This window comes from Pieris napi, chromosome 4 (genome assembly GCF_905475465.1).
Source record: "Pieris napi chromosome 4, ilPieNapi1.2, whole genome shotgun sequence".
Classification (NCBI taxonomy): Eukaryota; Metazoa; Arthropoda; class Insecta; order Lepidoptera; family Pieridae; genus Pieris; species Pieris napi.
Genome location: NC_062237.1, coordinates 9,401,181 through 9,517,217, shown reverse-complemented (window position 1 = coordinate 9,517,217; position 116,037 = coordinate 9,401,181). Strand labels below are relative to the sequence as shown.

Here is a 116,037-nt window from a genome sequence, read left to right as displayed (position 1 = left end):
TAATAAATGCGGAACCCAGAGACTACTGAAGTCATAATTACAGATTAAAACGTCTTTAATTTATACATTAATTCGCTATCCTTTAGGCTTTTACCTATGATAAGGGTTTGTTTTTTCTAGGTTAGTATAATATACTTTGGAATATTTCAGCTTTTTTAATATGCATACAGAAGTTTGCTTACTGCTAGCGACTGCCTATATATTATATTTAGTGTTTGCTTTTGATTAGTGGAGCAGTGGTGGCCTAGTGGGTTCAGCGTACGACTCTCATCCCTGAGGTCATAGGTTCGATCCCCGGCTGGAGTTTCATTCTATGTGCGCACTAAACATTCGCTCAAACAGATGAAATACTTAGATTCAAAAATTTGAGTCCCAGATTTAAAAGGGTTGTAGCGCCACTGATTTTGCTATGGATTACTATACTCTTTAAAATACTTACGAACTGGGGAGGGTCTGGGCCTATGCTTCTACGGTTCCCAGCACGACATGCTTGAATAGCATGGTAGCGTAGGCGCAGGCCTTTCCTACCATATCCTTCTGAAGGGTAGGGAGGCATGGTCTTGGGAGTAGGGCAAGTCGTTGAGATCCCCAAGGCAAGTTTTGGTGGTCTAGTAAAGGGGAAAGTAAAAGGGTTGAACCTAACAGACCTCAACCAGTGGGATGGGACCTCGGCCAGTTATGGGGCAGTGGCAGCATCTTAGAAGCATTTCATATTTACATTTCTTTTTTGACGTTTATGAGTGTACATTGTGTTACCTATATGATTAAATGATTTTTGACTTTTGACTTTCTTATAAAGCCAAAGAGCTTTGTGTTGACTGATTCCTTCTTGGACATGGCACAAGAACAGGCGGAAAACATCCGCAAACAGATCCAGGGAAAAATTCAGGATGAGCTTATGGCGGATCTTGAAGCTTCCCAGTAGAACCCAATGACATTCGGTTCCGGGGTAAAGCCCACTTCTCATATAGTGCCCTAAAAACTTGGCGCGAGGACGCTTTCACACTGAGGTGGCTGACAAGAACACGTGATCGTTCTCACTTCTTTCGTGTGCCGCTAAGTAACCCAAGAACCCAATTACTAATAAACGAACTATGTTCAAGGGACCTTATAGCTGCGAGCGGGCGAGGACGTGCCCACTCTAGAACTTAGCCTTCTGGTTGACTACTCGTATGGTATGGTATGGTGAGGGGACACGAGCAGCCGTGTCCTCTCAACAGAACTGGTGATGTCCCGAATTGGAGAGACACCGTCGGAAGGTCAGGAAACTGTTTAATAGAGCTGGGAAAATACTGATACCCACCGAATAGAACAAGTACACAGTCGCGAGTCGGTGGTTTAAAAAACTTCGTCGTATTAGGAAGCAAGAGTGCTGGAGACACTTCTGCCCCAATATTGAAAACAATAATCAGGCAACCAGGGTCATGCCTCTAGAGAGCCCTATAATATTGGCAACCCTATACAGAAAGAGCTACCGTAAACTCAGACTGGCACATGTTACTTCAACTCTTTCCTACCATTCAAAGCGGCTGGTTTGAATGGAATTTTCCCAGGTTTACTAAGATGTAGTGGGAATCTAATAGTAGACTATCTTGTCTCAGTTCTTTGAGCCTGCATAGCTAATCGCTATATACCTCTGAAATGTAGTAAAAAATTGGGAAGTAAAATAATATTCATCCCAAAATCAGATAGAGAGGACTAGGTATACCCAAGCGAAATCCTTCAGACCCATCAGCTTCACCTCATTCTTTCTAAACACGCTTGAGAGGCTGGGCGACCAGGAGATACGAAGCCGTTTTTCCTTATCTAAATTCCTACATCCAAATCAACATGCCTACAGCTCATGTAAATCAACAGAATCATCACTCCACAACGTTGTGTCTCGCATTGGCAACTTTTCTAAATTAAAGCAGTCAACCCTTGGAGCATTTATTTGGCATTGAAGGCGCTTTTGACGAAATAATTTTCACGAGGATAACTAGAGCACTAGGAACATGTGGAGTACCATCAACTCTAACAGAATAGATCAATAATTATGTAAAAACAACGTGCTATACAGTTCACCGTAAATACCACTACACGAGGTATAGTCAGCAGAGGTTGCCCACAAGGTGGTGTCCTATCGCCGTTATTGAGGATTAATCTAGTAGTTAACGAGCTCATTAGAGAGCTCAACGCTAGCAATCTACACCACTGTGTAGATTGCTAGGATACTACTGGGTATGCGGATGACATACGAGTAGCTCTATCTTAGTATCGGGGAACTTTGAAAGCACCTTATGTGATCTCATGGGAAGGGCTTTCAGAGTAATTGAGAGATGGTGCAATGCACACGAGCTATCTGTCAACCCATCAAAAACAGAACTAATCCTACTTACAAACCGAACAGTTCTAGGACCGTACAGACTTCTAAAACTCTTCAACGCTAAACTTAAACTCAAGGAAGAAATAAAGTAGGTACTTAGTGAGATTTTAGACATTACCTAGGTAAACTGTTCTGGAACACACACCTTGAACATAAACTAAACAAAGCAACGATCGCCTTTTATCAATGCAAAAAGATGCCAGGCGTTAAATGGGGTTTAATGTCTAAGATAACATTATGGCTTTACTCTGCCGTAATCCTAGGCCAATGCTAGCTTATGGAGCCCTAGTTTGGTGGTCGAGATCGGAAATTCGGCTTGCCTTGTCCGCTGCTTGCGGTTACATCAAAACAATGCCAACTGCAGCAATGGAGAAAGCCCTGCAAATTGTACATCTAGACCTCTACATACGGAAGGAGACAGCACTAGCTGCCATCAGGCTTATGATACTGGATCTATGGGGAAAAAATCACTACCATGCACACACAGCGATTCTCAACAGGGCGATAGAGTATCAACCTCTCATACCCGCGTATGTGATAGGATACACATATTCAACAGGAAATACCAGGTACAAATGAGAGAAGAGGAACGTGATCAATAGAACCTGAATGAGCATATATACCGATGACTATAAAAAAAGGGTGAAAGAAACAGGGTGGGGCTCCGCTGGCATATTCTCTCTTGATCTCAACATCATCGTACACCTATCCCTATGCACACACTGTTCCATTTTTCAATGTAAATGTGTCGCTCTAACCGAAGCCGCCAGAGCCGTGCAGCTTATCCGACAGTGCGTCTGTGCTGATGGCGCTAGTAAAAAGACAAACAGCAAACTGATACTGGAGTGTCACAATTCACTAAAAGCAATAACCCTGACAAACAGAGTTATTCTACAGTGTATCTGTCGGCAATGATGCTGCCGACGAGCTTGCGAGGAGGCTCCGGAATGATGCCCGCTGTGCCGTATCCGCTCCTTCCCTTGCCCTTCTCGCAAGTGCGAACCTGGATTCGCCAAAGATTCCGCAGAACTCCAACGATAGTCGTGAAGCCTCTAAAAAAAAGGGACAATTACGGGCCATTTTGTCCTTATGTGCAGAGGCTGTTTCAGCGCAGAGGAATCAGTCACTCACAAAGTCCTGGAAAGCGAGGCTGTGGCTAACTAAGGTCGCTCCGTGAAGCCTGCGAAGTGCCCAGGAAACTTCTGTGCTTCTGGAAGTACCTAGGCTGGCTTAGTAAGCCAGGTCTTTACGCACAACAGACCTAGTGAGTCTAAATGCAGAAACTGAGTCCACCAACCATATCATACCATACTATACTAAGGAACTGAATTTATTGTTAGATTTTTACTCTTTATACCAACAAATGCCACAAATATCATAAACAGGCAATAAGGCACTTTCTTTTACTCAATTCAATCTGTTAAAGGTTCAAAGCACTCACGGATAAAGATTAAAACAACTATTCACAAATTTCAAATGTAATTATTAACAGACTTTACTCATATGAACAATCAATAATAATTTAATGTTTGTTGTATTATTTTCTTGATTTATATGCTGTTGGCAGGTAGAACACCAGTCCATTAAACCAAAGAGTGTATTTATATGAGATTACAAATAGACTATCTCTTTTGATCTCCTAAATCTTCAATACTATCTTCATCAATCTGAAAAAGTTATTGGATTAATTAATAAATTCTAATGTTTAAAATAAAATTTAATTATGAACTTACCTCAGGCCATTTCTCTGGGATAACATCAAATAAGTCATCCTTTACATCACCTTGTATCACAATTTCATCATCTCCTGTAACTGATGACCCACATGCAAATTTTGTACCAAAAAATTTTGCTGCAACTTTCAAGTCAATATCTGAAAAGCATTAAATTTATTTTGTTTATATTAGTAAGTTACAAACTAAATGGTCTTTCAGTTATAGTATAACTATAATCAAACACATCAACATAAGTTAGTTTAATCGTAACTCACCGAAAGTACTTAATCCTGATACTACTGTAACAGACTTTTTCTTGCCCCGAGGGGCTCTTGAAACTTGAACTAGTTTAGGGACATCTTCTTTTTTCTTTGATTTCAACATGCCTTTACCACCCCGTTTCTGCCGTTTCTTTTCTTCACCTTCACCTCCATTATCTTCGTCATCTGTTTAATTAACAAAAAATAAGCTTTTATAAAAATCTGATATGTGTAATATCAGATTTTTATAAAAGCTTAACCTCACTTTGGTTGAGCAAGTCTTACCTATTTTAACCTTTTCAAATTCAGTTGGTAAATTTTTTTCTAGCCACTGTTTGCACTTATCATACTCAGGATAATTTTCGCAATACTCTATTGGCATGGAACAATTTCCGCAATAAAGTACTTTGATAGGGTAAGAAACACCTTCTCTAGGACCCAAGGAAAGATCTCTGTCCGCCATAGCAAATTAGTCAATAAAACAAACAGAAAAGATTATTGCATATTAGACAATAAGTGTAATTAAGGTTTGAGATCAACAGAAATGTATATATTATTAATATCCCTACGTTACGAATAATAAAAATTACATTTGCACTCAGCGTAATCCGAATCTTCAATCTACTATCGGTAATCGGACGTCTTGTTATTTGACATTTCTTTGCGCTTGTCGGTTCACAGATGTCATAATGAAATCTGACAGTTACAGAACACAAATTCTTAGTCAAATTCATTGATTTTCAGTTGGCCTAAGTTGACAGTTTTTCTACATATTAATTTTCTCTTGTGCTCAATTTGTATAAAATTTGTGCAACAACCTTTCTTTTTTCTCAACAAGTCTTTTTTATTTTTTATATTAGATATTAAGTTTAAGGTGTTTCTCTTGTCTTGTTACGTTTCTTTTATAAGTATCTATGTCACTGTAAAATTGTAAAAACCGTTAGATTGTAATCTATCTCGCGAGATTGTAAACTGTCGAAAGATTGTCAACTCAACATACTGCTTGCAATTTAACGTATTATTATTCGGTAGTTATATGAAATTGTTGGGAAGTAAAATTAATCTGTAATTGACCAAAGAAGTTTGAATGATAACTAAGTTAGTGTAGTACAATCTACCGAATACCGATAACCGATAACCGATAGATTACAATCTAACGGTTTTTACAATTTTACGTTAACAACTATATACTTTCGATTGTAAATTATTTATTTTAAAATAAAATTTTAGGAGAACACAAGTCCCGTCAGGTCAATGAGAATGATTTTTTGTCCAAAAAAGATCCTTTCGTTTAGTTAATTAGCCCATATTTTTTAATCGACTGAACAAACACGCGTCGAAGTACTTACTAGATATTCGAGCTGTACTAATCTCCTCCATTACCTACCAATCCTCGATTACTAATCGAGACGTGTTTTTATTTGTCTTGTAACACTTAACTCCTTTGATTGTGTGGCTAATTTTAATTTTTTGTAATAATTTGGGTACGTGTAAGGAAACGATTTGACTACAGCTTTGCGATAGCGAACCGGTTTTAAGTGCGAGCAAAGCCGGTGCCACTAGCACTTCGCGCGCGAGTTGAGAACTCGAGTCAGACGGATCCATATATCGTGTGGAAAATTCAGATTATGGGACGCCAAACGTGCCAGTGGTTAAGAAAAATGGGGAAATACGTTTTCTGGGGGTAATAAAGTAACAATTAAATTAAAATTAAAAAGAGATTTTATCCATTACTGCTAATTGATGAGTTATTTGCTAACTTAAGAAGGGGGGAGCAGTTTACGAAATTGATTTAACACACGTGTGAGCCGTGCCTTTTATCTGAAGAATCACAGCCGTCATTACTTCCCATAGGTACCCAACCTTTGCTTATCGTCTTACTCCTTATGGCTTATCATGTATACCGGACAATTTAAAAATTAATGGAAGAAACGTTGCGCCTGTGTGGTTTTTACACGCTTTATATTAGCTTCACCTGTATGTATGTATGTATGTAACCGACTCCTTCGGACTCGATTTTGAGCCACTTTAAACGGACAGATTTTATTCAAATTTTGCGCACCTGTCAAAGATCGATGACAATGCAATAATCCGAAAAAAAAAAATAAAAAAAATGTAACTAATGTTTTTTAGTTTTTTTAAACTATTATTTTTTATATGACAATTGTGTGACGGGCTCGAGTAGAACTGAACACATAGTTAACCTTATGGCTGTATTCGAAATCAAATTGACTAAATGTAAATTTTTGCAAGATAGTGCTAAGGTTTTATTAAAACAATCAACTAATCAGATAATAATCGACCGGATCAGGTGGAGCCTCAACCAACACAGACCCTGTCCGAGTCCTCTCAAGAGCTATCGCCTCAAGCATTGCGTGCTATAGCGAGCTAAAAATAATAGTCGATAAGTTTTTTGTTAAAAGGTTTATTTTATTAAGTCCTAGTTTATGTCAATTTTGTAATATTTCCTTTATCCTAGTGTAGTGGTTTAGAAGGTATTTCGTGGTTCGTGGGAAACATGTAGCATCTATCGCCTACCTGCTATAAGTAATAATAATAAATCAGTCTATCTTCCGAGCCCGCCTTTCGATGTATCAGTTATTTGTATGCCTCTACGCAAAGAAGCTGAGAGCGGAAATTATTGGGCTAAGAATTTGTAAACATTTCACAGGAATCTCCTTCTTTGTTTTTGGCACCTGACTTTTCCCCCTAATTTATAGGTAATGTGGCCCCTAAACCCATACACTGCCATCTAGTGGGTTGTCTGTGGCCCAGTGCATCCTGTTGCAGGTAGTAGAGAGTGACTTCTCTATTCCCAAGAGCATTAATATATGCTTTTCATATTGTATAAACCAACAAATATTGTATACCGAACCAGCGCTGTGGAGCAGTCTGCTCCTCAGCATAATGCTGAGCCAGGGCCAATTACAACCACAGCACACACGCATTACACAATTAAAACGTAACTTGTTCTTTAAAAGAAAAAAAATCTCTATTTTTTTTATATTTTTATGATTATTGTTATTTTGTGTGTTTCTGCGTGAGTGTGTGTGTGTGTTTTTTTAGTAATAAATGTTTCGTCTATGTCTATACTCTTATTTATCTAAAACGCTATTTTTTAACGAAATTATTTGAGGGTTTGAAACTAAAACCTAAATACTAATGGCCTTATAATATTATGGTTGATTCTTTACGCTACCTTTCCATTAATTTACCGTTAAAAAACAGTGTTATGACGTGTTTAACGTTCCGATTTTTGTACATAAAATATACATGTGTAAAAGAAAGTCGACAACAAGCGCCAGTTTTACATAAAAATAAAACAATATTGTATATGTAAAGTATCAATTTATTTTATACTTGATAAAAAAAATATGAAACATACAGTGTAAAAAACTTTGGTTGTATTATTTTGCAATAAATAATGGTTTCATCTTAACTTTAGGGTTAATAGTGATCCTGGATAATTATTAGAAAATTAATATACATATTATGTATTAGGTATGATTGACATGAAATCTACTGTCTGACTTGAGAAAGTTGAATCCTTGTTAAACACAACGATTTTTTATATTCTTACATTTTCATACAAAGAGATTGACATTATTTTTGCTTTAATAAATGTATATTTCAATAGGAATATTAGGAAAAGTAGAACGATGAGTGATGTTATTAATATTTACCATTCTCTTGTCCACCTCTTTGCTTTATATTACTTGGAACTTTGATTTGGAAATAATACTTAAAGTAACTATAAAAAGATACTTTATGGAAAGAATCATATTACTTAACAATAAATATAAATACGCTATATAACTGGTTTTGATAAACCTTAATAAAGTATTTAAATAAAAATATTTCAATATGTACACGAATTGTAATACTTCCTGACCTACGTCTACTTTCTCTATTTTTTTGTGCTTCTTAAACGAATATTAATTCTTCTGATAATTTTTCGAGAGACGAAATACTTTAACCAACCCTAGCCAAATACATTTTGCAAGCGTGAGCCACTATTATGGATCGCCAATAGAATTTCTATGACAACTCTCATATGATTAGGCGTGAATTTTCACTCCCTTACATTACACAGGTGAAATAATAAATAAAGGCCGAAACCGTGGCGTAACTGCCTATCATATAATACATATTTTGTGTTTGGTACGTTCAGAGGCTTGATTCTATTTTCATAATAATTAGTTTTTCTTATCACGAATTTGAGTCTCCAAATTTAAATGTGAGTCTAGAAATATGATTTTTATGGCTGATTATCTAAGACTCATTTTATGTACTCTACATACGTACAGATTCACAAGTTGTTAGATACCAAATGAAATTGAAGTTATACTTTTAGTTTTATCTGAAAGGTATTCTGTCAAAAAAGTATCGGGATGGATGAATTGGTTATAGATACAAATTCCATTTATTTTTTTAACGACGACGGAGACTGGTCACGTCTTCAACTCAAGCTTTTCACTGTCTTCTAATTTTAGCGACCAAGTTTCCGCGCCGTGTAGGAAAATATGAAAGACAAAATTATACATCAAACGAACATTTGTCTCTATTTGTTATTCGGCTGTCTTTCCAAACTTCACCGTATTTCGTCCTCACATGATACTTCGCACCACGATCACTGTTTTCGCAGAGGGCTATTATTATGAAGGAATTTTTGTCAAAAACTCATGAAATACCATCGAGCAACCTTATTCGTCACATATTACTACTACTTTGTATTACTGATCGTTTCTGGTACTTCCTTGACAGAGTAGTATTTGTATAAAACGACGAAAGATAAGCTACACTTCTACTAGTGTATTCGACTTGAATGTGAACCTTACCTATTTAAATATTTCAACAAACTACAATTAGACCTTATGTTATGTCTAAATTCATTTGATTTTTCTAAAGAGGTTTTTAATCTTTCTAGATACATTTTAAACTACTAGGTAAAAGTGACAATTGAACTATACTACATTATATTGCAGTCTATACGTCGATAATACTGTCGTGTTTTTTATCAGTGGCTTTAAGCTTTTCTTGCATTTGTGTCAACATGTCCTGCATTCGTCTTATCTGCAAAAAATACACGTACTAATTACTAAAAGTTAACTAATTGAAAATCTGCTGTATAATGTGTATGACGATTCCTTTCGGCAATAGAGCCTGTGGCAGATACATGTCTTTTGCAAATGAAATATTCTTCTATTCCAATCCGAAGCTTATATTGTTTAACAGTATATTTCTAGTTACTTGCATTTAATAAACAGAGTGCTTGAATGATGCTCCTATATATAATATTCCGGACGTAAAATACACTTTTACTAGAATTTAACTTAGGTATTTGTCATTTTACAACTATTTTTTTTAGAATTTAAATAATCAACAGTTCCCAACGCTTTGCGTTAGCCTGTAAGATAACGGAGTGTGACAAATTATATATAAATGTCAATAAAAGACAATTATTATTTGTAATTCAAATATTTAACAGCCTGTACGTCTAAGTAATTGAGCTTAATTTCTAGTAATTGTTTTTTTTTAATTCAAATGTTTTATGTCTTACTTCTTCATCTTTCTGCAGCAGGAGTCTATCGGTGTCGGTTATTACTACGTCATGGTTGTTGCCCATAGAGTCTCTCTTAAGTTTCCTAGTAAAAAAAAATGGATAAGTCGGTAGTTTTTTTATGGCCACATATAAACTGTGATAAATCCAATTATTTTGTAACTTTAATCAAACATGTAAATATTTATTATTGCCATCATTGATGTCAAAGAATAAGCAAAATTCCCGAAAGTAGCTTAGACAAATGATAATTTTAATAAAGGGTTCTACGTTCATTTACCCTCGTTCCCTCATAGCGTGCTGTGATATTTGCGAAATGCACTGGGCCCGGAAGTTCTCATAGTGAACATCTTGGGTCACATCTTTCAGGTCCTGCATGTGTGTTGATATAAGCATCGTACGGAGCTTTGTGAAGTCTGAGTGTCTAGGGTTTTCCACTGAAATTATATTGTTACTGTTACAGTAAATTTATACCAAAATAGAGCATTAATAGAATAGCAAGATTTGAGTATTATAAACTATAAACTAAAATAAACACTTATATACGATAAATCATATTTATAATTAATGTTGCTTTATTATATTTTTTACGTATTTATTAGTTAATAATACTTTTTAAATAAATATAATATAATCAAATCCAGATATTGTTTTTTTAAACAAATTTCTTGGCAGAAGAGCAGACGATCCACCGAAGGAGACTACTCCGATCCGAGTTCATCGATCTACTACGGACAGCGCTGTATGTGTCTCGTACAAGACCAAGGAGGCTACAGAACCGAGTGAAACTATATATACCATCGACAATTCCCCAAGGATACTGTCTCCCGCGTATTCTCTTCCCCCCAACTTCTAGCACGGTGTCAGCAGCAACAACGGCAAATGGTGCTGCTGCTTTCAAGTCGCGGTCCTGCTGCTTGAACTCTTCGTCTTCGTCGCTGTCACATTCAGGAAATTGATATACCTGTGTATATATATGAATTATGGAGGTTAAGAAATCTCTAAGAAGGCAACATTTACATATTAACTTTTTAAACAAATTTGTTACAGAAACATTTTCAATTAGTCCACATAGTGCATGGGTACTACAAACTTTTTTCAGTTTATATTTTCTCAATCTCGTATTCATAATCGAATTTATGAATAACATTTATACAATAAATTACGACTAAATATACAACAACCAAATTACAGAATATAAAAGTAATACTTAATAACCTTAAAAAATATAATATAATAACTAAAATATATTATTAAAAGGAGTCCCTTTAGGCAAGGTTTCGAAGATACTGGCAGCGTTCCCCCTTTGAATTGCTAGACTAATTCTTTGTCCGAGGTAGCTGCCAGATCTTCGGTCTCCTGTGATGTCGACTAAGCTATTCATCGAATTGATAATTAATATATTAATTTCTTAAAATGTATTTCCTTCCTTACCTGAATCTGATACTCATCCAAATCGTCCAATATGCGCGATTTAAGTCGCTTCACTTCGGCAGCAGTAAGCGAATCTGCTTTTGCTATAACTACAACAATGTTGACTTTGCGGTGTAGGCGTTTCATCATCTCCAAATCTACTTGCCGAAGACTGAAATGTTTATTTTTATTAAATACTAGCTGACCCGGCAAACGTTGTATTATCATGGATATTATTTATAGGAAAAAAATTTTAGTTCAACAAAAAAATGAAAATTAAAAAAAAAAGTTCAATGAAAATTAAGGGTTGTACATATGTATTTTTGTATGCTGTATCATAAAAAGATAAAAATAAAAAATTTGGTCTAAAAAAATAAAAATTTAGGGGTTGACCTAAATTATTATTTTTTAGGGGGATGAAATTCCCATTTATGGGGATGAAAATAGATATTGTCCAATTAGCAGTAAATGCAAAAATTCGATATACTTTATAAAAGCAATAAGCATAAAAGATAATAATGCCTTTATAAACCCTAAATTTAATTTATATTGCTAATATAAATTATTTACACTAATAAAACACGACATGAAATGTAAATAACTAAATGACACTATTATTCAATTCAATTGCTATAAAAACTATCAACGCAACAAGATTTTATTGACTATCACTGTAATAATTCTAAAATAAAGCGCCATCCCATAAAGTACAATTGCAAGATAATTACAGTTTAATTTATTTACGATATTATTTGCATTCCTCAATATAGGTACGTCCCGATGTTTTTATTAATACACAGAGATTACACTAAATTGCGGTCAATCAGCATTCTAAGAAAATGTTATCAAATTAAACAATACAATACTCATTGTAATTAATCTTTGAAAAGTTCCCTCTGAGTCCGTATCACAACACGTCCTTCTAAAGTTATCGTTACAATTCTTACGTCTAACCATTTACAAACCAGACTATCAACACGTAATAAAAATAACGCTATATCAGTAATGTATTCGTACAAGAAAGTATATAGTACATATATTATATGTTCGAAGCTAGCCTCGAAGTATTATTAAATAAATAATATAGGATTTGTAACATAAATATTGTATGCACCTGCAATAAGACGCAATAGGAAATCTAAGAAGGGAATATATGTTAATGTCCATCGATCTAATGCCAACTGTCAAACTACCTTAGTTTTATTATGACATGATGCCAGTCGATAACCATACATACTATATTATTATGCATACCGCAAATTGATTTAATCACTATATTGCCATACTATAAAATGTTTTTTGTTCATGTGCATCTTGTGCGACTAATTCGTATATTTTCCCCTCTAACTGAAATGGATACGAAAAATAAATGTTACCTATGTGCCCATGGTGGTACAAAGTAAAGGCAGCAATGCACTCTATTGTCCTGCATATGCCTTCTATTGAGCCCGCTTTCATCGGTAAAGTACTGTCGGAATTGCTCATCAACGTAAGCTGAGCAGACCCTCCATGAATCTTCACAGTTGATTGCATCTCCAAAGCCAGGCGTATCGACAATTGTAAGACGGAGTTTCACACCCCGTTCCTCGATTTCCATAGTCTTCTTTTCTATTGTTGTTGTTTTCTCAACTCTATCTGTTTGGAATTACGAGTGATTTGTTATTATAACAAGAAATGTTGATTGAATTGTTTACTGAGTAATAATAATAATACTTAACAATAGAAATAGTACTATGAGTTGTTTTGTATGTTTTAGCGTTTATACTTAATACATATAATTTATAAAAGTAGTTTTAACTCTTATAGTTACTTATTAAGTAATTAGTAACAATACGATTACTTATATAAAATTATCACATTATAAAATGGATTTAATAATTGTGATACAAGGTAGTTACATTAGTAGTAATAAGTAAGAATTACCTTGGACATCAGCTATTTTTCTACTTTTGTAGAGGTCTCCAAGAAATAAACTATTGATAAGGGTCGATTTTCCTAGGCCTGATTCTCCTACAACCATAAGTGTGAAATCGAACCCCCGTTTAACAGATTTCCGATGTACTTGCTCTGGCAAAGTCGCAAAACCTATATAATCGCGTTCACCGCGATCTCTCTCTAAAACAAAATCTTGATATTACTTATTGTTTGAAATTCCAACAAATGTTGAATGCCTGTGGCAAATAAAACTTTATATAAATGTGGGTATTGTGATTTCGGTGGCCTATAAAAATCTTAATTAAGGTAGTTACAGTTGCGATCTTTCATTAATATAAAGAAACTAATAACGTTTGCTGACCCAGCAAACGTTTGTTTTGCCATGTATCTATATGTATTCTAGGAAACATTTTTTTAGTTCAACAAAAATAACTATCAACAATAATAAAAAATAGGGATTGATCGTAGAGGTTTGACAATTAAGGGTTGTATGTATTTTTGTAACATAAAAAATAAAAATCAATTTTCTTTATCTAAAAAATACAAATTTAGGGATGGACCATAAACATTTAGCGGTTCGAAAGATTGATAGTAGCCGATTCTCAGACTTACTGAATATGCATAAAAAAAATTATAAGAATCGGTCGAGCCGTTTCGGGGGAGTATGGGAACGAACATTGTGACACCAGAATTTTATATATTTCATTATTAACTCGGATTCAGATATTAAATGAAAGTTTACAATTATGTAGGTTACAGGGTTACCTATATATTCTAATTATTATTCTGTTAGTGTGTATTTTATTTGCACTATTCGTATTTAGAATAACTATAATATTTAAGTTAGTCCCTAGGTATTTTGAAACTAGAACGCCGTAGTCGCTAGCGCATAATGGGATCAACCATATACTAAATAGGATTGAAAATACAACCATTGTGAACTGAAATAGTTCTTTGTAACGGACTATTTAAAATGTAATTCATAATTCAGGTTAATGGGTATTATCGTCTATGTTCAGAATTAACGATAAACTTTAGATAAAAGCGGTCATTGTTTACCAAACTAACTGGGTCGTAGAGATGTTTATGATGAATTATGGAGATAGAAGTGAATTGAAAATAACATAAAACCTTATTATAGTTGACTTGCATAGTACAATGTCTGATTGCAAGAGGGGCAGCGAAGTGTGACGTAACAGGTTCCGTTTTACATAACGTACCTCACAGTCGGAAGTTTAATCTATGGTAAGTAGTGCTACTAGCCCAGGGACGTCCAGCGGTACCTCTAGCCCATATAATGAGGACAGCGGAAGCGACAAACGTGCTCATCAAGCAACACCTAATTGTCTTGTCGCTGTTATTAGGGAAACTATGTGTTAACAAAGACCTCATTTTGAAATCCAAAAGAAATGGCAGTTATCACATAACTCTGACAACAATGATGGTAAAGAAATGATCTCAATTATTGACTCCCACACTCATGGTAGATGTGAAGTTGGAGAGATTCCATTGAAGCTAGCAAGTTATGTATGCATAATACCTATAATTATTTATAATAATACTATTTAACGATCGAAAGATTGTGGTAAATATAATAAATAAATAAATTTGAAATAAAAAACTCACGTATTTTTATAACGGTGGGAACTAACGTCTTCTTATTGATGTTTACTACGTCATTTTTGTTTGATTTATTTGTATTCTTATCACTTATGTTTATATCAACAATCGCAAACGCATCACTTTCCATCATCACTTATACCAATGAATGCTTTCCTCTTCCGGAACAATTTTATATTTAATCCAAACTCAAATATAACTGAATAACTAATAACATTTAGTTTTTGAGGAAATTTTTGTTTTAAATATATCAAAGACAAAAACGTGTTTTTTTTATGGTAATGTAAATAAAATGTTCGCGGAAAATGTCAACGATTCGCGCGCTTTGTTGGCGCACCGGTTGCGTTGCTACTGCGCGCACTTGTTAGATTCGCAGGCGTTAAATTACGTCACTCGTTAATCACGGTTAAATTCAATTTAATAAATGCATTGACCCTACAATTTAAATTAAGATCTGCTTGTCTATTTAACCTACGAGCCGTGAGTCTTGACACTTCAATAGACCTAGTAGGTCGGCTCAGACACACCCTGACCATGAACCCGTTACGGTTTTAACACTATAACGTATTAGCTAATAAATATAGCTACAATGTAAAGCATTTCATCTATTTTTGACTGCATATTGTTGGTGATAGCTTTGATTGCTTTTATGTTCAATTGAATACGACGCTTCCGGTATGCAAATCGCTTCTTTATAAATCTTGTAGCCTATCTCATAAGCAATAGAAATTGTTTGATAGTAGACATTGACTCTAATATGCATTCAAATGAGAATAGGTGAGCGCAAAACTCAATCTAAGAATACGACCGTAAAAATTTTAAGAAGTTAATGCGTTAGTAATTTTTGAAGACTATTTTAATTACTTATTACAATGAAAAATATACGTATAAAAATTGAAAAGACACACATTCAGACACAATTAATAATACCAGATGTTAATACGCAGTACATAAATTACAAAAATTGGTACTTACCAGTCGCCATCATTTTTCTTCGCTTAATATATTATTAATTCAGATAAAATAACAATTTAGAATATTTTTAGGAATATTATGAAAATTACTATGAAATTTTCATTTTAATATTCATTAAGAATTTTAAATATGGCAATGATTTTCACTAACCCGGATAATAGATTTAACTTAGAAAAAAAAATTACATTTTCACATTAAGCCGAGTCCTCATTTTCAAAACACAATACAAAACACCAAACAATTTATTTAGAAAATCTTTGGGCAGATTGAAATGTCGACATTACATCTAAATACTAGAAGCTAGAGCGAAATAAAAGTCGCGCGATCTTAGTTAATATCACGATACTAATCCTAAAAGTTGTATAATCAAAAACAGTAGAAAAATCGAAAAAGAAAAATAAAATCACATTGTTTGTGCGCCGTGCTGTGCGTGTGGGTTACGTAATGCGAGGGTCCGGGAGCCCGCGCCCTCAGAGGACCGTTCCCCTCTCACCCCTGACCCCGCTGGCCTCGAGCTTTCTGCGCGAGAGGCACCCCCTCAATTTAAGACCCACAACCGCGCAATTATTCGAAGAAAGCATGGGTCGATACAGCATAAAGCTCCGCGCCTGCGCACTCTTACCGTTACACACAAACGCATTCTGCAATGGCCCAGATGCATTCAAGGTGTGCAACATTCAAGGCCGGTGGTTTAAAAATAATTGAAAAACATCAATGATAATGAATTAGACCTTAATGCACTTTCAGAGTTAATTTATATGTAGTCGAAATATTCAGAATAGTCATATTAAAATACCAAGAAAATATTTACATTAAGTAAAACACGGGATATGAAACAAAACATACACATACATACATCTAGGATCTCAACATATATTTATTTCACATGGAAGTAAATGAAACAAAAATTGAGCGCGCGTCATCATATTATAGTGAAAAGTAATTATTAGCAAAGCTTAATCTTTGATAAAATTTATTTAAGTAAAGTACTCTACAGTTACGAAATGCTCAGGAATATGTTTTGTTACAGCGAGCAAGTTTTAATTTAATTTGTGAAATGTTCCAGTGTTTGTTTATGTTATTTCAATTTATCTGGCTATAAAAAACAATTATACTTTACATTTTAAATTAATTTTTAGAAAAAAAATCAAATTTTATTTCAATTCTATTCATTAACTAATTATTGAATTGCTATAATATTTTTTGATCCCTGACTCTCACTATAAATAGCCCACAAAATCTCATGAGACGAAACAGTTTCCGACGATACCCGAGATTCATTAGATATAATTTATTTCTCCCTGTAGAATATTATAGCACGTATCCGTTTTAAAATACATATATAATTTTAAAGCTAGTACATAATGAAACACCTTTGTAGACCATACCTGACAACTATACGCATCTGTTAAGGGTAGAGATACTATGAAAGAAATGGCTATAATCAATTCTAGTGTTCGTTCTAACATATAAAGCGTAAAACTGATATTTCCAGGCTTGGAAAACATTAATGCTCCACATGATTACTGGTCTCCTGTTTTTGTAAGTCCATATTTATAATAACTAAATCGAAGGTTGAAAGTGGTGAAAGTAAATTAAATTACATTGTACTCGCTGTTTCACAAAATAAATTAGCGTTGTAGACTTTGCAGTTAAAATGTCGAGGTTATGTATTGGCATTTCGTTAAATTAAGCTGTTTGAATATTTGATAAAGAGTCTTCTAACTAATACTTTATCACAAAATTCCAGGTTCGTACAGTACTATTGTGAATGGTGAATAAATGTTAGTTTGCTTATTACCTACGAGTACATTTCGACTTACGTAAACCAAAACGACGTCGTGTACCTACCTACGTTTAATGCATGTACGTTTTGAAAACGTACCAATTAAAAGTCATCCTACAAGAGTCATTTTACATATATATTTTAACTGTATTTTAATATTGTATTTCAATGATCATTCTATAAATGAAAACAATTAATAATAAAAATAACAATAACTAACATTAAAATATAATAACTAAAAGGGATATGAAACAAAACATACACATTGGCAAGAGACCGGATGGTATGAGTTTGATTCCATGGAAGATGGGCCGGGTATGGGATGCAACCTGTTCAGACACGCTGGCCCCTTCCCATCTACATGGAACCAACTACAGAGCTGGTGCAGCTTGTGAAGCGGCTGAAAAACTAAAGCATGCAAATCAGGGGTCTAGGCTCAGAATATGATTTTGTCCCATTCGGTGTCGAGACCCTTGGTCCGTGGGGTCCTAGCGCTTTAAGGCTTTTTAAAGAAATTTCAAAAAGGTTAGTCGATCACAGGAGACCGAAGATCTGGCAGCTACCTCGGACAAAGAATTAGTCTAGCGATTCAAAGGGGGAACGCTGCCAGTATCTTCGGAACCTTGCCTAAAGGGACTACTTTTAATAATATATTTTAGTTTATGTTAAGTTTAGTTATTTATTTCATTTTTTTGTATATTATTTTTTTATAACTAAAATTAAATATTATTAAAAGGAGTCAACTTGTTGCAGCTTTATTTTCTTGATTTTAAATATCCAGTTATTTAAAAGATAATTTTATGTTCCTTTCTGGTGTTAAATCCTTGAAACTCCTACTCGGACTCCTTACGGTGCAAAGTTTGGATATCCTCATCTCTAGAAATCAGATGAGCTCAGTCTTTAAACTTATTAAAGCATTCGAGCATTTGCCATCAGCCTTATAAATATAAGGCTGATGACAAATGCTCTATATTAATCGTGATTCATAAACTTTAAGTTATTTTAATTTTTTTAGTTTGTTTAGTAACTCAACATTATTATTTGTAATTTTATTAATTTACTTATATGCACTTCTGCACATTATCCTTAGAAAGTAGGGTTGCCTGGAAAGGATCGCTTCTTAGTGAAAAGTCCGCCGTAATATTAATGTATCGAAGTGTTAGTTAATAAATATTTTTAATAGAATTTACATGTATTATAGCGTGAACTATGTCTACATCTAGTATGCCTTATAAAAATTACAGAGAAAATATAACCAATAATTTCTTGCAAAATTAGTAAATATTCTCCACTGAATGATCATCTACCGAGAGTCAATAATAATGCATAAAATATTTGTTTTAATAGTCATCTTCCTGGGTAATGCGGAAAACTATGATTTTTCATATAAAAATATTTTAACAGACATGAAAACTAAAAACTTCGTCACAAAAACATTACGAGACAAAAATGTCAAACGATTGAGTATTTTTATTAAATTTTTATGTATAAATTTTTAATTCGCAATTCCACATTCAATCTACTAACCTTATTTCAAAATGCCACACACGGGAAAATGAATCGAAGCGCTATCGGAAGCGTCGGAATGAAGGAAATGGTTTATCTTTCAACTTCCTAAGTTATGTAGCAAAGTGTCGATTTACAGAAAGCCAAATCTATCATTCTCATTATCAATTGGTTATATAGTCACAGCAATATAAATATATTCTAATAATAATAAAATAAAGAGTCAGTATCCTTATACATATATATTTTTTCATTATATTTAATTACTTTTAAGAGCAGTGTTGGCCAAGTGGTTTCATTGTGCAACTCTCATCCCTGAGGTCGTCTTTCTATGTGCGCATTTAGACCCAAAAAATCGACGGCGTGTGTCAGGAACAGTAGGCTGATCAACTATTGCCTATGAGATTGACAAATCATCATGATACAGATACAGAAGTCTGAGGCACAGGCCTAAAAAAAGGGTGTAGCGCGACTGATTTATTAATTTTATTTTCATTTAATTACTATTCTCATAAGTAAATTTTAAATTTTATTAGTATAATTCAATTTAAATTTTAGTTTCCTTATTTGAATGTTACAAATGTATATGCTGTACAAATATACTGTTTTAATTGCCTTATTGTATATTCCAAATTCAAATAAATGATGACTATATATCGCAGGCATTGATATACAAAAAACCCAAGATGCACACTCAACGTCAAAAAAACGTCCTCAAAAAATGAGCGCAACATTCTAAATTGTGCGCTCATTTCAAATAGTCTCGCGTCTACAAGTGGAGTCGATGTTATTTATTTGTGTTTTTTTTTATAAATAAATTTATGTACTCTTGAACTTTTTTGTGTGTAGTTTTTGATAAATATATTTACGCTATATAAAGTGTGGGTCAGGAGGTAGCCAATTTAACATTTTTTTTTTATTTAAAGAAAAAACTTTTTAACCGGATTAAAGTTATGTATTATTATAAATTTACAACTATTTAACATCCAACACCTTTTGTCTTCAGTCACCGTGACCACTCACGCTGTAAAGCACCCGAAAAGTCGGATAAATTTAAAATTATGTTAAATAGTTGTAAATAAAAAAGTCATGTTCGACTCCACTCAATACCTTGTCCTACCGACCACGGTCGGTCGTAAAATTTTATTGCATTAAGTACGTATACACTGCGTTGTAATAACAACTTTAAGCAATTCGCGTAAGGTTGATTTTGCAATAATATATGCTTGTAACATATACTGTTATGGACAGAAATAGTGTTTCGGGACACTTTCGAGCGTTACTTTTATATGAGACTGTGCATATAGGGTTTTTTGTATATCAATGATCGCAGGTCAACACCCAACTAGTCATTTATTGAAATAATTATCCGGACCGACGTCATAAGGTGTTGTAAATTTTAGGCTGTATGGACTAAAGTCCTTTGCCTTTCCCATTAAGGATAATTCAATATCATCATCATTGTAAATTTTATTAACTGAAAAAATAATTGTACTTGGCCTACGATAGCGTTCATTTCGATACATTTAGTTATTATTTATATGAAACAACAATTGAAAAAACTTTTTCTAACCATTATTTAAGTATTACCAGTAAAAAATCCAGATCAATAATTAATTGCGTGCACACGGTGCAATATTCTTATATGCCCCATTAAAGGTTACTTCAGACATACGGTTTAAGGTATAATATAGTAGATGGGTCAGATTTTCAAACGCTGACAAGCGTTAGAGAGAGTGATTAGAATGTATGACACGTCTCGGAGGACCAAGCCTACAAGATCGTGCTAATTATAATAACATAATTTACTTATATGTAAGTATATTAAGTTGAATAAATTTTTACTTTTAATTAATATAATATTTTAGTTAATCCTTTTCAATATACTTCAATTGGAAATCTATAAAAGTAATCACAGGATAGACGAGCACAAATTCATAATCTCTTCGCTTGATTGTAATCTGCACGCTTATAACACAAAAAGATGACAGTTTTGCAACTCAAACAAGAATTACCGAAGAGCTCTCATATGAGGGTAGTTTTATCAGATCTCTGCGACCTTGACCCAGTTGCTGAATGCAAAACTATCAGAACAAGAAAAAGTACTGCAAAGACCTTGTCGTATTGTTATTTTAATTTTAAAGTGTCTCTAGAACGTGGCAATGAAATATTCACTAAGGGAAACTCAATTATTCAAAGAAGAATTATAGGAAGAGCCAAACCTTTGAGTATAAGTTCAAGCAACTAACTAAACGAATTTCTAAGATGTACATCCACGTTAAACATAAAACGGTATTCAATTGAGATAAACATCACACATTTATTGTAAGGTTTGATTAATACTTATAATAATTGTATACAACAAAATATATTAGTAAAAAAAATATTTATGATTACTAAATACGCTAGTGTCGAATTCGGGAAAACCCCAATCGTGCTATTGTTATTAATTTAACCTATATGTGTTCGTTGGTTTGAGATCGTAGGTTCGAATCCCGGTTGTGCCTCAATGGAATTTTCTGTCCACGTGCGTCAATACTTGTTCGTATAGTGAAGGAAAATATTTTGAGGAAACCGGCAGGTTTATTATGTTTTTATTTGTTTCGACTTTGGAAGAAACTGTCTTACTGTATGCTACGTGTTCTTTTTTTTCTTATGTTGTGTTATTGTGATGTAAAGTGTTATTATTATCATATAAAATGGATTAATTCGTAGGCAAATAAGTTTTATTATATACTGAATATATTTATTAAATAAATAATAAATCCAACTGTATCAGAAAGAAACAGTATTGGCAGGCGAATGCAGGAAATTGAAGAATATTGGCTAAGTGCCCTTTTTCTTTTCCTTAATAGATAGATACTCCTATTATATAAGAAACCTTACCTTACATTGTATTTTTTTAAGAAACATAATTATTTTAGAAGGTATCAATGAAACGTGGGAGTAAACAGATTAAACTAGGAAGTTGCTTCAAATTACCTATTAATATAAAATATCAAGTAGGCGTCAATGTAATTTTATCTTCGGGAAAAGCGTTTGAGACTCCGACGTCACGGCCATAGGCTATGAATAACTTTGTACCGTCACTTCTATGCCGCGACCAGAGAAGAAAATTACCAAGTAGAACAACCATAAAGTAAACCTTATTCCTTTGAGTTAGGGGCTTATAGAGGCTTGTTTCAAGAGAAAGTGCTTTCCGATCATGTGTCTGTGTACGTCGACGCAGATGATGCGGTACCCGTGGTTAGCACTTAGCAGAGCGGTCTCAGTCGCCAGTTGAGCTTCAGTCGTTCGGTCACAAGGACTGATTTGTCCCTGTTTTGACTTATGCGACCACATTCCTAACGCGAGTTATTAATATACGTGACTAACAAATGAGAACAAAAAACTTTTAGTGTTTATAAAACCGAAAATAATTTCGGTAAAAGGTATGTTGTTTTTTTTTAAAAACTTTTAAGCTTACAAACTTTAGGACAAAGATTCTTTACTTATTTAAGTTTTCTTTTTAAAAAGTGTTCACTTTGAACTATATTTTGGATATAATGAGAATGTTATGATCGCAAGTTACGAAATGCGTCTAATTCTTATGTTTCGCTATAATTTTTATAAGAAATTAACACTAATCTAATATTTTGATGATTAGCACGAATCTAAGAAAATACCGCATTCAAAGTTTTGATATCGTTCATTTACCTTAATAAAGCTGTTTGTGTCACGCTGGTGCATAGCGATTATATACCAGTTCACATATTTAATATTAATAATTGCTATTGACCTCTTTTCGCGTTTTCAAGGTTGTTCTCGCCTTTGATTTTAAACATTTAATGTTAAACACTGGCTAAAAAATATATTAAAAAATATACCACTCCATGGGTCACAATTCGGTAAGAAGCATAGGCATCATTTAGAAGTAAAACAACAGCTGTTTTTAAAATATATATAAAGTTTGTAAAGTTACTGTGTCATTTCGAAAATATAATTCAAGTTCAAGTGCCCAAAATGAATCTCGTTAAGTAAGGCGTATGTGAAGTTATGTACTACTTGCAGAATTCATGCTTAGCAATTCAAATCGCATTTGTTTAAAACTTTCACTGAGCAAAAAGTGTGTTGCATTGTTTGTTGATCGTCACGATGTGAAAATCAAGAGTTTCAATTAGTATTTTTTTAGGTTTTCATACTAATTGTATATATTTAAGTCATTGTGTAAACCTAAATATACGTAAAAACAAGTTGGGCTAAGGATTTAGAATGTCATTGTATTGTGTGACTTACTCTTCTTAGAGCAATATTAGTACAGCTACTGTTTTAATAAAATATAATTTAATACCGTATCTAATATTGTTATTGTACCTTCAAAATGGGATTCCCACACTCGTGATTACTATATAGGTATATATGAGCAAACTATATAATTATTATGTATTAATTATAAGTATAGATATATACGCTCCCCTGTGTAGGTTTTTTGCATAGTTACGAAAACGTGTAATTTATAATACGTTTAGGTGGCTCTTGGGAAAAAAAGTAATAAATAGAACATTAAAATCTCAGGCCACTACAATAATTCCTCGGCAATGGTTTGTGATACCGCTATAACTTTCTTTTTTCTATACGAAAACCAGCACGAATCTGGCAGGAAGTTATTTGACCTAATAAAAGTCAAGGAATTGAAATTTTAAGCAATTTACCGTTATGTAAAGTTACACATTTAAAAACTTAAAAATAAATAGTATATAACCAGTTTTAACACCATGATTGCCTAATTTAATCGACCGGCTAGGATAAATAAACAACGGAACCTAATGTGAATAAAACATAGTGATGAGTACGTACTTCATAAGGTTTTATATAAACTCTCTATAAATTCTTCACACAGTATAATTAATATACCAGCTAACCCAGTGACCCTCAAATAGACCGGTCGTGATAGTGCCTTGCCCACTTGCCTAGTGGACCAGCGACCACCAATAATTATAATGTTCGTACAAAGCGGAAAAAGTTATTTACGTTAACGTGGTTTAAATGGGTGCATTGTTAAAAAATAGTAAATTAAAAAAATATTTTGTATAAATACAACTTGGGGCATAGATTATTACTATCAAGTAATCGCGCAATGTGTCGAGAAAGGCTAAATTTCTATAGTAATTACTGAATAATAATAATATGAGTGAATAATAGATAATTTAATAAGACACGGAAAATAGGACATTTATTGAGTTATCTGTTTCATGTATATAATTATTAATAATGACGTTAACTTACGGAGGTTAACGATTAATTCATGTTATAATTTAAAATATCATTATAAGAGAAGTAATTATTTCAGATGGGTTGGAAGAGAGAGATTTGTCGAATACTCTTACTGCTGAGCATAGTAGGAACGACGTTGGCGCAGCACGCGGATATTAATTTACCTGGTAAGTACCTACATATTTATTTGATACTTTGTTGAAACAATCAGTACAAATATAATAGTAAAAAAATAAGGAGGGCAACGGCGATCTCTTCCACGCAACCAGATAAGGAACCAGAACCTATACTTAGATTATAGAATCAATTACTGTCTACTTTTTATGCAATTATGCATTTTTGAGATTATTACCTTGCAAAGTAAAGGGACGATGAAATATTCATTCGATATTTGAGGCATGCTATTTTAAGCTTATCTACGCTTTTGAACAATATCAGGGCTAGATTGAAATAAAGTATATATGGAGGCTTTATATTTAATAATTTAGAATTAAACTGTTAAGTTTGCACTGCGCTATTATCTTTCTTAATGTCTTTAAAAATATAAACAACCAAAAAGACGGAATCAACAACGCATAGTCGCGTCATATTTAAGTCAAACTATATTTCGTCTTTTTTGAACTATTGCAGTTATGATTTGATGCTTAATATTATCCGATACCGATTTATTTTGATGATAAAATAAAAGAAGCATCGTTTTATTTTTGTAAATATTTATTTATAGCACCAAATCAACATAAGAAAAAAAAGATTATACAAATTAGATTCAATGTGTGGTCTCGATATATATGTGCATCAACATAGTACTTATAATGTAATAAGGCTTATAATTAACAAGTTTCTTAAGATAAATATTACAAAAAAGACCTTAAAATACAAACAATATCAAAAGAACCTAAAAGAGTGATAAAAGAATGCCCTTCCTATTGGCGATCAAATCCTATCTCATATCTTATCATTTGTTTCCAACACACAAATGCCCAAAAAAAGAAAAATTATAAAAACAATAACTAACCTTAAAATATATTATTAAAAGGAGTCCCTTTAGACAAGGTTCCGAAGATACTGGCAGCGTTCCCCCTTTGAATCGCTAGACTAATTCTTTGTGATACTACCTTTTTGATATTTCCTTAAAAATCCTTAAAGCGCTAGGACCCCACGGACCAAGGGTCTCGACACCGAATAGGACAAAATCATATTCGGAGCCTAGACCCCTGTATTTGCAGGCTTTAGCTATTATTTTATTATTTTATTTTTTTATTGCACATTCTAGCCATTTTGTGAGGAGCGTAAAACCCTAAATTAAAGCGCTTAGTGGTAACAAATGTATCCGCTCTTTTGCAATGTCTCAAACCCCTAGAAATAGAAATGTTCAATTTAAACAAAGTATAAGGTGAGTGTAGCATAATGTTGCGCGGTTCATTAAAAAACAGACCATCCAGCAAACCCCTACTACAATTAAGTGGCTACTTTTATGACAAAAGTATTTAACAAAGTTTGTTTAATATTACACAGTCACGAAAAAAGATATATAGGATAAAACAACAAACAATAACGACATATAGCTTGAACAAGATTATACAATCTTAATCTACATAATAATTTAAAATTGTAAATAAAAAACTTAAACAATTTAACAAGTTTGGTCCGTGTGGCAAACTTTTATGACTGGTATTTCCTTGTTGTTGTGTTGTTGAGCGAGGAATTCACCAGCTCTGAGGTCACCGGTACTATCTACCAGGCGCAAACTTTAGTCTTTAAATACCTCCTTTGCACTAAAAAAAAATCCGTACCCTTTCTAAGATTTATTTAATGTCGTATTTTACATAAATCTATATATATAAAAATGAAAGCCGTTTTCCGTTGTCACGACATAACATGAAAACGGCTTGACCGATTTGTCTGATTCTTTTTTTATAATATTCCTTGAAGTACGAGGATGGTTCTTACGGAGAGAAAAATTTAAAAAATTGAGTGAAAAAGTGTAAAAACAACACTTCTATATTCCCATACAAAATATTCGTAATAATACTTAAACGTCAATTTGAACTTTAATACCATATTATAAAGTTCAAGTGTTAGTGGAGGGGTTCCGGAAAGGTAAATTTTTATTTTTTGACATACTGTATTTGTTGTCTTATCAACTTTCTTTTTTTTATCTTACTAGCTAGACCCGTGTCCCGAATAGCAGAATAAGTATTTTAAAAAAAATCGACTGTTAGGCGGTACGATGTTCGCCAGGCCAGCTAGTTACTCATAAATATAATTCATGTTCATTTGATTAACATATTTATATACACGTAATAATAGCAGGACAAGGTCAACCTAATGAAGGTGAGCAAGAGTCTCGTGATGCTGGTACCGAGCTGGAGTTCAGCTACCACGACCATGACCAGATGACACGATATCTACGAGCAGTATCTACTCGTCATCCTTCTCTTACAGCGCTCTACTCTATCGGAAAATCTGTCCAAGGTAAACGAATAAAACTGGTTCTTTATTTGAATTAATGAAAATATCCTTGTTTCAGCAGGTTTTAAAAAAACCCATTTTTCATGTTTCATGTTTCATTATTGCATGTCTTAGACATGCATTTCCCACGTTTTCATCCTTTTCTTTCGTGCGCGCTACTTTGAGAAAGTATGATCAGTTATGCAGTTAAAAAAAGGCGTTTTAAATATGTTATTTTAAATACTATTTTAGGACGTGAACTGTGGGTGATGGTAGTATCAGCTTCACCATATGAGCACATGATTGGCAAGCCCGACGTCAAGTACGTAGCAAACATACACGGAAACGAAGTTGTTGGAAGGGAGTTACTTTTGCATTTAATTCAGGTATTTTTTTTTACTATTATTTGCTAACCTAATAGAACAGTTTATTTATGCATATCGTACTCAGATGCTTATGGTATATCTATGTTTAAACGAAAAAGAGGTATTTTTAATGTTATAACTTCCTACATACTTCTTGTTCTAAAATTTCAGTACCTAGTAACGTCCTACGAGAGCGATTCATACATAAAATGGTTATTAGACAATACACGTATTCACCTTATGCCATCAATGAATCCGGACGGGTACTCAATCTCGCGTGAGGGACAATGCGACACCATTCATGGCAGGTAAATACTTCGTGAATTTTTTTGGTTATTTCTAGTGTGTGAGTTGGTGGTGGGTAGGTGAAGGACCTTAACTCACAGGACCAGTTGCTGTGTCTTTAATGTAAAAAAGACGGAAGGCTAATTACCTTTTCGGGAACGGGTCTGTATAAAACTCGGATACTGCTGGATCAATTCGAGATTTTTTAAAATTATATTTCCTTGAACTCTGAGTAAATTTTTATGAGAAAAATATTTTCACGGAAACGCATAAAACCATAGTCTATATGGAGTAGCGTAGCAAAATGTTCTAAATTCGTGTGTAGCAGGTAGCTACTTAAAAGGTAGGCTAAGGAAATAATTCATCAATTATTCTTCTACTCTACTGCGTAATTTATTATTATTTTTAGTTTCAATACACGGAATAAACTATATTTTTTATGGATCGTTTAGTTTAAAATTATGGAAAAATAATAGAGATATACGTACAAAAAGCTAATCATGCAAATTGCAGATATTTATGACAGATACAGACACGAAACTTTAATGTAAAACACAAAAGCAACATTTTATGCACTATGCCATATTTGTTTAATGCAACCCTGACACGTTATTAATATCGTTTGAAAAACATTTCCACAGTAGATGTAAAAGAAATCACAGGTTGCACATGAAATTACACCTGACATCATACAAAATTATTGAGGAATCAGAGCGAGACCAATCAAATAGCCGTTATTATTTAACACTATTAAGCTATTTTTTCCATGACAATTTTGTCACCAAATAAGAAATCACTCGCATTTTTTGATTGTCGAGAGATTTTCTAAAATTATAGCCGGTCCTTGCACTGTTGAATGATTTACTTAGCTATAGGTAGGTACGTAAAAAATCGTAAACATAAACGTACTATACACCCGAATTTTTTCAAGAATATATATGTTTATTAATTTGTAAACTAGCACGAAAGTGCTACCAAACCATTCAATAACTAATTATAAATTAAGGCTTAAATTACGTTTATTTTTAAATTAATTATACCTACCACGTATAAGATATAGAACTCAATTTTTATTACAGGCACAACGCTCGTCGATATGATTTGAACAGAAATTTCCCTGACTTCTTTAAAGCAAATACCAAGCAACCCCAGCCTGAAACTGAAGCAGTAAAGGAATGGATTAGTAAGATACAGTTTGTGCTTTCCGGATCTCTACACGGAGGAGCCCTGGTTGCCTCCTATCCATTCGATAACACGCCCAGCTCTAGTAAGTATAATGACAGACTATATGTGGCTATTTTTTATCGTGGAATTTTACAAACATAACTCGAAAGGAATACTTTATCACGTCTCTTGAAATCACACTTATGACCATATTGCAATACCTTTACACATTTCAGTCTCAAGTATTGTGGAAAATACGAAATGAATATTCTTGAATAGAATACGTAGTAAAATAATTACATAGCTAAATCGAAAATAAAATCAAGTTTTTTTCTAATGTTTCATTAACAAATTATAGAGATATCGTCGAGAAAAGTAAGTGTAGTTTTCAATAAATAATGTGGCAAGAGTCCTTAGATGCGCAAGTTGTTTTCCTAATGAATAAACAAGCGCAAACATTCTCAAAACGCAAAATCTTACCAAGTAACATGCCGCGAAGGGACTTATTATTTTCGTCCGTTTTACGCCTGTAAGAGCTGATAGTAAATGTCAATTTGGATTTTTTAATATTTCATTAATTCAGCCTTGCGATTCAGTAACTCACTTTTCGAACTCGCACAGCGGTTTTCGCAGCGGCGGTCGCGCTCAAATCAGTCATGAAGCAGTCATTTTACGATTTCGCATTCTGATCAATAATAAACTACAAGCTCCCTCCTTTTGAGAACTACAGTATGTACATTGTACTTATAGCAAGAGGTAGTTAGTTAAACTGTATAAAGGCGTTTTAGAATGTAATAAAATGACAAATACGCCTAGGCTTTTTACTTTGTACTTTTATCGTTATGGATCTGTAGCTTCCTGTTTTCCATGCTGCCTCATAGGGATATGCAGGTCCTCCGTATTGTGTTCAGGTAATGTATTGCTAAATGCGGAATTCCAATGTTTGAACATGTATTTTAATTGTATTAAGAAACGTTTAACATCGTTTTTGTCCAAGGATAACTTAAATTTAGGCATATATTGGTCCCATGGTGAGTGATGTAGGTGAATTTATACAAACCTACATGGTATCCTAGAATACTTCACTATAGAATCTTCCCGTTTAGAAAGCCTAGCGATAGTAGTATTAGTATAACTTAAACTTTATAAATTAATGGTGTACCTTCCATTACCCTTCATTAACCTCCATAATTTAAAACTCAGTAGCCTAAAATAGTTGTAAATATATTGACTATAGAACCCCTAGTATAAAAATAAGTAAGGAAATCATTTATGAAAATTCCTTTATCAAGACATTGTTAAATTGATTAACCTTGTGTTTCGTCCTACATATCCCTTAAACGCAGTGTTCCAAAGCTACGCACACTCTCCCTCAATCGCACCCGACGATGATGTATTCCGTCACCTGGCGCTCGTCTACTCCAACAACCACGCCAAGATGTCACGTGGAGTTTCGTGCAGGAGCGAGATACCGAGGTTCGAAAAGGGCATCACCAATGGAGCTGCATGGTATCCCCTGACTGGTAATTTATAAATACTTCATAAACTCGTAGCTAATAACCATAATCTGCTAGTTAGTGGTGTGATTAAATTATATTTTTGTATAAATTATGCAGGAGGAATGCAAGATTATAACTATTTGTGGCACGGCTGCATGGAAATCACATTGGAGATATCTTGTTGTAAATATCCACCTGCACATGAATTAGCGAAGTATTGGCAGGATAATAGACAGGTATGTAAACAAAAATTTTCATTAGTCATTACATTTCATAACAGATGAAATGTTATGATCGTCGCGCCCAAAGTTCAAGTAACATTATTATTTCTAAGTAACATTAGAAATAATTGAACAAACGATTCTGAAAAAATCTTTAAAAAAGGATAAACTCTTTCGAAGTAGAAGAGAGCAAAATTTATATTTTTAAACTATTTATCCACAGTCCCTTATAAAATACTTGGCGGAGGCTCACCGCGGTGCCCACGGGTTCGTAATGGATGATAGCGGTAACCCCGTGGAAAGTGCCGCCATTCGCGTTAAAGGACGTGAGGTCACATACCACACAACTAAATACGGAGAGTTCTGGCGCATTCTACTACCAGGAACATACAAATTGGAGGTAAAGATACGCGGCTACAGAATTGGTCACTGCCAGAGTTTGGCCAAACGTTGTATGAAATATTATTAAACGTTTATAATTCAACTATATTCCCAGATTCAGCTGACCAATTCATGAGGTTTTACGATTCATCCACGATACTATCACAAACAGGCCACGACTTGACGTAAAATTTAAATAATACGGACCAAACTTTTTTGCACAATCTGAGCCCAAACAGAAATTAATTACTGTTTTGAACAAGCTAACCTAGTATCTCTATTTAATTGCGGCACACGTTCAAGTGCTTTTATTTCTTGTAGTAAAAATTAGTAAACACTCTAAAGTATAAATATCAAATGAATTATGGAATTTATGTACTCTTTATAGGTCTCTGCGGAAGGATATTTACCACAAGAAGTAGAGTTCTTTGTGATTGAAACTCACCCAACACTTTTAAATGTTACCCTTCATTCTGCGAAAGTACGTACCAATCCATTATTTTGATAAACATTTAAATTGTATATAGGTAGATATACGACTCTAAGATTAGATACCCTATAGGCTATAACTCGTTGTGCTCTTAATGGTGGCGGTTGTATTAAGGTGGGAACTGACCAAAGTTACGAGGTGTAATGTAGCATTCGCATCGAGCGTGTAACGCATCGAGCATGTTACGCTGTGTTTTAAAATCGGCGTAACATGCTCGTCAAACGTCTGTGCTCCGCTTTCGCCGCCAGTGTTCACGAGATGGCTGACAGCGAGGACGCGCTGGTATATTTGATTCTACTTAATTATTGTTTCATCCAAATTAAGAAGAAGAAAAAACGTTACTGGGCATTAAACTTATTTAAAAACAGAGGCGTATATGGTGGTTTGTCATTGATAGCAACTTTGAAAAACCAAATGATTACTAGACAGTATAAAAATTTTGTACGCATGTCTCCGATCGATTTTGAAGAACTGTTGAATTTATTTGCTCTGGATGAGCAGGGTTCCACAACACTTCCTCATTTTATAGAAAAATACAGAGATTTTTCTTTGTCCCACTCCATGTTTGATTGATTGATTGATTGACGTGTGATTACTCGCTACGCGCGTGCGCTCGGGACGACTTTTGACAAAGAGCGTACTGACCGAACCGCGTAACACTCAAAGGATTCGCCAAAAAACCGACAGCCGGGTGGAGCACTCAAAGCGAGCAACGAGCGGCTCGTTGCTCGCTGGTTTCCCCGTAACACGACGTACTGACTGCACGAATGCTCGCTGTGTAACATTACATTACATGTTACATTACACCTCGTAACTTTGGTCAGTTCCCACCTTTATATCAATGTATGACTTTAATGAGAAAATTAAGTAGGAAAGTAAATGTAAATATAATTAATGATAATACTTTCAAATAGAGAAACGTGTTAGCCTACGTACTTGATTCATGTGTTCGAACCGCTATGCACCAATTGAATCATATATGTGCGTAATTTACCCACTATAATACGGTGGCGGAGTAACATGCCGAAACCGGCACATTAAAGACTAAAAAATGAAGATTTTTTTTGATCATTGAAGATGCAGAAAGCTAATCAACTAACTTCTATAAGGACTAATTTACTGTGTAAGAGATCCGTAACTATGGCTGCTTATTAAAATAATTATACCTTTAATTACATAATAGCCTTAAGATTATTATGTTTGTATATAATACACTCTAGGATTACCCGCCTTCTGGTGCAATGGCTAAACAGATTACAAGGAGACCAAACAAAAACAATACTAAAACGACAACTTCGAAGGTAGAGGAGACGATCCACTTTCCACAACAATAAAGCCTTCGATTAGTTTTAGACGTATGTTATTTGTATATATCGTTTTTTGGCTTATCTGTTTGTGGTAAAAACACGCTTTATTATTGTATTAAAAAACGTGTAACACGATTTTAAAAATTATTAAATGCAAATTAAATGCTTTTGTATAAAGTTAAATAATAAAACTTTATAATTTATATCTTATATAGAGACAAACGTCTTACTTTCATTGTGTATTTTGTTTTAGAATCTTGTTACACTATCGTTGCTCTTGTCATATTTTCTTGATGAAATGTTTATTCATTCTATGTGATTTTGGTACAAAAAGTGCTTTGAAGTCACTTTGGGCTTGCGCTATAGTTTGCATGGTTTTAGATTTGCACTACTAACTTATGGTATCCCATACGCTGAAGTTGGAATGTCCTAAGGTTACTTTATTAATCATCTTGGATTATATTATTCTTTATCATCTATAAAAGGTAAGGCGTAAAAAATCCATCACATCATCATAAATTCCATTTGATTCATATTATCGCCCGGATTCGCAATTAGTTCAAGTAATTTTAATCTGAATTATAAATTCTATATTTAAAATTTCAGTTGTAATTGAGAGCAGTGCTAGATAGTGCTATCTGTAAACTCTTCAGGTTTATGAGTCAGAGAAGAAAATGCCGCAGCCAATGGGCTACAACAAAAATCGGCTGATAGATATTATAATTGGTGTTTTGAGTATAGAATTCTTACTTACTTCTATATAAAGGTTTTTTAATATTCATATTTTCCTTAGCGAATCGACGGAGGTCCATATTACCGACCTGCTGGACCACCAAGACCGCCACCTGCTCCTACGCAGTCCCCTGGACTCTTCTCTACTTTTACTTCCTCAATTAATAGCTTTGTCTCAAGCATATTTGGATAGTAAATAATAGAAAAGTATTCTTGTATTACCTACCGACTAGACTAAACTTAAAATAATGTACATGTTAATTTAAATAAGACGTTCGCATTTCTTGAATTTAATGTATTTTATTGCTTATTTTTTGTTACAAACACAGAATAAACAATATTTGGTACTCTCAACTATTTGCATAATCTAAAATACGTATTTAAAGTAAACTCAAATCCTTTTGTCACTTTTCGCGCAGTTTTAATTTTTTTAACGAAATAATTATAAAAATCTGTGTGTAAACATTATCCACAAAAATAACAAAAAATATCTTTGATCTCGATGTTTGCTTGTAAGATGATGTTTAGACATAATTAGTCCTATGAGAAAATTTATTTTAAAACGATTAAACATTTTACAAATAAATAAGAAAATATTAAAACAGTTTTGGTACTAAGAATCGTTGTATATAAAGTTGAATCAACTGCTTAAGGTTCCTAGGTTATTATTTATTATGGCTAGACAGTATTAGGTATCTACGGCATGTACCATAATAGTAAAGAAAAGTTAAACGCATAGATTTGTTGGTTATTTGTCGAATAGTATTGACGCTTTACTTCTATAAAATAATAATTCAATAAGTTTACTTCAACTTACATAGCCCTATAGTTCGTTTCTATATTTTCTAAGTAGAGCTAAAGTAAGGATAGCTTCATGCCTATTTATTAAGGGACCATAAAGTATGTTAGCAAATCATAGATCAAATGAATAAATTATTCATAAAGTTATTGAACTTTTTATTATACCAATTCAATTGTAATAAATAATCCCTCACCGTTAAAAAACTAGTTGAAGGGCCTTCAACTAAGCTTGAGAGCTCTGTCCTCCTATTATATGATTAACAAAATTCTTACCAATAAAATCGTATCGCTGAGGTTTCAATCAACGAATACATTTTTTTCCAATGGCCACGTAATTGTAAAAATTTTCTCTGACAGCCATTATTTTTTTAATTATATCCATTCCAATTCAAAGTAATATTAATTTGAAAATAATAACTACCTAGCTGATCCACCATCGTGACTGTCAACAGGTTCCGATGTTGTTTTGAATTTTGAGATTTGTTTAAAGGTGAAAAAAAAATTAAAATGCTGTTTGAAAACTTGAGAGGTGTATTTCAGTAAGGTGAAGTATTTTTAATTTGTTCACTTTAAAAAATATTATATATTTTGTACTTTAAAAAAGGTGGGTAAGAAAAACCTGTGAAAAAAACGTAACACTTAAAAAATAATTCACTTCTAGGAATCCTACACGAAATAAACCATATCATATGGACCGAATATGGCAGAGAACAAAATTTTCTTCAAATAAATGACAAACTTCGAGTTATGAAGCAGGCTAATGCAGCAACAGCGGCTAGTATGAATTTCTGGGACGAAGTATATAAGAGTTACATTAATTACGTCAAATGGGGTGGTAGACTGGAAAAGAAAGTGTACCCTAAATTTTTTATTAATTTCATTATTACAATACCGTTTATTATATGAAACTAAAAAGAAAAGTAGAAAAAACAGAGCAGAATACCACCACGGAGGTGAGAAAAAAAACGGAAAACAAAACAAAAATTAGTTATTAGAAGTCTTTCATGTACATTGTACAGTAATGTTTTGGTACAAACTGGTCCTTGCTTGTCGAGTCGTTTTAAGTTTAAATTGTGTTTCCTATTTCAATATGAATGTTAATGGAGCAGTGTTGGCCTAGCTTAAGCTTAAGCGATCTAGTCTGAATTCTGAGGTCATGTGTTCGAATCAAGAGTGTGCAATATGGAGTTTTTCTGAGCACTTTCTTCTACGATGAAGGCAAACATTTTAAGGAAACCGGCATGTTTTAAAACTCAACAAATCTACAGGCACAGTAGGCTACTCGCCTATTAAACATACAAATTATCAAAGAAACGGATGCATGCAAATATATTTTAATTGCGGATTATGCATACTAGAATAAAAACGTGAGAGCGTGTCATAAGCAAGCATGTCAAATTATGGCAGCCTGAAGAGAAGAACTAAGAAAAGAACTCGCATATGATATTAAAAATTAAACTGTAAGCCCAAAGCGTTTCACGTAATTTTTACACTTCTGTTCGTATGTTCGAAAGTTATTTCTTCTAAGGTAGTCTGAAGTAGGTAATAATTACACAATATTATCAAAAAAAGAGTTTTAATACAAATCCTAATATTAATACAGCGACCCCCTTAATATTAATACAGTGATTCCCGATGCTTTACTTCTCAGTTCTCAACCTTGGGTCTGTTTAGAGTAAGTCGTCTATATTGACTTGTTCTCTGGCCTGCTGAAAAGCAGCAATAAGGGCTGCCAGTTCTATTCGCTCACTACACCCGCTTGCAAGACGCGCTTCGGAGTCCGCCATCTTTATTAACAAAGATATGAACACCTCTGGGGGTAGTTTTACTAAAAAAGAGAATAATATGTATTTATATATCGCACTGAAAATATTATATCGTCGGTTAAGCATTTTGATACGTTTATAGACAGTGGGTCATATTTCCGGAGGAATTTAGTTATCTAAGGTATGTATGCATATTGGAGCAGCTCCCACCTCAATAACCGTGACTACGGGCTCATTAAAAATCAGTGTAATCACTAGGGACAAATTAGAGGCAATTTTCTAAATATTTTAACTCAAATATTGTATATTTTTTTTATTCTATTCGATTAAAACTTTACTAAAGTTATAATACAAAAAATATAGTAAAACTTATATTAAAATATTTTTTTAAATAATATTGGATTAGTATAGTTTTAAATGTTAACATCGAAAGAGATCTCTTTACACAAATAAATAATTATAACATAGCGCTGTTTCTCGCAAAATTTTCGTCATCATATAACTGTTACGATATTTTATACATACTCTAGTCATTCGAAACCTTAATAACAAGCTCAAAGAAAAAGTAATTACGAATATTTTGTATTACATGTTGAATAGAATTTCAAATTTTTAAATAAATGTGCATGAAGTCGCAGTAGATATTATTTAAACTTGGAATTAATCAACTTACATCTTGTAATTATGGTGTGTATCTCCGTCAATATATCGCCTAGCGCTAAACCTTTCGCTATTTTCAAATCCTGGATATCTGTTTTATTTATAAGAAAACAAAATTATAAAATAAGGAACTGGTAGTCTTAACACCACTTATTAAAAATACAAAGTTAAATATGCTGTTTTAAATGCTATTATATACTAGGAAAAAAATTAACTACCTATTTTCTAACATTTAATTTTTTAGAAACTGGTCACACTGGTATTTTTATATTTGATAATAAAAAATATTGCTGGATGGCTACAAACGATTCTCGAAATATAAAAAAAAAAGTAGAAATGAAATAAAAAGTATTCAATATTTTACAACCAAGTATGTGCACGTCCTGTCTTCACAAAAAATGGTATTCACAGTTAAAGACTTTAATTAGGAATACAGTGATGTGGTAATTTTGGATACTGTATACATACATAGGAAAGAAAGAAGAAATAAAAATAACATCTCTGAAAACAATTCGAGCCATGCAAACTTTAAACGTAACCAAAATCTATGCCTTTGTTCCTTCAAAACCACACTGTGAATATATTAATAAAAAATCTCAAACGATCTGAGATAGTTGGTTAAACCAATGGTTAATTCAAAGGATACTTTGAAATGAGGTAGCGAAATCATTCTCATTAAGTAGCCAATTGAGTATGCTATTTATGTCCGAACGGAGAGGATGACCAACACAAGTGTACACATTATCCTCCGTGACGTCACGATACGCTAGCCAAGTGCTTTGTAATGTGTTTAGTACTTTTCGCATATCCCCACCTGAGAGTGTCAATAACGCCTTAATGCCGTCGTCTGAAATTTTTACCCTAAAATTATGACAACATAAAATTAATAATCAATGTATACGATACAATATAATACAGACTATTTATTAACAATTTGCGTTAAACAGAGTATATAAAATAAATTAATGCTAAATCAGTGCTATGCATATAAAATGCTGAAGAGTGTGCATGAGTCTGGCTATACTCTCCGGGCGTAACTCCGACGATTTCTGTAATCGCCACGTTAATAAGAAAGCATGAGGAAGCCAGTACAGCCTGGGCGGGCTGGTACATACTTAATATTTGTCAACAGATTAGACTTCTTAATGGATATACATATCTTCTTATAGATACGTTAAAAAACTCATTTTTCGCAGATTTTATATAGCAGAAATTGTAAAACAGATATATTATAAAAAGATTCACTTTAATATCATATTGTACTTAAAACTTTTTTTTTTAAAACAGCAGGGAGCAAACGGGCTGGAGCTTCATCTGATGTTAAGTCATACCGCGCATGGACACTCAATGCCAGAGGGCTCGCGAAAAATAATTAAATTTGAATTTAGGTGACAATTATTGGAATTACTATAACATTGTACATAAATGGTAAACATTTACGAATAATCTATATATTAATTAAAACTCACCCCTCTTTTTCAACAATTTCCTGTAATCGAGGGACTATCTGATTCTGCTGAAGTGGTGCGAAACGAAAACGTGTGCATCGCGACTGTAGCGCTGGTATTATTTTACCCAAGTAGTTGCAAATTATGCAAAATCTCACATTTTCCGTGTACTTCTCGATAACTGGAAACATACATAAAAATTTCATAACTGTATATGGCGACTATACATTTCGTATATATAATAGTTTTATATAATAATTATTACAGTACTGTTAAGATTTGCTAAGATGTAAAAGTAAAAGTAAAAAATCATTTAATCATATAGGTAACATAATTTACACTTATGGCTCGTCAGTAAAGAAATACATATTAATGCTTCAAATTTTACAATTACTGCCAGTTCTCAAATCAAGGGCGTAGAACGGGAGAGAAGAACTGGCAATAAACTCTCCGCCACTCTTTTTAATCGCTATTTTTTTGTTTTACAAAATGTTTGTAAGGAGCTGCAACCATTACACCATGTCCCATGTGACATTTTAAGTAATAATAATATCATAAATTAAAAACAAAGATTCTCTATCAGCAGGCGGCATGGTGAAATAGGAGCACGCACTTACATTCTCGTGGGAACAACACGCAAACACATAGTCGAAATAACCAACACGCATACACGAATTCAAGTACGACCAGTCACCACAAGCAGCACCCGTTCACGAGCATGACGCATGGCCAGCCATCGGCCCCCTCGCCATATTTTAGAGAGAGAGACAACCCGACCCATGGACGCCGCCACAAGCAATGACATTTAAGTGAGCATGACGATGTTATTAATAACCCTGGTTGTGCATCATTTACATCGTTCTTGACTGTCACTTTAAACTTAGAAGCACATTCTACCAATCCCTTAGAAATTACGAAATTTGTTAGCATGGTAAAAGTTCACTTTGTATCGCAAGAACTTCCTAACTGTGGTAACAAACACGTTACTGAAATCTTTTCATAAAATGATATTGTTATGAACATAAACATATTATGAAACCCGAAAAGTCATGTTACTGTATTTCTTAAGAAGCAAAACATTTTAATAAGAATAAAAATTCAATCACTGAAAAGTTTACATTTACACTTTTTAGTTAGTTGAAAAAAAAAACAAATCTATATGTATTAGTTTTTATTATTGCAATACGCAGACAGAAGACTCCTTCCTTTGATGTTTCCGCAATGCTTTTCTGTTCATTATGAGAGGGAAGCCAGCTTGATCGTTGGGCTTTGGACTTTCGTATATAAACGGGGATTTTCTATCTGGCGCCAATATCAACCTGGCTTTTGTGCCTTGGACACGAGCCACAACAGTCGTAAACGCATCGTTTACCTAAAATAGAATAATTTTTATATTTGCTTACGAGGTAGATAAAAGTTATAAGTTTTACTACTATTTACTAAACTAAACCTCAATTATATAATAAGGCGATAAGGTTACGTTGCCTATCAATTCCCAATTAAGTTACTTAATATAAGATTTATTTAAAAATAGTTTAATTTTCTTTAAGTTCTTACCCCTCTAGCCGTATTTCATTTTTGATGTTTTGAATATAAATAGTTGAATAGAGTAATGTGTATGTGTATGCTCAACAATGTTTAATTTTCTCAAAGCTTGCAAAAAACTATCAAATTAATAAATACCATTTCTCCAGTCCTAGAGGAACCCTTGAAATGGTCAAGCAAATGTTGGGAAGAAAACTTCTGTACACTGGACAATCTCACTGCCCTCTGGTGCTCTAAATCTGATTTGTTACCGAAAAGAGCCATCAATGGTTTCTTAACTTCGTCTTTGTTAATCTCATTAACAGATGTAATCCATTTGTCCAAGTTCTCAAAACTTTGTAAATTGGTTAAATCATAAACAAATATTATTATCTGTAAATAATAAATGCCATTTGTATACATTTACTCTAAAAACTTAGGCCGTCTTTACACTAACAGAATAGATATTACTCAAAACACTTTTAAAAGCATATTAAAGTAAAATACAACTAAATGTACATAAGACCAAATTTAAATTATAAATTACTTACATCTGAAGCATAAAGGTAATTAGTAAGCATAGGTGTATTTAAAGCATTCCCCGCAACGTCACACAGTTGTAATGGGATAGGAGGGCGAAGGCCTAGGCACTGCCCTGCCGTCACCTCTGCTCCATGAGTGCTGCTAGTAGTACCAGTACCACCAAGATATCTATTGCATAGGCTTGTCTGTTGATTATATTTAACTTTAAACACAACATAACAATAATAATGAATCCTAACAATAAACCTTATTTTCGAGGATAGCAAACACTAAAAGCGGTCGCAAATAAAAAGCTAGTTCAGCTATATACAAATAAAAATATTGTTATTTTTTACTTACTTTACCAGTCCCAGGATCACCAACAAGGGTAATTTTTATTGTTTTACCTTGCACGTCATCTTCATTATCAGACATTACAGAGTATTATTACCATTTCTTGTATCACATGTCTAGTTTTAAATATTCTATTTTAACATATGTTGTACCTACTAATCTCCATAGTAACCATAAAACCCTTCATGCTGAGTTTATATATCTATAATACATTTTTAGTTCCATCCAAATAACCAACATGAAAGTATATGCAAAAAATTATCTCTCATTTATCAATGTAATGGAATTACTAATCAAAATTTGACTTTTATATATATATTTTATAACAATTTATATTATAATGTTTTTAAAATGGATCACATTTAATCACTATGCTACAAAAAGTTACTGATATTCATATAACATTATCATCAACTTACTTCTTCGCAAAGCATTTTGAGCATCATTAGTCATAGCATCAGCTTCGTCAAGAATTATAAGTTTGGGTCCTGCTTTAAAGATTGTTCTTGTTGAAGCAAAGCTTAATATTTGCCCTCTTACTATTCCAATACCTCGATCATCAGAAGCATTTAATTCTAAAACCTATAAAAATTTACTTTAAGCTAATTCACTCAAATGAAATCACTGTTGTTATTTAAAGTTTTATTATTATAAAACAAACTAGTAGCTATTAGCTTCAGTAATTTTATAGTCAATTAAGAAAGTATTTAACAAGAAATTCAATTTCTCAAAGACTTCACAATATATTCAAATATTGTTTGAATATTACTAAATTCAATATTTTTATAGCAAAACTTAATGCCAAGGAACAGTTTTATGGAATAAACACAAGAATATTTAAGTTAAAAAGTATCTTACCATTGAATTGAATTGTTGGGGTGTGTACATCTGTTTAGCACAAGCTAGTATTGTAGACGTCTTTCCTGTGCCTGGAGGGCCATAGAACAATAAATGAGGTAGTTGGTTTTCCTTCATAAACTGGTTAACTAAAAATATACATGTTATTATTTGGTATTTAGTTCCAACAAAGTATTTAAAAAATAAAAATGCTTACTAGTTTTTACAATATCATCGTGCGAAACCAAATCGTCTAGTTTTGATGGTCGATACTTTTCTACCCTGTAAATAGTTAGTTAGTATCATTATAATTTCTATATAACAAAAATGCATATGTTATAAATTTATTTAGTTACTTTGGAATAACTTAATACGAACCATGGTAAATTTATTGCCGTCTGTCCCACAGTCATGATTTTTATTAATTCCTATTCTTTAAGAAATATGATGGTACTTATACGACAATTTTATTAAGTAATGTTCTATCCTTTTCAATTACATTTACTACTAGACCACATTCATAAATGGAAAATTTAGTAATATTTAATTTTATGTAAAAGAAAAGTGTGTGTGTGGCTCGTGGGCCGTATTTAATTGTTTTTAACTGTCAGTAAACAATAATTCGCGCGAAATTTTTGACAATATTGACAAGAGCATAAAATTATTCACAGCTAGTCATTTTTGACGCCACAGACTATAAAAAAACCAATGTAGAAAAGCTACGTTAGAATTATTCTCATTACAGACAATAGTCACTTTTTTTTTAAAGACAATTCACACCAATTGACCGAGTTCCATGCTAAGCTGGTGAAGATTGTGTTATGGGTAATAGGCTACGGATATACATACATAGATAGATAGACATATAAATACATATTTAAACACCCAAGACCTAAGAACAACACCAAATGCTCATCACATCGATGTTCGTCTCAGCCGGGGATCGAACCCGGGACCCATGGATTCGCAGTCAGGGGTACTAACCACTAGACCAATAAGTCGTCATTGGTCTAGTGGTTAGTACACTTACACGAGAAGTTATATACAAAAGAATAAAGATACAATTTATCACATCGTGGGTCATTCAAGAGCTTCAAGGATGAATTAGCGAAGTAGAACTTGGTTCTATACTTAGGTAGAATTAGATGAGGGCTTCGTGAACTGCGCTCATGAATTTGATTTATTTTAGTGAAAGTAATGTTAGTGTGTATATTATAGTCAATAAAAATTTGTAGATTAATAAGCTGGTATTGTATTGAAATAATTGTTTTATATTCATGAGTTTTATTCCACTGTATATTTTTTGTGTAGAACTAAGTATGGGTAATGAACAACCTTATTTTATACTTTATTTTGAGCAATTTGAAGATGAAAATCAAAAATGTTAGTTTTAGTCGCGGCTCCCCAAATTTCAATAAGGTAAAGGTGTGATTTTGCAAAATAATTATAAATATGAAGACTTTACGAGTCTTCGAACTATGTATCTAAGAGAACCTCTTACATAAGATCTAAATTATCTTCTGTAAGAGGTTCCAGTTCCATTAAATGATTTATGTGCGTTGTCCATGTTAAGTTATTGTCAATATATAATCCAAGATATTTTTCGCTGTTCTTTTCAATTAGTGGTACTTTATTTATTGTTGTAGGCGAATGTTGTGGAATTTTAACATTATTAGGTTTAAAAATTAAGTACGATGTTTTAGCAATGTTGATAGTTAGCAATTTCCACTGAAACCATAAGTATACATGGTCAAGGTCTTTTTGCACTCGAGAAATTATATCATGCACAGATGAACCACTGTATAGGAGACGGGCATCATCCGCATACAAAGTTATCTGTCCATGCAAGTTAAGGTGTTGTATGTCATTTAAATAAATTAATAACAATAATGGGCCCAATATTGATCCCTGGGGTACTCCACAAGGGATAGGTAAGAGTTTACTTTGACAATCATTAATTTTAACTAGGAATCTAATGTTTAAATATGATTTAAACATTTTTGTCTTGATTAAATAACGGTTACTTTTAAATTAAAAATTAAAATAAAAACTATGGATAAATTTCCCACGTAACATGAAACATCCAGGCCATATGACTCTCTTTTTCTTTTTGTTAAATTAGTTTTCTTAATATACATATTTAAAATCTCTTTGCATTTCTTACCCCTATACATTAAACAGCATTGGGAATGGGCGTCATTAAAAAAATATATATGTTTGTTAATTATACACATTTATTATTAAACTTTGATTATTTAAAATAAAAAAAACATTTACTTTCACTTATGCAATATAATGTATAAAACAACTATACACTTATAGTAAGTTATCTGTCAATATTACGAGCAACATATACTTCCATATCCGTTCTGGACACCCCATTTTGTACCTGACCATCGAAAATGGCATTGGCAGCATCACCCCAGGACCACATAATCCTATTCTTGTATGCAGATATCATATCCAATGCAGCATCATCAGGAATTTCATACTCACTGTACCGTTTACCATCTTTGTCCATGCGGAAATAATATTTTAAACCTCTTGATTTTGACATTTGACCTGACCATGGTTCTAAAAAGAAAAACAATTGTATATTAAAAATAACAGTGATTTATCATTCGAAAAAAATATAATGGACTTCAATCCCTTAACAGTATGTTTGTGTCAGTCATAACATCATGTATTAAATTTAAACAAACAAGTTGGATTTATGTGTATGCCTGATCTATCACTTGGTGTCCTTGTTTATAACTGCTAATATAAGCATCAAAATGTGTCTTTGGGGATGGTGTTCTACAATTAAAAAAATGGATATGTTCATTAGTACCTCTCACTTCTCTTATAAAGAGCAAAGAGCCAACAACATAGAACATATCATCTCTGTTATTACGCTTAGGTATGTCCATAGTCACAGCTTTTCGTATTCTTTTCATTGACCGATACTCTAAATTGGCTATTGCTGTTGAAAATAACTCTAAATTGAAGAAACGTTTACATCTTATTGGTAAGCCCGGTGTACACAAATGTTTTTCCAATGCAGTACAAAATAGAGAGCATTGATTAACTCTGAAACAAAAAGAGGAACTAAATACCACTTTCAAACATTCCACACTTCCAGAATTAGGAGGCAGATCTGTTTATAATTAAATAGAATACAGCAAAAACTAAATTAAAGTGAAATATCAAGGGTAAAACGACGGCAGAACATCGTTGCAATAAGATTCAAATATTTTTTTCAGTAAATAAAATACTTAATCATTTGTTTAATAATATAATATTTTGTTTTAATAACTAAATTTCAATATATACATTTATAAAATCTCAATATTACATCAATAAATAGTTACCGAGCTGATAGTGGTAGATTTGATATATCTTTTCCTCCTAACATCAGAGCATCTATGACGTGTAGTGCCTTAGTGTGCATTTGTCGCATGCTTTGGCCACGGCATTCTTTAACTATCTGCAATAAATACAATACAAATAGACAGTTCTTTTATCGTTAAACACCCATCTCTTCCTTAAATAAGTAAGATGTAGATAAATTTTTGTGTTAAAGGTATTTAGAATTAAGATAGTAGAAATTTAAAAAAATTTTACCTCTCCATACAAAATTGTATTTGCAGGTAGTGTTATTTGCAAGTCAGCTAAAATTCTCCAGCTAGTTCCGTCTAATTGATAAACACGCTTGCCCCCACAACCTGCAAAGTATTTTTTATTAGATTTAAGACATTTAACATTTTATTAAACACGCACTTCAACAATCCATGAATTTTAAGATTTTTTTTTTCTTTAACAACTGGGGAGTCCCTTAGGGACTCAGACATAAGGACATAAGTTAAGATAATGAAAAGTATAACATAGAATAACTTTTTACAATAATCTTTATAAGCGTTTATTTAATTTAGAGCTTATTCGATTTTGCAATAATAAGGAAAGCAAAAATATTACTGACCAATAAAAATCCTCAAATCAGTACTGCCTTTACTACTCGTGAGGAATGTAAAATGCCAATCGTATGCGTTTTTCAGTAATTTCATATCCGCTGGGGTCTCCAAATATATCGGCTGTTTGTTGAGGGTTGCATTTTTAAAAGCAAATGCATTGTTTGAGTCCGCAGGTGGCCTTGGTAATTTAGCTAATATGCTTAACATGGTCTCATCTGGTCCCTTACGCTCAGGCTGTGTTCTCACTTTGTCAGGAAGCTGTAAAAATTATCTCTAAATGCAAATTTGATTTGCTAAGGCTTTACAATGCCTGCATTGCCTGTAAGATTCTTTATTTTCCTACATATATGTATGTTCTATTTTTATAGTTAATACTAATACTACAGAACTATGCAATACCTAGATAATTCTACAATTTAAAAAAAAATTAATTAAAAAAATATATCTTATAACTAATAATAAAACAAGCAGCTCTTGGTGAACTTAGCTAGAGTACACACAAATAGGTTAATAGTATTGAAATGGGAACATCTGATAACCAAAATTATTAACTATTTTATTTTAATGCTTGAACAAAAATGATCAAAAGAGAGATGTACTATAATATATGTATATAGTTTAAATTTATGGATTTTTTTTTAAATCAGCAATAATCAATTTACTATGATTAAACTGCAGTCTCAAGTATTCTGCTACTCCTGCATAGTTTTAATAATATATTTGTTGGCATGGAAATGGTAATCTCATACAGATGAGAGGCACAGAGTAAAGGAGTAAATGTTAGAGCAAGACAACATAATATAGAATACTGTATCCTTTTCAATACAATTTCTTAACGACATTATTATTAATAGTCTAGAGAATTAGAAGGTTTTTATATCTGTTAAGACTTTTTATTTAAATCATAGACAATATTAGACTGCTGCTCTAAAAATAAATTTTTACTTTCGCATGTATATGAAATTATTATTGTGCATATGCTATCAATCTTACTTGCCACAACCGCAAACACTGTTCTCTCATTTCAGCTTGACATGTCTCATTTAATTCTTTGTTTTTACTAAATTCCGCTAGTTTCAGTAGATTTTTGATCTGTTTCTCTCCAAGTCTGTAATACAATATATTTATTATTTAGTTACCGACTTAAATTCTCACCTCGACCTTATGCGGCAGGCCAGTTTGCCATTAATTCATAAAAATAAATAACAAGAATTAAACAGACTTCAAATACCTGAATACAATGTAAGGGGAAAAAGTGTTACTGAACCAATATTGATGAAACTTGGACCGTTCCCTAAGATGGATATAGCTGGTTAAAACAATAGTGTAGGATCATCTCGATATGACTTAGATTTCGAGAAATTTGTGGAAAAACATACATACACATTAATGATTTCCTACTGCGCGAGGTCTGCACGGCTAACAGGCAGAACATTCACAACCAAATAGCAGTAACAATGAAGGAGGTATTGAAAAAGCTGGATCTATACGAAGGGAACAGGAGTGATCAGTTATTAGAGAAATGAAGGGATAGGTGGTAATTATAGGAGGTAATTTTTTTTTTTTTAATTTTTCCTACTCAATCTGTACACAATGTACAATCTGTAAATGTTAAATACAGTTAAACAGATTTAAACAAAAGTTTTCTTGTATATAATATAATATATATTACTTTTTTAATCGCCCACAATTTTGGTAATGTTGATAAATGATAGAAGCGTTGAAAATCTTTATAATTAAAGAGTTTCGTTGTTCATACTATATATAGAGTGAAGGTTTAATTTAAGCAAAATATTACTTATACTTACACACAATTGCTCTTGTATATATACTCAAAAAAGGGCTGATCATCCATGAGCACAGACAACGGTACCAATTCAGTAATATCATCCTCTCTGTCAAGCTCACTCCACAACATTGAGTTGACTGACTGCAAATGTCGCTCAGCCGACTCTGTGCCCACCTTTTTCCACTTACATACTAGATACCTCTCGGAATTGGCCGGCCGAGATGTCACCGGTTTAAATATACACACTGAAATGTAACATATAATTTTGAGAGTATTTCCAAAATATTTGATATTAAATTGGGTTAGAATAAATTAGATATCAATTGTCTGAATAACAGGTAAACTTATGACATTAATAAGACCAAATAAACTCTCAGAGCTTCGGTACCCAAGAGGTATATATCAGTAGATGACCTTCAAGGATGTTTAAATAAAAAAATGTTTATTGCCTTACCTTTTTCAAAACATCTGTACATAATATAAATAAGACCAACGCTAAATTTAGTAAAAACGTCAAATAGTTTCACAACAAAATGACCACCAGTTCTCACTAGCATCAAGGCAGCGAGACACTGGCATAGGTATAACTGTTTTGATAATATTTCCTGAATATTTTCTTGACCACTCACAGAAAACCCCTGAAAATATCATACAATATTGTCACAGCTATATTTGAAGCCATACTAAAGATACAGATTGCACATTATTTATATAAAATAAGTAGTTTTCAAGTCACACAGCTTTTCTGACAATTATTAAAAATTTAAATTATGTAATATACCCCATCTGCCATTAGAAAGTGCACCCCCTTATCATCTGTTTGATTTAAAACATAATCTTTGAGTGACATCAAATTAGCAGGATCAAAAATGTTGCCATCATCCTTCACACCATAAAATGTATTGAATGTCTCCGGAGTACCAGCATAGAAGTCTAAGAGTTTAAAATCATTTCCTCCTTTTAAAGTAAAACCAAATCCTGAAATTAAATACACATTCAATTAAATATTTTTTATTATACACTAACTTAGTTGCCATTTATATTACTTTTTATTATATATTATCACCATCTTTTTCCAATTTATACATATGTATTTCCTAAAATGATATAGATCAATACTTCTTCTGTATAATATGTATTAAGGTAAGAACATTACCTTTGGCTGTCCAACTCTTTCTAAATAAAACATATTCAGAAAATCCACCAGGTCCAGCACAGACATCAGCAAAATATAATATATCCTTATCAGTAATCATTGGTTCCCCATTTTCTTTTTTAGGATTGGTGAACATATAATCAAATACAGCATCAATGTTAGCCATTTTGACAGCTGCTCTGTTTAAAAATATAACAGATCCAATTGTTTCATATGGATTGCTTCGAAACCTTGCATTTCTCAAATCTTCATCATCTAATGTGTCAAATATTGTCTAAAAAATTATGCAAATTAAACAATATAAAATAAATAAAAGCAATTTGGATAGTTGACAGGGACTTATTTATGGTTGATTACCTTAGCATTCAAAATACCCTGTAGAATGTTTGGATCCACAAACTGTGTTTCATTATCTATGCTTAGTTTTTTTGGCCCTTTTGTTAACCATTCCTCTAAAATATCTCCAGATAAGGTTTCAATAGGAGGGGGCGGCAGCCAGACCTTTAAAAAGCAAATAATTACTCTTACAAGAAAATAAAACACTCATAGTTAATACAGTAGAACCTCGTTAAGTCGAACCTCGATAAGTCAAAAACCTCCAAATCTCGAAAAAATGTTTTGTTCCCTTCCCTTAAAACACCAAAACCTCCATTACTTGAAATCTTGACCCTCTGTTAATCGAAATAATCACCGAGTCCCTGCAAGCCATTTTGGTACATATTTTCACTCTATAACTCGAAAAATTAAATTTGACCTCTGTATCTCGAACATAGGAACTTTTTATTTTACAACCTTTACAACTTGATCATTTGGAATTTATTATCTCTATTGTTCGAACAAAAATAAGTTACCGACTTTAAGAACTTGCCGACAATGTGAGTACACTATTGTTTCTTAGAAAACATTTTAGGAGTATACAATAATAAATTTATGACTCATGGAAACACGTGTTTGCTTGCTTTGTGTCAGGTGTTCAATTTTGATTCCCTTTGAAATTTAGCTAAGCCAGTCATTTGTTTTCGACTTAAATACTGTAAGAATAATAAGAATAAACCTCAAACTCTTTATGTCGAATCAAAATCCGCCTAAGTCGAAATCCTCCATAAGTTGAAAACTCTATAACTCGAATTTTTTGGCGTCTCCCTTGATGTTCGACTTATAGAGGTTCTACTGTATAAAGTTATGAAATCATTTCATTATACACTGAATTATAATGCTGGGCTTTTTTTTAAACACTGAGATCCTCCTCAGGGTCAGTGTTCAGTGTCTGCTGCCTTGTAAAACAATTATGTCAGGTTAAAGGCACTAAAGCTAAAACCTTAAAGGCCTACAAACCAAAAATGGTTTAATAAAGAAGACTAATAAATAAAAGTTACATGAAAATGTGACCTTCACACCTCATTCAGTGTTAGTCATACTCATATCATTTCTAAATCTCTTTTTTCTTCACTTCACTTATCTTTTTTTAATAATTGTCTAATGCAAGCTCTTACAAAAAATAAGTGTAACTCTTCTTGTCTGAGCTTTGTTACTTTTATTATTTTTAGTTTCTTTTTTGTGACCACAATAATAAGTCACTTATTGAAATTTATAAATACTTACTACTGCTTCTTTTGCTTCAGCTTTGGCTTCATCAGGTGACCACTTAAAATCTGTAGGTACTTCTCCTACCAATGATGGAGTCAAACCTAAACCCCTTCGACCCTTTTGTGTTGAGGCCTGAACGGGGTCAACTCTTCCATGTTCAAATTTACCTAAACCTTTGCCAGGCTTATAACCCATATTGCTCATTATTCTCTTAGATTTTTCTGAATATTCACTTTTAAATGCATCATTAATATCTTTTGTAAACTCTTCTGGTACTTTATTATAAAATGAATTTTCTCCACTGCCACAGAAACCAGGTCTTATAGAAACCTCATCATTGTCATCAAATCCTGGTCTAAAATCATCTATATAGCCGTCATTGGGGGAAGAACAATTTTCACTCAAGCTACTTTGACTCAACCTACTACTTCTTTGCAATGGTTTCACAGTGAGTCCAGTATTACTGTTGTCTTCCCCAACATCTGAGGTACGATCACCATATGCTTTATTTTCATTATCTGAATCATCTTGAACAGCTGTAATTGGTGAAATTAATACACAATGAGATTTGGGTGGTTATTAAATTAACATAATCATTTAAAATATTTATTTGTTTCCATATCCGTACAATACAGTTCTACTTCAATTGCTTTAGATACATACCAGAGCCGTGAGAGGTTGTAGAGGAAGCACCAAAGGTATCTGATCGTCGGCGTTTTGCCGGGATGGAACTCTCATCGCTGCTGGATCCACCATCTGAAGGATCTAATAAGGAAAAACATTAAGTTAAAGAAGAATAATAGATTCTTAACTTAAATTACTACAAGAGTTGGGCTCACCTGATAAATTCATAGTTCGTAGAGGGTACGCTGTTTCCACAAACGTAGATTGCAAAAAAATTGTTACTTAGACTTATATTGCAATCATTTCGTTGCTTCAATTGGGATTTTACCACACTTAAATGCGTTTACAAATTTAACTAGAAAACAACCTACGCTTACAAATAACAAAATTTTTTTTTTTTTTTTGGAGTTTATGGCCTGGTATCTAGACCTTTAGGCCAAGATAACAATATTATATTCACCACAGGCACAGATAAGGAAGACTTTTAGACTTTGTATTTTATGTTCACAGATAAGAAGTCTAGAGGCTTCATTAGGTGCGTTTTCCAATTACAGAGCATTATGCGACTCAGTGCCGCACAATGCCAATAATATTTACTAACGAAAATTTCGATAAATGACAACTTATAGAAAAACACTGGTCAATTTTCTGTCACTGTGTTGGTATTTATTGCGAGAAGCACGCGAGAGCATTCGTTTTGAGAGTGCTCAATTGTGCGAAGCGTTGCTGTAGTTGGAACATTCAACGTTGAGCATTATGCCGCACAATGCGCTCTAGTGCTGTAATTGGAAAACGCACTAGGATAACCCATTAATGAATAGAAAAAATATATAATCTGTCTTGTTTTTCGCTTTAGTTTATCTTCGGGTTTAGTTTTAAAAACGTTCGTTTTCGTTTCTTTCTGTTAAATTGTATAAACAACAATTAAATTTTACGCTAAACAACTGTGCAACACATATGTACAAACTACAAAGCAAATTGATATATAATTAGGTTAGAGAATTGTTAGAAAGAATTTTTAAAGAGAATTGTTAGATGCTATAACAATAAGTACAGTATTTATAAATATCAAAAATCACAGCCGATATCCTAATGAAAGCTTTGTCTAGACCTAGAGGTTAACTCGAATGAATTCATGTATGTGCAAGATATATAGATTTCTTAAGAATAGTTTATGAAAATAAGAACATAAAACCTTATTTGTAATCTTTTAAATTAGTTTTTGTTCCTTAGTAATAAATATTGCAAGTTTACAAAAAATGTTATCCACATATCTGGCTCCATAAATATGAAAATTAAAAAAAATTATCACCCCAATTTGCTTTTCTTTTTCAACCATACAAACTGGATTTCTACCTTACATTTAGTATGATTATATCAGATACGATTATTAAAGCGTTAATGAAAACTTTGCCAAAACATACAAAGCTAGAACAAAAGGTAAAATCAAAACCAGAGATTTTTTTTTTTATTTAAATGAAAGAGTTGTTTTTTTAATGCTTATGGTATATTAATGTTAAATTTAGTCTTCATACTATTGACACTCACTATGTTATTGTTTATTTTGCCTTATACCTTGTATTTTCTTACTTTTATTTTATTCTTTCAACTTAGCGGTTGTCACATTAATAATTACAAAAATATATCTTAAAGGATGTCTATTAGCTAAACCTATTTCAACTAGTAATCATCATTTTATTTCTTTAACATAAGCATCTAACTCTGCATCAAGTTGTTCAGCTGTGGGAACTGGTTTCTTTCCTCTTGGTCCTCCTCCTCCTCCTCCTCGCCCACCACGTCTCCCACTTCCTCTTCCAGTTGAGTTTCTGACATTGACGCCTGTATATTGATAATATTATATAGTACATAATATTATGCAAGAATGTATAAATTGTACATACACTTTTATAGGATAAGATATTTAGGTCATAATTTTGTAGATTAATTTTTAAGATATAATTTGTCAAAAAGTCTGGAACAACAACTATTGTTACATCTTTTGTATTACATTCTCATCCTCCCAGAGGAGATCATTGGTTAAATATTGATTGATAGCTTTAATGTATTATAGGTGTTACAGGAGAGTATAAAATTTCACCTATAATATAATACTAACACAACTTGCAAACCTCGCAACCTACGAGTTTGATTGTGAAATTATATTGCAAGCACAGTTTGTTCGAATTAACTTTAATTAGTGAAAAATAATACCTCTTTTATCAGACATTCTTCTAATAGGACCACCTCCACCTACAGATCTGCTTCTGGGTTCTGCTCTAAATGTGCTTATTTCTGATGTTGCTAGCTGTATGTTCATTGCTCGACCATCAAGGGGAACACCATTGTACTGTTTCATTGCTTTTAATGCATCTGCTCTTCTTTCAAAGAGTACATCAGCTGTCCCTAAATGAACCAGATGAAATGGTCAAAAAATCAAGTGTTAAAAGTAAAGTAGCAAATTATATTAACAAGATCAGATTAACATACCCAATGATCTACCAGATCTATCATAGTGCACAGCAGCACTTTTTAAAATGCCAAACTCCGAAAACAGTTCTTGTATATCAGAGTCAGAAACTCCAAAGTCTAAATTAGAAACAAGCAGTTTGGTAGGTCCAGTTGTTATTGGTGCACCTCTCTGTATCTTCTGATCACTGAATTCATTGAACATATCATGTTTCCATGTGCTGTTAACATCACCCTGAAATAGTTTGTCCTAAATTGTCATGCCATCTGCTCTCATATGCCTCAAGTTGAAATTCAAAACCTCTGTATATTGTTGAAAATATTTTCATAACTAAGCCTTTTAATAATTAAATTAAGTTATAATTCATGTAACTAAACAGAGTAACAAAAATATGTTCACTTGTTTTCCACTTAACACTGATAAGGTACTCTTAGTAAAAGCCCAGTTATATCCAGCCACATATTCATATTAGGTAAAGAAATGAAATCTTCATTGAATAGTCCTTTTGTATTGTGTATCTTTCTACACCTGCTCTTCAATCATGGTGACACCCTTGATACTGACAAGGCCTAAATCTATGGTGTGGACATATGCGACGTAGAAATACAATACAGGACGCGAAGAACGTGTTTTTAATATGTCCAACCGATGTAAGAAAAATTTGAAGTAAAAAATCTTGGGAGTTGCAAAACCATTAAATAATGTTTGGAGCAACAAAACATCATAGCTCAAGGGAACATGACGCGAAAGCACGCTTGTCCGCCATTTTTATTTATGTATAATAATCAACAACGAAAGTAAACTTTAAGATTTACCCTTTTATAATTTGTGGGCTTGGATACTCCACCACGATTACTGCCACGCAAGACGCCCCCATTACGATTGCTACCCCGAAAACCACGATTTGATCTTTTCGTTTCAAATTTTCGTCCAGGCCCACCGCCTCTGCCTTTTTTACCAGCTTGTATAATATCATCTAATGCCATATCAATTTTATCAACCATATTTATTGCGTCAATAATCTCACTTTGTATTAAATAATCGAGAAATTAAAATACTTATTAATATTAATCTTGTTAATTCTTTTCAGAGTTTCAGACTTCGTCGAGTTCACAAATGTCAAATAACAATGACCAATATGACATAATACATATCGACTTAATACTTTTTTTTTCCTTTATGGCTCTGGCACGGTTTGTGCATTAGCCAGCGTCATGTATAAGATTTTTATAATTCGCTGTTGTAATTATTTAGTTTATGTGAATAGTAAAAAACGAAGGAAACTAATCGCGACATAACATAGATGATTGAAAACGCATTAAATTTAAAACAAAATCAGAATAGTTACATAAGGGGAAAAATAAATAAAAATTATAGTTTAATGTTATTATTTACAATAAATATACTTATGATACTATATACAAGGGGATTTAAATCTCGAAGAAGTAAAGAAATATTGGTATAGGTCTACCAGGATCTGATGGCAAAAAGGGAAAAAAGAAATTGACGCTAGCAATACTGGGGAAATTGGCGTAAAACGTTTAGATACTTTTTTTTCCTTATAGCGGCTGATTCTGTGTGTGTCATGCAAATATAAAAATTTATCCAATGATCAAAGATAATATTTGAAAATGTGGCGAATGTGGGGTTTGAAATTTTGGATGAAAACTCCAATTACTCTGTTGATGAGTTTATTAATTAATTAAGAACTTGAAAATTGTTCCAAATACTGCACATACATAAAAAAGTCTTCAACGCAGTATTTATGATCTTTCAGACCTTTCCTTCTGCATCTCAATTAACCGATCATGTTCTATGAACTGATTTTCAATTTTTATTACATGTTCACAAGATTTTCGCCATTCATCGATCCCTATTTAAGAGAACGAAACAGTGTAAAACTCATTTATCTTGTTTCTCATCAATTCTAAATAAAAACTATCCAAGTTTATTTGTAGTATAAGAAACCCCTGTAATAAACCAAAGTTTAGTATAAGTACATAATATAATACACACGAAAAATCGCATAAACCAGTACATTAATAATTAGTCGAAATTCCTCACTTGTATCTGAGAAATTCCATTCACTCACGTACTCACATGTACCGCTCAGAAATGACGGCATAGTGCTCAGAGTTATTTTCAGATATAGTAACAGCCTTCTAAACGTAATTCATGTTGGGTCATTTCACAGGTATTTTTTGTTCATGGGCTTGTGGTCTATCATATTTAGAACAAGAAAAGAAAACATGATTCGACTTAATACTTATCGAGTGGAAGGCATCTCTATGGTGCTTGGTGGCACCGTAGACGGACTATGGTATAGACCAGGCATCAGCGTACAGCGTGCGAGATAGCGAATGATCGACATATGTCGTATTTAAAGTTTTAATTAATTGAAGATTGCTTATTATTGACCAAAATACACATACGAATGAATAATTCTTGAACAAAAATACTGAGTCGTGACAAAATAAGCTACTTACCGATGAAAGGTTATGTTTGGTTATTTACGTTCACTATAGCTTTTACAGCCAATTATGAAACAATTCACCATGACACTTTAAATACTGTCATAAGGATAATGTCTTAAAATATGGGTTTGACTTGGGTTTCACCGATTTATCAGTAAGCGGTGACAATTTGTTTACCACCAAGGGCTCGGTGGTAAACACATAGCACCCGATACGCAAATAGAGACAGAAAAACTGATACTCTGTTTCGCTCGCACTTAAGTATTTCAGGTTAATGCCTTCTCTCTTTAGTTATTATGTTATTTTAGAAGCTCATCTAGTTCTATACTCTATCTACGGGTGGCACCAATGCCTACTTATTTGCACAGATTTTACTCAAAAATCATAAAGTATAAATTTAGGATTTAAATAAACGAGTGAATAATTTTAATAACAAGTGCAATTACACGCTTTTTGAAAATAAGACTTGTCTTTAAGGTCTCGTCACCAGGCCATAAATTTGAAATAAATACAATTGTAGATATTTATTTTCAGACTTATCACATATTGCTTTTTTTTGAACTTGCATTGTACCCCTTCGCGACGTGACTGCTAAGTACGGAAGGCTTATGTGGGACTCGCTATTAGTGCATACAGAGACTTATCTGCTTTCCGACATGCGATACGATGGTTGCGTCCGCCTCTCCACGCCCATTGTTAGCTTATGATGATACTTGACACCGCATCCGCAAGTATCCTTTCCATACCGATCCGTTCGCTTGTGTAGTTAGAGCTAGGGAAGATCGAGTCCAGTACTTGCAAGGATTCCAGCTTGGGCACTTTTTAGGTGGCGAGCATTTGGTGAGCGAGGATTCTTTCATATTCATGACAGCCTCGCAAAAATTGTAGAAAATTTTTCACGGGCAGTCACTGTCCGCGCTTAATACATGAGGGTGGTCCGATAAGTAGGTACTTAGCCGAAAAAAAAAGATTTTTTGTGTTTCATAATCGGGTTGCTCCCCCTTTCCCTATCTTCGGCCCTCCTCCAATATACTTCGCTAAGCGTAACTTCATCATTCAACACACTTCGTCATGATACATAGTGCATTTATCCTAGGAACCCTGACAGCGACTGCCTGAGAATTGTGCGATTGTGCCGAGTCAGTTTGTCGGCCCATATATTCGGGGCACCTGTAGGTACAGTGCGTTTTCCAATTACAGCACTAAAGCGCATTATGCGGCATAATGCTCAACGTTGAATGTTCCAACTACAGCAACGCTTCGCACAATTGAGCACTATCAAAAGTAATGCTCTCGCGTGCTTCTCGCAATCAATACCAACACAGTGACAGAAAATTGACCAGTTTTTCTTTAAGTTGCCATTGATCGAAATTTTCGTTAGTAAATATTATTTATTGTTGAAAAATTTGTAAGGCTTTCGTTTCGTCGTATATTTTGAAAATAATTAAAGTTATTTCAAACTGCTAAAAAAAAAAATATAAGTATGGATGAAGGTATAAATAGGTACTTTTCATTTTAAAATTCGGATCTGTAAACAAATTTATTTTATAGGATTATACTTTTGTAAACATTGCAATGGATTTGAAAAAGTATATATTTTTAATTGTAACGTAAATGATGTAAACTTCTTACATGAAACTAAATATTTAAAGCTTGTTAAAACCTTATATTCTTTAAAGGTTTTCTCTTATTTCAGTAAAAAAAAATTAGCATTTAATGAAATAATCAAAATACAAATTACTTAAAATAAGCGTAAATAGTTTTCAACCAATTTATTATTGTTTACCACATTATTTATACATTAATGAGGTTGCTAACTCTATTCAGAACATTTTTGAAGTTATACTTCTTTAGGCGCGTTATGAAAAATTTATGAGAGTGAAATTTTACGATCCGCACGCACCGTTACACAAAATTAACAGAATGAAGTTAGTTCTAGGTGGCATGAAAATCGATAATAACTATGTTCAAGTTGTATATTCAAGTATTTTTATATTTAGAACACGTGTTTCGTTTTATTAAATCAATTTCATATACGACGGTGATAGTATTTAATTATAATAATTTTATTGATTAATTTTAATATTTATCGTTAATCACTACTGCATTTTAGTTATTTTTTTTACATACGCCAAAGAAGTATAACTTCTAACGCGCGTACATAAGTACACACAGTACTTTTTTTTTTTAACACTGACTTAGCGCACGCTGCTGATGCATTTGAAAACTAATTCACGTTCCAATTAAGCTTCAGCATAATGCGGTATTGTGCGGCACTGAGTCGCATTATGCTCTGTAATTGGAAAACGCACACAATGCTTTCGCCCGCACCACATTGGCGTATTTAAGCAGCGACACTCGGCCCACCGAGGTTTGTCATTTATGCGCGACAGCATATTTATTTGCCGTGGCGGTGAGTTTGAGACCAAGTGCTACGAAATATGATCCAAAAGTCCACCGTGGGTCTCGAACCAGTCCAAGGTAAATACCTTGGACTGGCTCAAATGAGCCAATTCGGGTCCGGGATAACCACTCCGCTGGCTTCCCGTATTGCTGCATTAAGATCATTTAACATCTTCCGTAGTCTGTGGTTCTTATTTGTAAGTTAAATCTGTCTCAAAAAAAAAAAAGTTAAATCTGTCGTTTTCGGTTTACCGATATTTGTTTTTATACTTATTGCTTAAAAAAAAATTCTGATTTTCAACTTTCTAGCCATTCCTTGAAGTGAAACTAAAACAGAAATTAATATGGCTATGAATAAATATATGCATCCTCGTAATATTTATAAAATTCCTCCAGACTTTAAAAAGTTAGCCGACATTTATCCACAATTTTCCAGCATTTGTCGTTTGGTTAGTCCAATAATTAAAATTGTCTTTTTTCTGTTTCAGCTTTTTGACATTTACAATTTTTGTACAAACTAAATATAATGTGTTTCAGGATGTAACGGGCAAAATAACAATTGATTTTAAAGATCCACGAGTTCTGAGAGTTTTAACAGCTTGTTTGCTTAAATCAGATTTTGATCTAGATGTTTCCATACCTGAGGATCGGCTGGTACCAACGCTTCCATTGAGATTAAACTATATTCTTTGGATAGAAGATTTACTTGAAACCTTTGACCGGACCGATAATATTAAAGGCATTGACATAGGTAAACATCTATGTGATTGTTTTTGTCATCACCATTGTATGTCAAATTAAAATATTGTGCATGTTTTATATAGGTACTGGTGCCTGTGCCATATATCCATTACTGGCTGCAAAAAAAAATAACTGGCATATGATTGGTACAGAGACTGATGATGAAAGTTTAAAAATAGCTAATAAAAATGTAAAACAAAATAATTTAGAAGGTCTCATTGCATGTAAGTTAACTTGGGATTATATTAATATTTATGTTATTGTTACCATTAAAATATGATCAGCTAATTAAGAAATTTTGTGTAAATAGTGTAAAATTGTTATCTATAACTATTATTATCCAGACATATAATAAATATGAACATACCCCTCTATGAAGTTATGAAACTGTCTATGAAGAAATAGTATGTTGTGACACTATTATGAATTTTGTGAAATGAAAGCATTGTTTCAGAGTTTTCTTTAAAACAATCTTATTACAGTAAGGAAAAATCAATCAAAATTTACTCTAAAGTATTTGTTTCTGGAGAAAACTTTACAATATGACTTTTGTATGTGCAATCCACCATTCTATGTGAGTCTACAAGAAGTATGGGAATCTCGAAGCCCGGCAAGGTACAATTTTCAATATCAGTAAAACATTGTAGATAAATGATGCAAATAAAAATTGGTCTCTTTTTCTAAATCTGAACTAATGTTTTCAGACCTCCACCTAAAAATGGTTTTACAGGGTCACCACAAGAATTAGTTACAGAGGGTGGTGAGTTACAATTTTGTAGACAGATACTAGAGGAAAGCCAAGAGTTAAAAGATAACATACTGTAAGTTGTTTTATTCATAACTATAATAAAACTTTGCCTGCGATTAGATATATAAATAAGTCTATCTAAAACAGCCATTATTACTATAATTTCAGAATTGTATGAATATGGTAATATATATTATAATATTAAATCCAGTTATTTAGATTGATATTAATTATTTCCCATAATTTTCAGGATATTTACTACTATGATTGGACATAAGTACAATTTGAAGGAGTTTCTATTAGACCTTAAAGCAGAAGGAATCAAATGCACAACTACAGAGTTTTGTCAAGGTAGAGTCACAAGATGGGGTGTGGCTTGGTCCTACCACAATAGTTGTGATTTATCAAAATTAGGTTTGTATTTTTTGTACAGATTATGTACTCATAATAAGATGGCTTGCTTTTAAAATATGCCTTAACTAAGAAAATCTTGATTACTTGCTTGATAAAAGATAATTAAGTCTATAAAACAAATTAGTTAGCACATTCTCTAATATGTAACTCAAGAAGGCACTTATTAGATTTTTTTCTTCTTCTAGTTACTGTTAAAGATAAAACTAAGAAAAAGAATTCTCAAATAACTTTTGTAATTCCTAAAGTACCTGACCAATCTTATACTATGGAAGGTGTAAGTAATAAATTGAAGTATGTTTTCGATGATTTAAAAATACAATACAAAATTATAACTAAGAGGAAAAATGAACTATGTTTAAATATAATAGCTTACACAAATACTTGGTCAAATCAAAGGCGTAAAAGAAGGCTTCAAAAGCAATTAGACAATGAATTATTGAAAAAACCCAAGTTTGATAACATTATAAATATAGATACACCAATTGAAAATAAAGGAATAATTGAACAGTCCCTAGAGCACCACAAAAAAGATGATGTTCAAAGCAATAGAGATTGTTATAATAATGATTCTTTAAGAGAAAAAATTGAAGAAAGCAAAAAATGCATCGTGTTTGGTACCGTTGAAAATAACACAGATGAAGATGCAATTAAAAGGCCAGATGATAGACCCAAGGATAATGCCTCAAATATAACATCTGAAATAAAGATAATTGAAAATACTTCAAAGCCCATCCCTCTATCACAAGCAATTGTAAAAATAAATTGGAAAGAAGATTTGTGTTCCCTCTCAATAGAGTACCTCGGTGGCACAGGCGGGAAAGAAAGTGTTCATCAAATTCTTCAATTTATTAAAAACAATTGGAATAAATTGTGAAAATCATAATAAATAATATATATATCTTATAGTTCATGATTTTCTTACCAATGAGCTTCAGAGAAAAAGGTTCTAGACTAGTTTTAATTTAAAAAGAAGCAATTCAATTAAATATAAGTTTTGCGACACCGACGATGGAAGCTTTCTGTCAACATCATTTATTACCTTCCTAAAATTGCTGAATGCCTATATATACAAAACTACCAAACAATCGTCTCGAGTTTGTGTCCAAATACCAAGTTTAGCACACATGCTTGGAAGCCTAAATAGGTCATATTACTGAGATATTATTAAATTCCAATAATATCAATACTGAATGTCTAACTGATAACCTAATAGTTTAAAAAGAATTATTGCTGTGCTAACATTTTCGTTTACTTTCCGATGCTCGTAGTAGCATACCTAATGTAATATAGCGAATAGTGGTATAGCCTTCTTCCATAAATTAATTAGGGTAAGTGGGGGCAAAATGAAAATGGGGTAAGACAATAAACGTATATAACACCAATTTTAAGGTATTTATTTGAGAGCTAGTATTTTTATGAAACCTCCAGTTTCTAACGTTCCAAACCACATTCGAAGTTAGTCGCCCAGAGTGCGTAATTTGAATAATTTCTGCGTCGTGATTTAATCTTACCCCGTGTACTGTAACTTTAATTACAAGATAGGTACGACTGTTTCATAAGAATATTTAATTATAGTATTTGATTCTTAGTTACGAAATCAAATCAAAATATGGCTATTATTAGTCATTAGGAAATATCTCAAAATTCCATCTTTACCCAAAAAAAAAAATTACGGGGTAAGATAAATGAGCATTTCTATATTTTTTTGCCACTCTTAAGAAATGTTAAAAAAAATCTATATAATGAGAAATTCTTTATGCCATAATTATAGCTTATCAACCTAACTTTTATTTTTTTTAATTAGAATCGGTGAAATTTGTGGTATTTATTACAAAAAAAATAAAAACCTCTATTCTTTTTTATTTTTTTATTTTTATTATTTATTTATTTTTATTATTTTATTTTATTTTTATTATTTATTTTTATTAATAAAGTCTATATGACTTTGTGCTTTATCAAAACCTTTTTAAACTTTTTTTAATGTTTCTGAAAATCTGAAATTTTATGCTGTCTTTGTCGAATTTAATAATTTAAGAGTACTTATTTCAGTCGACATTCCTGTGAGTATACCGAAGTCTATCCGAAGACGACTTCTGCCGGAATAAGAGGCATTTTATTGTACCGTCACATATAAACAGAACCTTATAATTCCTTTTTTGTTACTAACCTTTTTCCAGTAATACGTAACTTTAACAAATCCGCTGTTTAATGTAACATTTAGCTTTGTGCAATTATATTGAGATTGAGGGTTTTACTACCTTAAAATGAAAAAAACAATTTTAAATATTGTCTACTTTCCAAGAAAGGGTAACAAAAGCGGGAATAAAATGCGATACAAATTTTTTTAACGTCTACATAACACGCTGGGCCGTTTAAAACTGATTGTTTATCCAAAATGGTGATACCAATTACCAAATTAAACGTTCCTAGTCGCCTTATCGAAATAACTAGAATACATTGGTATTAAGTTAGCTTAAACACGCTTAAAATTGATAACAAAAAGGGAAATTTGTTTGAGGAACTTTTTCTGGGACAACATTAAAATGTTTCGTTTTAATAGTTTAGATCATTTTTATTAATATTTAATGCATGCTGCTTAATCTCTGACGATGCATAAATAAACTGAGTGTAAAATCTCGGTATAGTTAACTTATAGATACATAGAGTAGACATGTACGTTTACATACATTGGCGTTTTAGATGTTTTTTGTTTGTAATTTTTTTGAATGAAAATGAATAAATAAAACATATATAATATGTCTTAAAGAAAGAAAATTATATATTTGTTTATAAGGAAAACTATTATCAGAAAATAACATATACAAAAAAGTTGTTAGCTGTCTACTTTATTGGTACCTGAGAATGACAGATATTGGCAAAAAAATCTAGAAACGCTCAAATATACAAAAGTTTCGATCTTATTTCGTTCCAAAGTGACATGCAAAAATTCAGTTATTCTCAAACTTTGCCTGGTAACAGGAAATAAATTTCCAACGTACCTAGTTGATATTTCCAGGGGATTATGTATACATTACCGAATTTGCAAAGACAAGTAAAAATTAAATACATTAAAATTTGAAACTACCATATCTATCTAAATTTATACTAAAAATAAAATTTTAGTTCTGCAAATAAATAAAAAAGCTATTCATATCAGATATTGCCACTATTAATACCTAATAAATGGTTTATTGGAACGAAGCTAGACGGAAAAAATTCTTACGAAAAGTTGTCACAACACTTTTTTGCTATTTGCTATTGTAATACACCGGTTCTCGTCCGATCACCGAAGTTAAGCAACGTCGGGCGAGGTCAGTACTTGGATGGGTGACCGCCTGGGAACACCTCGTGATGTTGGCGTTTTTTGTTCGTCGTAAGATTAGTGTCGAGAAAATCTATCATACTGTACTAAATCTATGATACCAATTAACATATAAATTAATCGAAAGGAATTTCGTTCCATCCGGGTGTCCCTTGACACCTCTAAATTTTTTAATTATGGTTGTAGGTATATCGTGTAATATTACGTAATTATTTAATAATTGCAATTGTTTTATTTAGTAACCATGCCTCTTAACTACGTCCAGAAATAATTACGTGCAACATCCTAGGTATGTATATCAAATCAATCAAATCAAAATACGTTTATTCAGTTTAGATGCGTCTAGGGCATGCTTATGAATGTCAAAAACGTTTACAAAATTCGCGAAAGAGCAAGACTACGCCTTCCGTTCGCATAACTACCAGGAGGCCTTGTTCTGAGAAGAACGGGCAAGAAACTCAGCAAGTTTTACCCTCCCTCTACATTATAATTATTCAAATAAAAAGGTCATAAACCACAACGTAATTAGAGTTACATAAATAAAATAAAAATGTGTTCTGTGATTTACCACATTCACCATTACACACATAGGTATTCACAACACATCAAAGATAACAAAACAAATTATAACAATATAATTAGAAGTAATGCCTAGCGTTTTTGTCTTCTATGTAGTCATTAACTGTGTAGTAACCTTTACACATTAATGTTTTTTTAATATGTGTTTTAAATCTGATTAAAGGCAGTTCCAATATTTCATTAGGAATCATGTTATAAGCCCATAAATTAAGTATTTATTTTCTGCAACCTGTAAGATGGCTCGAAAAGTTTTCCCTTATTTCTTGTATTCCTATTGTGAATGTCACTGTACTTGAAAAGAGAACTAATATTACTACGCACAAAAACGATTTATAGTAACGATACAAATATATTGGGAAGGTACCGTCAAAATATCGATTTCGTTGAACAAATTTCTAAGTGAAGTGCCTGGTTTCAAGCAATAAATTGACGTAATAGCGCGTTTTTGCAAGATTAAAATAGTATACTTAATGGGGCGTTCCCACGGAGCGTTAATCACGACAGTCAACCACGCTTTCGTGAAATACACTTCTGTGTGAACGCATAGGCGTTAAACTTGCTTTCGTGAGGAACGGCGCACGACTCAAGCGTGGATAGATGAAACGTGTTTGATTTTCAGTCGTGATATACCGTTCGTGAAGCCAAGATGTCGTCACAACAACGTGGAATTAAGTTTAACGACAGTGAAACTACGGGTTTTTTGGAGTTATATTCTATGGAAAAGGTGTTATATGATCCAAGTTTGGAGGAATACCGTGATAGAGATTTATATATCGATGTTTCGATAATGACTAAGTCGAAACACGAAGCGTGTACGGCACGAAATCCCCCAACCATGTGAACGTTTCATCAATTCACACTTTCGTGAGTGTCACGAACGACAGTTGACTAGCGTAGTTGACTGTCGTGATTAACGCTCCGTGGGAACGCCCCATAAGACGATGTGGCCGAAGCCGTAGAAAAAGTATAAAGGTTTTGACATTTGGAGCAGCTAAAATTTTTTAAAATCGTACGCTTTTCAACCGAACAAAAAAAAAGCGTTAAAAGTATCACATTAGGTTGCCCTCCTGTCTTTGCTCGTGAAATCGAAATAAGCCAATGGCCTTACAGTTTTGTTTTTTTTTCGTGGAACCAATCTGGTCCTGGAACATCGTCTTTAAATGTTCGAGAGGACGGTGTCGGGTGTCCCCTTCTTTCGGAATAATATACGGGTCAATATGTTTCTTTCTGAAATGTTCAAGCAATTGAGGTTTTTTCAGAGAAAGTCCATGACCTTTACAGAATTTAGTGAACCAATCTGATAATAGCAGAGAGCTAGAAACCGATCTACCATCATCACTAACGCCCGAGCCAACACTTCGTAGGTCTAGCACCGATAGGTCTACCATCATCATCACTTGTGTCTTTTTGTCAATGTATCAAATGTAATCAAAATATTTTACTGTTAATTTAGCTTATTAAAACCTTATATTCTTTAAAGGTTTTCTCTTATTTCAATGTTAATGATATGATAGAAAAGTATGGTTTTTGCTTGTTACTAATCACATCCATAAATTAGTACAGGTTAATATTTATTGTTCTACAAGAGTTACAAACACAACTCTGATCATCTCATCAAAAAACCGTTTAATCTTCCCCCCACTCAACCACAAAACCATATTTTTTTTATTAAACATTAATTACCACAGATAAGTCAAAAAATACAATTTTTATCACAAGACGCAATGTCAATTTTGTCGCGACTTACGTGATAGGTACGTCTTTTCTAAAGAATTGTTTACGCGGGTTAAAAGTTAATACGGTGTGCTTGTCGCTTGGAAGTTGAAAGTTGAAACGAAGTTGAAATGATTCAATTAGTGATTTTCAGTAAAATTCATTAATGTTAGTCCCCTTTACTTGAAAGTTTGAGATGTACTATTATTTAAAACATTTGCTAGAGCATTGAATTTTTATCGTTCTGAGCTTACAAATCAAGCTATAGTTTTAAGATAGTTTAGTGAGCGTGTTAAGGCATTTTTTTTATCTTATGCTATTAAAATTTAAGTATCTTCAATATGAGTGCATGTGTCATTGGTATCACTGCTACCAGTGAAAATGAGCCGCAACAACAAAATGGTTTGTTATTATATGTTGCAGTGTTTATAAAAACACTGCTTAATGTAGTCGTTATTACCTATCTACAATTTAACGTGTCTTTTAAGGTCGAAGAGCCACAAAAGAAAAGATGAAGTTGGAAACCAAAGATAAAACAAGTTGTAGAAAAAAACAAAAACGTCATAATTCTGAACATGATACTGAAAGTGTTTCTAGGTATGAAATCAAAAGTGTAAATTTAACTGAATGAAAGATAAATAGTTTAATTGGTATTGATAAATGATTATTAAAATTGTAGTGGAGGCAGTGGTAAACCAAAAAAGGAATTGGAAATCGAGATGGATGCTTCAGTTTTACAGAGACGTCAAAAACAAATTGATTTTGGAAAAAATACTGTTGGCTACCAGAATTACTTATCTAAGATTTCTATGTAAGTATTAATAATTAGTTTTGTGATTTTTTTTTCTAACATTTCATATTTTCTGAAATGTTTTTAGATCAGACAGAGCAAAAGAAGACCCAAAAACACCAGATAAGTATTCTAAGTATAGTAGGAGGTCTTGGGATATGCTCATCAAAATATGGAGAAAGAAATTACATGAATATGATGTTGATGGTAAAAGTTCTAAAGCTGACCATTATTCTGATATAGAAAGTGAGGGATAAACAAAATTCTAAATTTTACTATAATTATGCCTACAGGCATACAGAGTAATTGTATTAAGTAATGGACAGGGCATAAATTTGGACACCTTCAGAAAAACAATAATTTTCACTATGGTTCCTCCATGTAAAATATAAGAATAATTCCTGTCAATTATGTAGCAGGTCTATAACTATTTTATTATATTTCATATTATTTTGTTTTATTAGATTTCATTTGTAATTTAGAGTATACACAGCAATTACGAGATAATATTGTAAAATAAAAGGTAAATGTATTTAACTGTTTTATTGTCAATATTTAGACTTCATTAATAAGAGGTGGTATAGAAAATATGTGATTTCTGCCAAATTATTTTCCATGTCTTTGTTTATCAAATAAAATACATAATATTTATTCTCATTACATTTATAGTAGAGAAGCCCAAGCGGGGTATCAATAAAAAATGGAGAGCAACCTTGTGAAGTATCCACCATAACCTGGACATGGTAAAATGTTTAGGGCAAATTAGATTAGTAAAAAAATAGATTGCTAGAAAAAATGCCACCACGGTTAAATTTTTATTTTAGTTTCACGACATAATACGTTGCACAAACCGAATAGCTAAATCGTTAATAAAAATCGCACTTTTTGAATCATCCACAAAATTGGCAGATCGTCGACATTTATGAGGACGATATGTGCATTATGTTCGGTACGATACGGACATAAAGCGTCTGTATAATATAATATTCTGACACACTTGAATGTTCACTGTTTTTTTTTTTCATTTAGAAAAACGCCCGTAAAAAAAAACCTATGGTCGCGGCAAAATCGTCGAGTCTTCTAAATAGGGGCTGCTAGAGGGTTCACTAAGAATCCCTTACCTGACCTGACGCTCTATTATATTTTCTACCCCATCTGACGGTCAGCCCCACCATGCAAACCGGCAGATTATTATTTTTCCTCTTTCAGAAAGACGCGGGATGCATACGCATTATATCTGACGCGCTAGTATAGCTTTCCCATAAGACTTCATTTTTTTTTTTAGCATTAAACTGTCACAATTCAATAGGCAAGTGAATCTCTATTTACATTCTTGGGCTCCCCTTCTATTATATGTTTATAATTAAGTAATTATTGATTTATCATTACTGTAACTTAGTCGCCTTTTTTAATATTTACATTCTTTCTATACATCTATATATCATACTATTATTATTATTACAACTAATCAGCTTGTCTCTTAATAAACATCTCCAAATGTCGCCATTTTGATGTGTCCATTACTATTCTAAACTTTTCTATCCTGGCTATCCTTCTTGTGTAACCCTATTGACCCAGGACTGGCAGATGAAATGAAACATAGTTAAGATTGTCAAGAGCTTGCTTTAGCAATGCATTGTTCTTGTTCTCAGTTACCATCTTTTGCAATTTTTCCATATATTCCTCTATATTGTTTTCTGTTGCACCTTCTGGCCCACCTGTGAAAATTAACAAGTTTTTAAAAATTTGTGCAACTGGTTAAGATCTGATTAAGATGACGAAACAAAATTATTTATAGACAGGCCTACACAGGCATTTTGAAGCATAACATGTGTGTAATATATTATTTAAAAATAAACTTGAGTAGAGAGCTACTGATCCTGTCGTTGAAGGTAATAAAGTGATCACCAATCTAAGTTCTGACTCGTAAGAAATTATATTTGGGGCCTTTGGATTCAACACATTTGTGATACAAGTATTAAATTAAGAACCTGATAGAGGTAAAATAGTGGACTGCAAAGCTTGCACCAAGGCAGCGACAAGTGCTTTGCGATGTCCAACCAGCGCAGCTGTACGCTCCGCAGCTGCTGCGGTTTCTGCTCGCAGCCGGGCTGTCGCCGCGCTCACTTCTTCAGCGTGACGTTGCAAAGTTGCATTCTTGAAAAAAAGTATACTCTTATGCGTGATTTGTCAATAATGCATTGCTTAAATTATAGTTCGTTTCAATTTCTCAAAAATGTCAATATAACAAATTTAACAAAGATGAACCTCATAAAATACCTAGCAATTATTATAATAAAGAGTCGTTTTGGAATAAAAATTCTAGCTTTAGTTGTGCAATCCTGAATAGCCTTGCTAACTAAAATGGAAGTATGTGTAATGTGTATGTTGTTATTACCTGTTGTTCATAATCTGAATTGGCCTTTCTTAGCTGTCGTAACTCTGATTCCCTTAATTTGTTGTGCTGGAGAAACTGTTCCGTAAATATTGGTATGTCTGTATCACCAAGATCCTCTCCCTGTAATTTAAAAATTAGATTATTAGCCGGGAATCGAACCCAAGCCCTAGCAACCTGACAGGGTCAGGGTAACATTTTCCTGGGTTATATGCATTATCAACCAGTTTACAGGGGCTTAATGAATATCTGTGACAATTCGCCTAATAATTCTAAATGCTTGATTCCTCGATTATTAGATTTTATATAGTCAAACGTCTATAGCGATTGTTAGGCGCGTTATACGTATTTGATTGTTACATGAGGTCACACTAGAAAGCTACTGTGTAAGTTTGAATCACAAGTTTCCCATGATAAATGCCCAGTTTAATTTTGTTTATTTTATATCTGTATCAGTTTTCATTCTATATTTCCTTGCCATATTTAAAGTTAGAGAAATTAGATAAAATATACCCTAGAATAACAAGCTTATACTGCATATTGTTACATAAATTATTCGCAACCTTTTTTCTATATCTTAAGTCGATATCTTAAGTTTCTTCTAATTAAAAACTTTGAGTCCCATATTCCAATTGCTATCTCAAGTAACAATCTCCGCTTGATCAATCAGTCTTAAGGGCTTCTTCACACGTACCACAACCACACCTCAACGACACCACGTGGCCGGGCGTATGTTTTGTATTGAAAATGAATAGGACTATTCACACGTACCACATATTGCAGTCGTTATCGACCGTGTGTGTGATACCGACCACATCGCAACCACAACGCGACCACCAGCGGCACTGCGAACTAGTGGCCGACCACATCGCAAACAAAACGTTGCGGAGACGCAACGACAGTGCGCGCCCGCCGCTTTCCCCTCCCCCGATTCATTCATTCTGCGTTCGACTAAGGTGACAAAGTTTCCTCTTCGAATTCCAGGAGTTTGGTCAGTCAACTCCGGCTTTCATTGCGGAACGTGTTACCGAGTCGAACTGTGTCTGCACACGACGTAACCGCATCGCAACTACTGGCGACAATGCAACCACATCGACATTTTGTCGGTACCACAACGCAACTACATAAAGCTGCAGCGACACTATTCACACGTAACCACTGCTTGACAGCATTTTGTCGTTGCGACGTAGTGTGGTTGTGGTACGTGTGAAAAAAGCCCTAATGCAAAAATCAAATAAAAAAAAGACAGCTCTTGAAAGCAGATTGAAGTTATAGTGATGTTCTGGAATACGTACTTAACGTTAATACGAACTTACGTGTTAAGATACTTACTAATGCTGGTGTCACACAAGGTCTTGTTCTGGGCGGTGTAGCTAGGCGACTGGAATTGTTTGTAGAGGCTGAGGTGGTGTTTGTTACTGGCACTGTTTGATCGAGTAGTGCATTACCTGTAAATTAACATGCCTATTAATGGAAACAGTATGTCCAGAATTAGTATTTAGGAAAAAAAAAAGAGAAATTTTATAAATCTGGGACCATAGGAAAAAACTTTGCATAATAAGGTGTGGGTACAGAAAGTAGCTTGTTTGTTTATTCTTATACGTCAATCTTTACCTTTTATATTACATTCTCACCTGAAACATTATTATTGTCATTAGATTGGATCTGTTTTAACTTCTTTGTTGAACTATTAGGATCCTTTTGTTCCATTTGCTGTCTCCGAAACTCTTTATATGAGTCTGTTTTTTTATATTCAGTCCACTCTTTCATATACCTTAAAAGAAAGACAAAAATCTATGATATTATATGAATACATTTTATTTTTTAAATAATAATAATTTTGAATGACATATTAGAATTGAACTCACTTTAATTTTTGAAATTAACTCACTTATATACTTTAATACAAATAATGATATACAATAATTGATAATTAATTAAAATAAGGTTATGTAGCATATTACTTATCACTCAGACCTAGAGCTGCATTAATGATTTAATAGCAATAGTTAAAATATAAAATGACATAACTAAAAAAATTTTGCAGGTACCTTTCTTTATCATGATCTGCAGCATCTAAATATAGTTGCTTTGCCTCTACAGGTAACTTACTCCATTCACTTGCCAATTTTTTTGTTAATTCTGCAAAGCCAAGCTCTGGCTGTTGTGCTCTAAGTTGTTCACGACGCTCATTTGAAAACCTAACATATCCTATAAGTATTTTTAACAGTAATTAAAAAAATATATAATTACATTGCTGCAAATCACTTGATTAATTTAAAGCCTTCAAAGTAAGATTTAGGATTCAAAGGTCTATCTACAATATTTTATCCTACAATATATCCCAGAAATTATTTCCAACCACTTAAATTGCAAGTCTTCTTTAAGATCCTAATTCTACATTTTTCTTATTAAATGTGTTTGATGCACAATTTATGCACCTTAGTAATATTTGAAATTTTTTGCATAACCATGTATGTAGCTAGGACTTTTAATCTTAACTTGCAATAAGACCAGCCATTGCATTCAACCTTTACATATTTATCCGTCTTTTATATTATAGTTTATTTTCAATAGTTAAACATTATTTTTGTTTCCATCAAGACACAAGCACAATGAGAAAAACAAATTTAGTCCTTAAGATATTTACCAGTTAGAGGTTGACGAGGGGCAGTAACATCACGAAGAACTTTTGGTTTACGTTTTTTGGGTTTCTTGGCTTTGCCTTCTTTGCTTACAGAATTTGAAGTGGAATCGATGTCACTAATATTATTGGGAGCTGTTGGTGTAGGTAGAATATTTGTTTCAGGCTTTTCATTCTCTGGAATAACCGAGCTTTCTACAGATTGTTTTTCTTGATTATTTTCATCTATGTTAGATGAGTCTATCTCCATAGTTAAAGATTTCTATGCTTTAAACACAATCTCAGGTATATATATTAATCTTTTGACTTTCGGTTTAGTTTTACCTTTATACTTTAGACACAAAGTTGTTAATTTTTAAATTTTTACCAGTAAATACTGCAATATAATAAATAGGTACAATGTTTTTTTAAATAATTTATGGCCTGGGGCCTGTGATACAATTCGGTTATGAAAGTAATCATAAATCAAGACTCAAGAGTATATACCATATAATGTATAAACATTTCATATATTAATAATTATATATACACCACAGTCCACAGGTAAACCAAGTACTTGAGACAAAAACACTTTTCAACAGGCGTGACCCTCTAACGCCAAACGAATTTGTATGAAAATTTTCACCAGACAAAGTGTGAGCTAATGTCATTTCTATACAATGTCGTTTAGTGTAAGTGGGTCTTGACTATCGAAATTGAATAGTGACTTTGTAGGCAAGCCCCAAGTAGAGGCTAGGGATAACATTACTAACAATCATATATGTATGTATATATGTTTGGTATATATAATTGTATACCTTATGGATAAAAGCATATATGAACGAGCAATATAATGATAAAGGAAAGAATATCACGAACTTAGAAAAGGAACTAAAGCATAGACCCCGTATATAAACTGTAAGAGTAAACAGTAAACACCTCACACCTAGATCATATGACTCTGAGGGTTCTATTAGCACTAAGTCTTATTTCTGAATCTTACCCTTAACATTTAAGATTTACACATAAGTAATAATGACATAGACATACACATTCTAATGTACATCTCTCCTACATCAGACAAAAACACCCTGCTTCAAGTTTTAAATCCCAAGACTGGTCTCTTTCTTGAACAGAACTAAAACTACCAAGTTACGTGAAATATAATAAGCCAAACATAATTTCAATAATTTTTTTATTCATTAAGTTGACATTAGAAGGTAAAGGACCAACATATCCCTTATTTTAGCATGGTTTCAATGCTAGTTTTTGTTCTTAGATTCTGCTGCTTTTATCCAAAGCATACTTGTTCTTCACATTATATTTTGCAAACGTAAGTCATATATACGTTATATGATGTGACGGACGTACTTAAGCCAATGAATATTTCCAAAAATTTCCACTTTTGAATATATTTTTCATCTAATTTATGTAATCGACCAAAGTAATTAAGAAATTCAATTATTAGACTTTATTATCATTTGTGATTATAATAATGTTATTTAGTTTCTTCCGAGTGGTATGATTTTCTGAAATAAGAGCTTTATTTCATTTACAGTTGCGAATTAATCTCATCTTGGAATATTATAAATAGTTAAACTAAATTTGTATGAAAACTTTTCGATGCGAATTGCGAAGTGTCATTTCCATACAAATTTAGTTTTCAACTTTCTACATACACTATTGTTAAGGCAGCTTGACTAAGGCCCCTGTATACAATAGTGAATAGCCCAATGTCCTTTGAATATTTGCTAAGGCGTAGGTCAATGTGAACCACAGAATACTTATTTTCTGTTAAAATAGTCCAACCGATAACGAAAGTGATAACTGACAAGTATACTATATACTAATATCTAATCTGTGAGTGATAGCGAAGAGATAATAATAATATAATCACAATAATTAAATTATAAACTAAAGACGGAATGTAATTTTGGGAGGGTCTCTTTTCGATTTACGAATAATGGCATGAAACTGAAACCCTTATAACTTAAAGTTATATACCTATAATTTATCATTACGTTTCAATAATTCTATCATACAACCTAACAATACCTGGTAATTGTAAAATTCTAATTGTTATGAAGCGAAAAAATATATGAAAATACAGAAATAATCATGGTAAGGTTCTGATTCATATTTTAATTTTTTTACTCGATGCTAAATACTTAAAAATGTTCAAGCTTTTAAGACTTAAAATTCTATAATAATATTTAGTGTAACAATTTTTATTTCAGAGTAATTTTGAAAGTACAGAGGCCCTTGCCTCCTTGGAAATGGTTATGTTAGAGTTTAATGCACCTACTACAAATAATTTTAGAAAAAGAGAAATTGAGTTGATGCTTGAAAGTTTTTTTAATAATAGAGAATCATGGAAACATTGTTTGTTATTTTTGCAAAAATCTCAGAACCAATATGTGCTTATGCTAATATTAACTACTCTTGAGGTAAGCTAAACACAGCAAAGTGAAACACATCTGAAACCTAAACTATTCTATCAAACACTTTGTTGATATTAATCTTTGTATTAAAATTTACCATGGAATTGATTTAAGTAAAATGCAAACTAGCCCGTGAAAAGTCAACCTGATTAGAAACAGAAAGATCTAAACTCTTCTGTTTAGACACTATAGTACAATAAATTTGAACATTATTGTCGAGGTTAACTTAACAAAATAAAATCAATTTTTATATACTTTCAGAACATTATCAACAGACAGTGGTATTATTTAAGTGATGATGAGAAAGTTGAAATTAGAATGACATTGTTGTATGAACTGACAGCTAAACATGACAAGATGTTGTACTATATACGAAATAAATTAGCTGCCCTAATTGTTGCTATAGCCAGGAATGATTGGCCGCATCTTTATCCAGACTTTTTCAACAACATTGTGGAGGTATTCAAGAAATATTTTAGCATTCTATGTATTCAATGTTGCCTATTAATTCAGGTCAAGATAATTAAATATGACTACTGTATGTTAAAATCCAATATGTTTCTGACATATAGGCATCTTACCCTTAGTCGGTCTGTGTAGGATATTGTTAGACTTTCTCTTTAGTTTGGTCTTTAACATACAACTTGTAATAAGTTTTTCTATTGACAGCTTCTAAAATATGATGGCCAAAGATGTATAGTCGGTTTGGTGTTGGCCCAAACAGCTAGTGAAGAATTAGGTGCTGCTAGAGATACCGGTGTATTACTCCCTTCTGCACGGCGAAGTCAATTGGAGAGGTTAATGCTTAAGGGAATGCCACAAATGCTTGCAGCTCTTAACAGTAAGATGCATTCTATTTCATGCAAAAGGTATTAGAATAAAATATAGAGTGGAAAGATAATAAGCAATAAGTAAAAGTATAATGCATATATTTTTTTAAACAGTTTGTAGTTCTAATTATATTACCATTGTTCTAGATATTCTGGAAAAAAATGCTGAAAAGGAAGGTCAGTCTAATCCACCTCCTTCCCCAACTTCTGGCATGCCACAGACTTCAGCTCTACCAGATTTACTTGCTAATGCCCATGATGTACAATCAAATGAAAAGTATGTGCATTTATATATTTTATCAAAGGAGATTTGACTATGTCTTAGTATAATTTGTTAATTTACAAAAATATATTTTGTGCATTAGAATAATTGTAATGTGCACTTTGATCTCTTTTGGAACCCAGTTTGATCTATGGAAAAAAAAGAAAGGCATGGATAACTTCTATAAAGTAAAATATGAATGGAAACAGCTGCGCTGTATCTGTTTTTACTTTTACACTTTAAAAAAATTATAATTTTATTTCTTTGCTTCCAGGAACATGAACATGGAGATAGTAGTTAAATGTCTCACTACATTACAGCATTTATTCTCTTGGCTTCCGCTGTCATCTCATGTCCCACCATCTCTAGTCACAACTGTTTTCTACTGGGGAAGTACAGCCACCCAGTCTCAGGTATATTTCCAAATTTAATTTATGAATTAATTTAATTTATTGTTAAGCATGTTTTCAATATCTGGGAAGATAATATGAACTTGGAAACTATATTACATCAACTTAACTTCACCTGTAAAACCTACACCTCAATGTGTTTTTGAATTGGAGATATTTCTTAAAAATAATTCCGTTTTCTTAATTTTTTAATATCTTTTGTTGTCGCAAATGTAGATAATAAAAACAATTATCGTTCGTGTGTAATGCATTTGTAGAACATATAGTGGAGTCTGAAAGAGAACTGGCGTTGCGGTTATGCAAACTAATTTAATGTATTTTTTTATATTAATTATCAAGATGATTAATGACGAACTATAATGACGTAACTGTCACTGTAACTTAGGAGTGTTGCGACCTCAAATTCCACGAAGGTTCTCGTTCCTCATCGACCCTTATAATTAAAGTCTTACTATAGCTATATGATGCAACGTGTGTAATGTGTATGTTTTTTTGTAACTATAATTAGATATAATCTACAATGTTTTTAAAGAGCGTAGAGGCAGCGTTAGCGGGCCTGGGTGGGGTGTGTGAGTTGCTGTACAGACGATACGCGCCACCATCTTCCGCGGCAACTGCTTTGCGTTTACATCACTGCGCGTTACGCCTGTTGCGTCATCTCACGCACAATCCACACAACATGCAGAGAACGCATCACGAGTAAGGCATATTCGTAGAAATAAAGTATACCTACTAAATGTATTCTACAATATTTTGAAGTTTTTATTTTCATTGATGATAAAATTTAAACTTATAAAAATAACTTCTCCTTCATATAGCAACCATGTTCGCGGGTTAAAAATAATTGCAATTTTGAAATAGAATAGAGATATGATAACTGGATATTTTCGGAGTGTAATACGCGTTAATAAAGAAATATTTTAACTAGTTTGTTCAAGTATTAAACCATGAGTATTGTATACATATGTATATGTATTAACTCATGGTATAACTATAGAAGCTTATATCATATTTTCGCTTCTCGGCGGCCTAAAAGAGAAATACAACATACACCAAATTATCTGTAGCACCCTAGTTAGGTCACGGGCCTCGAGTCACATTTAAATTTTTGTTGCTAGAAATATGTCATGTCTTTTGACCAACTTCAAACAGGATACAGTATTTTGAATCAGTTTTTTTGTTTAACGATATAGTAGGATATTCTTTAGTAAAAAGATCTCAATCTATTGTAAGTATTTCAATAAATAATTAAATGTTTGTTCATTTCAGGTATTTAAATAAGTTATCGGAATTCTTAAAGTTATTTGTCTCGTTGCATTTCAAAAGACTTGAAGCGGAACCCGAATTTGACGCTATAGAGTTCTTGTCATATTTGTTCCAGTTTACATTCCAGGTTTGTATTAAAGCGTACTAAGAATGCATTCGATTCTCTCCGGGAAAATCACTTTTGATTTCTTGAGATACATTTTACAAATTACTGAAACAATAAATGCTTCAATAATTATGTCGATTTTGACTTTAAAATTGTCCAAATTTCTAGTGATTTTGCTTTTGTCGATTTAGAGAATTTGAAATAGGCATGTTTGTATCTATTTGTTTTTCATGTCACTACAGATTTGTTTACGAAAAAACTAGTAAAAACATCTTTTTTTTTTTAATGTTTAAGCAATACATTAAGTAAAGCTTGTTTAAATATAATATTGTACCTTCGATTAACTTCCTTTACAGGTGCCGACGTGTGAAACGTTTATAAGCTGTTTGGATATATGGCTACAATTTATTGATGTGTTAAAACCTGAAGATACTGCCAAGTGAGTATATTGCTTCGTCATAACACTGATACGCCGTAAATTAGCAACAATATATTTTGTATATATTCGCTGAATAAATATTTATAAAAAAACTATCCCAAATAAATATAAATAGGTCTAAGTTCTCGACAATTTTCTTAAAGTTACAAGAACACATTGTGTCAATGTTCAAATGAAATTTCAATGGCTCACGCAGCTGTTCCATACTATGATGAATAATACCTAATGATGCGATACACCGACATCTCATAAAAGTAATTTTTATTTTTGTTATTAAAAATACTGTTAAAACTAGGAATTTAAAATGGCGCTGCTTCCAGAAAAACGGAAAGAAGGCTAGTTTTTTATTGGATCTGATTCACGATTTCAGCGCTAAATACTACGAATTGTGTTTTATAAAGAACACCTTAACAAAAACCCATTAAGCGCAACTTCAAAATTGTTGCTTTGACGGAGATCGAATCTACATATTCTAACTTTAATATCACAGGTATTGGGAGGCTCTTCAGGCGCTTGTAATCGGTATTCTAAACAAGATACAGTTCCAGCATAATAAAGCGCAATTACAGCACCTCGACAATGACGTTTGTGATGACGATGTAAGACCTATATATGATTTTTTCGATTTAGATCCAATAAGTTTTTACAATACGGTGTCTTCGCGGAGCTGTCCCATTAATGGAGTGCGAGGTGTAGCGCCGGCTTATTAATCGTTTTTAATCAAACTTTTTTGTTATGTCGTAAAAAAATTATTTCTAGATCATATTCGAAATTGGGAATGAGCTGGTCTAAGAATGTATTTTTATTTACATTATACAGGTTTTTTTAATCAAAATAAAATTGCACAGAGACTTAGTAAAACTTAAATAATAAAATTTTTATGAGTTTTGGAACTATTTCATTTATATTTAAGATAACTGCACTAATGTTGGACATGAAATTTCTCTTGCAGGGTGAAACTGAATGGCAGACATTTTTAAAACACTGCATCGAATGCATTGCTCGAGTGGCCGATTTAGCTTCGTTGGAAGTGTTCACAGCTGTGGTAAGCATTTCATTTTGATAAACTTAGGTTATAAAAATTCCACATGAAACAAAAACGGTTGTTTTTTGCCTTGCATTATTATTATTTTTGTTTTAATGTGTTTTTATATTTGTTTTAAGTAACTAAATGTTTATGTGCCTGTTTATGTTTAATGTTTTTGCGTATTGTTAAAGACGGAACTGAAAAAAGGTTTTCTTATAATAAGTATGTATTACACGCATTATAGATGGAGCGTTGGCAAGGCTTAGCAGGCGTACACGCACGTCTAGTAGGACGTGGCGCGGGGGCTGCGGTCGCGGGAAACGCGCCCGACGCAGATCGAATGCTAGCGGCACTTCTGGACTTGGCTACTCTCACAAGGTTACTGGGAAGGTTGGCACCGGCCCTGTTGAATGGTGAGCAAAAGCATTATGTGAAAAAATATTGGTTGTTTGTAAAGTAGGTTTACGATCGAGATGTTTACGTGATAACGTCTTATTGGTGATATAAGTTTTTGGGAAGTAAGGAATTAATGAAGATAACATTTTTTTCAAATTTTAAATTACATCTATCGTTTTATTCACACTTTTGATGATAAATTTCGGGTGTAAAATGACAAGTTTACTTATTCGACTATGATATACATTTTTCTTCATACATTCACGGAATGACTGGCAGCGCTCGAGATGAGACGGGAGATCGGTCCGTCTCTCTCTCGTTATACCTGCGATCGCGCTCGTGAGGTTTTGGTGTGACACAAGTTTCTGAACATGTCACCCGACTAAAACGATTTTAAAGACGTTATCACGTCAAAATGTTTAATGGCGGTAGAAACGTCTACACAGATAGGGGAAAAAGAGAATAGATTTGGTCAAATATTTAGTAATATTGGCTTTAAGTGATCAATTCAATTGACAACTTTAGCCTATGTAATTATATCACTTCTCACATAGTAATTGAGTAAAACTTAATATTTTATTTATTTAAAGTGCAAACAAAAGAGACGCCTATTTAAGGCGTAGGTAATTCATATATCATACTAGCAGACCGGCCAAGCGTTGCTGTGGCTAAGGTTTTTGTTATATTACATGGTAGTAAACTATTCAAGGGAAACGGTAGGAAAACACCAGTCATGGGGACCACCGTGCTTTATTGGTGGTTATGCCATTAAATTGTAGCTTATGTGAAACGTTGGTACTTTCAATACAGCGTCATTTGTTAGAATTGTGACTATCAAATATTTGATAATTGAGATGTAAGCTATCCTATCTTTTTAGTTAGATCACACTGCACACGGTGTGCAAATTTGATTAAAATCGGTTCGGTAGTTTAGGAGTCCATAGCGGACAAACAACGTGACACGTAATATATATATATTAAGATATATGAATTACCTACATCAACTAAGTATTCCTAACGTTTTTACCATGAAAATATTATAGGTTAGGTTAGCCTATTCCTAAAAAAACTATTATATATAATGTTCTAGATCAATTACAATCTGTACGTTCAGATATATCTGTACCAATCCCAAGTCTACTATGTAAAGTAACTTTAAAAAACGAATACTTTAGACAGCACAGTGTTCAACACTTTGGTCTATTAAATTTTTCTAAAGACTTACAATTTGTATATTGTTGTTGTATAGATGCCGAAAGCGAGGGGGGTGCTAACGCAGCTCGCGGCGCAGCGGGTGCCGCGCTAGTGGAACGGTGTGCGCACGCGTTGTCCGCCGCCGCACTCACGAGACCGCATCAGACCGCACCGCACGCGCACGCACACGTTACTCTGTTAGTAACCACATCACAATTTAGAACTTCGATGAACTGCTCCTTGGTTAAAACAAGTGTTTCACATTTAAGTTGTAATGTAATGGATAAAAACGCGAATTTTATTAAATTACTAGTTGACCCTACAAACGTTGTTTTGCCATGTATATGATGTCTAGGAAACATTTTTTAGTTCAATTAAAATAACTATCTACAATAATAAAAAAATAGTGGTTGATCGTTGACAAAAAAAAATGTAAAAAAAAAGTTTTTTGAGGGGACACCCCTTATCACTTAGGGGTTTGAAAGATAGATAGTAGCCGATTCTCGGACTTACTGAATATGCATAAAAAATTTCGTAAGATTCGGTCGAGTTGTTTCGGAGGAGTATAGGAACGAACATTGTGACACGACAATTTTATATATTAGGTTTCTGACAACGCTTGCTAATGACCACTCGATTGCTTATGTAAATAATGTAATAAATTCACGTTTAAGAAGAAATGTTATAGTTACTTAAGTCATAACAATACAGTTACATTGCACATTTTATTGGGACGTGAACTTAATTTTTTTTGTTCTCTTTATAATTAAAACATGGGTTGTAACCCCTGCCTCACATATTTAAGCTGTTTTCTTTTAGAGGCCGTTCAAGTTTTAGTAGCACTTTCGGGGAGATTATTTGGTGATTACGTCAACAATAATAAAATTGATTTTTTACAAATATTCCCACACATTGTCTATGCTTGAAAACGAAATGCATTTTCGTGGATTCCTACAAAAAATACGTTTATGTACTATTATTTTTGCGAGCTTTGCTTACTTTTGCTGACAAGAGGAAGAGGGTGGAGATAAAATGCAGTAATACTTAATATAGATAAAATACAGCTTACGTAATACTTGAACGGCCCCTTAGATGAGCTTAGTGTGCCTTTGGTTTTCGTTAAGTTCTAGTTTTCTTATAATGTTTCCTATCGCTATTTTAGCAAGTATTTGCTAAAAAGATCGTTTCGTGCACGTTGGGGTTCGAACATACGACCTCGGTCAATCGTGTCCTGCTCGTTCTACCCAATTATTGTTTCTTATTTAATGTGTCGTACGAATTTAATACTAAAATTCTTTTCAAGTTTCTATTAATCATAATAAAATATCCTATTATGTTTTTATTATTAACAATAGTAACGTTTATGTACAGTCACGCAGAGATGTTCGCCTGTATGGGTGCGTGGTGCTGCTACGCGAGTGAATGCAACGTGCCCTTACATACAATGGAGGGACTGTTCGCCGTTGCCGTGCCTTTTCTCATACCACATGAAGTGCCGGTAAATATATAAAATAATATCATAAACACGCAACTTTCAGTTTATAATCTTTTATACCTTTCTACGTAAAGTGTATAAGGGAGCGTTCAAGTATTACGTCACGCAATTTTTGGTGATTATTGACACCCTCCCCCCCATGTAACGCGCCGTAACGTTTTTCTGTACCCAATAGTTTACAATACTATCGTTTTAACGTTTCGTGACCACCTAGTGACACTTTATACGTAAAAGTTACTATTATGTGGTGTAAGTCGAAAATAATATTAACAATAACGCGTAATTGAATCCCCACCCCGTATCATAATGTTTTACAAACCGTATCATAAACTACTATTTCAAAAACGTCCCTTCTGCAACGAGTTTCTGTGGAGGAAGGAAGGAAACATAAAGAGGGGTTCCTCGACCAGTCTTTCTCGAAGGCCTCATTGAAGAATTTCTAAGGCTTAGAATCTAAGCGATCGAAATAACTTCGTTAGCGCGTTACAGAGTATCATTAGTTGGTCCCTAAATTTTATATTTTAATAGTATTTTTTCAACTCTTATTTAATATCCAGGAACCGCCATTATTGTGTCACGCGGCAGCTCATCTCCTGCTAAGTTTATCAAAGAATGTGAAGTTTTCAAGAGATCCTATTACATTGTGTGGAGATCTTTATCATCATGCAGAGAGATCTTTACACTATCTAGAACCAAAGGTAATTATTTTTTATTAGTTGGTAACTATATTAATATGTAATTTTCCTTCGATTTTAAAATAATTTATTTTATGATTTTACTTAATATGGCGTCTTGTAAGAGTGATGATTTTCCAATTTTCTTTGCTTTTCTATAATTGACCTCGGGCATTATATTGTTTTAAAGACACTTTAAATTATTAATAATAACTCTCTTTATCAGAACCCGATTTATACTTATAGTCTTTTGTATTTAAATCATAAAATTAACTCTATTCTACGAATGAACTCTTATAAAAGAACTATAATATTTTTGTATCTAAAATATCTTGTATACGTAGACGGCCGGTGTAGTGCGTGAGGCTCTAGTGGCAATGGCCTTATCTAGAGGCCCCAGTGGTGTGGGAGCGGGTGGTGACGCGGCAAGGGCTCTGATTTCGTCGTGGGCCGGGGCTCTAACAACCGCAGGGCCTAAGGTTGCGTTGCCTCCGCTTACTGAATTGCTGCACGCGTTCGCTGATGCGCCAACTAATTCTAAAAAGGTTTTTCTTGTTATTGTCTTTTTGTATCTATATAGTGTATGAATCAGTAATATTTTCCTTTTTTCTTATTTTACTTAAATTACGTGTTACTTTAAGTAAAGTAAAGTTTGCCGGTAATTTAAAGAATTTCAGTAATAGTTATGAAAAACCCCGTGAATGATTATGAGGCTCTCACATATTATCTTTATCTTGGTTGGAATGCTCTGTGCCAACTAGTTATCGAATAATATATTTATTTATTTTCATATATATATTTTTAAAAACGTAGTAGATCAAATAATAAATATTTTTGTTTCCTACTTTTGACATACTGCTAATTCAAATAATTTAATATATTTTGTAATTTTACATTGACGTAATCGACTCGGGGAGAGTCCAGTCGCGAACTCTATATTTCTATAACACTTTTTGACATTCAATAGTCATACTTAGCGAAAAAAAGAGTGGCGGAGAGTTTATTGCCGGTTCTTCTGTTCCGTTTTGAGAACTGGCAGTAAATGTAAAATTAGACGCATTTCATATATATATATATATATACGCATTTCATATATTCATATATATATTTATAAAATATATATATATATTCATATATATAAATATAATTCATATATTTATAAAATATATATATATATATTTTTTTTTTTGACGTTCATGAGTGAACCGACATTGTGTTACCTATATGAATAAATGATTTTAAATTTTGAATTTTTGAAAGGTCTCAACTTGTATTAGCAGAAATGTATGAATAAACTTCGTTTCTAGATAATAGCGGAAAGCATGTGTTGGGCTGCGGAAAGTGCTCTCCGTATGTTATGTGAGCCGAGTTGGTCGGCTGCTGAATCGGAAATTACGGCGTTCTTCCTCGCATTGTTCACAGCCCTATTGCCACAACTTGGCCCCTTCTCTTACACCGCTATTGAATTGTTCTTGCAAGTTGCGCAAAAGTAAGTTTTTTATAATTCCTAATTTTTTTAGCATATGCATGGAGAGGATATTATTTTTTATGGCATGCTTTGAAACAATTTTTTATTACTAATGGAACCTGTTGTACGCGATATGTACCAAATACCTAAGCCATAGAAGTAATATAAAATTATAATTAATACCTACTCATCCTGTATAACCTTTACAAAAAAATATATTAAGTTACTAGCTGTTCCCTGCCACGCTTCGCTTTGGCGCATTGTGATAGAATGGTTAAGAAATGAGAAACAAAACAAAGAAAACATTTCGTATAAGAAAAATAATTTAAAAAATAGATTAAAAAAATCCTTGATGCAGATTGCTAAAATTTTACACACAAACCAACAACATTTATATATAAATATATATATATACAATATACATATATCTGATTACCCAAAGTGGTGCTTTATTTCTGCGTCAGTTCCCATATTTTTCTTTATTTTTGCTATATTTGGGACTAGGGGTGTGATTCAATATTCAATTATCAGTATTCTTTGTATCTCAAGTCAGTCTCGTCTCGAGTCTCGACTGCTGTCAAATTGGGATTTTTTCATACAGATTTTTTTGACAGCTCTTGAAACTAGATTTAAGTTCGATTGAATTGAGAATTAGCGCTCATTTTGTCTCCTGTATATCCAAAATGCTTTTGACATACAGGTGATACTTAGCGCAAAGTGGCTCAAACTAAGACATCCGAGTAAGAGTTTGTCTCTAATATAGAAAGAAAAATCTATAAGAGCGATTCTAATATTTATGCTTTTGTGTTGTCATAAAAGGTAATAATATTTTATTAATGTGGTTTAGAGAATCTGGTGACAACGAAGGTAGCTTGGAGCGGCTGGTGGAATGCGTGCGGCTTGGCGTAGAGGCCGGTGGCAACGGCGTGCGCGTGCGTGGCGTGCTCGATCTTCTTCACTCGCACGTGCTGCCTCGTGCTACGTTGCACGCGCCGGAACTTGTACGCGCCGCTCACAGGGCTCTTGCCAGGTATTATTTATTTACATAATTCAAATCAGAAATTTAAACAACTTGTTTATTAGGTTTAAATTACTCATAGCTTATAAAATTCAGTAGTTTTAAAATTGTGTATTATTTTAACAATTATTCATACTTCAATATAATAAGAAATTTATTCAACTTCAGAACATCCTATACTACTGTAGTACTGCCTGTACTACATTTTAAAAGAGTCCTGAGAGTTTTTTACGCCGGATTTTTCTCTCGGCCTACACCCTCTGTCTTCTTTGCCGATGAGTAGGGATGCCTACTAATTCAAATTTAATGACGTCGAATAAGTGATACATGTATCTTATGTTCCATAATAAACATATTTTTTTTATTTTACGCCAAGTGCGTTACCACAAAGTCACAAAAGGTGGTTATACATTTTTTTAAATGAGTAATGTAAAATGTTACAATCATTAGTTGGACCTCACATTTTCGTATGTGTTTCCTGATTATTCGTTTTTTCTAAAAGTCTATCAGCTTTCTACGGCTGACACACGCCTTTGTTTTCCTTACGATATTTTCTTTCACCGTACGAACGAGTGTTCGCACAATAAAAGTCCATTGGTGCACATCCGGGGATTGAACTTATGACCTAGGTATGGGTGGTTTTAATTAAAATAGATTTATTTTGTATTAATTTCAGTGTGCTAATATATCGTTGGCGGTATTTCTTCCCTTCCAAATGCGAAGCGGAGGAAAGTGAGAGAAGGTTAACGGAGTTCCGTGGCGCGCTCACGGCCTTTGGACGCGCATTGCTCTTGTCAGATATAGAACTACTACGACATACGCTACGGACCCTTGATCTATTAGATACTAAGTGGAAACTGTATCATAAGGTATTTATACGGTACCTGGGTCAGTGGGGTGGTTTAAATAGAAGATCATATTTTCACTCTATATTAATCACTTACGTACAGGGAGCGTTCAAGTATTATGTAACGAATTTGGGGGGGGAGGTCCTTTTGTAAATAGTTGCGATACGGGGCGGGGATTGAATCACGCGTAATTGTTAATATTATTTTCGGCTTTCCAGTACTTTACACCACATAATGGTAACTTTTAGGTAGAAAGAGTCACTAGGTGGTCACGAAACGTTTTACTTTACTTGGGTACAGAAAAACGTTACAGCGCGTTACATGGGGACCATGGGGTCAATAATCTCCAAATATTGCGTGACGTAATACTTGAACGCTCCCACAACTTTAGAATAGATTTATATAATAGGAAGAAGAAGAAGAAGAAAATTGCTATTAACGCTAGGAAATGTTTTGCTTTTAATGCTGAAAAGAGTGCCTGCGTCTCGCTATACTCTGGGGGGCGTAATTCCGACAATTTAGGTAATAATACTAGGTAATACCACGCTTATAAAACTAAGAAAGCCTGAGTGAGCAAAATGTTCAGCTTGGCTCGTACAGTATTAATAACTTCAAACTCCACTTTATATTTTTATGCACCAAGTACTACTTAATGCGTGTATTAACTAGCCTGTTATTATGAAAGCAATGATTTATTCAATAATCGTCAGAATTCAATTACACAGTGTTACTACTAGGTAAGTAATGTTAGTAAAGGTACGTAAGTTCAAAATGCGTACCTTTACTACATACTGATATCTCAAAACTGCTGGACCAATTTGTAATGAAATGGTTAAACTTTAAATGTTCCCTTAGTTATTACCTGATATTTATAGTCTGATTTTTCATTCCGTAGAATTCTGACATTTCATAAGTGTTGCTACTAACAAAGTTCTCCACCGAAAAGGGACAAATTTGACCCATTTTAGGGCAAAAAAATGCTACGTATTTTTTATGTTTTACCTACAAAAAGGTAAATCTTAATATTTACGTACTCAAGTGATCTAATACAAAAATAACAATTTTTTCAATATCACGAACAATATATCGGGTTAACTTTAATTACTTTATTTTATTTTTTCGCTGGCAGTGAGCCTACTAATTCCAGGTTTAGTAAACCTTTTTAAAAAAAATGTTATCTTTACTTGTGCGTTTTTTACTGTTTGTGATAAAAAGGAACGCAATTATCACTCGCCGTAAAACCACTTTTAATGTGAGCACCGCACTTAATAAAATATATACATGCACTAACAAATAAAATGTATGTATAGACTTAAATGTTCAGACTCGTATTGAAATTGAAAAATGTGCTCGGCCAAAAAGGTTTGTAATCTCTGACATGTCAAACATGATAGTTGTCAGAATTCTATGGAATTAAAAATTGAGAGTAAAAGAATCTATATCTTAATATGTATTAGTTTCAGCGAAATTCCGGACAAAGAATCAAACTTACGAACACCACGTGTGTTGTGTTTTGCATATTATTCAATATATTAGAAATATTGTACATAATAACATACGTACATGTCAAACTAATTACCTTTTTTAAGGCAGTTAAAATAAAAGTGTATTCGCAAAAATTACTTATTAATTTAATTTTTCTAGGCGATATTCCGTTCAGAATTCATGGGCGAGTTTTTGTCAGTACTACTGAGTGGTGTTTGTGAAGGCGGAGCGCGTGCGTTACTTCGAGACGAAGTATTAGCATGCGCACACGCAATGGCCACAGTTGACTTCCCGACATTTCGGACGGGCTTTCTTCCTCACTTTCTTGCCTCGCTGCCGGATCTGGCAACAGAACACGTACAACATCTAGCAGACTTCCCACCAGATACGGTAATAATTTACTATATTTTGCATATATAAGCTATTCATCAATATCAGCGAAAAACCATACACTATGTGTACAGGAGCCAAGCCTTGGAGAACGTAAAACGTAGAAGGGACGACGGCGCGTTCAAGTCGATTGTGATTGGTTAACAGCATCAAAGGGCTTAAGACAAAATTACTTTTCGACAGGTGTGGGCAACTAACCCTAAACGAACTTGTTATGGCGTTAGTGGGTCACGCCTGTCGAAAATAGATTTTGTCTCAAACTCCAAGACGCGGTCATGTTATTACGTTGATCAAATACATATTTTCTACTCACGTCAGCAACTTTTTTTTGCAATTTGAGAGTTTAAAATAGTCTAAATTCTTAGTAATGCTGCCTTAGTAACGACATGCCTTTTAAGAGTAACAATTTGATAGATTAATATTTTTTTATAAATGTAAATGTATGTGTTTGTGGTTGGCTGAACAGCTACTTAAAATAGTTATGGTACTTCAAATAACTGTGAACTTTAAATATTGTGTACAGGATCTGCCGACATTCACACAGAACATTCTTCGTCTTATGAATGACGTAAACTGCTATCGTGCGTACAGAACACTTTCGTTGCCCTCTATGGACGCCTAAATGTCATCGAAAATTATCTCGAATTTTTATACGTTTTTAAGGTGTAGCTTTAGCACAATTTTATTAAAATACATATGTATTTTGCGTTTTATTTCACTATTAATTATATAACAATGTTTTGGTGCTGTGATAGTTGGTGTGAATATTGTTAAATTTGTTAAAAATATTTTTTAAGTTTAACCATTTTCAAGCAATTAAAATTTTGTATTTAAATATCTCATAGGCTGCCATTTTGTTTTTAAGATAGAGGCAAATTAATTTTATATAGGGGTCTGATTAAAACTTGGTAAAACATGCTTTTTTAAGGTATCGGCTAGTCAGTTTTTTGCAATATTAATACTTCTTGATAAATTTCCAGTATGTGCTGTCTGTAATAATGCATTTATTAAGTGCAAAAAATCTTTCTTATAACTACAAAGCATTACAACATGTAGTATAAAAATGCATGGGACCAATTATTTCTACTTTTTTAAGAAAAAGTTGAGGTTTAGCATTTAAAATAATGTTGTTAGGAATATTTGTATCTTGTTGTTCAAAGAGATTAGTCTTGAAGCCTTAAAATGATATATTATAAATATGGATAACTATAACTCAAAAATATAAATACTGCATAATATTGTGTAACAGGCTAAAATAGTTTTAAGATGCTATGGAATATATATTATTCATTAATAAACTATGAGGATTAAGAGTTTTTTATTTCTTTTCAGTTAGATGTAATATGCCTAGCTAATACAGAATCAACAATATCTTTATGGCTTGCATACAATTTTAAATCAGATGTTATGTCTACCCAACAAACTCCTACTGCATCATCTCCTGCATTTAGTTGTAATTCTCCAACAATGGAACCATCATTATCATGGAAATTGAATGCAACAGTTTCCATCCAAGCATTGTCAGTATTGCGAGGATCATCAACATATCCACTATATATTTCAATGCCACCACTGAAGAAGTTCTTAAATTTCTCTTTCAAACTTTCCTTTTCAGCTAAAATAATATGTAAAACTTAAGCATATATTATACTTATATTACTTAAATTGTAATTAAATTTATGGTAAGTTATATTTGTATACCTGAACTGATCAATTAAGGTTTCCTATATTTAGGTGTCTTAGTTTTGATAAAATATTTACCAGCCTCGCACTTGACCATTTTAATTTGTTTCTTTATGGTTTTGGTAGTAAGTTATGGATATGAATACTTGTGAGAACTAAGCCCTTGCTCTCCTTGTCATTACACCTAATTATTTTGTACTTTAAATGCAAGAAAATGTTAGACAAATATTTTTATAAAACTTTGTTAAATTACCTTCAGAAGCTTCTAAAGTATTTAATGCTTCTTCTTGAAATTCTCTAATAGCGGCAGCTGCAACTTTCTCTCCAGGATCAACCATTCCACCAGGAAGAGCCCATTCTCCAGTGTCACTCCGTTTAATGGCTATGAATTGAAGAATCTGCCTGTATAACAAAACTGGCTGACCATAGAGATTCCTATTTTCATTCAATAGGTACCAAGTAATGGGAGAGTAATTACCTATTACTTTGGTCTGGTTTCCACCTTGTTACAACTGGATCAGCAGCATGATTTGGCCCCCATCTTCCTAACACGCCTCTACCTGTTATTCCGGTACGTCCAACAGGATTTAAGGGAAAGCCATTTAAAATTTTATAATTCCCGGTATGACTCATACGGTTTACATGTCCATCTAAGTTATTCCATTTAGGCTTAAAGTCAGGTTTTGCTACAAATTTAGTAAAATTTTCACATATTAGGAAATAGGAAATTATATTTAATCTCGTAAAAACTACCACCTATATCAGGATCAGCCCAAGGTTTTCCTTTAGTAGTCGGTGAAGTGTAAGTAGGAGGATTGTATTTTTTGAATTCAGTGTCCCATGACACTTTATTATCAGGAACATCATCTCGTTCAATATTGGATCGAGGATAAAATCCTGCTCTACATTTAAAGTGAGTGAGCATACTCAGTCTGGATCGAATCATATGTACAGTATTTTACAGTGAATAAACTAAATATAAATGAAAAAAAGACTAGGGGCCTTAGTCAAGATGCCCTAACAGTAGTGTATGTAGAAAGTCAAAAACTAAATTTGTATGAAAACTTTTCGACACGAACTGTCATTTCCATACAAATTTAGTCTTCGACTTTCTACATACACTACTGTTAAGGCATCTTGACTAAGGTACTAGGTGAACGTCACAGATAGCAGATTTAGGATTTTGGAAAACGTTACTCCATTATCTTATTAGTCACAAGTGAAAACTCTGCTTTATTACACATTACTCAGTGATCTAACTCAAATGAGGTCTTGACAATTGTCATATACATTTGATGGTTTTATGATGACGATCTTTTGTGGATTTGGCAGATAAACCATAAATAATTTTGAAAACAATTATGATTCGATCCCAATAAAATTTATTACGTTTAATCGTCACAATTATAATTAAGAAGAAAGTTATTACCACATTTTAATCAGGTATAGTATACGTGACTTCTAACATCCTTGACCAGTATAGTTCGTGTAAACCATCAATCTTTATTGCATCACAATACTTACGATATTTGGATAAATAAGTGAGAAAAAGATAATTAAAGACGGCGGGTCGAAGCAGCAGTATGAGGAGAGCTCGAGACGGTTACCAGTATCAGCCTATTCCACGGGCTCCAACTGAGAATGTTTTGGAACATGAAAATGAACGAATGGCTGAAGAGCTCAGTGGAAAAATCTCAACACTAAAACATATGTCAATAGAAATCGGAAATGAAGTACGCTATCAGGATAAAATTCTACGTGGTCTGGATGATGATGCTGACAGAAGCTCAGGATTCCTAGGAAAAACGATGAGTAGGGTCCTTAATCTTGGCAAGGGAAATCACAACTACTACATTTTTTATTTGTTCCTATTTTCGATTTTTGTTTTCTTTGTACTGTACATTGTTTTAAAATTCAGGTGATGATTCGGTCATAGTTTAGGGATCTCACATTCTTTCCTGTATATTATTGGTATTGTTATGTAAATAATAAAATGTATACTTATTATAAAATATATAGCTTATTTTTGTTTTGATTATCTTGCAGCAATGTATATCCTCAAAGTCTATCATATCAGTGGACAGTCTGATTGCAACAGGCAGCTTTATTAAAAGTGATATTTATAAACTATTTTAGAGTAGAAACTATGTACTACTAACACCGAGTATGACTCCTGTATGGTTTAAAATCCAATATGGTTTTACATATGAGTCATACTTAACATTAAGTCTGTCTAGAATTAAGATTCTAAGGGTCTAAGCCTAAAGTCCCAACTAACTGATCTAATGACAAATTTATTTTTGTAGTTTTGTTAAATAGTCCATTTATCAAAGAAGGTTGGGAGCCTCTCATAAGAGCCTCTTGTCTGTTTAAAAAAAAACATTTTTCACCTGCAGGTGAAATCAGAAGACACTTTGTATAAAACTTATTTGTTTTATATAAATTGTAATAGTTGTAAATTAAAGTACTTTCACAAATATTGTTAATAAAAGCTTAAAACAATATATCTAACATAATGTTCTAAAAAATTGGTTATCAAGAGAAATTTTCTGAAATTCTTTATTTATTACAATATATACAATTCTCTTAATAAATTACAATTTTCTTCACTAAACATATCTTTTGTTACTGCAACATATAAATTACAAGTGGAGTTAGTACTTAAGGAGCAGCTTCTTGCAGTATCTAAGAGTAATGCAACAATACCACATCCAATCTTTAAATTAGATTTATTTGAAAATTTGTCTAAACTATCCAGTATAATTGTTTTGGGTACATTTTTCCATTCTGTTAAGGAGGCAAGGCTTTCAATAAGAGACATACAATTTGATGTATATAAAAAACTTATCATTTTTATATAATGTCTTTCAATTGAACTTATGTCTTGTGATAATTCCGGTAACTTGTTTAATTCTTCTTGTAATATATACAATACTTTCCCATCTTTTGCGTGAAATAAAGCTTTTTCAAAGAGTTTCCTTCTATTTTTATCTTCGTCCTCAAATAAAAACTCAGTCACCTTCGCCATCTGCTGAGAAATTAGCTTATCAGTTTCTGCTGATGATAAAATACATAAATTATCTTAGTTTAGATGGAATTTTTAATTGTGGGTTGGTGGAAAGCCGGTCATAAAAACTAACACAACAGATTTGAATGACTACTATACATACAATAACAAGAATAAAATGCTTTTCATAAATAATGACTGTTGACGTAATATATCTGACAATAAAGATGTCATATGTCAAACTGTCAGATGTGAAAAAATGTATACATATTAAAATTACACGTAAACTAACAATCGAATTTCAAAATTTTTTTTTAGGTGCATAATCAAAATTAACGTAATTATTATTTTCACCGATCACTCTCCTTCGCGCCGCCGCCTTCTCCATCTACACGACACTGGCGAAGTACCTTGTGCCCAGTTCACAGTTGGGCAATTGAAAAATAAAAGCCATAAACAAGATTTTTTTTTAATTGAAAATTACACGTGGCCCTGTTTTCAAATTCAGTAATAACACTACAGAAGAATTATGTTTTTTGGATTTGAAGGTTTTTGATCATTCTTTTTTACTAAAAATATTATACACATGTAGAATCCGCTTAGTGAGGGCATCCTAGGGTATTTCTGGGGAGAAATCAAATGAGTCTAGGGGTACTTCGCCGAGACCATCTGGCAACACTGACGTAGCCCTTGACGAGAATACCTTACGTAGATTTCATAATATAAAACTATAAAGGACGAGAACATCTCTGATCTCACGCTTGGTCATCTGATTATTTACAAACAAATTTGAATGGCAGTAGTTAGCGATGCCTATTTATGCAATACCAATTCAAACATGCGTTTGTTTCGAGAGCGTTATATGTTCAAACGTAATTAGTATCTCAATCATATTTACCTTTTCATTTCTTGATTAGATATTTTAGAAAATATTCAAGCTGTATCTGGTAACCGTTGATAGAGGTGAGGGCGAGAAGCACATCCGGGGCAGACATGTAGTGTTGTCGATATCATGCTCTCACATTCCCAACAATAATGCTCCAGACAACGGTTACACCGATATATCTGCAATTGATAATATAGCTGTAAATCTAATAATATACCGTTCCAGGCAATTAGTACGCCAGGTGCAGCAGAATGTTTTATATTAATGAAATTTAAATCTTACCTGCTTATCAGTATCTGTGAAAGATCTTACACATGCAAAACAGAATTGACTTTGTCCTTCATTTTTTAATTCCTCAAATGGATCAACAGGAAACAGATGATGATATGATCTGAAAAGTCAATGTTCAGTTATTATATTTAACTGCAATAGATATTACATTTGTTGATAGAAGATGTACCTTGCAAGATGTGGTGCTGATGCTAGTGTCAGTCCACAGGTCCGACACTGTGCAGGTAGTGAACAGTATTTGCTACGACACTGTGGACATAGATGGCCTTCACCTCCTACACCTTCACCTTCTTCAATGTGGCTAAAATAAATCATTTGTTAGTAATTTTCATCTTATTTATTATTTATTTACCACTATTTTTTTGATTTAACACAACGCGGTACTAAAAAGAACAGAAATCACAATACTAGTCTTTTATTTGAAACTTTTTGAAGTTAACATATTCTAAGTAGAGGGCATGAGATACTAATTTTAAATAGTAGCCACAGTGATAAATATAATATCATGATGTTCATACCACATGCAGACAGTGATTGGTGGCTCTGTATCAGACTGAGTGGAGGGTGGAGCAGAGTGTGGGAAGCCCATTTTGACCAAGCCGGCGTCCAGTGCACGGGCGCGCGGTGGCGGTGATGTTTGTTCTAGTAGGAGAGAACGGTAATGGATGTCATCTAATACCACCTGGGATAAAGATAGAAAGAAGACATGGAGAAGATGTAGCTTTTCTACAGCTTATAAAGCTACACAATATTTTATGCTGTGATAAAAAGGTGTCATCTATAACTGTCAATTAATAACTCACACCATATTCTCCACCAGTGTCCTGGCATAATTTCTTGCATATTCTAACTTCAGCAGCCAATCCTATCACAGAGCATCTTATTCCTTCATTCTTCAGGTTCTAAAAACATGCTGAATTATTTTAAGAATTCTATACTTAATGAATTGTTTTTTGTTGCATTTCTCATAACTTTGTTGTTTCAATTAAACTAATAGCGCTATGAACATCAACCAGTTAATGAAGAAATAACTTAAATGATGGGGTTTTTTCCATTAAACACTAACCTGTACAGTAACACTTATATCACCAGGATCACATGTTGTAAGTGATGCAAATAAAACTAATAATTCCCGTGAAGCATGCGCAGGCAGTGGTTTAAGGACTCGGCCAGCAAGTTCCAAAGTATTCTGTAGTGATGGCTCCCCGGTTAATGACATGTTGGACAATCTGTGACAACAGTAGAAGTAAATATGTGAAAAAAACATTTAAATTAAACTGGCCTAGTTAAAGTTTACAATTATTATTCTATTATAATAATATGTATTTATTAAATTTTTTAATAAATAACATTTTTACATTATAAATTATGTGGCTATAAAAATATTCAGTATGTGCAATAATCTTGAAAAAAAAAATAGTAATTAAAAAATAAATGCCTTATTACGACATTGAATGCAAAACAGTTAGTTAGGTATTATTATTAAAATGTATATTCCATACTTGTTCATTAGGTTATGTAGACAAAATACATCCAATATTAGTAAGAAAATGCTCACCCTTGTACCACCTTAATATGTTTCCTCACATTCCCTGATAGCTCACTGATTTTTTCTGCCCTTTTATTTTTCATAGTAACCAAGCCTAGTTGGCTCAAAGGATTCTGGTCAAAGAATTCTTCTATGAATTTTTCCAACAACTAAAAAAATATATTTAAAGATTTATCTTCATAATATAAATATATATTCACTAAAAAGCTTTTATTTAGTAGACCTTCAATGTGCAAAGAAATCTAGTCGGTTTCAAGTCCTGTGAGCTCATAGCTTCAGAACAGTCAATGGCAACAAGTAGATGCCTCATCATACCCAGCCGAACTGGTCCTCGGCGTTGAGTAACGGCTTTTCTCGCTGCTTTTTGAGCAAATTCAGCCACAAGCCCCTCCACCAATCCATCTTCATCTTCTTTTATCGCTTCCCTGAATAAAATATAGTTATCAATACCTATACGTATGAACTATGATAAATAAAATAATACTTACCAAGTTTTTTCATAACCTGTTTCCCATCTATATTCTTTGGGATCTTGTTCATCATCAGCCATTGTTTATAGATTTCGCTAAATCTTAAATAATTTGAGTAGCGAAAATGAGCTCTGCTATAAAATTTAAACTTAAAAATTAAAAATCCAGCTACGCCAGCTAGCATGCACAACCCGCACAACTGTGAACACTGAACTGACAACAAAACTCAAAAGCAAAACAAACACAGACTAGCGAAACGTTATGACATCTGACCTTCAAGGTTGACTATTAAGTTATTTCTATACATTTTTTAATGTTTTTATAACCTGTGGCTCTCTGATGCTGTAATTGCATTGCATGATGCATCTGTGGCTATATGTTGCCAGTATCTATGGTACATTTGACGCATCGTGGGACGCTTTTCGCGCTGTGAAATTTATTTTCTCTCAATTCCTTGTTTTAGATTTTGTAAGGCCGAAGTCACCAGATAAGATTTTCCAATAATACAATCTAGTATACATTTAATTTTTTTTAAAGTGTAATTTCAGACAATGTCGGGTATTGCAAGTGCTCGTCTAGCTGAGGAAAGAAAAGCTTGGCGCAAGGACCATCCCTTTGTAAGTCATGTTTCTGGTATATACTTCTAGGAAAACATAATTACTTTGCAGCAAACTTATTTCATATGTTGCATTATGGTTATTTTTCAGGGATTTGTTGCTAGACCTATGAAAAATCCTGATGGTTCACTAAACTTAATGACCTGGGAATGCGCGATTCCCGGAAAGAAAGGGGTTAGTATGGCATTTTAAATGAGAGATTTCTGAAAATATATGTGACAATTTAATTAGATATCAGTTCTATAAAATGTGTTACTCAAATTGAACAAAATATTTCTAGACACCATGGGAAGGAGGACTATACAAGTTGCGTATGATTTTTAAGGATGATTATCCTTCAAGTCCACCTAAATGTAAATTTGAACCTCCTCTATTTCACCCTAATGTGTACCCTTCGGGAACTGTTTGCTTATCTTTGCTTGATGAAGAAAAAGACTGGCGTCCAGCAATCACAATTAAACAGATCTTACTGGGTATACAAGATCTTCTCAATGAACCTAATGTTAAGGATCCAGCCCAAGCTGAAGCATATACAATTTACTGGTAAGCATATATTATTGTTATAAAAGTTGTTGAAGATTTGGTACTAGATCTTTATAAATAATTGGTAAAAATGGTCCAACATTTTTCTATGCCTGATTTTATCATTGATAGAGCAGAGAAAGAGGTACTTCAAAAAAAATTATTTTAACATCCCAAACTGCACTTAATTAGATATATAACTTATATAAATTTTATTTTCAGTCAAAATCGGCTAGAGTATGATAAGAGAGTTCGAGCTCAAGCAAGGGCCATGGCTGCTACGGAGTAAACTTAAATAAAAAACTGTTATATAGTAATTTTAATTTGTAGTAGAAACTTCTATAGACCACAAGAGCATGCTAACTAAACTAATAATATGTTTGTCCTACTTCAACTTTTTTGACTTTCAATGTTTAAGTCAAGAATTTATTAAAAATATCTCAACAACATGTGCTACAAATTAAAGCTATTATTTGGATGATAGTGATAAAGAATTCATTTCCTAACAAAGTATAGTTAGGTACTGAATTTTTTAAACAAAAATATGTGTATTGTTTAGATTCTGAATTTTATATACATCAAAATCAATTTCTGAGTAGTTTTAAAAGTGATTTTTAATTAATCTATAGCCATCTTGAAATTTAGGGTTTCTAGGAAGAAAGCATAAAATAATATATAGTAATAACATAACTATGACTATTTTTCAAGTTTAATATAAATATTTGAACCTTTCTTTCATGTTTTAATTTTTAATTTACAAAACTTAACATCTTAACTTAGTTTAATTAGCAGAAATTCTTTAAATTACAAAATTTATTTAAAAACTGTCTAGCCTCTGATTTTCTATTCTTATATGTATAGTAAATCCTATTATGATCAATAGCGATAAAATAATAAGTTTACATTAAGAATCGTAACTATAATTTAAACTATTTTTGTATCTTTATGTTAGTATTATATAATTAAAGTAATAATAAAAATACTTTAAAACTACTTGTTTTTGTTTCCTGCTGTTACAGAAGATCCAACATACAACATCTAAGTACATTAAATAATATTTGTACTAACATGGTTGTCTTATTAAAAAGTTTTGATATGTATCCACACAATATTAAAAAATAATATTCAAAATATGAAGTTATTAAATCAATCAAACTAGTTTCCGTTTCTTCTTGCATATGCATAAGTTTTTCTAAATCTATCTACAAGATATACCTATATAGTAAAAGATTTAAAGAATGAAAACTCCCCAAAGGGCAACTCACTTTTTGTTTCCATAGCCTACTGTCTGTAAAGTTATGTCAATAAAATTATTTAAAAAGAAGCTATTAAATGTTTTAATTGTGTTTTAGTTCCAATCCTTTCTTATAAATGAAATTCTACAAACCAAGGTTTATTTATGGCTTGCTTCCTTGCTCCTTGTCCCAAAGCTTGTTTCTTTAATGGATCTCTGGTTCGAATTTAAAAAAAAATTAGTTAACAAAAACAGCAATAAATTCCTGTTAATATATATGTAACCTACACCAATTGAACTAACGAATATTAGATAACTGCTTTGGAAGTCAGATCTCGATGTAGATCATCCAGATCGGTCTACTGAAAAATACATTTCGATTTATAAACATTCTCTCCTTCGGTTTTTAAGTCTGTTAAAAATTACATTTTTGTTGAGAGCTTCCCTTATGTATGCCGCATAAGCAGTTTTAGAAATATGTATGAGAATTGATCCTTTTTAAGATTTCGAAAAAGAAGTCCGGTGAGTACTGTGGGTGACGGAGAGCTTCTAGTGCTACCTGTAGCTTGGCGATGGTCTGCCATGAGCCTGCCCGCGCGTTGTCGTTTCATTTTGACCAAAATTGTCTGATTTCATATCAATGTATTAGGAAATATTATAGTTTTAAAAAACCCTGCTATAAAATATTGACCTGGTAAAATAAGTACCTACACGCACGCTTGGTGTGCAAGGGGAGTCTCAAATTAACCATAGTGAAACCGCGGGTACAGCTAGTGTAAGTAACACCGCGGTTTCAGTAAATTAGTTTAAATAAAAAATACTCACTTGTCTCAAATTAGGCCAGATTGTAATGATAATTCAATAAAAAGGCAATTGAGAGATAACTTAAGATGTCCTGTAAAAAACAAATAATTTCCATCAAAATCTTACAAATATGTTCCGAAGCTTCTGGGGCGAAATCTGTTTGACACGTGAGCTCATGCTTCGTCATGTGACCGTTGCAATACAAATTCGCAGTGGTTTTGTCTAAGGCTCAATTACAAATAAACAAATTCAGCAAAAGTTATATTATAATAAAACAACACAGTTCAATATCAAAGACTCATTATTATTGACACCAGTTATAGGGAATATTACAATATTACTGATTAAATTAATAATGTGTTTATAATGAACCTGGGATTCATTTAGTTGTCTTTTTCTTTTATTTTCAGTAACAATAAGTAGTAATATTTTTTCACGATTATTAATAAAATAAAAACTAGGAGTTTATATACAATAATTATGATTTAAAAAATAATAAAATCTAATATAACTGGAAAACTAACGAGTTTTGGGAATTGCACACATCAACTGCAAATTATCTTAACTGTCAAAGCAAATAAATCAGAATCAAGTTTTGGAATACCGAAATGTATTAACGAATCAGCTACAATATAAAATATCACTACTCAAAACTAATATTGGCGTATAGCTTGCTTAGCTAAAGAGCTAAAAAAAACTATTGCTGCTCGTTTAACCAAATGCCGAGAACTTTAGACACAGTCTTATTTAAGAATACACAACTTTCAAATACTAAAATATTTATAACATGACACAAGAGCGATCAGATAACACTCAAAATTCGTAAAAAAAACACAACAAAAGGTTTTTTTTTAAACTTATTGCAGCTTTATTTGACATAATAAAATAAGTTTATACAAAAACATAAATGTTAATAGAACTGACTTTCAACAAATGATTAACTATTAATAGTTCGAGAATGTTATCAAATAAGTCAGCAGTCTTGCTTGATCTTACAGACCTGACCTGACAAGTAAATATTAACAAAATAATATACAATAATTACTTAACTATATACAAAACACATAAGATGATAACTAATCGAATAATCAGTCAATCAGTTAAATACTAAAAGAGACTAAAAACGGACGCCATTATCAAACTTTAGGACCCATGTCAAGATAGCAATTTTTCTCAATTAATTAAAAATTATATTGCTATATCACAGCAATCGTAACGTTTCCTCCATTTTAAGTCTTACGTCCAATTTATTTTTGAATTATTACTTATTTATACATTTTTTTAATAATTAATAATATGGGTGATGCCAAGTCAGTAACAATTGTATTTTTATAGTCAAGACAATATTAACAGGAAATAAGATAAATTATTTTGTTTTGAAAAGATTGCTTTGAATGAATCATTAAGTGATTGAGGCCGGCTCTTAAATACCACTAAAACTGAATTAAAATATATTATGCAATATAAAATAAAGCTTTGGTACTTTAACTGTGAAAACATAAGTTAACTTTCTAAAATCAAATATGATCTCCCAGAACCAATTAATTTAGGTGAAAGTTCGTTCTTCCGCAAATATATCATGGTATATTTACAATTTCTTTCAAACAAATTTATAGCTAACTATTATTTACACAAAAACAAATGTAACATTATTCAGATGAATTATTTCTAACATAAAACGCTCGACGGGATAATAATTAAGATGTTCACTTCATTTGCTTTTTTAAGATATGTAATATTTTCTTTATAGAATTAATGTAATAAATAATGTTTTGCAAGCCGTTTCGAATATATTTTGGTTATTATATATTCAACGTTCTGTATGTTCAACAAGTGAACTCTATCGTACTGCTGGCCAAATTTTTTTAAATTTATTAAGGATTTACTCGATTTGAGAGGTTGAGGTTAAGAATGAATTAAAATTACATTCAAGTAGTATAAAATAGCTGTTATTTCGATCATGGGAGTTTTGTTGCTTTTTTATATTTCAGTTGTAGCTCATATTTTGTTTAGTTTGTTGGTTGGTTTCGAGGCTTAATATAAACTGTATAGAATCGTTTGTTAAAAAAAACCTTTCTAGAATTAATTATCCTCTAAAAAAAATGTCCCCCTAACTGTGGGGGGGAATACCCAATGTTGGCAACACTGTCTAGATTTGGCAGTTATTGTGTGTAAAATGTCAAACTCAATTATTTTTCACCATAATTGTAAAACAGCCAGAATTTGTAACAGTTATAATGTAACAATATGTTATTGTGATCATGTTACCAGCAACAAAATACTTTTGTAAAGAGGGGCTCTTGTTTCTGTTTATATCACGTAAAATTATTATGGTCAATAATGTCTATTATCTATGTATATGTATTTAGATATTAGAATGACATGTTAAAATATAAATTTATTTCATTTAATGGTGTTGTAAATCAACATATGCCGCTTACATAATTGGTATAATTATAATATTGACGCAAAATAGCGGGGTTTTGTTATTGTAGAAGATGCGATATAAGAAATGTATACCCACATTTGTGAAGATCAACCTTTTTTTGGCGCAACTATATTGTTGCCAGGGATATTACTGATTACGCGCTATTTCTGTACCATCATACATTTTATATATTAAATGACAGGCTTGATTTTTTTTTATTGAATCCATGATTATCAATCAATATATTATTTTTTCAATAACAGCTAAAGGTATTTATTTCTTACACCGGATCTCACACTATTACATCTACACGTCTTAATTTACTTTTTCCCGGAGCGTTTACCGCGCGTTCCCCGAGCGGTTTTTCTTCGTCATATATGTATAGGGACGTGAAGTAAGAGGGCGTCGCGTCGGGGGAATTCTAGCGAGCACATTTCGCACTTGTATGGTCCATCCACGTCTGCGTCTTCTGGTGAACCGGGCGAAGGGGGAGGAGAAGGGGAATTCCTCGGTTGGGGCGAAGGGGAACCGGCGATAGCCCGTAAGTCGTCGGCTGGGTGTCGAGGCGGTCGGCGAGTTCGAACCTGTATAAAAAGATATTACTTAGTTTAGCTCCTGAAGTTAATATATATATATATATATATATATATATATTAACATCCATAGATCCCATTTTATGAAACTATTTAAATATTAGTCTATCTGTTGTTATATTTTTTAATAAAGTCGGAGTACGGTTAGGCGAGGAGACATAATTGAAATTATATGATGCTACTCTGATTTTTAATTCCGTAGAATTCTGACAGGTTTAATTTTTTGACATGTCAGTGATGGCAAACCTTTTTGGCCGCGCACATTTTTCAATTTCAATACGAGTCTGAACATCTGCGTCTATACATACATTTTATTGTTAGTTAATGTACCCATTTTATTAAGTACGGTGGTCTACATTAAAAGTGGTTTACCGGCGAGTGGTAATTACGTTCCTAAAACTACACACGCTAAAAAACGCACAAGTAAAGATACAATTTTATTTTTTTAAAAAGGTTTACTTAACCTCGAATTAGTAGGCAGTGATGCCAGCTAAAGATTGAAATAAATTAATTGAATTTGATTCGTTATACAACTAGTTTTAAACTCTTGTGCCTTACTACTAAAAACCACGCCATTTTGGCCCAGGCTTTTCCTTGGAGCAAATAACGAAATATCCTTTTTTAATCTCGATATTCTATTTTACGTCACTATACAATCTCATCAACGTTATTAAGTCAGATATGAAACGAGCTTACGTAATTAACACCATACCTGTTTGGTCCTAGCCCTGGTCTCCTCGGAGGTGTGGATCATGCGTGGGCGTGGTGCGGGTGCCACGGCTGCCCGTCGCCTTCTGCGGGGCGCGGGTGGGGGAGTGGGGGGAGTCGGAGAGGGGGATTGGGGTACGGGGGACGCGGGGGGTGACCCGTCCCACTCGGCAGGCGCCTCAGTCTTCACTTTACGACGCCGCTTGTATTTGCGCGGACCGGACTGGAATCACAATTAATTAATGTAAAACAAAGTAGCCATTTAGGCTTATAAATTAGGTAACATATTTTAATGCGGTTCTTATCCATCCATTGATTTTATTCATTCAACAATTTATATATGTATGTACAATGTACATATATTATTTATCTTAACACGTGCTTGTGAACGTGTGGTACTTCTAGTGACTGTTCGTGTTTGAACTTTTATATGGTGATAAACAAAAATGAATCGCATAATATGTTGTTAGGCGCAAAACTCGAAGACCAATTCGAGTAAGTAATATTTTTTTTATATTTAGCACTTAGGGTTATTCAGGAAAAGCGAACAGTCTCTATAGGGTAGCAAAGCTAAATGTTCCAAATATTGGTATGTAGCTATAGCTAAGTAAAAAAATCATATTAAGGTGAAACAAACGTAGATAGTTATAAACCACTTTACAAGTGTTATCGACCACGTATTTGTGTTGTCTTCTAAGAATAAATAGTATAGTGTAAGTACGTACGTAAGTACATGCTTCTATTTTGCGCGCTGATGTTCAGTGTTTACTAATTATTATGACATAATGACTTTACAATTTCCTTGTAAATCAAAAACATGGCGGTTAATAGAGTCTATGTACTAATTTACCTTAATATTTAAGAAAACAGGAAAATTTAAATTTACAGTTAGTACCCACATGAAGAGCGGGCAAAAATAACTGTTCTTGCCTATTACTATAGTGACTACTATGAATAAATAAATTTTGATTGATTATAATTGAATTAATTTCATGAATAACAAGACAACTGTTATACTTGACATTACCTGCGGTTGCCTCTTCAAAGCGGTGTTTTCATCACAGTGCTGTATGAGATGTTGCACCAGCTCCGCACTCGTTAACATCGGTCGACCACAAACTGCGCATGAGTACTGGTATCCGCCTATTAAAAAAAAACAATCATATATTATTTTTCCCATATACAACGTAGAAAAAACAATGTTTATTCGTTTTTACAATTACGTCACGCAATTTTTGGAGATTATTGACACCCCCCCCCCATGTAACGTTTTTCTGTACCCAATAGTAAAACGTTTTGAGACCACCCAGTGACTCTTTATACCAAAAAGTTACCATTATGTGGTGTAAGGTCCTGGAAAGTAGAAAATAATATTAACAATAACGCGTAATTCAATCCCCGCCCCGCATCGTAACGTTTTACAAAAGGACCCCCCCCCCCCAAAATTCGTTACGTAATACTTGAGCGCTCCTATACAATATGGATATAGTCCATTATTTTAGAATATGTATTTGTATTTTTTCTTAGCACAAATAAATGTAAATATTATATTTAAAATACCATTCGCCCGTCGATCAGGTGCAGAGTGATGCGATCTCACATGTTCCCTCAACACCACTCGCTGGTTGAAAGCTCGAGGACATACTGCGCACGCGTACGGTTTTTCACCTAATGACATATAAAAAAAACTTATTTTTAACGGATCAGCGTTGAGCTAGTGGCTATAGCTTGCACCTCCTAAGCCGAGCCACCAACCAACCCTAGGGTCGTTAGGAAACACTAATGTTAGGTACAGAAGGCTACTTGCGTATTAAGAAGAAACAAATGGACAGAAATGTAAGGCTAAGGCCACAACCTATTATTATTTAACGGATAAAAACGCAGCATTTTATAAATACACATTATAATAGCGGACAGCTGTTGTCTTGTACACACATCTTAAATAAATAAAACATCATCTCTTGAATACACAAATTTTTTTATCGCAATCGGTCCAGCCGTTTAGGAGGAGTTAGAGGGCACACCCACAGAAGATTTGTATAAATATATATTCAGATGATGTTTCGAGTGTTTGACAGGAATCTTGATTAGATAAATCAAGTTGACAGACAACTATTCAATGTGATTAGTCTTTGGAAATGTATCAACGCCGTAAACTGGAATGTAAATAGCATTGCTATCCTTAAATATAAAAAATCTGTTCCCTTGTTTTTCAGTATGTCTTTGGATTGGACTTTCAATAAATGCAATACTCACCCGTGTGTATACGTTCGTGTTTTCTTAATGTACCGCCATCAGCGAAGGCCTTCCAACAGAATCGGCACGCGTACGGCCGTTCGCCCGTATGAATGCGCACGTGGATCTGCTGAGAACTTCGTGAACCGAACACTTTGCCTAAAAATTGCTTCAATTTTAGTACATCAACAAATGACATTTTAAAACTTATTATATATTACAGCTTAGATTACAGACGTTTAACGTGAATCTTAAAGTTATACTTCTTTTGGCGCGTTAGGAAATAATGATGCGAGTAAATTTTTACGATGCGCGCACACCGTCACAACAAACCCTGAATATCTGTTCAAACGTCGGTAAAACAGTCTGGGCCGCTGGTTGGCGCTTGCTCTGTTTTATCGACAAGTTGCGTGGAGTTTTTTAGAGTCGTGTTTATTTAAACTAAAATAATGATTTCTATACAAGAAAACCCGTTTCAATGTGATAAAAAACATAGTGTTTTTTGAAAAATATCATGATTAGTACATATTATATCGTATCGATTGGAAGTGACCTATAAAATGTATAAGAAAAATTTAATTCGAAGAGGGAAACGTCGCTCTAAAGTGCTCGACGAAAATTATTACGCCAAAGTAACTTCTAATGCGTGTACATAAGTACACACACGTTTTTTATTAATTTCTTATTCAAAATTGTATTTACTTTTTATAAGCATTCATGTTTTTATGAAATTACAAAGTCTTACCGCATTCTCTACATGGAAACTGCCTCAAATTACTGCCCGACGCATTCCGGCCTTTTGCCATTTTCTTAAACCTGCAACAATTTAGCAAAAAATATGAATAGTTTATTTATTTCATATTAGGTATATTGTAGTCAGAAAAATAGAATAGGGAAGTTCGTCAATAGTGATTCATGCCTCACTTCACGCTACAAGACGCCATTTTGATTTTCTCACAGCCGTCCTTCTCTCATTCACTCGAGACCTCGCCGCGAACAGACGGGTGCATCACTCCACATTCATGCGTATCGTATTTTTCATATTGTTTAAATTTGAGTATAAGGATAAATAAGGACATTATAGGTGTATTAGTGGTCCAAAATTGTTCGTTTTTATTATAATACTAGCAGACCGGCCAAGCGTTGCTGTGGCTAAGGTTTTTGTTATATAACATAGTAGCAAACTATTCAAGGGAAACGGTAGGAGAACATCAGTCATGGGGACCACTATGCACTTTTTTGGTGGTTATGCCATGTGAAACGTTCATACTTTCAACACAGCGCCATCTGTTAGAATTGTATCAAATAATAAACAAATATTTTGCAGTAAAATAATATTGCGGGTATAAATTGAGAGGTAAGCTATCCTATCTTTTAAGTAAGATCAAACTGCACACGGTGTGCAAATTTGATTGATATCGGTTCGGTAGTTTAGGAGTCCATAGCGGACAAACAACGTGACACGTCATTTATATATATTAAGATAATAATAATTATCATTATTTTATTAAACACGTATCTTAGTTTTAGGAGCCCGTGACTTCCCAGTTACATTTATTATGTATTAAGATAATTTAAATAAATACAAAATTAAATTAATTTATGATAAGTTAAGTTACCAAATTTACATATGATGAATTGTTTTTCTTTACCTAGATGAAGAATTAGGCCTATGCCGTTCTGCATGTCTTTCAGCGTGGGCCAAGAGCGTAAGAGCGTCGGGGCAACTCTCGCCGCACACGTCACACGTGTGTTCTTGCTCCCACGTGCTGCTTGTGCTGTCGTGACGCTTGTAGCTGCGAAACATATGTTAATTATCTATATGGCGAAGTATTTAGATCAATAGCCCACCACAAGACTCTTAAAAAAAAGGTCTATTTCGGCTTTCAAACACGTGTTATATCGTAAGCGTTTGTTACAAATTTCTCGGGAACTAAGTCATATACAGGCGACCCTTTGACTCCAATTTAGAGAACACTTTTTCAAGTTACATCGAGTTCTGTTCAGTAGTTTTTGACATAACCAAACATTTCTAACGACATTTACAATATATAAAAATAATGTTGTTAAATTGGGGAACTAAGTCATGTAGAGGCGACCCTTTGACTTCAACTTAGGGAACACATTTTCAAGTTACATCGAATTCAGTTCAGTAGTTTTTGAGATAACCATACATTTCTAACGACATTTACAATATATAAAAATAATGTTGTTAAACTCGGGAACTAAATCATGTAGAGGCGACCCTTTGACTCCAACTTAGGGAACACTTTTTCAAGTTACATCGATTTCAGTTCAGTAGTTTTCGAGATATCCAAATATTTCTAACGACATTTACAATATATAAAAATAATGTTGTTAAATTCGGGAACTAAGTCATGTTGAGGCGACCCTTTGACTCCAACTTAGGGAACACTTTTTCAAGTTACATCGATTTCAGTTCAGTAGTTTTCGAGATATCGAAATATTTCTAACGACATGTACAATATATATAAATAAAGTTGTTACACTGATAGTACCTATGGGCAGCAGTGACGTGTCTCCTCAGCAAATCAGCGCGTTGGAAGGCAACTCCACAATCCTGACAGAAGAGTTCCGGTCCACGGACCGTATCATATACCATGCCATGACGTATACTATGGTCACTGCCGCTGTGGGCTAGTGGTGATAGCCGGAAGTCCATATCGTCTCCTGGAAAAACAAATTCTTGAGATTATTTCATAATAATCAAAACACTTTTTTAGGAAATTCTAGAACTATGTAACCTATGTAAAACCACTTTAAAGTTGCAAACTCTTTTATAAAATTTATTTGGAAAAATATTTCTAATAATATGACTTCATATCTCTGATCACAATCTCGTCCTGGGTTCAACAATGTTAATGTTGGTCACTATTTCTCGGTCAACCGCTGCGTCGACATTAATTATAATAGATTAGAAAAATTACTAAAAATCCAGATAAGGCATGATAATTAGAAAAATCACAATCTTATAGAAAAATGTTTTAACAACTCAATTGACACAAGACAGACTCTGTTGTAGGACCTTAGATTTTTTTTTTTTTTTTTTTTTGTGTTCTTGTTCATCTGCAATCGGCTATCAGCCATGATCAGATATTTTCCGAGGTTAAATTTGGTTGGGTGCGATTCCATTGAATGGCACCGTACGTGTTGGCAGAAACCGGACTCTTTACTTTAGGTCAGCTTCTCCGGTCCAGGTCCAGCACTTGCCATCTCCTTAGGCGAGCCACATCATCTCCCGGGGCCAACAGACTCCTAGCCAGTTCATTGGTGTGTTTGGTTAACCTTTCCCTGTATCTAGTACTGTTCTTGCGGATTACTTCCTTAATGGTTGGCATCTCCAGATATTCATGTATTTCCTTGTTTCTCACAAACCAGTGTGCACTTGAAATAGTTCTCAGTGCAATGTTTTGAAATCTTTGGAGGATTTCGATGTTAGAATTGCTTGCACAGCAGCCCCAGAGTTCTATTCCATATGTCCACACTGGTTGTATGATAGCCTTGTAAACAAGCAATTTGTTACTCAGGGTCAACCTAGATTGCTGGCCTAGAAGCCATGATAGCTCTTTGAATTTCAAGGTGGCTTCTGTTTTCTTGGCTTTTATATGATTAGCCCAGGTCAGTCTTCTGTCCAGATGCAGTCCGAGATATTTCACGCTGTTTTTGCTTGGTAACGGTTTGTCTTCTATATGCACAGGTGGACAATCGCCCTTTCGCAGTGTAAATGTTACTTGTATTGATTTAGCTATGCTAGGCTTGATTCTCCACCTCTGCAGCCAAACGTTCACCTTGTTGAGCTGTTCCTGTAGTTTCAGTGAAGCGTTATTCGCGTTCACATCGCTTGCAAGGCAAGCAGTGTCATCTGCGTATGTTGCTGTTACGACATTTTCTGTTTCAGGCAAGTCTGCCGTATATATTGAATAAAGGACTGGGCCAAGCACTGATCCTTGTGGAACTGAGGCAGTGATGTAATAGAGCCTTGAAAGTTCTTCCTCGTACTTTACTTGGAATCTTCTTTGATCTAGATAAGATTTTAGGATCATATAGAATGAGTTTGGTAGGAGGGTTTTCAGCTTGTACAACAATCCTTTGTGCCAAACTCTATCGAATGCCTGCTGGATATCTATGAATACTGCTGAACAATATTCTTTTTTCTCTAGCGATTGTCTTATTTTGTGAACCACTCGGTGTACTTGTTCTACAGTAGCATGTTTTTCCCGGAAACCAAATTGGTGATCGGGTATAATTCTGTTTTGGTCCAGGACTGGTTTTAGTCTCCGAAGAAAAGTTTTTTCAAAAACCTTAGATATTGTTGGGAGAAGACTTATAGGCCTGTATGAGCTAGGTTCTGTTGGAGGTTTCCCTGGCTTTACAATCATAATTATTTGTGATATCTTCCATAGCTTTGGGTAGTACTGTATTCTAAAAATGCCATTAAACAACATTGTTAAGAATACTATTGCTTTTCTAGGTAGTTTTTTAAGGATTTCACCCGTTATTAGGTCGAAACCAGGAGCCTTTTTGTTTTCTAGATAGCTTATTGTGCGCATTAATTCTTGTGGAGTGACAAGTTTTAGCGGTAGTGATAACTGCTGGTCACTATTGATCATTCTATCCACTTCCTCTTCAAACTCAGTCATGGATGATAAGTTTGGTTTGAAGACTTCGCTTAGGTGTCTAGCGAAAAGTTCAGCTTTTTCACTGCCGCTCCTAGCCCATGGATCGTTTGTAGATATCCTTATAGGTGGTATATGGTTATGTGGTCTTTTAAAGTTCTTAGTTATTTTCCAGAGTGAGTAATTATCCTTCTTATGAGGCGAGAGTGTACAGAGTTTTTCTTGGAAGGTTGTGTTTTGATTTTCTTTAATTAACTCACACATTTGTTTTGTTACATTTTTCTTATATAATATTGTATATCTATGTAATCTGTTTTGGCTTTTTGTACTGTATAAGTGTTTGTTTTGTAATATTTTGTATGTTAGCTGTAAGATTACTTATAATTAAATAAATAAATAAATAAACTCTTTTAGTTCTCTAGATATTCTATTGAATTCCGACCTGTCTACATCTGATCTGCTAGTGTGTAATCGCCTTCTTTGTCTCCGTTTTTCTTCCAACTTGTTGCGTATTTCCAGTGGTATGTTACCTAATTGATTGGAAGAGCTCAGTGTAGGGGTGGCACGCCACGCAGCTACTTGTATGAGATTCGTGATAGAATGTTGCCTCATCTATATCTTCTTCTGTCTTGAGCTTAACCTTTAGTTCAACTTCATCTTCTAAGTATTCAGCAAATGCGTCCCAGTCTGTTTTATGATTATATAGCGCCAGTCTCTGTGCTCTGTGTATAGCGGAAACGCTAAATGTTGCTATGATAGGGGTGTGGTCAGACCCACCATCAGACGATGATGCCACGTCAAAATACACATCAGACAGTCCCTTCACCACAAAAAAAGTCCACTAGGTCGGGTATTCTGTTGACATCTGTTGGCCAATAAGTTGGTTTTCCTGTTCCCAGTGTAATAAGTTTGTGTTTATCGACACATTTTTTCAACTCACGTCCTTTGCTGTTTGTCAATCTTGATCCCCAATGAGTGTGTTTACAGTTCCAGTCCCCACCACTTATGTATCTGTTTCCCAAGCTTTGAAAATAGCGGTCAAACATGTGTTGTTTCGGTTTATGCTTTGGTGGACAATATACAGCGCTTACATTGATGGGGCCCATGCTTGCATTTATAGTAATGGTAGTGGCTTGCATCCAGTCTTCCCGAAACTCGCTATGGAGGTGGTGTCCGATGTTACTCTTTACAATGACTGCCGATCCTCCGTGTGATGTGGTATCGGGATGATTAGTATAATATACGTCATAGTTGTCTATCTTGATATTCTTACGGTCATTTAGGTGGGTTTCAGATATTAGACCAATATCGATTTTGTTATGTTTTAACATTATTTCTAATTCTTTTTTATTTGGCGTTAGGCCATTGATATTCCAGGTGGCGATACGTAACGACATCATCGTGGAAGCCTACTGATGATTGTCATGATGAGGTTCATCATTGTGCTGAGTTGTGAAATGAGTTGGTTGATTCTTTCAGTCTGTTTCACTATAAGTGCTTCTAGACTGAATCTATTTTCTTGCCCGAGTTCTATTTTTCTCAGGTATGTTCTTTGTGACTCATGGTCAACGTGGTTTTCCGTATTTGTTCTCTGTGAATCTATATGGTCAACTTTGTCTTTCCTGTGTATCTGTTGTTTCGTTTGGTCAGTGTTATCTCTCGTGTATGATTTTTGTGTCTCTGTATGGTATGCTACAGTTTTGGTTGAATTTTTGGGAGCTTCACTATAGGGTCCCAGGGATTCTTTTACGCTTGGTAGCCGATGTTTCGGTTGGGTAGTCTTGGAGTGATTATCAGGCTCAATGACTATCACATCCGTGTCATTTGGGGGCTCATTATTTTCAAAGTTCTTAGTACGCACTTCTAGAGTGGTTCTTGATTTTGGATATGGCTGAAACTTGTTTCCAATTTTCTATCTTGCTAGGACTTCCCTATACACCTGGCATCCTTTGTAGCTAGCAGGGTGGCTTCCTGAGCATAGTGCGCATACTGCTGGAGTGTTATCATTTATTGTGCACGTAGTAGTTTTATGTGCCCCAGCACACTTTACGCATCTGTAAGGCCTCATACAGTTATTTTTGCTGTGCCCATATTGCTGGCACCTTTTGCATTGTACCACTGTACCTTAGATAATTCTATAATTACTAAAAAATGTTTTTTATTTCAAGTATATTTTTACTATAATTAAGTTTTAATTTTTTAAATATTTTTTTAAATTCATTTCAAATAAGTAAATAAAAATTTCGACTAAGTTTACCCGAATTATCGTCATAGGGTTCTTGCTTCATGGAACGGGGTAAATGTGAGAGATGCGGATGTTTTTGTGCGGCGTGCGACGCTAAGCTATCTCGCGACCAACAAAGCTCCCCACACTCGCTGCACTCTATAGGCGAATCTCCGCCGTGTATCTGAAAATAAATTGATATTAATAACATAAATATAGATTGAAAATTTTAATTTCCATAAAAAACATTTCTTTCACAGAAACCCAAAAATATATAAAAACTTTTTATGGTCACAAAATCTGTAAGAACTTTTTAACAATTGTTAGTCGTATATTAGCTATTAATTTCCTTTCATTTTTATTGCATATCTTTTTGTAATTTTAATTCTTTGGAATGTATCATTGAAATAGGTATTGCAGTCATGCATAAAAAAAGCTAATAATAATGAAAGAATAAAACCAACCCTAGAATGCGATTGCAAAGCTTTCTCTCTTGCGAAACCGACTCCACACGTTCGACACACAAAGGGCCTAGCAGGGTCAGCGGGTGGTGGTAGGGGAGAGGGAGGAGATGGAGGCGGTGAGGGAGAAGGTGGGGGTGATGGAGAGGGGGCGGGCGAGGGGGCCCTGGGGGGTGTACGCCCGCGACGGGACCACTGTTGCGTACGCGCTGACGTCATATTCACGTCCGGAACGCCGTTCTGAAATGATATATGTGTTCTGTCTTAGTAGTTGATGAAACTGTATAATTAAACTACTAGTGCTTTAATATACAGTTATGTACTTTCATAACGCTTAAAATATCATTTTTACATATAGGTAAAACAATGTACACATCAATAAAATTCATTTACTGCCATTTCTCAAATCAGGACCACAGAACGGCTATAATCTGGACAACTTCTTTTATTTTTTAAATAAGGCAAATACGCAGGATTAAATGAATGTAATAAAAGTCAAGTCAAAAATCAACCCGCAAATGAAACCCACTAATAAATGATGGCATTGACTTCTGCGTGTATATATTTCATAATTTTAATTTATAAGTAAGGATCATTCCATTGTCTGAAACTGGATATTAATGATGTGCCAGAAATGACACAATGAGTGAATACATCGAGTAAAACTACTATTATGTTTCTATTTGTTACAACTTTCTAATCATGAAAATAGTGATTATTTAGACAATTACATAAAAAACCGTCCTAGTGTATTTCGATTGGCGTGTTTACTTACAGCTTCAGGTTTCTTTTTCCGTCTGCCTCTTTTCTTTTTTGGCTTAAGAACTGGACTCTCTGGCAATTCCTCATCTGAAAGAAAGAAAAACCAATGTGTCAAATAAATATTATTCATTGTAATTTCATGTCATTATTCCGTTTTATAATTGAAATGTTCATGAAATGAGGTGGATAAAAAATACTTTCTTTTATTCTTTTAATGTATTATACAACAATCTGTAGAAATTACGTATTAAGGGCCAACAATAATTTTTCTACCACTTTATTATAGAATATTTATTTGTACATTAGGGATCGTTCAAGTATTACGTCACGCAATTTTTGGAGTTAATTGACCCCCCTTCCCCTATGTAACGCGCCGTAACGTTTTTCTGTACCCAATAGTAAAACGTTTCGTGACTCTTTATACCTAAAAGTTACCATTATGTGGTGTAAAGTACCGGATGTGGTAAAATAATATTAACAATAACGCGTAATTCAATCCTCGCCTCGCATCGTAACGTTTTACAAGAGGAAACCCCCCCCCCCCCCAAATCGTTACGTAATACTTGAACGCTCCCTTATACAGACAACCATAACTCAATTAATTTAACCCTGCATAAAATTGCTTTCCTAAATTGAAAAACAAGAAAACCAAACTATCTTCCTACCCCTTGATTGGTAAAATACATATTTATTAAGTTAAACTTACCACTGGGATACTCCTGAACAATATGCTCAGTTGCTTCTGGTATAAAAGCATGGACCTTGAAGTGGTTCATAAGATCACACTTGCGTACATATCGAACACCACAAAGGTTACATGCATGTGGTCTATCATTCTGATGCGCCACCATGTGATTCATAAGAGCTGCTTTCTTTCTAAATCTCCGAGAACAAAAATCACATGGAAACGGTCGCATTGCTGTGTATTCATCCTGAAATTAAATATACTTTGCATTTCATTGTGTTGATCAATTGGCAAGAGTTCTTTATTATTGTAGCATATTTGTTAATATTTGAATTTTAAACTTAATAAAAACCATATAAATCTGTACCTGGTCTGTCGGTAAAGGCACATCAATATCATTTTCTATTTTTATATCTTGTGCTGGATTCATTAACTGTTCAAAAGGCACCTCCACTCTGTAAAATAAGTTATTTACTTATTATTATTAATTTAAGACAAAGACTTATATAATCAAATTTAATTCTCAGTACTATGTACATACAGTGTTTAAAAGAAAAACATTACATGTAAATATAAATATTTTATATATATTATAGTGAAGAAAAAACTATTATAGATATTTTTTATCTCAAAAAAAAGTAAGTTCACATTTAAACACTTTAAATACACACACTCCTATATTCTCAAACATCAATCAAACTTAAATCTAGTTTCAAGAGCCGTCAAACCATTTTTTCTGTAAGAAGTTGCTGTCAAAGAAGACATATTTGACAGCGCTTGAGTTGAGATTATGGCTTGAGATATGAATTGGAATGACCTTGATTAGACAATATTTTTTTCTTAGGGAGTTTTTTAAAGGTGTTCAGTGAACACACACTCTCTTCTTTCTTACTTATGATGAGTTGTTTCTATGTAATGGTGAAATACACATAATACTGACTAAACTGGATGTTGCAATAAATTTATAATTTTTTCCAGATATAGTACATGGCAGCTATAACTTAATCACTTATACTGGCCACTCATATTGGCAACCAAGAATGAAAGCACTACTTTATTGTTTTAAAACTAAAACGGTATATGTCACCAAAATAAAAATATCACCTAACTTATTAAAATAAATAGTTTTTCTTATTACTATAAAATCTACCTTACGAAGTTGTGAATCTAAAAATTTGTCTTGGTATGCTTTGCCAAATTCTACTTTATCTAAACCATGTAAATATGTATTACAATTGCTAGTTAATGTATATAAAAATCTAGAGTTTAACTCTGTTTTGCACTGTTATATCTTAATTTTATAGGGTATACAATATGTATAACATGATATGGATGTTTTATTACCTTTCCTGTCCACCAGTAATAACCCAGTCATCAGTAATAACTTCTTCAGTGACACATTCAACGCTAGGATCAGCTACTATATCAGAGGAGTCAGTGTAAGTTACAACATCTTGAGATAAATACATTAAATTCTCTGCAGCTATATTATCAGCATTATTTATAAGTTCTTCTGTTGTCTGTAGGCAAAAATTTAAAGTGAGTATGATTTAATACACAGAAAATAGCTATTATTACTAATTCTCGTTAAAAATTACCATGGTGGAATATGGTACTGTCTGTACATTATCCAACCCACATACTACTTCTTCGGAAACTTCAGTTTTGGGCTAAAACATATCTCTAAATTATTACCACGATTTACAATATTTTATGAAGAAAGCTTTTTTTAGATATTATTGTACTAGTTTTACTCAATAATGATGTACTTAGCTAATATAATATTAATCATCTTTATGTTTATAAAACTCAAACATAATAATTAGTTTTAACATTAAAATTACATTTTTACAAACAATAATGTTATATACATACTTTAACCTCGGACTCCCAATGGAGCTGAAATTCTTCCCCCTCCATGATTTGGATAAAAACCTTATTTATTTTTAATCATCACTATTATCCATACTTTGAAGGATATGTAAATATACTGCCTTTGATCCAGATTGTGTTTATTTTTTACAAGTAATCAAGTCAAATTACGGTGTTTAGTCATTATTGTTTGTTTTCCATCATTCAATCCTAAGGGCTGAAAATGTTAAATTTAGAGGTTATTTATTTGTTTACATACACATAACCCCCTATTCTACAAAATATTATTTTAAATTAACTTCACGAATAAAAATCTTATAATATCGTTACATCTATGTCGTGATAAGATAACACGAAATATCTTTGTATTAGCCTGCCAGTTCAGCTTCGAGATTAAATTGAGGATTTTGATCATTCTTCATAACATCAACATAACCTAATTAAATTATATTATTACAATGAACTTCACTCAAAATCTCTTCAGGTAATTTAAAGAAATCTCTAGTCTTAAATTGTGTGCATATGATTAGATATGATTAATGGCGTAACAAAAATGGTGTCGAGAATTGAAAGTGAATAGGTTATTAGTTATTGTCAAAATAAAGGTTAACTCATCCGTACATAATGTATATTATAAATTTTATACTAAATTGGATAAATTGCTGATATTTAAGGAGATTATAAAACGTACCTGATATAATATAATACGATCTAGATACAAGTACGGACTTACATGACGCAATCACATTACTTGATAACTCTTTTACAGAATGAAAACAAAAAGATAACCAACATTTTTTTGGAGTTGGAAATGTTAAAGTTAAAGTTTTGCAGGAAAATATATCCAAAAGAAGTTTTTAATGTATGTATTACTAAGAAAATGCGTTGAATTTTATACAAATTATTTAATTTAGCAAATGGCTATATTAAAATTTGACCAGCCATTAGCACAGATAAAAAATTAAAGTGTTTTAACTTTTAATCTGTAGTGACTACAGTGTAGTCTACATTAGCCTTATGTATAGTCCTTTTCATGAAAGAAGTCCCCCAGACGCGGCGCTGCAATCGCATAACGTAATGTTGCCATTTATGCGTAACAAATTTACCTATTTCATTTAATAATAATTATAGCAGATGTAATTTATCAAATAATATTATTTTCTGCATACTTCGATGAAACAATATTTCTGTTATGTAAAAAGTATATTTTCATTTACTTATATTAGCGGTGTTCTACCTACTTACAGGGAAAAGATGAGAAAATAGGGTAAAGAAAAGCAATACAATTTTTTATTCAGAGTTTTATTGCATAATTGTTGGGTTACAATTTTTTTCGAAGTACACGCCGCTATTATACCTTCGTTTATAATTCTTGTTACAGTTTTCTCTGACACACCTGCAATTGAATTTAACAATTATTTTAACAATTAAAAATAATAGTAACTTTAAGTTTATAATGCTTATGTAATAAGTATATGTTTTAATTTCAGTTACCTAGTTTCATCACGGTATGTATTTATTCAATTTTGTCGCAAAAACGAATTTACATATATCATAAAAGTCCCATCAATACAGCAAAAAAATATTAAATGGCAACTCTAAAAAGTACCCGTTATGGCGCCAACTCTCTTCCGAACATTGTTTAGTGGT

At 33.1% G+C, this 116,037-nt stretch overlaps 16 protein-coding genes across 30 annotated transcripts; 6 read left to right on the top strand and 10 right to left on the bottom strand.

Annotated features, from left to right (window-relative positions):
- Window positions 1–3,827: 3,827 nt before the first annotated feature.
- LOC125049129 (density-regulated protein homolog) lies at window positions 3,828–4,956 on the bottom strand. The gene is made up of 4 exons (XM_047648250.1): window positions 4,626–4,956; window positions 4,356–4,526; window positions 4,099–4,238; window positions 3,828–4,032 (listed from the first exon to the last, which is right to left on the bottom strand). Exons 1-4 carry the CDS (start codon window positions 4,801–4,803, stop codon window positions 3,988–3,990), a joined length of 534 nt encoding a protein of 177 aa, XP_047504206.1. The 5' UTR covers window positions 4,804–4,956; the 3' UTR covers window positions 3,828–3,987.
- Window positions 4,957–8,904: 3,948 nt separating this feature from the next.
- On the bottom strand, window positions 8,905–16,313 carry LOC125049088 (septin-2). Of its 2 annotated transcripts, none has more exons than XM_047648182.1 (8): window positions 15,844–16,313; window positions 13,237–13,428; window positions 12,690–12,948; window positions 11,335–11,485; window positions 10,699–10,864; window positions 10,181–10,337; window positions 9,901–9,985; window positions 8,905–9,413 (listed from the first exon to the last, which is right to left on the bottom strand). In XM_047648182.1, the coding sequence occupies exons 1-8, from the start codon at window positions 15,854–15,856 to the stop codon at window positions 9,327–9,329; spliced, it is 1,110 nt and encodes a 369-aa protein (XP_047504138.1). In that variant the 5' UTR covers window positions 15,857–16,313; the 3' UTR covers window positions 8,905–9,326. The 2 variants fall into 2 exon arrangements, with proteins under 2 accessions (XP_047504138.1, XP_047504137.1); XM_047648181.1 differs by lacking the exon at window positions 15,844–16,313 and adding an exon at window positions 14,875–15,341.
- A 6,081-nt stretch (window positions 16,314–22,394) lies between these two features.
- LOC125049087 (carboxypeptidase D-like) lies at window positions 22,395–34,231 on the top strand. Of its 6 annotated transcripts, XM_047648177.1 has the most exons (13): window positions 22,395–22,566; window positions 24,465–24,555; window positions 26,699–26,863; window positions 27,092–27,225; window positions 27,376–27,512; window positions 28,569–28,756; window positions 29,508–29,564; window positions 30,000–30,176; window positions 30,270–30,388; window positions 30,597–30,773; window positions 31,143–31,235; window positions 32,465–32,599; window positions 33,345–33,464. In XM_047648177.1, exons 2-12 carry the CDS (start codon window positions 24,465–24,467, stop codon window positions 32,576–32,578), a joined length of 1,452 nt encoding a protein of 483 aa, XP_047504133.1. In that variant the 5' UTR covers window positions 22,395–22,566; the 3' UTR covers window positions 32,579–32,599; window positions 33,345–33,464. The 6 variants fall into 6 exon arrangements, with proteins under 6 accessions (XP_047504133.1, XP_047504132.1, XP_047504134.1 ...); XM_047648176.1 differs by lacking the exon at window positions 32,465–32,599 and having other exon boundaries at window positions 26,702–26,863; window positions 33,345–34,231; XM_047648178.1 differs by lacking the exon at window positions 32,465–32,599 and having other exon boundaries at window positions 29,535–29,564; window positions 33,345–34,231.
- Window positions 34,232–35,643: 1,412 nt separating this feature from the next.
- LOC125049089 (replication factor C subunit 5) lies at window positions 35,644–41,815 on the bottom strand. Its single transcript, XM_047648184.1, has 8 exons — window positions 41,574–41,815; window positions 41,413–41,477; window positions 41,217–41,344; window positions 40,778–40,940; window positions 37,980–38,139; window positions 37,157–37,371; window positions 36,524–36,601; window positions 35,644–35,912 (listed from the first exon to the last, which is right to left on the bottom strand). Exons 1-8 carry the CDS (start codon window positions 41,606–41,608, stop codon window positions 35,755–35,757), a joined length of 1,002 nt encoding a protein of 333 aa, XP_047504140.1. The 5' UTR covers window positions 41,609–41,815; the 3' UTR covers window positions 35,644–35,754.
- LOC125049091 (ras-related protein Rab-28-like) lies at window positions 39,117–40,754 on the bottom strand. Its single transcript, XM_047648187.1, has 4 exons — window positions 40,365–40,754; window positions 40,034–40,210; window positions 39,642–39,875; window positions 39,117–39,330 (listed from the first exon to the last, which is right to left on the bottom strand). Exons 1-4 carry the CDS (start codon window positions 40,437–40,439, stop codon window positions 39,133–39,135), a joined length of 684 nt encoding a protein of 227 aa, XP_047504143.1. The 5' UTR covers window positions 40,440–40,754; the 3' UTR covers window positions 39,117–39,132.
- Window positions 41,816–43,407: 1,592 nt separating the features above from the next.
- On the bottom strand, window positions 43,408–50,720 carry LOC125049086 (cap-specific mRNA (nucleoside-2'-O-)-methyltransferase 1). 3 transcript variants are annotated; one of them, XM_047648171.1, is made up of 14 exons: window positions 50,517–50,714; window positions 50,341–50,442; window positions 49,693–50,213; window positions 48,448–48,591; window positions 48,091–48,364; window positions 47,716–47,912; window positions 47,389–47,572; window positions 46,954–47,179; window positions 46,139–46,253; window positions 45,154–45,403; window positions 44,799–44,899; window positions 44,546–44,661; window positions 44,026–44,264; window positions 43,408–43,769 (listed from the first exon to the last, which is right to left on the bottom strand). In XM_047648171.1, the coding sequence occupies exons 1-14, from the start codon at window positions 50,527–50,529 to the stop codon at window positions 43,522–43,524; spliced, it is 2,730 nt and encodes a 909-aa protein (XP_047504127.1). In that variant the 5' UTR covers window positions 50,530–50,714; the 3' UTR covers window positions 43,408–43,521. The 3 variants fall into 3 exon arrangements, with proteins under 3 accessions (XP_047504127.1, XP_047504128.1, XP_047504130.1); XM_047648172.1 differs by lacking the exons at window positions 43,408–43,769; window positions 44,026–44,264; window positions 44,546–44,661; window positions 44,799–44,899 and having other exon boundaries at window positions 45,310–45,418; window positions 50,517–50,719; XM_047648174.1 differs by lacking the exons at window positions 43,408–43,769; window positions 44,026–44,264; window positions 44,546–44,661; ... (2 more) ...; window positions 46,139–46,253; window positions 47,389–47,572 and having other exon boundaries at window positions 47,067–47,179; window positions 50,517–50,720.
- Window positions 50,721–51,942: 1,222 nt separating this feature from the next.
- LOC125049090 (THO complex subunit 4-A-like) lies at window positions 51,943–53,862 on the bottom strand. 2 transcript variants are annotated; one of them, XM_047648185.1, is made up of 4 exons: window positions 53,584–53,862; window positions 52,789–53,017; window positions 52,513–52,704; window positions 51,943–52,140 (listed from the first exon to the last, which is right to left on the bottom strand). In XM_047648185.1, exons 1-4 carry the CDS (start codon window positions 53,770–53,772, stop codon window positions 51,992–51,994), a joined length of 759 nt encoding a protein of 252 aa, XP_047504141.1. In that variant the 5' UTR covers window positions 53,773–53,862; the 3' UTR covers window positions 51,943–51,991. The 2 variants fall into 2 exon arrangements, with proteins under 2 accessions (XP_047504141.1, XP_047504142.1); XM_047648186.1 differs by having other exon boundaries at window positions 52,789–53,002; window positions 53,584–53,859.
- A 4,052-nt stretch (window positions 53,863–57,914) lies between these two features.
- LOC125049096 (U6 small nuclear RNA (adenine-(43)-N(6))-methyltransferase) lies at window positions 57,915–60,453 on the top strand. Of its 2 annotated transcripts, XM_047648194.1 has the most exons (7): window positions 57,915–58,094; window positions 58,183–58,396; window positions 58,470–58,610; window positions 58,869–59,001; window positions 59,091–59,207; window positions 59,385–59,548; window positions 59,734–60,453. In XM_047648194.1, the coding sequence occupies exons 1-7, from the start codon at window positions 57,990–57,992 to the stop codon at window positions 60,420–60,422; spliced, it is 1,563 nt and encodes a 520-aa protein (XP_047504150.1). In that variant the 5' UTR covers window positions 57,915–57,989; the 3' UTR covers window positions 60,423–60,453. The 2 variants fall into 2 exon arrangements, with proteins under 2 accessions (XP_047504150.1, XP_047504151.1); XM_047648195.1 differs by lacking the exon at window positions 58,470–58,610.
- A 4,725-nt stretch (window positions 60,454–65,178) lies between these two features.
- On the top strand, window positions 65,179–66,484 carry LOC125048560 (histone RNA hairpin-binding protein). 2 transcript variants are annotated; one of them, XM_047647280.1, is made up of 5 exons: window positions 65,179–65,330; window positions 65,494–65,564; window positions 65,651–65,759; window positions 65,842–65,973; window positions 66,041–66,484. In XM_047647280.1, exons 2-5 carry the CDS (start codon window positions 65,504–65,506, stop codon window positions 66,207–66,209), a joined length of 471 nt encoding a protein of 156 aa, XP_047503236.1. In that variant the 5' UTR covers window positions 65,179–65,330; window positions 65,494–65,503; the 3' UTR covers window positions 66,210–66,484. The 2 variants fall into 2 exon arrangements, with proteins under 2 accessions (XP_047503236.1, XP_047503235.1); XM_047647279.1 differs by having other exon boundaries at window positions 65,198–65,564.
- Window positions 66,481–71,486, bottom strand: LOC125048558 (high mobility group protein 20A). Its single transcript, XM_047647277.1, has 7 exons — window positions 70,998–71,486; window positions 70,399–70,558; window positions 69,982–70,121; window positions 69,680–69,795; window positions 68,351–68,470; window positions 67,944–68,109; window positions 66,481–67,670 (listed from the first exon to the last, which is right to left on the bottom strand). The coding sequence occupies exons 1-7, from the start codon at window positions 71,239–71,241 to the stop codon at window positions 67,519–67,521; spliced, it is 1,098 nt and encodes a 365-aa protein (XP_047503233.1). The 5' UTR covers window positions 71,242–71,486; the 3' UTR covers window positions 66,481–67,518.
- A 1,227-nt stretch (window positions 71,487–72,713) lies between these two features.
- Window positions 72,714–87,420, top strand: LOC125048557 (exportin-6). Its single transcript, XM_047647276.1, has 21 exons — window positions 72,714–73,091; window positions 73,208–73,417; window positions 73,673–73,870; window positions 74,081–74,252; window positions 74,389–74,518; window positions 74,778–74,916; window positions 75,446–75,612; window positions 76,183–76,306; window positions 76,642–76,724; window positions 77,215–77,323; window positions 77,677–77,769; window positions 77,996–78,164; window positions 79,397–79,538; window positions 80,713–80,839; window positions 81,394–81,534; window positions 81,855–82,055; window positions 82,818–82,999; window positions 83,826–84,008; window positions 84,673–84,865; window positions 86,489–86,719; window positions 87,243–87,420. The coding sequence occupies exons 1-21, from the start codon at window positions 73,089–73,091 to the stop codon at window positions 87,339–87,341; spliced, it is 3,096 nt and encodes a 1,031-aa protein (XP_047503232.1). The 5' UTR covers window positions 72,714–73,088; the 3' UTR covers window positions 87,342–87,420.
- A 600-nt stretch (window positions 87,421–88,020) lies between these two features.
- Window positions 88,021–89,391, bottom strand: LOC125048559 (ADP-ribose pyrophosphatase, mitochondrial). Its single transcript, XM_047647278.1, has 4 exons — window positions 89,159–89,391; window positions 88,881–89,088; window positions 88,656–88,804; window positions 88,021–88,334 (listed from the first exon to the last, which is right to left on the bottom strand). The coding sequence occupies exons 1-4, from the start codon at window positions 89,346–89,348 to the stop codon at window positions 88,048–88,050; spliced, it is 834 nt and encodes a 277-aa protein (XP_047503234.1). The 5' UTR covers window positions 89,349–89,391; the 3' UTR covers window positions 88,021–88,047.
- Window positions 89,392–89,650: 259 nt separating this feature from the next.
- Window positions 89,651–90,425, top strand: LOC125048805 (BET1 homolog). The gene has a single exon (XM_047647713.1). It carries the CDS (start codon window positions 89,986–89,988, stop codon window positions 90,322–90,324), a length of 339 nt encoding a protein of 112 aa, XP_047503669.1. The 5' UTR covers window positions 89,651–89,985; the 3' UTR covers window positions 90,325–90,425.
- An 861-nt stretch (window positions 90,426–91,286) lies between these two features.
- LOC125048804 (general transcription factor IIH subunit 2) lies at window positions 91,287–94,807 on the bottom strand. 2 transcript variants are annotated; one of them, XM_047647712.1, is made up of 10 exons: window positions 94,624–94,807; window positions 94,359–94,560; window positions 94,145–94,284; window positions 93,653–93,815; window positions 93,390–93,488; window positions 93,105–93,268; window positions 92,756–92,887; window positions 92,578–92,686; window positions 92,308–92,474; window positions 91,287–91,433 (listed from the first exon to the last, which is right to left on the bottom strand). In XM_047647712.1, the coding sequence occupies exons 1-9, from the start codon at window positions 94,683–94,685 to the stop codon at window positions 92,343–92,345; spliced, it is 1,203 nt and encodes a 400-aa protein (XP_047503668.1). In that variant the 5' UTR covers window positions 94,686–94,807; the 3' UTR covers window positions 91,287–91,433; window positions 92,308–92,342. The 2 variants fall into 2 exon arrangements, with proteins under 2 accessions (XP_047503668.1, XP_047503667.1); XM_047647711.1 differs by having other exon boundaries at window positions 91,287–91,430.
- A 177-nt stretch (window positions 94,808–94,984) lies between these two features.
- Window positions 94,985–97,082, top strand: LOC125048682 (SUMO-conjugating enzyme UBC9-A). 2 transcript variants are annotated; one of them, XM_047647496.1, is made up of 5 exons: window positions 94,985–95,073; window positions 95,143–95,222; window positions 95,313–95,396; window positions 95,503–95,765; window positions 95,967–97,082. In XM_047647496.1, exons 2-5 carry the CDS (start codon window positions 95,157–95,159, stop codon window positions 96,031–96,033), a joined length of 480 nt encoding a protein of 159 aa, XP_047503452.1. In that variant the 5' UTR covers window positions 94,985–95,073; window positions 95,143–95,156; the 3' UTR covers window positions 96,034–97,082. The 2 variants fall into 2 exon arrangements, with proteins under 2 accessions (XP_047503452.1, XP_047503451.1); XM_047647495.1 differs by having other exon boundaries at window positions 94,989–95,073; window positions 95,154–95,222.
- Window positions 97,083–98,065: 983 nt separating this feature from the next.
- LOC125048681 (zinc finger protein 436) lies at window positions 98,066–115,355 on the bottom strand. 2 transcript variants are annotated; one of them, XM_047647493.1, is made up of 17 exons: window positions 115,079–115,355; window positions 114,391–114,604; window positions 114,114–114,185; window positions 113,860–114,035; window positions 112,883–112,970; window positions 112,537–112,762; window positions 111,844–111,917; window positions 111,072–111,308; window positions 110,641–110,791; window positions 106,266–106,437; window positions 105,399–105,542; window positions 104,492–104,562; window positions 103,768–103,905; window positions 103,072–103,179; window positions 102,539–102,654; window positions 101,516–101,734; window positions 98,066–100,794 (listed from the first exon to the last, which is right to left on the bottom strand). In XM_047647493.1, the coding sequence occupies exons 2-17, from the start codon at window positions 114,433–114,435 to the stop codon at window positions 100,582–100,584; spliced, it is 2,250 nt and encodes a 749-aa protein (XP_047503449.1). In that variant the 5' UTR covers window positions 114,436–114,604; window positions 115,079–115,355; the 3' UTR covers window positions 98,066–100,581. The 2 variants fall into 2 exon arrangements, with proteins under 2 accessions (XP_047503449.1, XP_047503450.1); XM_047647494.1 differs by lacking the exon at window positions 114,114–114,185 and having other exon boundaries at window positions 115,079–115,354.
- Window positions 115,356–116,037: the final 682 nt, after the last annotated feature.

Coding starts and splice junctions, on each gene's coding strand:
- LOC125049086 (XM_047648171.1), bottom strand. Junction 50,214..50,340: donor TACAACCTCTCACGGCTCTG/GTATGTATCTAA, acceptor CACCAATTACAG/CTGTTCAAGATGATTCAGAT. Junction 48,365..48,447: donor AGGGTATTTTGAATGCTAAG/GTAATCAACCAT, acceptor ATAATTTTTTAG/ACAATATTTGACACATTAGA.
- LOC125049096 (XM_047648194.1), top strand. CDS start 57,990: ATGGCTATGAATAAATATATGCATCCTCGTAATATTTATAAAATTCCT. Junction 58,397..58,469: donor TATTAAAGGCATTGACATAG/GTAAACATCTAT, acceptor TGTTTTATATAG/GTACTGGTGCCTGTGCCATA. Junction 59,208..59,384: donor GAGTTAAAAGATAACATACT/GTAAGTTGTTTT, acceptor CATAATTTTCAG/GATATTTACTACTATGATTG.
- LOC125048558 (XM_047647277.1), bottom strand. CDS start 71,241: ATGGAGATAGACTCATCTAACATAGATGAAAATAATCAAGAAAAACAA. Junction 68,471..69,679: donor CTTGTGTGACACCAGCATTA/GTAAGTATCTTA, acceptor TTTAAATTACAG/GGAGAGGATCTTGGTGATAC. Junction 68,110..68,350: donor ATTCAGATTATGAACAACAG/GTAATAACAACA, acceptor CTTTTTTTCAAG/AATGCAACTTTGCAACGTCA.
- LOC125048681 (XM_047647493.1), bottom strand. CDS start 114,435: ATGGAGGGGGAAGAATTTCAGCTCCATTGGGAGTCCGAGGTTAAA. Junction 114,036..114,113: donor CAGTACCATATTCCACCATG/GTAATTTTTAAC, acceptor TTTTGCCTACAG/ACAACAGAAGAACTTATAAA. Junction 100,795..101,515: donor CCAGGGCTAGGACCAAACAG/GTATGGTGTTAA, acceptor CTTTTTATACAG/GTTCGAACTCGCCGACCGCC.
- LOC125049091 (XM_047648187.1), bottom strand. CDS start 40,439: ATGTCTGATAATGAAGATGACGTGCAAGGTAAAACAATAAAAATTACC. Junction 40,211..40,364: donor GTGATCCTGGGACTGGTAAA/GTAAGTAAAAAA, acceptor TATAATCAACAG/ACAAGCCTATGCAATAGATA. Junction 39,331..39,641: donor CCTCTAGGACTGGAGAAATG/GTATTTATTAAT, acceptor ATTCTATTTTAG/GTAAACGATGCGTTTACGAC.
- LOC125048682 (XM_047647496.1), top strand. CDS start 95,157: ATGTCGGGTATTGCAAGTGCTCGTCTAGCTGAGGAAAGAAAAGCTTGG. Junction 95,397..95,502: donor CGATTCCCGGAAAGAAAGGG/GTTAGTATGGCA, acceptor AAATATTTCTAG/ACACCATGGGAAGGAGGACT. Junction 95,766..95,966: donor GAAGCATATACAATTTACTG/GTAAGCATATAT, acceptor TTTTATTTTCAG/TCAAAATCGGCTAGAGTATG.
- LOC125048559 (XM_047647278.1), bottom strand. CDS start 89,348: ATGATTCGATCCAGACTGAGTATGCTCACTCACTTTAAATGTAGAGCA. Junction 88,805..88,880: donor AAACCAGACCAAAGTAATAG/GTAATTACTCTC, acceptor TTTGTTATACAG/GCAGATTCTTCAATTCATAG. Junction 88,335..88,655: donor TACTTTAGAAGCTTCTGAAG/GTAATTTAACAA, acceptor ATATTATTTTAG/CTGAAAAGGAAAGTTTGAAA.
- LOC125049089 (XM_047648184.1), bottom strand. CDS start 41,608: ATGACTGTGGGACAGACGGCAATAAATTTACCATG. Junction 41,478..41,573: donor ACGGCAATAAATTTACCATG/GTTCGTATTAAG, acceptor AACTATTTACAG/GGTAGAAAAGTATCGACCAT. Junction 37,372..37,979: donor GAAATTGTTGAAAAAGAGGG/GTGAGTTTTAAT, acceptor TCATAATTTTAG/GGTAAAAATTTCAGACGACG.
- LOC125049088 (XM_047648181.1), bottom strand. CDS start 15,001: ATGATGGAAAGTGATGCGTTTGCGATTGTTGATATAAACATAAGTGAT. Junction 10,865..11,334: donor TGGATGAGTATCAGATTCAG/GTAAGGAAGGAA, acceptor ATATATACACAG/GTATATCAATTTCCTGAATG. Junction 10,338..10,698: donor TCCTTGGGGAATTGTCGATG/GTATATATAGTT, acceptor ATATAATTTCAG/TGGAAAACCCTAGACACTCA.
- LOC125048560 (XM_047647280.1), top strand. CDS start 65,504: ATGAGTGCATGTGTCATTGGTATCACTGCTACCAGTGAAAATGAGCCG. Junction 65,565..65,650: donor TGAGCCGCAACAACAAAATG/GTTTGTTATTAT, acceptor GTGTCTTTTAAG/GTCGAAGAGCCACAAAAGAA. Junction 65,760..65,841: donor GATACTGAAAGTGTTTCTAG/GTATGAAATCAA, acceptor TTAAAATTGTAG/TGGAGGCAGTGGTAAACCAA.
- LOC125048557 (XM_047647276.1), top strand. Junction 78,165..79,396: donor GGCACCGGCCCTGTTGAATG/GTGAGCAAAAGC, acceptor GTTGTTGTATAG/ATGCCGAAAGCGAGGGGGGT. Junction 86,720..87,242: donor CAGACTTCCCACCAGATACG/GTAATAATTTAC, acceptor TATTGTGTACAG/GATCTGCCGACATTCACACA.
- LOC125049087 (XM_047648175.1), top strand. CDS start 24,465: ATGGGTTGGAAGAGAGAGATTTGTCGAATACTCTTACTGCTGAGCATA. Junction 29,565..29,999: donor GTCCTCCGTATTGTGTTCAG/GTAATGTATTGC, acceptor CCTTAAACGCAG/TGTTCCAAAGCTACGCACAC. Junction 30,774..31,142: donor CAGGAACATACAAATTGGAG/GTAAAGATACGC, acceptor TACTCTTTATAG/GTCTCTGCGGAAGGATATTT.
- LOC125048805 (XM_047647713.1), top strand. CDS start 89,986: ATGAGGAGAGCTCGAGACGGTTACCAGTATCAGCCTATTCCACGGGCT.
- LOC125049090 (XM_047648185.1), bottom strand. CDS start 53,772: ATGGTTGATAAAATTGATATGGCATTAGATGATATTATACAAGCTGGT. Junction 53,018..53,583: donor AGCCCACAAATTATAAAAGG/GTAAATCTTAAA, acceptor ATGACAATTTAG/GACAAACTATTTCAGGGTGA. Junction 52,705..52,788: donor TAGATCTGGTAGATCATTGG/GTATGTTAATCT, acceptor TGGTTCATTTAG/GGACAGCTGATGTACTCTTT.
- LOC125049129 (XM_047648250.1), bottom strand. CDS start 4,803: ATGGCGGACAGAGATCTTTCCTTGGGTCCTAGAGAAGGTGTTTCTTAC. Junction 4,239..4,355: donor ATCAGGATTAAGTACTTTCG/GTGAGTTACGAT, acceptor AATGCTTTTCAG/ATATTGACTTGAAAGTTGCA. Junction 4,033..4,098: donor TCCCAGAGAAATGGCCTGAG/GTAAGTTCATAA, acceptor TAACTTTTTCAG/ATTGATGAAGATAGTATTGA.
- LOC125048804 (XM_047647712.1), bottom strand. CDS start 94,685: ATGGCTGATGATGAACAAGATCCCAAAGAATATAGATGGGAAACAGGT. Junction 93,816..94,144: donor CATATTAAGGTGGTACAAGG/GTGAGCATTTTC, acceptor CTGTTGTCACAG/ATTGTCCAACATGTCATTAA. Junction 92,888..93,104: donor CCAATCACTGTCTGCATGTG/GTATGAACATCA, acceptor GATTTATTTTAG/CCACATTGAAGAAGGTGAAG.